This window comes from Miscanthus floridulus, chromosome 5, assembly GCF_019320115.1.
Source record: "Miscanthus floridulus cultivar M001 chromosome 5, ASM1932011v1, whole genome shotgun sequence".
NCBI lineage: Eukaryota > Viridiplantae > Streptophyta > Magnoliopsida > Poales > Poaceae > Miscanthus > Miscanthus floridulus.
This window is the reverse complement of record NC_089584.1, coordinates 52,527,264-52,671,442: the sequence shown is the minus strand read 5'-3', so window position 1 is coordinate 52,671,442 and position 144,179 is coordinate 52,527,264. Positions and strand designations below refer to the sequence as shown.

Genomic DNA, 144,179 nt, shown 5'->3' with positions numbered 1-144,179 from the left:
TTGGGCGACGCCTAGCCGGCTAGGATTCCAAGAACCGAAGAGTAATAGACGCAAATCCAACTGGCTTGACAAAGAAATCAAGTGCTCTAGCTTGCCAAAGTGATTCTCTCACACAATCCACTCTACTTTCACTCAAAACCCTAGGAGGATCAAAGATTGAAGCCAAATGGAGAGGAGAGTGGTGCCTTGAATGCTTGGGAGCTGTTTTGGATGAAGGTTGATGAGCAATGAATGAATGGTGCTCGGTTAGAAGAGAGACGAGAGATATTTATACTCATAGTGAAATCCAACCGTTCAGATCTGGGTCGGACACCGGAACTTTCGGCCCTTTTATAAAACACCGTTCAAGGCACTGTCAAAGGTGGTCAACACAGTTGGAGCCAGAATTTCCGGCAGAACACCAGAACTTCCTACAGTCGGGACTATCGACTCACGTTGGAACTCCTGACCTAGAGCCAAACTAGGGGGCTAAGTCCCAAAGCGCCAGGACTTCCAATGGGAGCCTGAACTTCCAGCACCCGGAACTCTCGACCCCCGTCAGGACTTTTGATGGGCGAGCGAGCGCAGGCGCGCTGGCGGCTAAGTCCTCAAGTGCTGGAACTTCCAGCATCAAATGCAAGAATTTTCGATAGCCGAAACTCCTGGCTCACGCTGGGACTTCCGACAACCAAAAGTCCAAGAACTATATCTAAGTGTTCATGAGGTGATTTTGTGTCTCTCTTTTGATTTTATTTTTATGCTTAAGCACTCTATCTTCCTCAGACCACCTAAACTTGCATCACTCTTTATAGTACGGCATACCTAAACCCAAAACAAAATTAAAAATGCTTGAAGCGCGCTTTGGGTTCATTCGCCTTTTGCACTTGAAGAATTGAGGGATACCATTTCATCTTAAATCAGCTCTTTGAAACTTTCAAGGGACTAAAGCTGCAATATATCTCATTAATCCCTAATTTGGATGTCATCAATACACCAAAACCCACATAGGGGGCAAATGTAGTTTCAGCCGTTCCCTAAGTCCAAGAACTAAGAGTACATTTTGGTGGTTGTGGACTATGTGTCCAAATGGGTAGAAGCAATACCATGTCGAATAGCCAATTCAAAACATGCCAAGAGAATGTTCCACGAAGTCATATTTCCTCGCTTTGGTACACCTCGGATGGTCATAAGTGATGGAGGATCCCACTTCATAGATAAAGTCTCCTGGAAGTACCTAGCAGAACATGGAGTTCGTCACAACATCGCAACACCATACCAACCTCAGTCTAGTGGTCAAGCAGAAACATCTGACAAGCAAATCAAGAATATTCTGCAAAAAGACCATAGATGAAATGGGTAAGGGATGGAAGGACAAACTCCCTAAAGCACTTTGGGCTTACCAAACTACATACAAGACACCGATTGGCATGTCACCTTATCAACTTATATATGGAAAAACATGCCATTTGCCTGTTGAATTAGAATTCAGGGCCCATTGGGCAATCAAGAAATGGAACATGGATCTTCACCTAGCTGAGATTAAAGAATGGAGAGAAAAGGCTTATCATAACTCCAAGATTTATAAAGAGAGAACTAAAAGATGGCATGATAAGAGAATCAAGCACAAGGAGTTCAATCCTGGAGACAAAGTTCTACTATTCAATTCAAGAGTAAAGCTCTTTGGACATGGTAAACTACGAAGTAAATGGGAAAGACCTTTCAAAGTCGTTGACACTTCAACCCATGGGGCCATCACCATCCAAGATGATACAGGTAACACGTTTAAGGTAAATGGCCAACGCTTGAAGGTTTATTTTGAGCCACAGATTAATATGGTTGAGGAACTTGATGTGATTGAGTTCATAGAATTCTCACACTAAAACTCATTCAATCTTTCTCATAAAATTGGAACCTTTCCTTTAATATAAAATTTTGGAAATTTAAATTTTGTCTTTATTTGATTTTAGTTAAATTGTGTAGTTGAATAAATGTTGACTCTCTGGTGTCTCTCACCAGAAGAGTCCCCTTTGTTTTCACTATTTTTGTCTATGAATAAAAGCCAAGTATAGTTTTGAAGAACTGTGGGGGTCATGCCAACTCCCATTGTGAACAAATGTGTTGAAGCACATTATGAACTAGTGAAGGAGCCTGCACACAACTTCTGAAATTTGGTTTGACCCTTCTCCACTTGTTCATATGCTTACTCCCTGTTTTGCACTTGTTTAAACATGCAAATTTTAAAAAGAACCAAGTTTCACACTTAAAGTTAAAATGTTGAAAGTGAATATGAATATAGCTCTTTAAGATTGGCATGCATAATGTTTATTCCTTACGTATACTTGGTGCTTGTGGGAAAATATCATATAGGAAAACCATATTGACTAAGTTGTTGTGGAGTGTGATATAGTTCTGCCTTAGAAATCCTACCGGTTATTGTCAAGGTGCTTGGAGAATTTGTTTTTAAGAATATTATAAAACCATAGTGTCACATACTCCTCAATGGTGATAAATTCCTACCAGAGCCATATACGTACTTGTAGGATACAAACCTTCCACATAAGTTGCTTGCTTTGTGTTGAGTTTTGTCAAGTCTTGCTGACCCTTGTAGAGAGATTTATCATGCTCCCAAGATCAAGATCATGAACATTCCACACATATGTGCTACTTCTACACTAAAAGTACACAAAAACATGCTTTTCATCCACCTCAAAATGTTTGACTCCTTACACTGGGGGCGAACACAAAAATATGTTTGATAGGTTTATCCATCAAATAAATGCTCCAAGTTCTTGTGAATATCTCTCTTAAAAAGTTTTGTTGCAGAAAGGAGATATGGGGCTATGCAAAAGAAAAAATGAAAAAAAGAACAAGAAAAAAAAGTTTGAAAAAAATGGACACAAAGATGTCCGGAGTATTAAAAACAATGGGTACAAAGATGCCCGCCATGAAAAAAAAGAGAGATAGCCCCTGCTCTTGCAAATACTTCAAATTTCAATAAGAGAGATATGTTTTCAAGGAGCAAAATAGAATTAGATTAGCCATCAAATATTCCACACATGCACATCTTAATTTAAGAGTATGACATTTTCCTCCTTGAATCCGGGATTTGACTTTACAATATATGCAAGGTAAGTATGCTACATATTTTTTTGACAAAAGGTCTCCCCTGCTTTTATATTTCAAAAAGCAAACAACGGTTCAAGTTCAGACAGAGTTTAGGCGCATAAGCGCAACACACTAAAGCACATAGAAAACTCATCAGCTTATTACAGAACCCCAGCAAAAGCTAAATCACTCCGGGCATTTGTTGAAGACCGAGACTCCGATGGAACCAAATGTGATGATGTAGTCGTTGCCATCTCCTCCTTCCACTCGATTTGTGCCGGGCGCCTTGACAATTCTTCCATCCTGACGATTCTGCTCTCCAGCAACACATGGACCTCCTGCTTGAACATTCAAAGCCAGCCTCTTAGCATCTTTGTGATCCTGATCAGCACCATCCTTGTACCTAGCCAAAACCCCCCTGAAAGCAAATTTCATTTCTTAACTTCCATAAGGACCACAAAACAGCAGACGAAATCACATTAGTAACCAAATGTTTCTTATTCGCAACCCACAACTTAGCTACAGACTCATAGTCAGTATGCTACATATTTTATCCCAATCTGAACTGCACATAAGCTTTTAGGAGTAGGATAACACAAAAGAAGGCAACACAGTGCTATGCTTTGGTGAGGAACCATACACCATTGAGCGATTCGAGAGTACCATTTGAGGAGTATAAAGTGAACTATGTTTTTCTTGTGAAAACTTTAAAAACTCCAAGTTACTAAGATGAGAATTTAGGAAGATGACTTCGCTTCGAGAGTTGTTCCACTTTTCAACCGCTCAAGGAGATATGTTAGCCACTCCAGATATCCCGCATGTACGAGGATTGTTTCGGAATAATCCAAATGCTAGTTCCATGTCTTGAAAAGTTATGTTTATGCTTACCTTAATCTAAGCTTTATTCGGGACAAGCAAAGGACGTGGGGGAACTTGTTGACGGTCATTAAACTCTAAATATAACCATCAATTATTGGATAATTTGACATGAAATGAATGACAAACTATAGTTATAGGGTTTGATTCTAACAAATTCCATGAGTTTTGGTGCTCTCACTGGTTTTATAAGATATTTAATTTTTCACGAAATAAAACTATCTCAAATGATGAATTGAAGTACACCATTACGAAGAGCTCGTCGAGACGATTAAAATGAATATATTCCTTGCTATATTTGGAGCTCAGAATAAAAAGATATTAATTCTATAAATTAAAAAGGAGTGCTGCCGTCAGCATCGTTGATACCAGCACCCCACAGTGCCATACAGGCCAACCCCATGCATCCATGTGGCGGGTTGATGGTAGCAGGAGTGCAGGAGGGCAGACGCTGGCCGGCGGGCTCTGTTATAATTTACTTTATTAATGATCAACCGCTCTCTAAGAAAGCATCATTTAGAAGGTGTATATATATATATATATATATATATATATATATATATATATATATATATATAGTAAGGCTATTCTGCAGCTGGCTATAGAATAACTTATTCTATAGCCACCTTGATTTACGATAATATTTGTACCAATTTACGATAAGATGTATATGCATTTACAATACTCGTGTTACTACAATTCACGGTGATATTTACGATAATGTTATAGTAAATCACTTAGTAAAGAGTTACTATAATCTCGTAAATTAACATGGTAATTATCGTAACTCAAAGTGGCCACAGAATAAGTTATTCTGTGGCCAGCTACAGAACAGTAGTTCTATATATATATATATATATATATATATATATATATATATATATATATATATATATATATATATATATATATATATATAACCATGAATGATAACCAGAGTTTTCACTCTCATTCGTGTCTTAAAGTCTCGCTTTACATTGAGACATTCTAGGCTACACACGTTATGAGCACTGTTTCGCTCTCGCTGCACTCACTCGAAAGGGAGAGGCAGACGCCGATCAAGACTTCGAGAAGAATCGAAGGCTCTTCGATGAAGAATGAACAATGAAGGGAAAAGAACATGCGGATTGCAAGCCTCAATCCAAGAACAGTATGTACCGATGTTTTTTCCCCAATTTGAGATGTTCGTACCTCTCTAAGAAATCGGTAGATACCACCCTCCGATTTCACCCTCACCGGCATCGGACACGAACGCCCGGTGGGAGTTGCCGCGCCTGTCCATAGGCTATGCCGCTGGCTATTGCGTGCGCCCAACCAGCCGCGGTAGATCCGCGTACCAGGCTGACCACAGCCCACGGTACCCGCGTGCCCATGGCGATGGTGGCTGGCGGCCCGCGCCTACGGCCTTGCTCCACGGCCAGCTTCTCCGGCCCGCGACTCGCTGCAGCCCCGTGGCGGTTGCGCTCGACGGCGACTGCTGGACCGTTGCGGCCAGATCCCGGTGGCCAGGCCCACGGCCTGTGCCCGCACGGCCAGCCTCATGCGACCAGCGACTCGCAGCGGGCCCCGCACTTGTTGCGCTCGTAGCTCGCGCCCAGCGGATGAAGGCCCCCGCGTGGACATCGTCCTCGCGACCGGCATCCCAGCGCGACGTCGAGCCCACGACTATCGGCAGCCGCAGCCTCGTGGCCCCGGCCCTCCCAAATTCTAGCACCTTCGGCGACGACGGCGGTGGCTGGCGGGCACCCACCCACGGCCAGCGGCTTTGCGCTCGCGGCGTCCAAGCACAACACCCACGGTTGGGCCTCGCGCCTGGCGGCTGGCGGCCCCTCCTGCGGCTGCGGCCTTACGCCCGGTGACCAGGCTCCGCGGCACTCATGCAGTGTCGCACGGGCAGGCGCTCCTGTGCAGCCAGCGGCCTATAGTCGGCTCTCGGCAGCCTCCACGCGGCCACCTGTGCCACGGCCCCACATGCCTGGCAGCCCGCGCATGTGGCCTTCCGCCGCGGCTGGCTTCCCCAGCCTCGTGCCTCGCAGCGGCCCGTAGCGGTGGCTAGACGTGAGCCTGGCGACTAGCGCCTCCTGCGCCGCAGCCGGCTGCCCACCGCACCGTGACTGGCGCCTCGCTGGTGCCTGTGACCGCATCGCGTCCCCGTGGCCGGCGGCCCTGCGGCAGGTGGCCTCCAAGCCGCGTGGCCGGCTAGCCCAATCTCCACGGCGGCGGTGTCATCCTCACGGCCGAGCGGCCGAGCGACGGATTTCTCCGGAGGAGAAACCGTCCGTGTGTTTGGATAAGGTTCTCTACTTTTACAGAAAAGGCCTTGCATTTTCTGAATAATTATCCTTCTTGATAATTATGTATTGTACCTTTAAATGTTTTAGCCCATAGTATAAAACGTTAATAGCAGATCTTATTATATGTACTTTACAATGTAGTCTTCCGGCTACAATATATTTCACTATGCTTTATTTGCCGCATGCAAATATATATTCTGGATCCTCAGATCTTTAAGAAATTGCACAAGTGATATATTTGTTTGCTTTTGAGCCCTCAGTTCAATGTAAATTTTAAATTTACAAGCAAATAAAATTATTGTTCTAGATTGGAAATTATTCCAGACTAGAATTGGTACTGTTCAAGGAGTTTGCTTTGCATTCTCAATAACAAGTACAACTATTGTTACATTGTTCAAAGTGTTTGCCCACGGCAATTCCCAATAACATGTAACTATGTGTTGAATATATTGTTCAGCTAGTTGTCATATGACATTTCCAATAACAATATATTCCACTATATTTTATATGCAATTTATTTTTGCATTTTCAATTAAGCCCATTAGCTTATTATATACTAAGCTCCAAGTGCTTAATTCATTTTTATGCAAATATTTTATGTGATTGCCTCTTCATTTGTGTATAACGTTCTAAAACTTTGCATATTGGCCATACACAAGGTGGTACCATAGTAATACTGCAGAATCTACACTGTGTTATATACAGTGATTATCCTCAATGTGCATGCCCAATTTCAAGTTTTAGAACAATTGACCTTCGCCTTCACTGTAACAACTTTTGTTCATTTTTCAAAATTGGCCATACACAAGGTGTACCATAGTACTACCATGAGATTTCATCCTCAATGTGCATACCCAATTTTGAATATGAACTACAAAAGGGTCTACACCTATGGGCGATTGCCATAATTCATATTTTAGATTTGCCATACACAAGCTAGTATCCCAATACTATTGCAGGATCTACACTATGTCCATCACATAGTGACTATCTGCATGTGCTTATCCAATCTAAATATGAATTGCATAAAGTTTACACCATTTGGGTGTTTACTTTCAAAACAATAGTCTCATAATTTGAGGTCTACACCGTGTTTTATAAACATAGTGACTACCTCCAAGTTAAATCACCCAATAAGGTCTATGTCATGTTCCTAACATATGACTACCTTCAAAGTATGATCAACCCATACTATTTGCATAAACACAAGGTGGTGGGATAACATCTACTGCACATATTTGTAGATTATGCACCCCTACACGAGGTCACCAATTTGGTTTGCACCTTTGTATGTTAACTTGCTAATATATAATTATTGAGACTATATCTTCACAATGATTACTATTCACAGTAAACACTACATGTGATTCGAGATTCCTCTTGACTTCACAATATTTTGTTTATGCCAATTCAAGACTCATCTTGAATTTGAAGTTATTGAAGTAACATTTGCTTAAATAAATAGCAATTTGTAGTGCATTATTTTTGGGACTCCTTTCTATCATATACAGAGCCTATGTTTTGGCAATGATTTTATATCATCTCATCTATTCCCACATCAATGGATTCCAAAACATTAGCAGTGACTTTTATTGTCTGTTCTTTATAGAATGATCAGTCTATAATCAAGTATTACCTTGAACCCAAAAATTTTGCCTTTCTTGCTACATAATTTACTATCCAAGTAAATTCATACATGATCAACTCATATAGGACATGGTTAATATTTTTAATTTTTACTTTTTCCATACTCGCATTAGATGAAATTTATTTTCCTATAATGAGCGTTAAGATATCAACGATATCATTGGGGGCATATGGCATCACTGTTGTTATTGCTCAACCCCAACCAAATGCTCAGTCCATTCTGGATATTGCCACACTTGTTTTTGCATTTTTGATGCAACTCCAACACTTGAATTTCTACAAATCCATGTATTCAAACGAGTGAGATCCATCTACCTTTTGCAAGTCCCTCATTGGGATTTCAACAAAGGATGTAATATTGCCCAAAAACATAAATGATTGTTTACGCATTCGTTTATCAAGGATCTTTGGTCCATAGCAATTATAACATAATGGATTCTCATAAATGCAAATGTCATTTTCCTTGAGAAAAATGATAAAGTGTGACAAATCTCATATTTTTTAACAAAAATGTGATTGTACAGTCCATGTATGTAGAAATGCCAAATCAAATATTTGACTCAACTATATCTCCAACTCATTAGAGGCAAGCGAGTTCCTTGGAATAGTTTGAAGTTCACTTCAACAAGCAAACACTTGCAAAAGTCTCCATATTTACGTTGGACATGTTATTATTAGCCTAATGTCATACTACCACATGTAGTATGTTGTCCGTTATCAAATAATATCATGTACCTCATACATGGTATACATATTCTATATGAGTGCAAATTCATACTCGAATATTGCCTAACTCTATATAGAATCACTTGGGAATCTACCAGATGGAAGGAATCTTGTTTAGTGAACCACTGTACCGCTAACATAATTATAAGAGATTACGCTCTCTCTATAGGTATTCAATTAATCATGGATATGTTTATGTATCCTAATTCTACAAATACCCTATGATGTTTTCATGTATTCAGTTGCATGGTTTCCAAACGGGGACTCAATACTAAGGAGCGATGATGAAAATCTTCACTCAACTTAGTGCAACATATATGAAAACTATATAATTGTGCAAATTCCTTCCATATCATCTGGGGTGTATTATACATACATCAATCCTATAATATATGTTGCATACAAAATAATTTTCTGTCTTGATCCCATCAAGATTTGGCATATTTGCCGTGATCATTCTAACTTTAGGATGATGAGAAAATTATTATCAATTCTATTGGTCACAACATCAATATGAGCCACTAAATTTATTGTAGAAATTCAAGAACATACATGTGACTCTATATGCCAATTTATTGACCACAAAGATACTATGTAATGCATATTTATGCATCTACAATGTTATCCTAAGTGTGTGCCTTACTTATACGGTACCACAAATTTGCCAAACTCATTGCTCAAATTATTCAATTTAGAGCAAATGATCCTGGACGCGGGATATAATCCATTTATATGGAAATGTTTGGTTTTTAGGGACTACATAATTAAGTATCTTATGTTCATACACATAATGGCCCAACTGAATCTCTCATCGAGATAATCAAGTTTGTCATTGATGGCCTAAAATAGAATTGTAATTTACCAACATCTAGTTGGTGGCATGCGGATTTACACAACACATCATAAATCCAAATTTATCAAACAGCAATCATACGGCTCCCTCCGTTGCACTTAGTATGTGGAAATTTGGTCCTATAGCCAAATATTTCTCATTTGTGAATCGGTAACCTTTTGCATGTACTGATATCACCACCGCAGCATACATCAATGGACATTTTGGAGATCTACATGAGGTATCATTATCCACCATTCAATAATACCTCAGATCTCTTATTGGGGATTCATTCATTGCCCGTATGCTGAATACATCTTTGAGGAAGATTCCAGGCATTAGTGGGAGATACTTATCACACATAGAATGCCAGGAATTAGAAAGAGAGTATCATTATTGATATTCGATCCTCATATCCACGTACCAAAGAATCTGAACCAATAGTTCAGAATATCTTATATTTGCAACACATTGCAAATAGTTCGCAAAATGCATTTACTTGTCATAAATTTGTCACCAAATCCGATTCCCGTTGAATGTGTCACAAAGAGTAGAGGTACCTAAAAAAACCACTCAACTCCTAAATCTTAATAAGAGCGGGAGAAGTATGGCCATATGGGGCTACAACATCTTGCAAGCATTCTCGGATTAGGGGGAGTGAATTCTCCAAGACAGTATATGAATAACAACATCAAGTTGATAGACACTATACAAAAACCTATGGATGTTTAACATCCAAAAGCCCAGCACAACTTGTGCACAAATTTAGGCGCTGGGTCATCGGAATGCCCTAACTCTATTATTATGGGAAAAGTCATAGAGTTCAATGGGTAAACATTTCCACATGCTTAATTGGTTCCACTGAATCAATCATACAAAAGATTACAAATTGTCGACATACTCCTCAAATTTACCATACACCTTATCTGGATCCAGACCACAAGTCCTAGGTAGAGTATTCAAACACTCATATTGGGTCAACTAAAGGTGACAATCAAGGAGAATTTCTTTCACTCATTAGTGAGAAGTCATTGCCTCTAAAATGACTTCTCCTCACAATGCTTTCCCTATGGAAGCATTATGGATTTTTCCAATCCATAAGGTGGTGAAACAGTGAGAGCTTGTAGCACATGGTTTCATACAGAGACCTAGCATAACATACCCATTAGTATGTGAGGAAATTATGTTCCTATATCGATAATTGGCAGATCAAATTTGATTTGAATAGATTCGTATTATAAGTCTCAATGGACTTTGTATTTTGAGTCAAAACACAAATTGCAACATACATTTGTGTACAAATCAAGTCACTCAGTGACTTGAGATAGTCAAGTTGATTGTGGTACAACTGACTAGGTGAGTTCTTTCATAGAAGGATATCTCCCATCTTGATGATTTCGCCTATGTGATCATAATGAAATCCCAATTGGATTTCATACATCTCATGACACATATCAAGCAGGTAGTCATCATATAAGAAGGAATTTGAGATGTAACATTTGGGTAAAACCAAATTACGCTTAAGTCTATAGCTTAAGCATGTACATCAGTCGTCCAATATTCAATTGATATTGTCTACCAATATCCAAATAATATTAGACAATCATACTATCAACACTAACGGTCATTCAATCCCTAAATATGAATCAATATCCATTTAAACCCTAGGATGATAACCTTAGTGCTATCAAAGCGCTTATGTATCTTACATATCGCAATAGCCCTGATATTGCATCTATAGATACTTGCTATAACTTGAAATAGCACAACTTCTATAACACCGAAAGGTGGGAGTCAAAAAGGATATCTATAGATATATATATGGCACAAATGATCTTGATTTATTGTTATATAAATTAAGATATGATCAAAGTAGAGTATCGAGGTACTGGCTATCTAATCCCTATAATGCTAGACCATATACTGATGTTATAGTGGTAAAGTTCTCATGGGAGTCATCATCTTGACTCTAGTGGCTACTTCCACTTCTCATTTGCAAGTATTACATGAACATGTATGACTTCAATGAATGGTCACTTTTGATTCCATCGAATCACTAGCCATTATCTTCAAAGATAATGCAACTTGTGTTGCTTGGATGTAAACAGGTTATATATGACCAATATCACTATATTGCCTTATATAAATGTGTTACTCTCATGAAAGTGAGGAGATAAACACCTTGCAAACTAAATCAAGTGATAACTCCATGAGATTTATTCACAAAGTCTCTACCAATTTTCACATTTCACAATGTATTATTGAGATTGGTATGTGATGACTTTGAGAGTTGCAAGGTTCAGGGGGAGACTCTGTCGGTGCGGGACCCATGGGATACCCCGCAAGGAAGGGAGAAGAACTAGCCTAACTAGGTTCTTCCCCTGTAATCTTAGTAGTAGTATTATTCTGTAATCCTATTAGGAACTCTCATTGTAAACCGACTAGGACTCTGGCCTCCTGACTATATAAAGCAGGGCGGGGTTCCTTGGATCGGGGGTTCAGAGAACAATTGTATGACACAACACTTTATGATCAATCCAACACAAAGGCTAACGCTGACTGGACGTAGGGCTATTACTCGATCAAAGATCGAGGGTCCAAACCAGGATAAATCGATTGTCCCTTGCGTTTATCATCGAGTTCTACATACGCTGAAGCTCGAACATACTGCCCTGGGTACCCCCATGGCAGGCTATCAGTGGTCAAACATCGACAGCTGGCGCACCAGGTAGGGGCCTTCGGTGAATTTGCATCCGAGAGCTCAATGGACCTCGACAGCACGATCTTCTCGATGGGATCATCTTTCATCTTCAGCTCATGGATCTACGAGGCGGACAATGAGGGCAAGCTCCAAGGCCATCTCTTCGAAGATTCAGATCATTATCATGACTTTTCCATTTCGGCGACAACGACAGATCAGCTCACCGGAAGATTCGCGCAGCTCGTAATATCCAATCCAACTCGGATTCCGTGACTTCACGCATCCGATTCAAACTCAAGTTCCGCTTTTGAGACGAAGTCTTTTCTGAGTTCTTTCAGAAAACCGAGTTCTTTTCTAACAAGGCTCCGGAACATGACGTCAACCTATCAAGAATACTACTCAGAGTACTTCAAAGAAGTCGGGACCTCTTCCGTTCAGACTCCACAACATGGCAACGTCTTATCAGACATGGCCCGAAGGATTCCTCGATCCAGTTCTTAGAATGCCACTGAAGGGAGCCCAGGAAGGCCTCGTTTTAACTATAACATCTCAAGACTGCATCATTCACTGGCCAGGTACCGTTCCTGAAGATGGCGGCACCCAACTAGTCGACAATACGACAACAACAACTCTACCCTACCAAGAAGGAGATTCGATCTATGACCTTGAAACCTCTACTAGAGTTATCAACAGCTCTGGCAGTATAGAAATCAACGACAATGATAGAACAACTCACGCTAGAGAAGTATTCATGATTCACCGTCCTCGATCACCATTGATCCCCCTAGAAGTACCCGACGTGAGGTCTTCAGATGAATCTGAATCCAACATATCACCATTTATCTAGGGGCACGATGGTGAGACTGAGGGTCAAAGGCAAGCAAGAGAAAGAAAGAACAAATTGAAACAAGGATGTCAACGCCGTGCTAAGCAGCGAAAGGACACTTGGATCAAATACGAGTCAGATCTAGCCGAGTACAACAGAAGAAAATTAGAGCGAGAGGTCGAAGAAGGACGAGCAGCGAATACACCCTACGACAAGATCTGAGAAGCACTACAAGAACTCAGGGCGACTTCATATCCCAATGAAAAACAAGAATAGCTCCAGGACTTTCTCCAATCAATAGTCCTTAGAACGCATGACAGAAGGGCAACATCTCATGAACAGGAAGATCAAAATCAAAGAAAGTCCACTTTCGAAAGACTTGGACCAAGTGGAAGTCACAATGGATAAAGCCGAAGAAATCATAGTCAAAACAACCGAGTCGAACAACCAAGAAAGGCCAGAAGCAGAGCACCTACTCGGACAGCCACGCAGAACTACTCTCACCAAGACGACAGTTGGCAAGAAGGGGGCGCAGAATCAGAATATATGGAAGCCAGAATGCACGATAGATTCCCCTATTTTGCAAACAGACTTGCTTCAATACGACTACCTCACAAGTTCAAGCCATCCAACCACTCCAAGTATGATGGCAAGACCGAACCAAAGCAATGGCTCAAGATTTACTCACAATCGATCGAATTGGCTGGAGGAGACGATGACATCAAAACCTTGTTCTTTCCCATGGCCCTAGAAACCATGCCACTTCAATGGTTTGACAAATTGAATCTAGGATCAATCAGAAATTGGGAAGACTTGCAAAGAGCTTTCTATGAAAATTTCGCGGGAATTATTACACATCCAATCACCCACGTAGAGTTAAAAGGCCTTGAGCAGAAAGGAGGTGAAAGTCTTAGGAACTACTATCGATGATTTGGTGAACTACGAGCTCAAGTACATGACATCACACAATGAGAAGTAATCGAAGCCTTCTCTCATGAAATCATGGCTAGGTGGCAATTTCAAGACTTCTGCAAAGAAAACCCAAGAAACAATGAAGAATTCAGAAGAACATTGGAAAAGATTATTACTGCAGAGGAGAAGACATGAGAAAGATTCCTGGATAGAAACAACAGAGACAACCCGGACAGGCAAATTCCTTGAAACAGCAGACATCAGGAGAGAAAGCGTGGTCTAGACAACATAGTAGCAATGGCTGAGAAATCAAAGAAATTTACCAAGCCCAGAAGATATGACAACATTGAGAACATATGTTGCCCCTTGCACCCCAATGGAAAGCACACCATCGGAAATTGCTACACCTTCAATGAAAGATACACTAGAAAAGATAGCAAGGGAAATAGTAAAGAAGACAATTAGAAAAAAGAAGGAGACAACCTTGAAGACAAGGGATTCCAAAAATCCAGAGGGACAGTGGCAGTAATCTTTGCCGGGGTTCTAGATTCCAGAAGCAAACATCAAGAAAAACTAGCGTTACGAACCATCATGGCAGAAGAACCTGCTACACCAAGATATCTCAATTGGTCAGAGTATCCAATCCAATTTTCAAGAGAAGACCAATGGACCAACGTAGGAAACGTAGGCCATTACCCACTGGTTCTAGATCCAACCATTGCCGGGATCATCACACCAAACTCTAAGGAAGATGGGACTACAACTCGCCGGGATGACCACACCAACAAGCACACCGTTTTATGGCATAGTACCTGACAAGGCAGCAATGCCACTTGGGCAAATCACTCTACCAGTTACCTTTGGAACTCCCTCGAACTACCATACAGAGTTCATCAAGTTTGAAGTCGTAGACTTTGATTCATCATATCACGCGATCCTCGGGTGCCTGGCACTAGCAAAATTCATGGCAATACCGCATTATCCGTACCTATTGCTTAAGATGCCAGGGCCTAACGGTGTTCTTTCTCTTCAGAGTGATTTAAAGCACGCATTTGACTGTGATGTTCAAGCTATTCAAATTGCAGCAAGAGCACAGGCAAACGATGGAAGAAAAGAAATAGCCAATATTGCCGCAGAAATAAGCCAAGAAGAACTAGAGATACCAGCTAAAAAGCCAAGCATCCTAGCACCACCAAAAGAAGCCGACATCAAGCAAATTGACCTGGGCACCAGTGATCCCTCAAAAACGGCAACCATTAGTGCACACCTATCAGCAAAATAGGAACTCACGCTCACCAACTTTCTTCGGGACAACAAAGATATCTTCGCTTGGAAGTCGGCCGACATGCCAGGGGTCCCAAGAGAGTTGGTTGAGCACAGAATTGATATCAATGAAGGCTACAAGCCTGTGAAACAACGACTACGACGATTCTCTCCCGACAAGAAGGCAACAATTAAAAAGGAAATTACAAAACTAATGGCAGCCGGATTCATCAGAGAAATCCTTCATCTAGATTGGCTAGCAAACCTAGTTCTAGTATAGAAAAAGAATACGGACGAGTAGCGCATGTGTGTCGACTACATAGATCTCAATAAACAATGCCCAAAAGATCCATTCGGGCTACCACGCATTGATCAGATAGTTGATTCAACAGCAGGATCTACCCTATTATCCTTTCTGGACTGCTATTCCGGATATCACCAGATCGCATTAAAAGAACAGGACCAAAGCAAGACATCTTTCATCACTCCGTTCGGCGCCTACTGCTACAAGACCATGTCGTTTGGACTTAAGAATGCTGGAGCCACTTACCAAAGAGCTATCCAAACATGCCTTGGTGATCAGATCAGTGAAAATGTAGAAGCATACATGGATGATGTTGTTGTAAAAACAAAGAACCCGGATGCACTGATTGAAGACTTAAAACAAACCTTCGAGAATCTGAAAAGGTGGAGGTGGAAATTGAACCCAAACAAGTGTGTATTCGGTGTTCCTTCAGGACAACTACTCGGATTCTTGGTCAGTCATCGTGGAATCGAAGCAAGCATCAAACAAATTTGAGCCATAACAGAGATGGGCCCTCCTCGAAGCGTCAAAGATGTACAAAAACTAACAGGCTGTATGGTGGCACTCAATCATTTCATTTCAAGACTCGGCGAAAAAGGATTACCTTTCTTTAAACTACTAAAGAAGACAGACAAGTTCGAGTGGACGGAAGAAGCCAATGAAGCTTTCAAGAAACTTAAGGCATACCTCACATCCTCACCAGTCCTCACACCTCCAAAGAAAGACGAAGACATGATGCTATACATTGCGGCAACTTCTACTATAGTCAGCACGACGATAGTAGTGGAAAGAGAAGAAGAAGGGCGAGTGTATAAAGTACAATGCCCAGTATACTACATCAGCGAAGTACCGTCAGAATCAAAAATCCAGTACCCACATGTGCAAAAACTACTCTACGCCCTATTGATCACTTCACGCAAGCTTTGTCACTATTTTAAAAGCCACAAGATTACCGTGGTGACAGATTTTCCACTAGGAGACATCTTGCACAACAAAGACGCAACAGGGCGCATATCCAAGTGGGCGGTTGAACTCGGTGCTCTAAACATCGATTTCACCCCATGGAAAGCAATTAAATCTCAAGCCCTTGCTGATTTTGTTGCCAAATGGATAGAAATTCAACAACCCGTGTCAAGCACCATCCTTGATCATTGGAAGATGTACTTTGATGGATCACTCAAGCTAGGTGGAGCCGGTGTAGGTGTCCTCCTAATTTCTCCAGATGGAAAACAACTCAAGTATGTCCTTCAGATATTATGGCAAGCTACCAACAATGAAGCAGAATACGAAGCTCTCATCCACGGGCTACGAGTGGCAATCACCCTCGGAATCAAGTAATTACTCATATACGGCGATTCGGCGGTAGTCATCAACCAAGTCAACAAAGATTGGGATTGCACCAAAGAAAACATGGGTGCTTACTGTGCTGAAATCCGAAAACTCGAAAAACATTTCCAAGGATTAGAAATTCTACATGTCCTGTGGGATTCCAACATTGCAGCAGATGTCCTTGCCAAGCTTGGATCAGACAGGGCAGAGGTCCCACCTGGCGTGTTCATAGAGGAGTTATCAGCCCCCTCTATCAAACAACCCGGTGAAATAACCCCTCAAATCTCAGCCAAAGGCACCCAGATCTTGGTAATCACCACTTCATGGACCTAGGTTTTTATTGATTACTTCAAAGAGAATAAGTTGCCAGCGAAAAAACAGGAAGCCACACAAGTCGTTCGTAGAAGCAAGAACTATGTCCTAGTAGGAGACAAGCTATACAGAAGAGCCGCATCATCAGGAGTACTCCTAAAGTGCGTCTCATTTGAAGAAGGCAAACAAATCATAGACGAAATACACTCAGGTTGCTATGGAAATCACGCCGCTTCAAGAACACTAGTCGGCAAAGCATTTTGCACTGGTTTCTACTGGCCAACCTCTTTGAAAGACGTAGAAGAACTCGTTAGAAGATGCAAAAGTTGTCAGATGTTCACAAGACAGGCTCATGTGCCAGCCCACAACCTCATCTGCATCCCACCCGCTTAGCCTTTCTCCTGCTGGGGGCTGGATCAAGTAGGACCTCTCAAGAAAGCAAAGGGCGGTTTCGAGTACATCTTTGTAGCAATTGACAAGTTCACCAAAGTGGATCGAATACAAACCACTTGCAAAATACAGCGTAGCCAAAGCAGTCGAGTTCATCCAAGACATTATGCACTGCTTCGGCATGCCCAATCGAATCATCACAGACTTGGGTTCTCCCTTCACAGCTACAGAATTCAAAAGTTGGGCACAGGATTGTGGCTTCAGCATATATTACGCATCAGTCCCACATCCAGAAGCCAACGGATAGGTAGAAAGGGCTAATGGACTCAAACTAGCCAGATTGAAACCAAGACTGTATGAAGAGCTAGCAAACTATGGATCAAAATGGATTGAAGAATTACCCAATGTAGTATGGGGGCTATGAACTCAAATAAGCAGAGCCACCAGATACTCGCCTTTCTTCCTAGTTTACAGATCAGAAGCCGTACTACCTGCTGACTTGATTTGGACATCACCAAGGATAGAACAGTATGACGAAGGAGAAGCAGAACACACCAGAAGATTAGAACTCGATGGTACAGAAGAAGTTAGAATAAACGCTACCCTGCAATCAGCAAGATACCTCCAAGGACTAAGGCGCCACTACAACAAGAATACCCAGTCTCGATCATTACAAGTCGGAGACCTAGTACTAAGAAGAATATAAAAAACCGATGGACGCCACAAACTACTCAGTCCATGGGAAGGTCCTTTTATCGTCAAAAAAGTCATCAAACCGGGCACATACAAGCTCATAACTGAAGACGGAAAAGAAGTCAACAATACATGGCACATCAGTCAGCTACGAAGATTCTACGCATGAAAACAACTCAAGGAAAAATATGTATACAAGACACAAGAGATCAACGTTCATGATCAACAAAGATAGCGCCCACCAAAAACATATGTATCATTATGACATATCAATATTAATGATCAATAAAGATTATTCTTTCTCGACAAACATATGTCTCATCATGGCTTTCCCCGAGTTGTTTCTAAAAAGCAAAATGGCTGAAAAGACGCCTGAGCATCCCGACCGAGAGCAAAATAGCTGAAAAGATGCTTGAGCCCGCCGATGAGGGTAGCTAACAAGCTAACACCTGAAATAAAAAGCAAAATGGCTAAAAAGATGCCTGAGCATCCCGGATGAGAGCAAAATAGCTGAAAAGATGCTTGAGCCCGCCGATGAGGGTAGCTAACAAGCTAACACCCTAAATAAAAAGCAAAATGGCTGAAAAGATGCCTGAGCATCCCAGCCGAGAGCAAAATAGCTGAAAAGATGCTTGAGCCCGCCGATGAGGGTAGCTAACAAGCTAACACCCAAAATAAAAAGTAAAATGGCTGAAAATATGCCTGAGCATCCCGGCCGAGAGCAAAATAGCCAAAAAGATGCTTGAGCCCGCCGATGAGGGTAGCTAACAAGCTAACACCCAAAACAAAAAAGCAAAACAACTGAAACTAAGCCTGAGCATAGATGACAGCAATTTCAAGACAAGACCCTCCAGCTACTTGTTCCAAATAGCAAGAGGCTCGGGGGCTACACTGGAGATACCCAAGAACACAATGATCTATATAAATAATGAGTTGTTTACATGGGACAGAAAAGTACTCGACAAATCAAGAAAGTTTGTCAAGATAGTGCGTAGAATTGTTTACAAGGCAAAGACGAAAGCAAGACAAAGTACTCAGCAAGTCAAGTAACTCTAACCAATTGGACAAATCATCCAAGGAATAAACAAGGCATCCAGGCAAAGAAGACATCAACAAAAATCTTCATTCAAAAAGAAGCATAATGTCATATTACAAGGCACGGGCATAAAGGTCAAATACACCAAGCGTCATCATCAGGAGAAGAGATAACAATATTAAGATTATCTACAATTCTACTAGCTAAGTCTTCAACCTCAGGCTCCATCCTCTCAACGGCATCAATGTATTCTTGACTATTAGCTTCCTCTGCTATCTTGGACAAAGGAGCCGTTGGAGCAAGAACCCGGACCTAGGCCAGGACATTCTTGGTGCACAGTTGGGCACACCTCTTCACAAACTCTTGGAAACGAGTCGGAATTCGAGGAATTAACTGAGCCCAAGATTGCCCATCATCTGCTGGAGTTTGGAGAACGTCGGCTACTGAACGAAAGGATTTCCACAAAGCTTTCCAGTTTTCAGTAGCCATCACCAACTTGCTAGACAAGTCTTCAATAGTTTTTTGGGTCTGCACAAGATCTCTATCAGCTCCACGCCTAATCAACTTAGCAAGTGCAAGTTCCTCCTCAGCATGAGTAATTACCTCCTCAGCCTTGTTGTGACTCGTACAAACAAGAGTCTTCATTTCATCAACGCCCTCTGAGAGCTTTTGCTTTTCAACCTAGAGAGCTAGACAAGACAACAAACAACAAGTCAACAGAAAGGAGAATTTGAATGCAGAAGGAAACAAAAAGAACCCGCAATACCGTTGCACTCCTTCTTCATGGCCTCCAAGTTCTTCATGGCCTCCAAATTCTTTAGAGCCTCCTAGATAGCGGCATCCCTCTGTTTCTCGGCCTCAACAACCCAGGCACAGAGACCTTGTTCCTCCTTCTGATGCATTTTAGGCTCAGCCTCCATCTCGGCCTGGCAGAGATCCAGCTCTGCCTTCAGGGTGCTCAACTTAGAAGACAACTTCTTCTCGGTTTCTGACGAGAAGAAGAAGCTGGTATGGTCCCGAGAGAAGGACTGGACAAAAAAGAAAGAGAGAAAGAAGGCATAAGAACAGGAGAAAGACGGACATCCAAAGAAAGAACTTCAGAAAACTTACTTGGAGTTTTTCTCCAAAAGAAGCCACAAAGGTCGTGAACTCTCCCCAAGAAGTGGTCAACTCTGACAACCGATGAGTGGCATCAAATTGATGAACCACATCTTCAGCAGAAAGAGGAGCGGAGGGAGAAGACGGCCGATGTGGAGAAGACAAGGCCAAAGACACATCATGGGAAGTCCCGGCTGCCTCCCTAGATGAGTCCACCGCAATGGCCATAGTCACCTCTGGGGCAGCCAAGACAGCAGTAGCATCGTCACCGGAAGGCCTTGTCGCCCCCACAACCACTTCACTAACAGTGCGCTGCGAGTCCTGAGGCTCAGTACTCGGTGGCACAACAAAAGGCTGGCAAGAAGTCGACGGAGAGACAAGAGAAGATGAAGGCCTGAAAGTTGATAAAAGAACTCGCCAATGAGAACAAGAGAAAAGGAGAACAGAAGCAAAGAGATGAAACCCGAATCCACTCACCCAGCTATCTTCTTCTTCGCAAAACAAAAAGAAGACCTCGCGGGAAGAACCATGGCAGCAAAAATGTCGTCGCCACTAGGCGGCAGGAGCGGTATAGCCGGTACCAGAGCCCCAGAAGAACCCGGTACCAGAGCTATGGAAGAACTTGGCACCGGAGCCATAGAAGAACCCGGTGTAGGAGCCTCAGAAGAACTAGTGCCCGATGACCGCTTACTACAAAAAGATCAAGACCAAAGTCAAAACAAAGAGGAGGGATTCAGCAGCAGCAGAACAAGAAAATAACTCACCACCGCGTGATAAGGGGTGCATCATCGCCCTCTTCTTCCTCAGTCTCGACCAAGGCCACCATAGTACCAGCTGAAAAAAGAACAAAAATACTCGGTTCAAGACAAAAACAAGAAGAAAAAAGGGACAAAGTGTATTAATATGCTCACCTAAGAGCATGCTAGCTACAACTGGAGTACCTGGATGAGTACTTGGCTGGTGAGACTTCTTGGAAGCAGGTAAACCAGATGAAGAACCATCCGCTCGCCCCCTCTTTGAGACACTATGAGGACCTCGAGGGACTAGATGAGGAACATATTCTTCATATACATCAACAACTCTGGAAGAAACTCTAGGAAACACAGTGGTGATTGGGAACTTACTGGTTACAGAAGCCCCAGCAAGGTTCTCCCCAGTATTCACCATGGCAGGGGGGCATCAAGAGGGATCGGGTCAACAAAGTTGTGCCCCAATGCCTACGGAAAGAATAAAACAACAAGACAAGGAAAATTAAGCAAAAATGGATACAAGAAAAGAAATACAGAAAGTACCCGCACAAAGAGAAAACTACTCACAGCTGGAGGCGGGTTGTTGGCAGAGAACTTGGAGACAGTAAGCGGGACAACGCTTGCTCCCTTCAGCATCTTCTGGAGACGCTCGAGAACCTCCTCGTCGGTCAACTCAAGAGCAGGGACCATTCGCGAAGGATCCTCAGCCCCAGAGTACTCGAAGCCAAAGTTCTCTCATTCCTTCAGAGGCTAGACACGACGGCGAAGAAAACTTGAGACAATTCCAAAACTGGTCAAGCCCTGCTGCTTCAGAGTGCTTATCCGCTCAAGGAACGGCTGGATCGCCTAGAGCTCAACTGGAGTCAGGGAGTTCTTTTCCCACCGGTCGTTAACCGAGGGACTAGATCAAGAATGCACGGCAAGAGAAGGAATCAAATTGGCGGCATAGAACCAATCAGCGCACCAATCCCTCATAGAATCAACTAGGTCATAGTCAAAGAACTTGCTTTTAAGACCCTGGTGAAACTGAATCCCACAGCCACCAAGAACGTTGGTATCTTCACGGCGGGGTTCAGGCTTCAGATGAAAGAAGTGACGGAAAAGAGAAAGAGAAGGAGGAATTCCAAGGAAAGCTTCACAGAGATGTACAAAAACAGAAAGATGGAGGATGGCATTGGGAGTTAGATGGTTTAGACTAACCCCAAAATAACCAAGAAATTGATGAAGGAAGGCGGAAGTAGGAAGGCAAAGACCGCACGGATAAAAGAGACGAAAAGAATGATCTCACCAGGACCTAGAGCAGGGACCTGGTGCTTGCCTAGGACTCTCCATTCAGCAATGCCCTTGCTCTGGATCAGACCATCGCTGGCAAGCTCACGGAGCTGGTCTTCAGTTGTTGTCGGAGCCGGCCAAGCTTTCTAGGTAGCCCTCATGGCCACGAACTCCTGGTTCTCGATCATGGAAAGAGATGACTCCTCGTCCACGAAGGTTGCCTGGGACTTGCTCGTAGCTTTCTTCCTACCCATGTACTAATGGAGGTAAGAAGGAGCTAGGGGAAGAGAAGGTTTGGACGGCGACGCTAAGATGGCGGCGGCAATGGCGACGGCTGATTTCTAAAAGCTAGGGTTTCAAGGCAAGAGAAGGGCAGTAAAGAAAAAAAAGATGAAGGGTCTTTAAATAGATTTTACAGCAATAAAAACGGCCCACCAGGCCTGTTAAAGCACTGTGTGAGAACACAACGGTCCATTTACTGACACAGCTAAAATGACGGAGGGCACAAATCCACACAATGGTACAATTCAACGGGCAAATTTCAAACTTATCCATCCAGCACTATGGTGGAGTTATCAGATTACTACAAAAAACAACCCGTCAGCCATGAAGAAAAGAAGGGCTACCTCATAAGGAACATAAGAACTCAGTTCTTACGGAAAGAACTTAGGAATCTCATGAACAACTAGGACTACAGCAGAAAAAATGACAACTCAGAAGACAAGATTCTTCCCATTACAAGCGACTTCAAAAATAGAAGATTACAAATCTTACAAGGCCCAACGAACTCGGTACCACGAAAAGCAAAGTAGCAAAGAGGAACCCGGACACGGCTGGGCTCTGGAACGACTATGTGTCCCAAATTGCTACTCGGTAGAACAAACCACACTCGGCTACATTGTTTTCTTCAAAGGACGGACGCAGTGCACCCAAGGCAAAAATCAGCAGAACGGCAGGACAACATGGAGCAGAGAAGGCCGACAAGCATCTATCTACCCAAGTCCGATGTGATGCTAGATATGGTGTTGATCTACACCGGACAGTCTCAAGACAAGTGGCGAGGATCAACCTAGAACTGCCAGATGAAGGAACGAAGCCCACATCACAAGACTTCCTCCAACTACTGCCATGTACATCCTAGTACATTGCTGCTGTGGGATTAGCCTACCTCTAATCCCTATCACAAGACTTCCTCCAGCTACGACAAGACATGCAAGAACTACAAAACACGCCCGGGGGCTGCTCTACTTCACAAACTACCATATTCATAACTACAAAGGTTTCAACAGAATGTTCAATGGATGATGAAAGCATCTAGGCCCCTAGTTGGGTTTTGGTGATCAATTACAATACAAGATTACTATGACTAATGTGTGTTTTGCAGAGACAAGTTAGTTAGGTCATGGTAATGGAGATCGATTGGGCAATCAAGGTGGTCATGCCCCTATAATGGAAATTGTTTCGGTTTTCAAAGGATGGACGACAAGGTTAAGGATGACTAGTTCTAAGTGTCGATTGGAGTTGGAGAGACACTTAGAGTAGTTTAGGACTTTGTTTTTCCTTTGGCCATACTATTAAGGGGGGTATGGATGGGTAGCTTGACCTAGTTGAGTCTAGTGAGTTAGGTGTGGTGCACACTTGTTAAAACTAGCTCTAGGTAGCTCCTATGAATGCCTAAGATCCTTTGGAGCAAACTTCATTCACATATGATTGAGAGTTAGAAGTGAATGGAGGGTCAAATGCTGACCGAACGCTAGCCCCGGTGCGACCAGACGCTGGCCGTAGGGTCCGGTCAGTTCATTCGATCAGCAGTCTACGTTTAGTGCGACCGGACGCTGGAGGGGTCAAGTGACCGGACGCTGAAAGGCAGCGTCCGATCGACTCCAGTAAGGTTCCAGAGAAGGGAATCTGCGACCGGACGGGTCCGGTCAGTACTGACCGGACCCTGAGGGTTTAGCATCTGATCGAGACCAGTAAGGTTCCAGTAAGGGTTTTATGCGACCAGACGCGTCCGATCAGTGCTGACCAGACCCTGCCAAGCGTCCGGTCAACACATTTTTACTGGTTCGCGGGTTGAACTGACCGGAGCGTCCGGTCAATACGACCGGAGCGTCCGGTCACCCCGTAGAAGCTCATAACGGTTCGTTTTTTAGGCTGCCTTATAAATAGAAGCTCCACTCATGTGTGGAGTCACTTTTGCTCATTCCAACAGCTGAGAAACACGTTTGTGAGTGCCAAGAAGAGCAAGGTCCTAGTGAGGTGATTGAGATTTGAGAATCCAAGAGAGTAGCCTCATTAGTGAATCAAGAGTAGCAAAGTGTGCATCCACTTTCTCATTAGGCTTCACATGGTCAAGTGAGAGTTTGTGCTTGTTACTCTTGGTGATCGCCATCACCTAGATGGCTTGGTGGTGATTGGGAGCTTGGTGATCACCCGGCGGAGCTTGTGGGTGACCCAACTCAAGTTGTGAGCGGCTTTGGGTGATTCTCCACGACGGAGTGTCGAAGAATCAACCTGTAGAGAGCACTTGATCCTTGCGCGGATCAAGGGGGAGCTACACCCTTGCACGGGTGCTCCAACGAGGGCTAGTGGGGAGTGGCGACTCTCCGATACCTCGGCAAAACATCGTCACGTTCCTCTCTCTCTTTACTTTGAGCATTTACTTTGAGTATTTACTTTGAGCAATTCAATACTTGTCTTTACATTCATAGAATTGCCACGCTAGAGTAAGTTTAGAACATAGGTTGCAAGTCCTTTGTGCGTTAGTTTGATAGAAACACTTTTCTAGGCACAAGGGGTTAATTGGGGTATCCGTAGGATTTGATTATTGCAAGAAAATTAGAAAATTTAGAATTAGCCCAATTCACCCCCCCCCCTCTTGGGCATCTTGATCCTTTCAATTGGTATCAGAGCCTTGTGCTCACGTTTTTAAGCTTAACCGCTTAGAGCAAGATGTCTCACGGGGATGGACCTCCTCCTATCTTTGAGGGAGATGACTTTCCATATTGAAAAATCCACATGGAGGCGTACTTAGAAGCTCTAGACGTTGGTATTCTTAGGGCCGCCTCACAAGGCTTCCCAAAACCTCAAAATGCTACTAACCTACAAGGCGATGAGGTTAATTATGAAAAATGGAATGCAAAGGCTCGCAACACCATCTTTAGAGGCCTTTGCAAAGATGTGTTCAATCATGTAAGGAACCACAAAGACGCTCATGCACTATGGTCGGATGTTTGTGCTCTCCATGAGGGAACTAAGAGTGAGCGTGAGGAACGCTATCATCTTATGATTAAAAAGCTAAATTCTTTTGAGATGCTTCCCAAAGAAAGTGCTAATGAGATGTATTCTCGTTTAAATGTTCTTGTAGAGGAAGTCAATGGGCTTGGACTTACTCAAATGTCACCATCCGATGTTGTGAGAAAGATCTTGAGTGTCCTCCCTATTGACAAATATGGGCACATTATGACCGTGCTACATCAAGGTGATCTTTTCGCCGCTACACCGACACAAATCTTGGGAAAGATCAATGCTCATGAGATGTACATGCACATCACCCCACAAGATGGCTCATCCTCTACAAAGAAGAAAGAGAAGGACTTGGCATTCAAAGCTAGCCAAGACAAGGGAAAAGCAAGACTTGAGTATGAGAGCTCAAGTGATGAAGAAGATGATGAAGAAAGTCTTGCTCTCATGGTGAAGAAGACCGCCAAGATGATAAAGAAGCTAAACAAGAGTGGCATCAAGTTTGATGGCAAGAAGAAGAAGTTCTTCACTAGCTCAAGAAGAAAGCCAATCTCCAAGATGGATTGCTACAATTGTGGCGAACTTGGCCATCTAGCTCATCAATGCACAAAGCCCAAGAAAGACAAGTTCAAGAACAAGAACAAGGGCAAGAAAGATGACTCAAGCAATGAAGATGAAGATGAGAAGAAAAAGAATAAGCCATACAAGAAGAGAGATGGCAAGAAGAGGGACTTCCACAAGAAGAAGAAGAGTGGAAAGGCCTACATTGTCGGTGATTGGCTCACGGACATTGATTCATCAAGTGGATCATCCGATGATGATAGTGACAATGAAAAGGTGGCCGCCATTGCTATTGATCTTGCATCTTCACCGCCACCATCGCCATCATCCTCTACACACCTATGCCTTATGGCCAAGGGTGAACGCAAGGTAACTAAGAGTGATGATAGTAGTGATGATGAGCATGCTAGTGATGATGATAGCGATAGCGATGATGATGATTCACCTACATATGATGATCTTGTCAAAATACTAAGAAAATACACTAAGATCATTAGAAAGAGTAGAGCTACCAATGAAAAGCTTGATGCTAAAAATGATTCACTCTTAGCTAAGTGTGATACATTGGAAAAGGCTAATGATGAGCTTAGAGAAACTAATGATGCTATATCATCCAAACTCAAGGAGCTCAAATCTTCCAAAAAAGAGCTTAAAGATAAACATGATAAACTTGAGTGGGTGCACAATGAACTCATCACTAGCCACAACAAGCTAAAAGATGAATGCACTACTCTTAAGGTTAATCATGATACTCTTGTTATTGCTCAAGAATTTTTACCAAATGAGCCACATGATGCTACTAACCATGTTGTCAAGATTGATATAGCTACTTCATGTGATGATTTAATTGATGAGAGCATTGAGCATCGATCTAGTAGCAAAGGCAAGCAAGTGGTTGAGTGCAATGACTATGATGAGTATGTCAAGCTCAAGAGTGATAATGAGAAGCTCATGAAAGATCTTGAAGAAATGAAAAGCCACAACATCATTGTGCTAGAAACTCTTGATCATGACAAAGAGTTGATCCTTGAGAATGAGAAGCTCAAAGAAGAAAACAAGAAGCTCAAGGAAGAAAAGAAAGATGATGCTCTAAAAGAAGAAAATAAGAAGCTCAAGTTGGAGAAAGAGCACCTCAAGATTGGATTGAGCAAGTTTGCTAGAGGCAAGCATCTCCAAAGTGAGCTACTCATGAATACCGTCATGAAGATGGATAGGAGTGGCATTGGATATGTGGCAAGTGTAGAGAAGAAGAAGGCTCAAGCTCAACAACAACAAGCAAAGCCAAAGCCAAAGCCAAAGAAATGTTTTGAGTGGGGACAAGAAGGCCACTTTGCTCATGAGTGTCAAACTCCACCACCACAACCCTTGCCCAAGCATGCTAGACCTTTTGCTTTCAATGCTCACTACATGCTTAGAAAAGATTCTAGTGGAAAGATGAAAGTCATGTTCTTAGGACCCCCAACAAGAGTAGGCCTAAGAAGATTTGGGTGGCTAAGTCACTTGTTGAGAAGGTGAAGGGCCCTCAACAAGTTTGGATTCCTAAAGCTTGAATCTCTTGTGTGTAGGTGAACTACAAGACCGGTGGAAGTCATTGGGTTATTGATAGTGGTTGCACTCAACATATGACCGGTGATCCTCGTATGTTCACCTCACTAGATGAAGAGGTAGATGGACAAGAGAAAATAACTTTTGGAGATAATTCAAAGGGCAAGGTTAAAGGATTGGGCAAAGTGGCAATATCAAATGATCATTCCATCTCCAATGTGCTCTATGTTGCTTCATTGAGCTTCAACTTGCTATCCGTTGGGCAATTGTGCGATCTTGGTTTCCAATGCTTGTTCACCGAGAAGGAGGTTGTTGTATCCAAGGTAGATGACAATCAAGTGATATTCAATGGATTTAGATACAACAACTTATATCTAGTTGACTTCACCTCCGAATATGCAAATTTGAAGACTTGCCTATTCACCAAAATAACACTTGGGTGGCTATGGCATAGAAGACTTGCTCATGTTTTGATGAGCTCACTCAAGAAGCTTATGAAGAATGATTTGGTGAGAGGGTTGAAGGATGTGAAGTTTGAGAAGGACAAGCTTTGTAGTGCATGTCAAGCCGGCAAGCAAGTTGCAAACACTCATCTAACCAAAGCTTTCATGTCAATCACAAGAGTCCTAGAACTCCTACACATGGATTTATTTGGACCAACTACATACAAGAGTTTGGGAGGAAATCTCTATTGTCTTGTGATTGTGGATGACTATTCAAGGTATACATGGGTGTTCTTCCTTCATGACAAATCCGAAGTTGCATCTTGCTTCAAGAAGTTTGCCAAGAGAGCTCAAAATGAATTTGAAATGAAGCTCAAGAAGATTAGAAGTGACAATGGCAAAGAATTTGACAACACAAATATTGAAGCCTATTGTGATGAAGTTGGAATCAAACATGAAGTCTCCGCAACTTATACTCCTCAACAAAATGGTGTAGTTGAGAGGAAGAACCAGACTTTGATCACTCTTGCAAGGACAATGCTAGATGAGTACAACACCCCCGAAGCTCTATGGGCGGAAGCAATCAACACTGCATGTTATGCATCTAACCGCCTATTCCTTCAAAAGTTCCTTGGCAAGACATCTTATGAGTTGCTCAATGGGAAGAAGCCGGACGTCTCCTTCTTTAGGGTGTTTGGTTGCAAATGCTACATCTACAAGAAGCGGCAACACCTAGGGAAGTTCCAAAGACGTTGTGATATTGGTTTTCTTGTTGGTTACTCATCGAAGTCCAAAGCATATAGAGTATTTAATCATGCCACCGGCTTGGTTGAAGAAACATATGATGTGGAATTTGATGAATCTAACGGCTCCCAAGGAGCACATGAGAATCTAGATGATGTAGGTGATGAACCGTTGAGGGAGGCCATGAAGAATATTCCAGTGGGAGACATCAAGCCAAAAGATGATGAAGATGATGTACAAGTCATTAACCAACCCTCTTCATCAAGTGTGCCACAAGATGGTGAAAAAGATGGGAGAGTAGAAAATGAAGATACTCATATCTCCCATGAGCAAATGGTGGTACAAGCACAAGATGTTGATGCTCCACAACCTCCTCCCCAAGTGGTCAATAGAAGAAATACACCTCTCCTACAAGATCATCCACAAGATCTCATCATAGGGAGTCCATCAAAGGGAGTAATGACTCAATCTCAAAAACTTACTTCATTTATTGCTCATCACTCTTTTGTCTCTTGCTATGAGCCTACCAAGGTAGAAGAAGCTCTAAAAGATCCGGATTGGATCAATGCCATGCATGAAGAGTTGAACAATTTCACTTGCAATGAAGTTTGGACTCTTGAAGAGCGACTAAAAGGTGCAAGAGTCATTGGAACGAAGTGGGTGTTCCGCAACAAGCAAGATGATCAAGGTGTTGTTGTGAGAAACAAGGCAAGACTAGTTGCAAAGGGGTTCTCTCAAGTTGAAGGTTTGGATTTTGGAGAGACCTTTGCACCGGTTGCAAGATTAGAAGCCATCCGTATCCTACTTGCATATGCATCACATCATGAAATGAAACTATATCAAATGGATGTGAAAAGTGCATTTTTAAATGGCTTTATTAATGAACTAGTCTATGTTGATCAACCTCCTGGGTTTGAAGACCCTAGATATCCTAATCATGTTTATAGGTTGTCCATGGCGCTATATGGGCTTAAGCAAGCCCCAAGAGCTTGGTATGAGCATCTTCGGCACTTCCTCATTGAGAAGGGCTTCACCATTGGAAAGGATGACACCACACTATTCACCAAGAAGCTTGATGGGCACATCTTCATTTGTCAAGTGTATGTTGATGATATCATCTTTGGATCATCAAATGAAGATTCTTGCAAACAGTTTGGTGAATTGATGTCGAAGGAGTTTGAGATGTCAATGATTGGAGAGCTTACATTCTTTCTTGGTTTTCAAGTCAAGCAAATGAGAGAAGGGATTTTCATCTCTCAAGAGAAATATGCAAATGATCTTCTAAAGAGATTCAAGATGGATGAATGTAAGTCAATCAAGACACCAATGCCAACTAATGGGCATCTCAACCTAGATGAGGGAGGTAACATGGTTGATCAAACTCTCTACCGCTCTATGATTGGTTGCTTGTTATATTTAACCGCATCTAGGCCCAACATCATGTTTAGTGTGTGCATGTGTGCTAGATTTCAAGCTAATCCTAAGGAAACTCATTTAATTACCATTAAAAGAATCCTTAGGTATCTTAAGCACACACCAAGCATTGGCCTTTGGTATCCCAAAGGAGCTATACTTGAATTAGTTGGCTATTCCGATTCAAATTATGCCGGTTGCAAAGTGGATAGAAAAAGCACATCCGGAGGGTGCCATTTGCTTGGTAGATCACTTGTGTCTTGGTCCTCCAAGAAACAAAATAGTGTGGCTTTGTCCACCGCCGAAGCGGAATACATTGCCGTGGGTGCTTGTTGTGTACAAATTTTATACATGAAACAAACTTTGCTAGACTATGGTGTAGTTATAGAAAAAGTACCTCTTTTGTGCAACAATGAAAGTGCGGTAAAACTTGCAAATAATCCGGTTCAACACTCTCGCACCAAGCACATAGATATCCGCCATCACTTTCTATGAGATCATGTTGCTAAAAATGATATATCACTAGAAGGTGTAAGAACCGAAGATCAATTAGCGGATATCTTCACTAAACCGCTAGATGAGGCTACATTTTGTAGATTGTGGAATGAGCTCAATGTGCTTGATTTTAGTAACTTCACTAAAAATTGAGCTTGTATTGTCCCTTGCATTCATTGTAATATACAACATGTTTAATTTTTGGCAATGCATATAGGGCTTGTCTAACATGGTTAAGATAACCGCCGAAAAGCGTGTGAAGAAGCTTAACCTTGGATCAAACTTGACAAGCAACTAGATTTACTTACAAGTATTGCATATGCATGAATGTTGTTTTGTCGTTTTGTTCCATTTGCCCTCTTATTGCCTATTTTCTTAAAAAGAATTATAGCCTAAGGCAAAATATTTTGAAAAATGTGAGGGTTTGAGAGAGGTCACTCACATCAGTCCCAATTGATGTTTATTTGGATCTTATTCAAGTTGGGACTTGATTGGGAACAGGCAGCGCGGAAGAACTTTGAAGATTTGCTGGAAAAGGTGCACCGGACGCTGCACCGGACGCTGCTGTCCAGCGTTCGGTCAGTTCACAGGAGGTGAACTGCTGATGAAGGAGTGACCGGACGCTGCGTTTGTGCGTCCGGTCAGGAAGGGATCCAGCGTCCAGTCGTTTGGAGAAGGAACAGGCTGTACTGACCGGACCCTGCCTGCGTCCGGTCATGGACCACCGGACGCGTCCGGTCCCGATTCCAGAGGAATTGGACCTCTCTGGAATCGACCGGACGCTAGGTGGTAGTGTCTGGTCGCTACCACCGGAGCATTCGGTCAGTGGTTTTCACGCGACATTGGGACTCTTTCTTCGTTTCCTTATCTGTTGCGTTTGAGGGACCTATTTATTCAATCGACGTGCCCATCCCGTGCCCTAACCGCTGACGCTGCCGTAGCTCACCGCGCCGCCGCAGCCGAGCCCACAGCCGAGCACCTTACGCCAGCCACGCATGCCACCGTGCCTCCCCTGCCTGCACTCGCCCCTGCCTGGCCTATTCCACCTCTAGCCCATCCCGTGCCCTAACCGCTGACGCTGCCGTAGCTCACCGCGCCACCGCAGCCGAGCCCACAGCCGAGCACCTTACGCCAGCCACGCATGCCACCGTGCCTCCCCTGCCTGCACTCGCCCCTGCCTCGCTCGCCACCGCGCCGCCGCTGAGGAGCCCGCTGCCGAGCCTCGTCGCGCGCCCAAGCCACCACGCGCCTCTCGCGAGTCAGCGACGCCAGAGTCAAGCCCATGGGTCTGGCGCCTCTAGTCATCCTGCTGCTCAAGCAAGCGCCGTTCAAGCCCTAATCCTACCTCCTCGATTGGTAAGGCCCTTTTTCTGCCGATTCATCTGATTACCCATCGTTTGCGCAGCAACCCTAACTTCGTCGTTGTCACTGATCCACGGCCAATTCTTCGCAGAGCTTTGAAAACCCTAACCCTAGTCGGTTCCGAGGTTCCCCGCGCGACGTCTTTTCTTTCTCTGGATCACTGATCGTCAGATAGCTTGCCCATCATCTCAATTTCGCACCTACATTGCTTGCTTCCTAGGTCTTTCACATCTATTAGATATATCGTATTTATTTGTATATCCATCTATTCCATCGTGCAGCGAGTCGGTGCTGTTGAGGTTCTTGTGATAGTTGACAGTCAACTCGGAGCCAAGCTCACGAGTAAGGATCGAGGCCAAGCCTCGGGAGTGTCAGTTTGACAGTTGATCTTCATCAGCGGTAGTTCATTCTCTTGTCAGATCAGATGGCTCGCACCAAGAACGTTGGTGGTGGTCCAGGTGATGATGACCAGAGGCCCCCGCCTTGCCAGCCTACAGGATCGAAAGGCAAGGCAACAAAGCAGGTGACATCCAAGAAGTGCAAGTACCCCGATGCAGAGACATCGAGAGCAGCAGCTGTTGCAGAGGCCGCAGAGCATGCCGAGAGAGGAGGCGCTCGTAGTGGTGTTGTCATAGCAGATCCACAGCTCACACCAGCATAGAGGACAGCAGTTGAGGAGGCTGAGCGTCATCATGGTGGTCCACCTAGGACTGTCATGATGGCAGGACGTCGCCTGGCTATTGAAGAGGCTCGACCTCAGGGGGAGTCCCAGCAGGAGGCATAGCAGTAGCCCCCACCAGCAGAGCCTCAGCCAGCTCAGGAGACTCAGGAGGGCCAGCAGGCCGAGGAGACCGAGCCGGCACCCTAGCTACGCCGCTCTGGTCATACCAGTGCTATAGTTCCACCGAGGCCAGCTACACAGCACAGGGGTTCACGCCCACCGCCCAGACCACAGGGTCCGCCTCTAGTGGTACACCTTGACTTGAGGGCTGCCACATCCAGACAGGTTCGCCAGTTGAGATTTGTTGAGTTCGATGTGTGGTTTCCTCCGAGGAGGGATGAGAGAGCAGCAGAGGGGTTCTACACGCCGCTCTAGGAGGATTTCTATAATGCCTATCTCAATAGTGGGGTAGTGTTCAGATCTCAGAGAGTCTGTAGTTTAGAGTCTATTATGGCAGCAGCCGGAGAGCACATCCGTCCCTACTTGTCATATTTGTCGGGGCTCGCAGATCTGATAGGCTGGATAGGAGTATATGTACCATCTTGGGTCCGGTAGTTTTATGCTTCACTCTACGTTGATCCGCATCACAACTTCATTCACTTTGCATTCAATGGCAGAGATTATAGGGTGATGAGTTTCAGGGCTCGGGAGATACTGAGGTTACAGGAGCAGCCTATAAAATTGCATGAGGTATGTTATGGATAGTAGGAGCCTCCTAGGCGTCCTCATGGAGGGTTGGTGCCCCCTACAGATTTGGTGCGACATTGCTTCAAGGAGCCCTTTGGTGAGGGGTCGAGTAGGAACCCCAGTGACCTGACTCCTACAGTGCGAGTGTTAGAGGCCATTATCAGGAGGACACTGCTTCCCAAGTTGGGATACAGGGAGGGTCTGACTCGCTTACAGCTCTGGCTCCCTAATGCCCTGATGCAGCAGACCGTGTTTGACATTTGTGACCTCCTTCTATCAGAGATGGAGGATACTATTACTGAGGGCTTCAAGGGTCGCCGACAGCTTCCTTATGCACATTGGGTCACATTCTTGATGCTACAGTGTGTGCATGTTAGGACCCCTAAGTTGGTTGCAGAGTATAGGGCTACCACCACAGAGTTTCCTACATATAACATGGCACAGAGGATCAGGCACAGTACTCCACAGGCACCCGCTCAGCCCAGTCGTCGTCCAGATGTTCCAGAGTCAGCATCTCAGCAGGATGAGATCATTAGAGGCATAGCCGCTATAGAGGAGGAGGAGCTTGAGGCACAGCAGGGGATGACCGAGTCCAGTGATAGTTCATATGATGACTATCTGCCGATTCCTCAGATGCCTCCACGCAAACATGATGTAGAGGCCGGCAGTTCTAGCTTAGCTCCACCAGCACCGTAGATGGACCCCGCATTGATTGCCATTCTTGAGCGGATGCAGCAGGATCAGGCACGACAGGCATAGGAGACCGCTGCCAACTTCACATAGTTCTAGGCTCATCAGGACGAGTTCCAGAGGTAGCAGCAGCTTCTCCAGCAGCAGCAGCAGCAGATGCATCACCAGCAGATACTCATGCAGCAGTAGCTTATGGGCTTTATGTAGCATGTAGTGACAGCACTTGGAGCCCCACTGCCACAGCCTTCGCCCCAGCTTGCTCAGCCTGCCACCACTTCGATGACTCCAGCTATACAGCCCAGTGGGCTTCAGAGTTAGGGACAGCCTCTAGCTCAGTTTGCTTCACCCACAGTTCAGGTGTCCCAGTGGTTGTCCTCGCCAGTGGTAGCCCCATAGTTCACACCTTTTCAGATGGGCTTCACACCAGAGTAGTCATCCTCGCTATTCGTGCCTAACACGTCAGTCTCCAGGAGTCTTGGAGCATCCTTCAGCGAGTTGATTGGAATGCCTACACCGCCTCATATGCATACCGCCGGTCCTTCTACAGCAGCTCCAGTTGTAGTGACTACTTAGAGGCTCCCCTCATCTGTCGCCTCTTTAGATCCTATGACAGACGTACTAGCAGCTTCATAGGCAGCACCTGCCCCAGCTCAGACCCAGACTGCTTCAGCGACACTTCCTGCCACAGAGGGTCAGTCTATTCAGAGTTCAGGGTCAGATGATGATGGTGCCCAGTTCCAGCTTGCTCCACGTACTTCAGCGCCTGACTCATCCGCTGTAGCCCCGCCGACCGACCCTTAGGTTTTGGTGTTTGACGCCAAAGGGGGAGAGGGTTCGAGTATGTAGACTTAGGGGGAGCGAGATTTAGGGGAAGCTAGTTATCTAGTATTAGCTTATTATATACATTTGGAGTTTTATTTGTGTGATACACTATTACTTATGCATTCGTGTGTTTACTTTCATGCACATTATTATATCTATGTGATAGTGCTATCTACGTGATTGTGATATATGACATGAGTGCTCTCTACTTTACATTATGTATATGTCATATCACTTGTGTTATGCTCATTTGCCTTTGCTTCCGCGTTTATACTCTGATGCAAATGAGCTTTGTTACTCGTACTCATGCTTAATTCATATCCTTTGAGTACATCATGTTGGCTTGGGTCATATAAGCTTGACTAACTCTTTTGTTCTTATCGACAAAAGCTTATATGAACCAAGCCCATCAAAAACCTCACTCTTTCACATACTCGAGGTGGTATTGTCATCAATCACCAAAAAGGGGGAGATTGAAAGCATCTAGGCCCCTAGTTGGGTTTCAGTGATTAATGACAATACAAGATTACTATGACTAACGTGTGTTTTGCAGAGACAAGTTAGTTAGGTCATGGTAATGGAGATCGATTGGGCAATCAAGGTGGTCATGCCCCTACAATGGAAATCATTTCGGTTTTCAAAGGATGGACGACAAGGTTAAGGATGACTAGTTCTAAGTGTCGATTGGAGTTGGAGAGACACTTAGAGTAGTTTAGGACTTTGTTTTTCCTTTGGCCATACTATTAAGGGGGGTATGGACAGGTAGCTTGACCTAGTTGAGTCTAGTGAGCTAGGTGTGGTGCACACTTGTTAAAACTAGCTCTAGGTAGCTCCTATGAATGCCTAAGATCCTTTGGAGCAAACTTCATTCACATATGATCGAGAGTTGGAAGTGAATGGAGGGTCAAATGCTGACCGGACGCTGGCCCTGGTGCGACCGGACGCTGGCCACAGGGTCCGATCAGTTCATTTGATCAGCAGTCTGCATTTGGTGTGACCGGACGCTGGAGGGGTCAAGTGACCGAACGCTGAAAGGAAGCATTCAGTCGACTCCAGTAAGGTTCCAGAGAAGGGAATTTGCGACCGGACGCGTCTGGTCAGTACTGATCAGACCCTAAGGGTTCAGCGTCCAGTCGAGACCAGTAAGGTTCCAGTAAGGGTTTTATGCGACCAGACGCATCCGGTCAGTGCTGACCGGACCCTGCCAAGCGTTCAGTCAACACATTTTTACTGGTTCGCGGGTTGAACTAACCGGAGCATCTGGTCAACACGACCGGAGCGTCCGGTCACCCCGCAGAAGCTCATAACGGTTCGTTTTTCAGGCTGCCTTATAAATAGAAGCTCCACTCATGTGTGGAGTCACTTTTGCTCATCCCAACAGCTGAGAAACATGTTTGTGAGTGCCAAGAAGAGCAAGGTCCTAGTGAGGTGATTGAGATTTGAGAATCCAAGAGAGTAGCCTCATTAGTGAATCAAGAGTAGCAAAGTGTGCATCCACTTTCTCATTAGGCTTCGCGTGGTCAAGTGAGAGTTCATGCTTGTTACTCTTGGTGATCGCCATCACCTAGATTGCTTGGTGGTGATTGGGAGCTTGGTGATCACCCGGCAGAGCTTGTGGGTGACCCAACTCAAGTTATGAGCGGCTTTGGGTGATTCGCCGCGACGGAGTGTCGAAGAATCAACCCGTAGAGAGCACTTGATCCTTGCGCGGATCAAGGGGGAGCTACACCCTTGCGTGGGTGCTCCAACGAGGACTAGTGGGGAGTGGCGACTCTCCGATACCTCGGCAAAACATCACCGCGTTCCTCTCTCTCTTTACTTTGAGCATTTACTTTGAGTATTTACTTTGAGCAATTCAATACTTGTCTTTACATTCATAGAATTGCCAAGCAAGAGTAAGTTTGGAACATATGTTGCAAGTCCTTTGTGCGTTAGTTTGATAGAAACACTTTTCTAGGCACAAGGGGTTAATTAGGGTATCCGTAGGATTTGATTATTGCAAGAAAATTTAGAATTAGCCCAATTCACCCCCCTCTTGGGTATCTTGATCCTTTCAGATGAAAACAAGCACTCCGGGAGGGTATTTATAGATCGAAGGAGCGATGCACGTGGACTAGGAGTACCAACGAAATAAGCCTAACAAAGGACACGGTGAAAAGACAAGGCTCAATAATGGAAGACTCAGGCGAGAGGGAATAGTACTCGAAGACGAGCATATTCGGAAGAATATACCAACACAGTACAACCCATGAACAAAAGGCATTTACACTCAACCACCACCATACAACTACATCTGACAACACTAGACTACCAGAGAATATGCCATGACTTTGCATCCGAGTTCTTCCTGAACAAAACAACCCGGATATATGCTCGAGGGCTGCAAAAGGAGAGGTATACAGTTCTTTCGAACAACTCAGATTCAAGACCCTCCAACTTTTTGTTCCAAATAGCAAGAGGCTCAGGGGCTACACTCAGTGAGTGCACTTTCTCCTTCAAAAAAATGCACGTCACTCAGAACACTTCTTCAAGACAGACGACTTCAAGGCCACAAGATAAAAAGAACCCGAACATAGCTATATCCGAGCTCTTTTCGACAAAAAGAACCCAAACATAGCTAAATCAGAGCTCTTTTCAACAAGGAAACCGGGTATATGCTCGGGAACCTTTCAACAAAGAATCAAGAAGATTTCAAGAAAAGACCCTCAAGCTCCTTGTGCCAAACAGCAAGAGGCTCGGGGGCTACATCCAAATGGGGGTACTTTTTTCTTCAAAAAGGTACACACCACGCGAAGATCTCACGAAGCGTTGCACGGTTTCGCTCAAGAAAGCACTCGGATGATGCTTGTTCCTGCTCGACAAGACTTGAAGGAACAAGATGAGGCTTCCAGAACTCAACCATGAAGTGCTTGGGGGCTTGTCGGTGCGGGACCCACGAGATACCCCGCAAGGAAGGGAGAAGAACTAGCCTAACTAGGATTCTTCCCCTGTAATCTTAGTAGTAGTAGTATTCTATAATCCTATTAGGAACTCTCATTGTAAACCGACTAGGACTTTGGCCTCCTGACTATATAAAGGAGGGCGGGGTTCCTTGGATCGGGGGTTCAGAGAACAATTGTATGACACAACACTTTACGATCAATCCAACGCAAAGGCTAACGCTGACTGGATGTAGGGCTATTACTCGATCAAAGATCGAGGGTCCGAAACCAGGATAAATCGACTGTCCCTTGCATTTACCGTCGAGTTCTACATACGCTGAAGCCTGAACATACTGCTCCGGGTACCCCCGTGGTAGGCTATCGGTGGTCAAACATCAACAGACTCCTCTTGAAACTATAACCTGTTCAAAACATCATATTGTACTCTTTTCATCTATGAGTTTTTCCTCACACAGGTCTCTCATAGTGAAAGATCTAGTTTGGTTTTGGTGAATTGATAAAACACTAAGTGCTAACCTAGTTTATCAAAGTGGTCATGAGATAGGTAGCACATTCCAAGTAATGGAGCAAGTCATGAAGATCATGATGATGGTGTAACCATGGTGATGATCAAGTGCTCGGCTTGGAAAAGAAGAAAGAGAAAAATAAAAAGCTCAAGGCAAAGGTGAAATTTGATAGGAGCTTTTATTGGTTTAGTGATTGAGACACTTAGCGAGTGTGATCACATTTAGGATCGATAGCCATACTATTAAGAGGGGTGAAACTCGTATTGAAATATGGTTGTCAAAGTGCCACTAGATGCTCTAACTCATTGCATATGCATTTAGATTCTAGTGAGTGCTAACACCCTTGAAAATGTTTGTGAAAATATGCTAACACACACGCACAAGGTAATACACTTCATGGTTGGCACATTTAATCAAGGGTGGCAAAGTTGGAGTTGAGAAGGGGTTGCCTCAAGGTGACCGAATGCTGCTCTAGCAGTGACTGGACTTAGCAGTCACGTCCGGTCAGTGGCGCACGGTGAAGGCTACCCTCGGTCCTTTGATCGGACGCTAAACAGTGAATGTGACTAGACGTGTAGAGCCTGCGTCTGGTCAGAAGGTGACATACGCTGATGTCAGTCATGAAGCGTTGATGTGAAGAGGAGAAGAAGGACCAGACTCTGGCCTAGGTCCGGTCACACCTAAGCGGACGCGTCCGGTCACGAAAAATCACCTCTAAATGCTTACTAGAAATGATCTAACACTGGGTTATCATGGGGAGCAGTGCGTCCGGTCGTTGCGTGATGGCATGGGTGCATGCGCGAGCAGGGCTAGCACCGGCATGTCTGGTCCTGTCTCCTGTGCGTTCGGTCGTCACTTAAGTGCTAGCGCAGGCAAATCTAACCATTGGAATCGCGTGGTGGAGAATCAAAGGAAAGAACACATGGCGTAGATCTGTGGACTAGACACTGGGATCCTACATTCGGTCGACTTGACCTGTGCATCCGGTCGCCCCATAGAGGTAGAGCAGTGGGAGCCCAACGACTCTATTTGGTTGGGGGCTCTATTTAAGCCCCATGGCTGGCTCAAGCTCACTCCCTTGGCCATTTGCATTGACATAGCAACCTTGTGAGTTTAGCCAAATCCCTCCCACTGATCTCCATCATTGATTCATCATCTTTATGAGATTGGGAGTGAATCCAAGTGCATTGCTTGAGTGATTGCATCTAGAGGCACTTGGTGTTCGTGTTTCACTACAGGATTTGCTTGTTACTCTTGGTGGTTGCCACCACCTAGATAGCTTGGTGCATCGAGGATCGTCGAGCGGAGGAAGGTGTTTGTCTCTAGCTCCGATCATGGTGATTGTGAGGGGTTCTTGACCTTTCCCCGGCGAAGAGCCAAAAGGTACTCTAGTGGATTGCTCGTGGCTTGTGTGATCCTCATCTTGTGTTGGTTGTGTGGCACCCGATTGCGGGTTTGGCATATGATGCCAATTAGCGCATGAACCTCTAAGTAAGTGAATCGCCACAACGGTGACTAGCTTGCCGGCAAGCAAGTGAACCTCGAAGGAAAAATCATTGTGTCTTGAATGTCTCCTTGGTATTCATTGGTATTCATTGATTGATCACTTGCCATGGTGGTATACCTCTCTACCACTCTCTTGTATTACATTGTGCCATTACTTGTCTAGAGATTGTGGTAATTGAAACTAGTTAGTGTAGCTCTTAGTTGTAGTTCTCTTGCTAGCTTGCTCACCTAGGTGTAAATTAGTGACTAAGCCTTGTGATTTACTAGAGATCATAGTTTTTAGAATTGGGTAGGTGGCTTGCAACACAAGTGTAGTGCTAGCGCAAAATTCGCTTCGCCATCTTATTTACTAATCACTTGCCTTAGTGTTGTTGTAGAATTTTTAATAGGCTATTCACCCCCTCTAGCCATTAGTATCTTTCAAATAGAAGGTTTTTAATGAGGCAATATGAATACAAGTTTATATGTCATATCTCTTATTTTCCCCACCAGGGTTTTTATATGGAAGTATCTTAGACATATACATGTCATATCTTCTGTTTTCCCCATACGGGTTTTTGAGAAGGTATCAAAGACATATAATTACAATTATGATCCTCAGATCATATTTATTGTTCTCCTTATTTTTCCTTAGTTTACAATGAGACAATAATCAACATATGCCATATCATTTTCTCCTTATTTTTTCCACTGGGTTTTAAGGAGTTTTAATGGCATATCCACACATATTTCTTCGCATATCCAATACATTGATCTAAGTGATGGACGACGCTATTAATTAAGGGGGAGTGTTATGATTCACTTTATTAGTTATCAACCGCTCTCCGAGATGGCACCCCTTCAGAAGTTGTCCCTTCACATGTATATATATGTACAACCATGGATCAATGGATAACAAGAGTTTCCACTCTCATTTGTCTCTTAAAGTCTCTTGCTTTACATAAAGACATTCCACGCTACACATGCCCCACAGCGGTGGGAGTTGTCCCTAGGCGAGGGGGCGGGTGGCTACGCCACCAAATCATGGGCTGCCATGTGGCGTTGGTCAACCATAATGCACGCAGAAGCACGTCCATGGGCGTGTGCATGGGAGAGCGCCGAGCGCTTGATCGACTAGGCTAGGGGACGTGTGGCGCCTACTAACTAGCGCCCAAAGGTGGTAGCATAGCTGGGCCGCATGTGGAGTGGCAAGACCGCTTGAACTGGCCGGTCTAGCTAGCCGAGAAGGCCCATATTCTTCTAGTTAACGCAAACAACACATGGTCTCTTCGGTTTAGCTCTGGTTCGAGGCACTAGAGGTTGGTTCTTTACCGGTTTTCTACGTAGGTTGATTGGGAGGTTCCTTGGCGCCTAAGCTATGATCTACACTGCCCAATTAAGGTCAGTTTAATCTAACAGTTGCTAATAAAAGGAGATGCGGATCGATGACGTGGCGTTTCCTTACCCCCTACTCCACCTTGGCCTATATAAGGATGCCCAGACCCCCTCCAAGAGGCACACATCTACATACCCTACGCTCCATAGCTTCATAATTTCATACACCTTGTAGTAGTGTCCCTCTAGATGATTCTCATCTAGTTTTAATATAGAAAATAGGGAGAGAGAATAGGAGATAGCTAAGGAGGAGCTGGATCTGTCGGATCTTCCTCGGATTTGTACTTCTACATATTTGATTCATCATTGAGTAATCTCTAGGTTCTTCAATTATTATTTCTAAGTACTTTATTTACTTAATGTTAGTATTTACTTTAAGTTATTTATTGGATTCTCGCTTGCATCAAGTGCTCTAGTCCTTGCAAAACTAGAGTAGTAATCAATAGAATAGGTGTAGTGCTTAGTCTTGCGATTACCTAGAATTGCACCCAGCCCTATGGATAGTTGTGGTAGCCCCAGGTGGTGATAGCCCTGACGGCCGACGTAGTCCACCATGTTCGGGTTGGTGTTTGTAGGACCGTAGTCAAAACTTCCTAGCCCCTTTCTCATCTCAGTATGAGGCTAGTGTTTTGATGTCCCAAAGTAAGTAAACTTATAGTAACCTTGATTCTTAGATCAACTAGAGAAACCTTAGGAAATTCCTCTGTACCCACAAAAACAATTATCTATATTTATCCTTGGGTGATCTTGACCCTTGATTAGTACACTTCGCATTCTCCGTGGAAATTGATACCTTGGAATACTCCCGGGTGAAAGCTACAGTGGTATCCGTACGCTTGTGGATTTATCTGTTTGCGTTAATAAATACCAATAGACGCCGCCAAGAAACACCAACCACAATAGTTCTTAACGATTATAGAAATAATATTTGCAAGCACACAGATCTATCGTTGTAGCATTTCACCCGAAAGTATTCAGGGTATCGTTATTTATATTTTCCCAAAGGAGGGCAAGGTGTAAAGAGTCTAGCATGAGCATGAACTAGATTACATACTTGCATAGTAAACCAATAGTTTATGGTAGGGGTAAAAATGGTATTTCAAGGATAGTGGACACACATCTGGGCCAACCTCAAGGATAAAAGGAAAACAAAGAATAAAAAATGTTCCTATGTGGAGCCAGCATGGTCAAATATAGCCATGAAAAGAACAGTTAATGATGATATAAGTTATATGATTAGAGTTAGAACTAAGTGTAAGATGGACGAGGAGATCTCTGGGCACTGGTTTGCCAGCAAGCGCGAGAGACTTTAAAACTCCTACACAATACCCAAACGTGGAGAATTACAAGGGACGGACAGCGCTATCACCACCTGCTGCCTACCCCTCAACAGGGCACCCAAGCACCATGCCCATGTACAAAGAAACTACCCATATCCCCCCAGGACTCTGACCCTACGGATTGACAAGCATAGGACAAGGGCAAACCCGAAGGAGCGACGAAATGCCACCTCAACCTAGCTCTACTTCTACTCATACAAGTCACACAAATGGTTAAGCATAAAGTTGAATATGTTAAGATCATAAGACACAAACTATATGCTAGTTCATATATCATGATTATAACAAGACAACTATACTCTAGTTCATACGCACTACTATATTGAAGATATGAGAGCTTGACTATGGAAGAAATTCTCTTTGTATTCATACCAAGCTTTTCTCTCTTTTCTTCCAAGGAGCCAAGTCCTCCTTGATAGCTCTTGCTAGCTCACAAGTCAACTACTAAAGCTAAAAGAGTACAAGTAGAGAGGTGAGGTGCGTAGCTCCAAATGGTGTGTGTTGAATGGTGAGCATCACCCCCCTTCTTATACTAGTGAGGTGGTCGGTTTGGTGCTGAAAAATAAGGAAACCACCGGGAACCACCTATGCATGGCGGCATACAACCGCTGGCGAAGCGTGGGCCCGAGAGGCGGCGGCGTTGCACCCGGGTGCGGCCGCACCCTGGTGGGCCCACCTTGCGATCGCCTTCGTGTGGTCGGCCCCTGGGTGGACCGGGACCTTGTCCACATTGGTGCCCAGCCTAGAATTGACTTTTGGTTGGGCTTTTGCTTGGTTCCTTGTTGTAGAATATGCATTACGCTTTCTAATTTTACGCCTTTTGCTTATTTTCCACTTGTATTCAAATACTTGTCCGGCAAAATATGATTTCTCCAATACAAGTGGAACTAGGTCAATAGTAAAGACATATGTGTCAAAAGATTGTTTACTTCTCTTGCTTTGGACTTTATTTGGCCATCGGATTTGATTGTTAGTGACCGCCAACAGTTAGCGGGAGCAACAACAATAGGCTCATAGAAAAAATTCATCAATTATGTCACATGTTACAACCACTTTCTCATTTTTCTCAACAAGAATGGAATGAGCCTTTTCAAGCTTAGTATGAGCCTTCCCAAGCTTCTCATGGGCATCCTCTAGCCTCTCATGAGATGCATTGAGCTCATCTAAGGCTTGCTTAAGGCTTTTAGTTCCTTACGCAAGTCTTTGCATTCCTTTCTTTTGAGATCAAAGTGAGTTTTCGCATCTTCAAGCATGTCAATTAGTTCATCTTTAGTGGGTTCATCATCATCACTATCACTTTCACTCTCACACCCACCATCACAAGTTTGTACCTTAGTGGCCTTAGCCATGAAGTATGTCGATGGAGTATCAAAGAGAGAAGGCTTCTCATTAATGGCAATGCTTGCAAGCGCCTTCTTCTTGGTGGTCTTGTCATCATCACTATCATCATCATCACTTGAGGAAGCATCACTATCCCAAGTGACCACATATGAACCACCCTTCTTGTTCTTGAAGGTCATCTTGCCCTTCTTCTCCTTCTTCTCCTTCTTCTTGAACTTCTTGTCATCATCTTCATTCTCACTATTGTAGGGGCATTGAGAAACAAGATGATCCTTGCTACCACACTTGAAGCACCTTCTTGCTTCATCCTTGTTCCTTGATGATGACTTCTTTCTTCTTGCATGATAGCCCTTCTTCACCATGAATTTGCCAAATCTCTTCACAAAACGAGCCATCTTCTCATCATCAAACTCATCAAAGCTTGAATCTTTATCTTTATTTGATGAACCTTGCTTTCCCTTGCCCTTAGATGATGTGGCCTTGAATGCCACACTCTTCTTCTTCGCATCTTTCTTCTCCTTCTCTTTCTTCTCATCATCATCTCTATAAGTGTCATCAGTCATCACATCTCTCAACACTTGGTTTGGTGTCATGGTGTCCAAACCACTTGAAAGCATCTAGGCTCCCAGTTGGGTTTCGGTGATTAATGATGACACGAGATTACTATGACTAACGTGTGTTTTGCAGAGGCAATTTGAGTTAGGTCATGGTAATGGAAATTGATTAGGCAATCATGGTTGTCATGCCCCTGTTGATGGGAATCGTTTCAGTTTTCAAAGGATGGACGACAAGATTAAGGACGAACTAGTTCTTAGTGTCGTTTGGTGTTGGAAAGACACTTAGAGTAGTATAGGACTTTGTTTTTCCTTTGGCCATACTATTAAGGAGGGTATGGACTAGTAGCTTAACCTAGGTGAGTCTAATGGATTAGGTGTGGTGCACACTTGTCAAACTTAGCACTAGGTAGCTCAGGAATAGCCCTAAGATCGATAGAAGTCAACTTCATTCACAAATAATTTCAAATTGGAAGTAAATGGAGAGTCAAATGACTAATCGAACGCTAGTTTGGTTGTGACTGGACGCAGCTTGGAGAGTCCAGTTAGTTCATTTGATCGGTAGTAGCAGTCAGAGTGTGACTGGATGCAGCTTGGAGAGTCCAATCAGTTCATTTGATCGGCAGCAGCAGTTAGAGTGTGACTGGACACTAGATACCAGTGCTCACTGGATGCAACGCTAGCCATATCTATAGCAGAGTGGCTAGGCTGTTGACCACGGACTAGACGTTGAACAGAGAAATGACTGGACTCTGGATGCCAGCGTCCGATCAACATCAGCAAGGTTCTAAAGAGGGTTTTTGATGACCGGACGCGTCCGGTGGGTGCTGACCGGACACAGGCCAGAGTCTAGTCAGAGTAAATGGCTCTTTCTGACACGCTGATGCATTAAACTGACTGGTGCGTCCGGTCACCTTGACCAAAGCGTCCGGTCATCCCGATACTTGCTGAGTTGGACCTCAACCATTATGTTTTGAATGGGGGTATAAATACATATCCCACTCATCCATTTGAGGTCCCTTGCCCATTTGTTCAACTCAGAAACACCTTTGGAGTGTAAGGAAGAGCAAGAGCCTAGTGGGGTGATTGAGATTTGATAATCCAAGATTAAGGACCTCATTAATGCATAGGGAGTAGCAAGTGTGCATCCACCTTACTCATTAGGCTTGTCTTGGTCAAGTGAGAGTTTGTGCTTGTTACTCTTGGTGATCGCCATCACCTAGATGGCTCGATGGTGATTGGAAGCATGGTGATCATCTGGTGGAGCTTGTGGATGACCCAAGTCATTTTGTGAGCGGTTGTGGGTGATTCACCACGATGGAGTATCAAAGAATCAGCCCAAAGAAAGCACTTGATCCTTGCACGGATCAAGAGGAAGCTACACCCTTATGTGGGTGCTCCAATGAGGACCAGTGGGGAGTGGCGACTCTCCGATACCTATGGAAAACATCGCCGTGTTCCTTTCCCTCTCTTTATTTTGAGCATTTACATTTGAGCAATTCATTTCATGTCTTTACATTCCTAGAATTGCCATGCTAGAGTAGGATTGGAACCTAGGGTGCAAAACTTTTGTACGGGAGAACAATAGGAACACATTCTAGACACAAGGGGTGAAATGGGCTAAGTGTAGGGCTTAAGTATTGCAAAAATTTAGAATTAGCCCAATTCACCCCATCTTGGGCATCTTGAACCTTTCAATTGGTATCGGAGCCTCGTACTCCCTAAATTAGGCTTAACCGCCTAGAGCAAGATGTCCCACGGGGATGGACCCCCTCCTATCTTTGAGGGAGATAATTTTCCTTATTTGAAATTTTGCATGGAGGCATACCTAGAGGCTTTAGATGTTGGAGTTCTTAGAGCCGCCTCACAAGGCTTCCCTAAACCTAAGGATCCCACCAACCTTCAAGGCGATGAGGTTAACAACGAGAAGTGGAATGCAAAGCTAGAAACACCAACTTTAGAGGCGTTTGCAAGGATGTTTTTAACCATGTGCGGACCACAAAGACGTCCATACACTATGGTTGGACATTTGTGCGCTCCATGAGAGAACCAAGAGTATGCATGAGGAACGCTACCACCTTGTGATGAAAAAGCTTAATTCATTTGAGATGCTTCCTAGAGAAAGTGCCAACGAGATGTATTCACACTTGAATGTTCTTGTAGAGGAAGTCAATGGGCTTGGACTTACACAAATGTAACCCTCTGATGTTGTGAGAAAGATTTTGGGTGTCCTCCCCATTGACAAATATGGGCATATTGTGATGGTGCTTCAATAAGGTGATCTTTCCACCGCTACACCAACTCAAATATTGGGGAAGATCAATGCACATGAGATGTACATGCACATCACTCCACAAGATGGCTCATGTCTCCCATGATCAAAAGGTGGCGCAAGCTCAAGATATTGATGCTCCACAAGCTCCCTCTCAAGTGGTTGATAGAAGAAATTCACCCCTACTATAAGCACATCCATAAGATCTCATCATAGGGAGTCCTTCAAAAGGTGTAATGACTCGCTCTCAAAAACTTGCTTCATTTATTGAACATCACTCGTTTGTTTCTTGCATTGAGCCTAAAATGTATAAGAAGCTCTTTAAGATCCGGATTGGATAAATGACATGCATGAAGAGTTGAACAACATCACCCGAAATGAAGTTTGGACACTTGAAGAGCGACCATAAGATGCAAGAGTCATTGGAACAAAGTGGGTGTTCCGCAACAAATAAGATGATCAAGGCATCATTGTTAGAAACAAGGCAAGGCTAGTTGTGAAGGGGTTCTCCCAAGTTGAAGGGTTGGATTTTGGAGAGACCTTTGCACTGGTTGCAAGACTTGATGCCATTCGTATCCTTCTTGCATATGCATCCCATCATGAAATGAAATTATATCAAATGGATGTTAAAAGTGTATTTTTAAATGGTCTCATAAATGAACTAGTCTATGTTGATCAACCTCTCGGGTTTGAAGACCCTAGATATCCTAATCATGTCTATAGGTTGTCCAAGGCGCTATATGGGCATAAGCAAGCCCTAAGAGCTTGGTATGAGCGCCTTTGGGATTTCCTCATTGAGAAGGGCTTCACCATTGGGAAGGTCAATACCACACTATTCAACAAAAAGCTTGATGGAGAGATATTCATTTATCAAGTATATGTTGATGATATCATATTTGGCTCATCAAATGAAGACTATTGCAAAGAGTTTGGTGAATTGATGTCAAAGGAGTTCGAGATGTCTATGATTGGAGAGCTTATATTCTTTCTTGGTTTTTAAGTCAAGCAAATGAGAGAGGGGATTTTCATCTCTCAAGAAAAATATACCAAGGACCTTCTCAAGAGGTTCAAAATGGATGAATGTAAGCCAATCAAGACACCAATGCCATCTAATGGACATCTCGACCTAGATGAGGGAGGTAAATCGGTTGATCAAACTCTCTACCGTTATATGATTGGTAGTTTATTATATTTGACCACATTTAGGCCTGACATCATGTTTAGTGTGTGTATGTGTGCTAGATTTCAAACTAATCCTAAGGAGACTCACATGGTTGCCATTAAAAGAATCCTAAGGTACCTTAAGCACACACCAAGCATTGGTCTTTGGTATCCCAAAGGCGCTAGATTCCAACTAGTTGGCTATTCCGATTCAGATTATGCTGGTTACAAAATTGATAAAAAAAGCACATTCGGAAGGTGCCATTTAATTGGTAGATCACTAGTGTCTTGGTCCTCCAAGAAGCAAAATACTATGGCATTGTCCACCGCCGAGGCAGAGTACATTGCCGCGGGTGCTTGTTGTGCACAAATTCTTTACATGAAGCAAACTCTTCTAGACTATGGTGTAGTTCTAGAAAAGGTACCTCTCTTGTGTGACAATGAGAGCACGGTAAAGCTTGCTAATAATCCGGTTCAACACTTGCACCAAGCACATAGATATCCACCATCATTTTCTTAGAGATCATGTTGCTAAAAATGATATATCACTAGAAGGTGTAAGGACCGAGGATCAATTAGCGGATATCTTCACTAAACCGCTAGATGAGGCTACATTTTGTCGGTTGAGGAATTAGCTTAATGTGCTTGACTCTAGTAACTTCACTAAAAAATGAGCTTGTGTTGTCCCTTGCATTGCATTGTAATATAAAACATGTTTAATTTTTAGTAATGCACTTAGGGCTTGTCTAACATGGTTAAGATAACCTGCCAAAAAGCATGTGAAGAAGCTTAACCATGGAACAAACTTGATAAGCAACTAGACTTACTTTTCAAGTATTCCATTGCATGTGCATATGCGTTGCTTTGTCGTTTCTTTTTCGGTTATCTTTTGAGCACTCGCTGTGTTTATCCACAAATAGGGAGAGCATTTGAAGCTCCTATTGGTCACTAAAACCCTCTTGTGTGGTCACATGATGCTCCTCGCCCTTTTTGTTGTCCTATTTTCTTAAAATGAATTATAGCTGAAGGTAAATTATTTAGAAAAAACTTGAGGGTTTGATAGGTATCTCATATTAGTCTTAATTGATGTTTATTTAGGTCTTATTGAAGTTTGAGACTTGATTGGAAGAAAGCATCGTGAAGAAAGGAGTATCTTATAGTTGAAGAGAGACTGGACACAGGGACCAGACTCACCTATTGCAGTGCATCCGATCAGTACATCAGCAGGAGATACAATTGCTGGAAGAAACACCAGAAGATGAATAGTATTTCACTGCGTGTCAGGTGTGAAGTTGAATCCGCGTCCGGTCAACACGAGGAAGTTAACTGAAAAGGATCGGACTCAGAGCTGCGTTCGGTCACAGTGCATCAGACGCGTCCGATCGCCATTTGGGCATTTCTGGACCTCTCTGTACTCGACCGGACTTTGGTTTTCTGTGTCCAGTCATTTTCACCGGTGCGTCCGGTCATCGAAGTGCAAGCGGAAAGGTTTTTTCTTTTCTTTCCCTATCTGTCATGGGGGCCCTCATTTATTTCACCTCTGCTGCTGCACCCGTGCCTGCACCTCCACCACCGTGCCCATGCCTGCATCTCCACCGCCGTGGCCCCGCCATCGCGCAGCCCGCGCACCCGCACCCCTGCATCGCACCACCGCGCCACCACACACATCTTGCCTGCGAAGCTATCCTCGCTCGCCACCATGTGCTCGTGCACCACCGCGTCATCGCATTGCTATCCTCTCACGCTGACAGTTTTGTAGCGCCAAGACTCCTCGACCGCCGCACTGCTTCATGTCACCAAACCCTAGCCCTAAGTTGCTATTGTCATTCACGTGTGGTGTCCCTGTGATTGACAACTTATCCCTTTGTAGGTCTTGGGATTGCTCTAAGGTAGCAAGCCATATGCGCTCATTACTTTCCTACTGCTTGCTTTCCATTAGGTCATTCACTTCCATGGTATATAAAGTTGCTTATATATATACCTCCTATTCTATCGTGCAGTCAGTTCGGGCAGTGAGTCTACTTGTAGTTGGACAGTTGACAGATTTACTTGGGGTTGAGCCTACGAGTATGGATTGAGGCCAAGCCTCACGAGTGTCAGTTGGCAGTTGTTTCTTGTTAGTGGCAGTGATTCTTATCAGCTTCAGAGATGGTACATTGCAAAAATGTTGGGGGTGGTCTCGACGATGAGGATCCAACGCCTTCGCCTTGACTGACTGCTCAGCAAAAAGGCAAGGCAAAAAAGACTATAAAGAAGAAGCGCAAGAGAGATGATGTTGAGGCAGAGAGAGTAACAACAGTGGTAGCTACCTCAGAGCGAGCCAAGATAGGTAGATCTAGCAGTGGCATTCGTATAGGCGATCAGTTGTCACCGGCTCAGAGGGCCGCCATCGAGAGGATTGAGGCGAGTCTTGGTAGTCCACCTAGGACCATCATTCTTGGAGGACGACGTGTCTCTTTAGAGGAGAGTTAGACTCAGGGGGAGACTAAGCAACAGACACAATCGACAGAGGACGCTTAGTAGGGAGAGCAGGTTGAGAAGGCAGAGCAGGCAACATAGCCACAGCTTCGACGCTCTAGTCGCACATGCACTCAGGTGTCACCGAGGCCTCAGACACAGAGGCGGGGCTCTTGTCCACCTCCCAGACCATAGGGTCTGCCTCCCATTGTTCACCTTGACCTAAGGGTAGCCATAGCCAGATAGGTGCAGCAGCTATAGTTCGTATAGTTTGAGGATTGGTTTCTGCCAAGGCGGGATGAGCGTGCCTTAGAGCACTTCTACAATGTGTTGCAGGAGGACTTCTATAGTGCATATCTCAACAGTGGTGTTGCCTTTAGATCTTAGCGAGTCTGCTCCTTAGAGTCTCTAGTTGCAGCTGTAGGCAAGCAGATCCATCCTCACCTCACTTATCTACCAGGCTTGTCAGATCTCCATGGACGGACTGGTCGGTATGTTCCATCTTGGGTCCGTGAGTTCTACTCCTCCTTGTGGATTTCCCAAGACATAGGTTAATTCATTTTGTTTTCTAACGGCGTGTCTACAGGCACCAGAGCTCGAGGGTTAGAGAGATACTGAGGATTCTAGAGTCATCTATTCGTCTTCACGAGGCATGCTATGGACAGATAGAGCCTCTGAGATGCCCTCACGATGGACTTGTGCCACCTATAGATCTTGTCAGACCTTACTTCACAGAGCCATTTGGTGAGGAGTCGAGCAGGACACCACATGACCTTACACCTATAGCTCAGCTCCTTTATGCTATTATGAGGACTCTGCTTCCGAGGATGGGCTACTGCGAGGGCCTGACTTGAATTCAGCTATGGCTAGTGCATTACCTGGTGTCTCAGACTATCTTTGATATTTGGGATGTGATGCTTTCAGAGATGGAGGACACACTAGTAGAGGGCTTTAGAGGTCACCGTCAGCTGCCTTATGCTCATTGGATCACTTTCTTACTCCAAAAAGCAGTTCCACACAAGTCCCTAGAGACAATGACAGAGTGGACAGGTGCGACTACTGAGTTTCCACATAATGACATGAGTCAGATGCTACGTCATAGTCATGTGATGACACCTCACCAACCGAGTCATCGACCAGAGGTACTAGAGACAATAGCTCAGTGGGATGAGATCATCAGGGGCATCGCAGAGATAGAGGAGGAGCAACTTGGTGCACAGCAGGAAGATGAGGTCGAGATTGACCCGAGTGATAGCTCAGACAATGACTATCAGCCGATTCCATAGATGGCACCTCGTCCACACGACAGAGAGGCTAGTGGCTCTAGCTCAGCTCCACCACAGCCTTCCCAGACTGACCCAACACTCCTAGCTGTTCTTGAGCGGATGAGGAAAGACCAAGCATGCCAGGCATAGGAAACCGCAGCTACACTTGCTCAGGTTCAGGCACGATAGGATAAGTTTCAGCGATAGTAGCAGGCCATGTAGTAGCAGCAGCTTATGATTCAGCAGTAGTTACTTGGCTTCATGCAGCATGTATTCACTGCTATTGGGGTTGATCCTCAGCATTCTACATTTCAGATAGGCCAGCCTGCCACCACCACTCCAATGACTCTAGCTATACAGCCCAGTGGGCTTCCAATCAGAGATAGCCAGCTCCTCGGTTTGTCTCACCTACAAAGTAAGTGTCTTAGTGGTTTGCTTCACCAGGGATAGCTCAGGGTCCGTACTTTACTCCTATTGTTATGGGCTTCACTCTAACTCAAACTTCTTCGGTGTTAGTGACGGACACTCCAGTCTCCAGGAGTCTCGGCCCTACCTTTAGTGAGCTTACGGGGCAGCCTACACCTCTAGTGTTCTGAGTCTCTATCCCTACCACAGCTGCTCTAGTTACTAGGACTACCGAGACAATTCCGTTGTCTATTGCATCATCCGAGCCACCTTAGATAGTCACTCCTACACTTGAGCCTTCAGCGACAACGGTAGATGTGGCTCCCCTTCCTACAGTGACACCTGTAGAGTTATAGGCCGTGCCAATTACTGACCAAACCCAGACCACTTTACCTTCACTTCCAGCTATAGAGGGTCAGATCCCTCAGAGTTTAGGGTTAGAGGATGATGCAGCTCAGTTCTAGGTCTCTCACCACACCTCAGCGCCTGACTTGACTGCTCCTGTCCTGCTGTTCGACCTTTAGGTTTTGGTGCTTGACACCAAAGGGGGAGAGGGACCAAGTATGTTAGGGACCGAGTATGTTAGATTTAGGGGGAGCGTGTGAGATGGACTCAATTCTTTTGGTCTTTCGTGTGTGATACTTCGTGCATTCATGTTTACTTTCATGCATTGTATTATATACATGTGATGGTGAGACTTATGTGACATGTGTGCTCTCTACATTGTTTTATATATGTCATGTCACTTGGTTATGCTCATTGTTTTTGCTTTCATGTTTTACTCCGATTTAAATGAGCTTTACTTCATGTACTCATACTTATTTATTATCTTTTGAGTACACCATGTTGGCTTGGGTCATATAAGCATGCCTAATCCTTTTATTCTTATTGTCAAAAGCTTATATGAACCAAGCATGTTGAAAACCTCACTCATCTCTTTTACATACTCGAGGTTGTGTTGTCATCAATCACCAAAAAGGGGGAGATTGAAAGCATCTAGGCCCCTAGTTGGGTTTCGGTGATTAATGACGACATAAGATTACTATGACTAATGATGAGGACATCACTTCTTCAGAGGTACCCGCTGATCCTCCAACCGTCATGCAAGGTCCAATGACCCGGGCTCGAAAGCGACAACTTAATTTAGAGGTGAGCTCGTTCTTAAGCGATACTTTTCATACTTTTGAGAATAGACTACTACCTAATGATGTTATCTTGCTTAGGAACATTGGAGAGGGTCATGAAGGACTTAGAGGAAGTGGTGGAGGTGATGATGAACAGTAAGGACGTCCAACACAAGCCAGAGGCCCAGTCCAACAAGAATTTGAGTCTGCCTCGGCCTCCAGGACCAGTCTGCCTTAAACTGGTCACCCAGGATGCATCCAGACTCCATTTTCAATGATCCACATATGGATGGAAAGCTAATTTGATAAGGAAGCCAATACAAGTGGTTTCACGTCAAAATCTGTTCAGAATCAATGGGAATCATCGAAACAAGTCAGCGTCCAGAATCTGCCAGGGTGCTGCGACACCGTCTTTTGCTCCGTTGGACCATGTATCGAGTTTGGGCCCATTAGGGGTGCGTCCAGGGGTCTTGCACGACCCTAGAGTCTTCATAAACAGCCGCTGCCCCTCCATTAGGGTTCGGGTTTTGCTTAGATTAATCTGTCAAGAACAGTTTCGCCGTTCATCGGTTTGTGAGACCCCAACTTCGTGAGTTTAATCATTCATCTGCAATTTGGTTGCGTTCTTTCTTGTTCTTGCTTGTGTTCTTCGTTGCACAGGCAAGGATTAGCCTTCTTGGTGAGGTCAACCTGGTTCGTGACTCAGTTGATAACTAGAGGAGCTGTGGTGCTAAGATTGCAGGGTTCGATCTATCGATCTGAAGCCGGATCGGTGTGTCATTCTCCGCCACAACGATAGTTACCATCACCTGATGGAAGATCGGGATCCCCGTCTCCATTAACTAACATGTGTTTTGTAGAGACAATTTGAGTTAGGTCATGGTAATGGAAATTGATTGGGAAATCATGGTTGTCATGCCCCAGTTGATGGAAATCATTTCAGTTTTCAAAGGATGGACGACACGGTTAAGGACGGACTAGTTCTAAGTGTCGTTTGGTGTTGGAGAGACACTTAGAGTAGTATAGGACTTTGTTTTTCCTTTGGCCGTACTATTAAGGGGGGTATGGACTAGTAGCTTAACCTAGGTGAGTCTAATGGATTAGGTGTGGTGCACACTTGTCAAACTTAGCACTAGGTAGCTCAGGAATAACCCTAAGATCGATAGAAGTCAATTTTATTCACAAAGAATTTTGAATTGGAAGTAAATGGAGAGTCAAATGACTGACTGGACGCTGGTTTGGTTGTGACCGGACATAGCTTGGAGAGTTTGGTCACTTCATTTTATTGGCAGCAGCAGTCAGAGTGTGACCGGACGCAGCTTCGAGAGTCCGATCAGTTCATTTGATCGGCAACAGCAGTCAGAGTGCGACTAGATGCTAGATACCAGTGCTCACCCGACACGACGCTAGTCATATCTATAGCAGCGTGGATAGGCTATTGACCACGGACCAGATGCTGAACAGAGAAATGACTGGACTCTGGGTGCCAGCGTTCGGTCAACATCAGTAAGGTTCCAAAGAGGGTTTTTGATGACTGAATGCGTCCGATGGGTGTTGATCGGACGTAGGCCAAAGTCCGGTTAGAGCAAATGGATCTTTCTGACACGCTGACGCATTACACTGACCGGTGCGTCCGGTCACCTTGATCGAAGCGTTTGGTCATCCCGATACTTGCTGAGTTGGACCTCAACTGGGGGGTATAAATACATATCCCACTCGTCCATTTGAGGTCTCTTGCCCATTTGTTCAGCTAAGAAACACTTTTGGATTATAAAGGAGAGCAAGAGCCTAGTGGGGTGATTGAGATTTGATAATCCAAAATTAACTACCTCATTAGTGCATAGGGAGTAGCAAGTATGCATCCACCTTACTCATTATGCTTGTCTTGGTCAAGTGAGAGTTTGTGCTTGTTACTCTTGGTGATCGCCATCACCTAGATGGCTCGGTGGTGACTAGGAGCTTGGTGATCATCCGGCGGAGCTTGTGGATGACCCAAGTCATTTTGTGAGTGGTTGCGGGCGATTCACCACGACAGAGTGTCAAAGAATCAGCCTGTAGAGAGCACTTAATCCTTGCACGGATCAAGGGGGAGCTACACCCTTGCGCGGGTGCTCCAACGAGGACTAGTGGAGAGTGACGACTCTCCGATACCTCAGGAAAACATCACAGTGTTCCTTTCCCTCTCTTTATTTTGCACATTTACATTTGAGCAATTCATTTCATGTCTTTACATTCCTAGAATTGTCATGCTAGAGTAGGATTAGAACCTAGGGTGCAAAACTTTTGTACGGGAGAACAATAGGAAGATATTCTAGACATGACGGCTGAAATGGGCTAAGTGTAGGGCTTAATTATTGCAAAAAATTAGAATTAGCCCAATTCACCCCCTCCCCCTTCTTGGGCATCTTGATCCTTTCACCACTCCTCACTAGAATAGTGACCAATGTGCCAAATCTTGATGGTAAGCATCTTAAGAACTTGAGGGAGAAGTCCTTATCCTTCACCTCTTCTCCAAGTGCTTTGAGATCATTGACAAGCACTTAAAGCCTATGGAACATCTCCGGCACACTCTCATCATCCTTCATCTTGAAGCTTGCAAACTTCTCCTTGAAAATGTATGCCTTGGCACCCTTCACCGCTTGTGTGCCCTCAAATGACTCCTGCAACTTCTTCCATGCCTCATGAGCCATCTCAATGTTCTTGATTTGCTCAAATGTCCTCTCACCCAATGCATCATGAATAGCATTAAGAGCAATATCATTGTTTTGGAGAAGCACTTCTTTGGCTACGGAGGGATTCTCTGGATTGACTATCTCAATCTTGGTCTCCACTACCTTCCACACCTTCCTATTGATTGACTTGATGTAGGTGGTCATCTTTGCCTTCCAATAAGGATAATTTGAGCCATCAAATTAGGGGTGGCTTCTTGGTGTTATTGATTTGAGCTATTTTGACACCAAAGGTTGTTAAGCCTCAAATCACAGTGACCACAACTCCCATACCACTTGAAAGGTTCTAATGGCTAGAGGGGGGTGAATAGCCTATTAAAAATATACAACAACACTAAGCCAAGTGATTAGACAAATATGAGGCGAAGCAAGTTTTGCGTTAGCCTACTAAAAATACAAGCCACCTACCACAATTCTAGTTGCTATAGTCTCTAAGCACACAAAGGCTAGGTCACTACCACTAAATTAGTGAGCTCTCAAAGACTAACTAAAGAGCCTCACTAACCACTAGACAAGACACAAAGCTAGCTCTCAAAACTAATTACACAAAAGAGCTTAGCTACACTAGGAATGTAAGTGCAAGGGTAAGGTAGTGAAGATATACCGCCGTGGCAAATGACAATCAATCAAACACAATAGAAATCCCTAGAGACAAATAATGACACAAGATTTTTCACCGAGGTTCACTTGCTTGCCGGCAAGCTAGTCCTAATTGTGGCGATTCACTCACTTGGAGGTTCACGCGCTAATAGGCATCACACGCCTAACCCACAATCGGGTGCCGCACAACCAACACAAAATGAGGATCCATAAGCCATGAGCAATCCACTAGAGTACCTTTTGGCCCTCCTCCAGAGAAAGGTCAAGAACCCCTCACAATCATCACGATCAGAGCTAGATATAAGCACCTTCCTTCGCTCGATGATCCTTGCTGCACCAAGCCGTCTAGGTGGCGGCAACCACCAAGAGAAACAAACAAAATCCATAGTGAAACACAATCACCAAGTGCCTCTAGATGCAATAACTCAAGTAATGCACTTGGATTCACTCCCAATCTCACAAAGATGATGAATCAATGATGGAGATGAGTGGAAGGGCTTTGACTTAGCTCACTAGGTTGCTATGTCAATGAAAATGACCAAGAGAGTGAGCTAGAGCCGGCTAAACACCTTAAATAGAGAGCCCCAACAAATAGAGCCGTTGAGCTCAAGAGGCAGCCCACTACGTGGTAACCGGACGCACCGGTCAGTCTGACCGGACACGCAACGCCCAGCGTTCGGTCCATAGATTCACGCCACATGTCCATGTCTTTGAATGTGAGCCGTAGATCTCCAACGGTTGACTCGCACCGCACCATAGCTTAAGTTAAGACCGAACATGCGCAACACCGACTTGACGCACCGAGCCTGTGTCTGCTCATGCGCGCCCGCGCTGCAACCACACTATGACCGGACTCACAGATAGAATGACCGGACGCTCCCCAACTTGGAGTCCGGTCACTTCTAGAGACGATCTAGAGCCGATTTTTGCCGACCAGACGCATTCGCTCAACCTCGACCTGACGTAAGCCGGCGTCCAGTCCCAACTGCCGCCACATGCTAAGTCCAACAACCCCACGTCAACTTACGTCAGCTTCAACCAGATCCAAGCACTATGCGTCCGTTTACCAATTCACTCTAGCGTCCGGTCACTCAACCGAGGCAACGCCACCACGCACCAGTTGACTGGACGCACCGGCCCAGCGTTCAGTCGTTGTAAACAACGCCTTCTCAACTTCAACTTCGCCACCCTTGCTCAAATGTGCCAACCACTAAGTGTATCACCTTATGCACGTGTATTAGCATATTTTCACAAACATTTAAAATGGTGTTAGCACTTACTAGAATCTAAATGCAAATGAGTTAGAACATCTAGTGGCACTTTGATAACCGTATTTTGATATGAGTTTCACCCCTCTTAATAGTATGGCTATCTATCCTAAATGTGATCACACTCGCTAAGTGTGTCGATCACCAAAACACAAAAGATCCTCTCAAATTTTACCTTTGCCTTGAGCTTTTATTTTTCTCTTTCTTCTTTTCCAAGCCCGAGCACTTGATCACCATGGCCATCACCACCAACATGATCATCATCACTTGCTCCACCACTTGGAATGTGCTACCCTATCTCATAATCACTTAGAGTAAAAGGGTTAGCACTTAGGGTTTCATCGATTCACCAAAACCAAACTAGAGCTTTCAACGGCTTGTACCCTGGTGGAATCAAGTTCTTCTTGAGCTTGCTTCTCAGATTTCTCCAGTAATCAACTTCTAATTCAAGTAAGTATCAATGTTCATATTGTTCTTGAGGTTTGCGACTCTTTTTGGGTACTTTAATCCTGGTCGTTCCTTGGGTTAAAGTAGTATTCGTAGTGTAAGTATGGTGCTTAGACTCGGTTACTCATAGATGTACCCTACTTTCTAGGATCGGTGGTAGCTCGCGAGGGTGACTCTTATAACCTCGTTGAATCCTTTGTAGTCCACCTCCCGTTTGTAGGCCGAGCAGGACCTTGTTACTATAGGAAACTTACTTTGCCTATGTTTTCCTTAGTAATATCATAGAATTGAACAATATAAGGCATAGCTTACTGAAGTTAGAACTAGAAGACCTTAGCGATCTCTTTTATACTCTTGTTATCTTAAGTCTTGTAGCTACTTCGGGTTAAGTTAGACTTAGTTAATTTCACACACGTTTCTTTGAGTTAGATATTCTGGAATACTTTTCGATGAAGTGCTACATTGGTATCCATGCGCTTGCGGATTATTCTGTGTGCGTTAAAATATACCAACACCGCCTGGTGCACCTTCCCATCCCTGCTGTCCTTTTCTGCCTCAGCACGGAGCACCAGGTGAGGAACTGCAAGCACGGTCGTCCGCCCCGGCGGCTTTCCTCGGACCGGGTGCGGGAGCCTCCAAGGCGCGGTCTTCGGCATCATGCTACTGGAGGCAACCATGGTCACACTGGTTCTCACCCGCTGCCGACTCCATCTTGGTCGTCATGGCACGCTGGAGCCGCAGCTTGAGCCTGGGTGGAACCCAACTTTCCAGCAAGCGCCACCTATCATTGTCGGATGAATTCTCTGCCTGGCTCAACCGGGTATCGGTCCTTCATCGTCTGGGCCACTGCAAGCAGTGCCTACTGCTGAAGGGAGCGCAATGTCACCGACCCTCGTCACGTCTGGTGTCATCTTCCCCCTACCAGTAGCCCGAGGCCTCCCAAGAGTTTAAAATTCAAATTCTGTCGCGGCCTTAACCACCACTCCCATGGATGGATCCGATGCTTTGTGACTCTTACTTGGATGCCACTGTTTGAGCCAACCAAAGTTCGCTAGCCTCGGAGCACCCGCTTCTAGTCTTGGAGCCGGACATGGCGCTACAAAGTAGCCCTCCGCGGGCGTCCTAGGCTTCCGGGGCTGGTGGACTGACGAGCAAGCGCAGCATTCAGCAGCTCTCCGTTGGGGCCTCCAATGACGAGCATGAAGGGCAGCCCGCTCAGTCCGCCGACGACGGCCCATCAACGCTGGTACACGAGACTGGACCCCCCTCATACTTCTGTTGTAGCCTCGCCTTCAGTCCAACTCACCTCTAGTTGAGGACTTCATCGCTGGTCTAAAGCTACCGCTCGAGAAGCCGCTGATCTAGTCGCCGTCGCGCCTTTGTGTCTCGCGTGTGCGGGTCGAGAACCTGGTGCCACGTCGTAGTGATAGACTTGCTGCCAAGTCCGTCTACCACGACCCGAACCTGGAGAAACAGGCCAAGCGGGTCATGCTCAGCAAATGGCAGCCTTCAGGCGAGCGCCCCACGGTCAGCGCCGGCGACGCCTGACGCGACCATCGTCACTCGGTTCCACGAGACGTTCCAAGAGCTGTTGTCGTTGTCCAAGCGCACGGCAATGCGGGAGCTCTTCCCCATGGCTGGTGTTCGCGGGAGGTGGGCGGCGACGCAGACGTCTTGAGCAAGGGTTCGCTCAACGTCACAAGCTCTTCGGTCGCACGTTTTGTTTCTTTGTTAGTTACAACAGCATGCGCTCCACCTTGTAGCGGTGCCTTGTGTTCGTGTTCAACCTCATCGCTCATGACACCTCGCCGTGTCGTGATGTTGGACGTGTAAAACTTCTAACGTCTTTTTAATGAAACACGTGATATGCACATTTTCGAGAAAAAAAAAATACTACAACAACGTGGTCATGGCCATGACCCACGAGAAGGACGGCAAAAAGGTAGACTTGTCGCGATTTTCGAAACAGAGTAGACTTGTCAAAATTAACGCGTTAGATAATTTGCCGTCATATATTCACGGATATATATATATATATGTATATATGAAAACTGAATTTGAAGATGCGTTCCAGAGTCGTTCTGGATCCACAGACTGCAACGAATTCACAGTGTTCACTCGGTGACAAGTGAGAACCAAGCAAGTTCCCCTGAAACGTGCAGCGCCTTCCAAACTCGATCGACTGTGTGGTCATTGGTCAAGTGTGTGCAGAGAGGACAGACAAATAACAACCATGCATCGGTCTATGTCAAACACTAATATTATGGAGTCACACTGATACTGGCGCCATATATGCATAGGAAAATACTACAAGCTGGTGATAGAATGGAAATGAAGTCGATTATTATCCATATAACTGCATCAGTAGCCAACCCACAGCATGCTTCTTTTTTTTCGAGGACCCTGCATTCTGGTTTCTGAAAGAAAGAAACCGTTATTCAAATTGCATGCAGTGTCCTATTAGGTGGGCCCGGAAGACATACCAGTAAGCCATTATAATTGTAGTAGCTAGTACAGCTACAAAAACCGGAGTTTGACAAACATGCGTGCGAACTATTCGTGACTGCAACAAATTTGCATCCTCTCTCCGAGTGGGTGCGTGTGTTCACTCGGTGACAGCAAAAAGGTTTCCTTCCATGCAATGCAACGAGCAGTGCCATCCAAAATTCGACCGTCGTCTGCAAGTCTGGAGACAGGATATATCACAGGACAATTAAACGCTGCACCGGCCAACAGGCTTGAAAAGTAATTCAATTGAACCCCCAAGTCAGGTCTGGCACAAGACGTGTGTTAGGGTTTCGCTGTCGCCAACTGGCGAACTGTCCAAGAAGAGACGACATATATGAACTGATGGAGAAACACCAGTGACGACCTCACTTCGTGCACTTGGAACCAATGCAATGCAAGCACACTATAAAAACGGAGGCCCATGCACGGTATTCATTCGCCTACGGTCCTACACTACAACTACAAGCTTGTGTGTTAACACTGTGAAAGACAGTAGTCGTACACGTACACACGTATGATGGCGGGTGTTAACGACGGTGCCACGGCGAGCGGAGGCAGCAGCAAGGCCAAGGTGGTGGTGGTCATGGGCGCCACGGCCACCGGCAAGTCCAAGCTGGCCGTGGATCTCGCGCTGCGCTTCGGCGGAGAGGTGATCAACTCCGACAAGATCCAGGTGCACGACGGCCTCGACGTGGTCACCAACAAGGTCACCACCGAGGAGCGCCGGGGCGTGCCACACCACCTTATCGGTGGGGTGAGCCCCGACGCCGACTACACCACCGCCGACTTCTGCAGGGACGCCACGCGCGCCGTCGAGTCCGTCCTCGAGAGGCGCCGCGTCCCGATCATCGCCGGGGGCTCCAACAGGTACCTCGAGGCGCTGCTGGACGGCGGCGGGGAACCTGCTGCAGCTGGTGGCTTTCGCAGGCGCTACGAGTGCTGCTTCCTCTGGGTGGACAGCGACCTGGTCGTGCTGGACCGCTACATAGCAGACCGCGTGGACTGCATGATGGAGCAGGGGCTCGTCCGTGAGGTGCGGGCCTTGTTTCGGCACGACGACGCCGACTACTCCAGAGGCATCCGGAGGGCCATCGGCGTGCCGGAGATGGACGGATACTTCCGGATCGAGGCAGCGGGTGCTCTGGACGGCGACGACGAGCTGCGAGCACGGCTCCTCGCTGCGGCCGTCGACGAGATCAAGGCCAACACGTGCGTGCTGGCGCGCCGCCAGCTGGACAAGATCCACCGGCTCCACGGCCTCCGCGGGTGGAGCGATATCCACCGCCTCGATGTCACGCAGGTGCTTGAGCTCAAGGTCAGGGACGCCAGGAACACAAACGCACAGCGCGCCGCGTGGGAGACGGACGTCGTGAGCCCTGCGGCGAGGATCGTGGGAACATTTCTGCCGGCGGTTAATAATGGCGTCGTTGAGGGAGCTAGGGACAACGGCAAGGATCGTTTCTTCTTGACGCCCAAAGAAGTGGCCGTGCCCGGCGTTTGCACGGCGGCAGAGTGGTTCGGCCAGCAGCTGAACATGGCGGTGATGTCTCCAAGCCGCGGGTTTGTTGGATTGGGCTCGGCGGCCGCTGCTGTTTAAGCTGTGATGATGATGAACTGATCTTCTGATGGTCACCGAGCGGACTAGAAATTCAAGTACATTCATTTATTCCTTGTAGCGAATAAGTTGTTGCGTTGTATTGCATCCGATTAGTTTAGAGACAGATCTAGGAAAAAAAATGCAGGGGAGGCTGAACGACATAGCAGGTATCAGACATACCATATATACTTTATGACGTAAATATGTTTTTTTTTGTTATAATTTTTTATGATGATCTTTATTGTGTCATAAATTTATAACGATTGATTTTTCTCACTAAATACCTTGAGACCTAGTTACACCCATAGAGTGAGTAAGCTATTAGTGGGCCAAATGTAATTGTACACCTAATTATATGAATCGAGCCCACTATTAAGCACAACGATGTATATATTATTTTCGCCTATATTATTTATATATAATCCATTCACAATCCACTCACATTTTCAAGGGCCAAGCCCCATTTCCATAGGCTGTATGAGATTTTGACCAACAAGCCCATAAACCAATTGACCAGCACAGCCCATATAGCACAAAGATCAGCTCAGATTATTTAACAGAGATATGTATAATTAGAAATATTTGGAGGTAAACAAACTCTAGAGATAATAAAAATAAAGATAGTATATAGGAGTAAACCTACTGCAACTTGTCTTTTTGTACTCCAAATCTCTCGTATATGTACCTATAAATACCCTATGAGGGTCAATGTAATTAATAATAGATATTAATTAGGTTGTACCCAATATTTTATTTCCGCACATGATATCAAGAGCCATAGACTAGCGTCGTACTGCTCGTGCCGCCCCGGAGGGATCAATCTACAAATTTCTCTAGGACGCTGCATGAATTAGCTAGCCTCTCTCTAATAATTCATATATTAGATTAGTTATATGCTAGGCCTAATTCTATTCTATCTCTAGGACTCTATCTTTATCTTAGAATTTGTTTCTATCTCTAAATAGCTCTAACCATATATATATCTTTATTTCTAATGTTCACTCTCGGTCGTAGCAGCAGGAGTGAAGCGGACGATTGCGACTGGATTTGAGGTCTCTCTATGGATGGTCTGTCATCTAATGAGATTCATGTTTATACACATCGAGATATTAAATAACCAGAAATTTAGAAGCTCTTGCTTTATGATTTCGTGAATTCATGGCCAATCAGAAAAAGAAGTTTGTAAGATCAGAACGAAACTTGCAGCGAGTGATCTATTAAGTCCATGAAAAATATATAACGAAGTTTAAATATTTCAGAAGGAAATAAAATAAAATAATTATTAAGCTTTCATCCGTAGCACGCATTGGATTTGTGTCCTCTCTAAAGCGACACAGGATAGACATTACTGGAAACACGTGCTTTGCCGAGAGCTTCAGGATTTGCCGATGGCCAAATCTCGGGCACTCGGCAAAGACACTCTTTGCCGAGGGCTAAACATAGGAGCCCACGGCAAAGAGGCCAAAGACAGGCCCATGGCAAATCTAATCTTTGCCGAGGGCCGCGGCCCACGGCAAATCCAATCTTTGCCGAGGGCCGCGGCCCTCGGCAAAGATGCCCTCGGTAAATTAGGCCCGTTAGGTCACGGCGGCCATTTCCCGTCAAGCTTTGCCGAGAGCCACCCGTTAGGCCCTCGGCAAAGGTTTTTTTTCTGTGCAACCAGGTTATTCGGCAAATTTTTTTTAAGTCTTTGCTGAGGGCCCTAGACCAGGCCCTCGGCAAAGATTTTTTTAAAACCAGTTTTTCGGCAAAAAAAAATTTTTTATAAATCGCCTTTGCCGAGGGCCCGAGGCTAGGCACTCGGCAAAGAAGCCCTTTGCCGAGGGCCAGGATAGGCCCTCGGCAAAGATTTTTTATTTTTTTTTAATTCTTTGCCGAGGGCCACGGGCCAGGCCCTCGGCAAAGAGCCCTCGGTAATTTTTTTTTTTTTGGTTTTTTTAGCCTAGTTTTTTTGTGGTGCTACAATACATTGTTTTGAACTCAATTTTAAAATTTAGGCCAATTTTGATTTTGTTTTGTATATTTCCTTAATTTATTTCGATTCTTTGATTTTTTTCGAATATGTCAAATTTGAACTGCAGGTGCATGGAATATTGCAATGTAGTGTTTCGAAAAATGTTATTCATGTTAATTGGTGCATGTTGAGTCCCTATCCACGAACTCGCATCAAATTTTCACGCATCTTGTTCGCGTAACATGACGACCGACTTGCCAGAAAAGTGTTTTAAAATTATATAAAATCCATACGAAGTCCGAAAATCACGAAACTTGGCGAGATGTCATGTTATCGCATGTGTAGGCTGTGGTAAAAAAAATAAAAAATATTTGCCGAGGGCCGTGGATCTGGGCCCTCGGCAAAGGACCGAACCCTAAATCCCCAAATTCCCGATCGGAAATTGTGAAAAAAAAACGCTCGACCATCTCCCTCCCCACGCGCCCGCTCGCGGCCGGCCCCCGCACGTCCACCACCGCCGCCGCGCACCCCGCCGCCGTGCGCCCACTGCTACGCGCGCCGGCTGGCCCGAGCCCGGCCGCCCCACGCGCCCCACCTTCGCGCGCGATTCCCGGCCGCCCCGCACCTCCACCGCCGCCGCTAGCCTCGCCGCCGCGCGCCCGCCGCTGCGCGCCCGGCCGCCCCGAGCCCGGCAGCCCCGGTCGGCCTGCTCCTCCACCACCGCCGCCGCGCGCCCGCTGCCACGCCGCGCGCCTGCTGCCGCACCGTGCGCCCGCCGCTGCGCGCCTGGCCACCCCGCGCACCCCACCGCCCCACGCTCGGCCATCTAGCTTGCCCCGGCGCCCCACCAGCGCGCCCCGCCGCCCCACCACGCCTAGTGGCGGCTAAGGTCACGCCCTGCCTCCGTTCCCCATCTCCGTCGAGCAAGGGGAGGTCGACCGCCCCGGCCGGCCCTCCGGCGGCTCCCCCTCGCAGGCCTTCTTGCCCCGACCCCAGCCCCCAGGCCGCACCCGTCGCCGGCTGCTGTTGGAGGGGAGGAGGCAGGGGGTGAAGTTGGAGGAAGAAGAGAAGGAGAAGAGGAGAAGGAGGAAGGGGAAGAAAAGGAGAAGAAGAGGAGAAGGAGGAAGGGGAAGAGAAGGAGAAGAAGGGGAAAAGGAGAGAAGAAAGGAAAGAGGGGGAGAGGAGTACTCCAACGCCGCTCGACCTCACCGGAGAAGAAAGTGACCCCCGCACCGCGACACCCGACTCCACCGCAACCCTAGGTAAAACTCTCGTTGTCGGCCTTCGTGCCGTATGTGGTTGTGTGGGCCTTTGTGCCGTAAGTTGATATGAGGGCCTTCGTGCCGTTGTGGTTGTCGGCCTTCGTGCCGTTGTGAATGTCGACCATCGTGTCGTTTTTTTGCAGGTTTTGGAAACCTCCTCGTGCAGGGGAGGTGCTGCCGAAATTTTGAACAAAAAATAACCTATTGTCTTTTTATGCAGGAGAAGAGTACGTCGGAGGGGACCCGGAGGACCCCGATCGTCTTTGTCAACGTCGCGGTTCTGCCTGCACTACGTCGCCTCGCCATTGCGTCGATTCGCCACTGCCCGCTAGCCTTACTTCACCGACACCCTAGGTACAAATAACCTCTTTTTGCGCATGTCTGTCGTAGCCCGTGCGTAACCCAGTTAGGCGTCTCCCGTCCGAAAGAGATACGGTCGTAGGTATGCGGATCTTTGCGTATCTACGACCGTATCTGTTTCGGATTGTCCACGTTTTTTGGACAGCCCGTGGATGCGTAGATGGGTTAGTTTCCATGGTCCGCTCCGGTCCGAGAAGGAGTTTCGGCAACACCTCCCTATTGTTCTCCGGATACACACTCTCCCTTGCAGGACGTGTATCGGGAGAACAGTGGGGAGGTGCTGCCGAAATTCTGTCTCGGAGAGGAGCGGAGCATGGAAACTAACCTCATCTACACATCCGCAGGTGGGATTAGGACCTATCCTCACCTATTAGACAGTAGGAACACCACGTAGATGCAATTGATGGTCACAATACTCTATGCTGTAAATGTTAAAGGATGGAGGACCGTCAGTGGATGTACACGGGCTGGAGAAGTGGGAGTGACTACAACTATGAATGGGTGAAGGGGACAGATGGTTTCTTGAAACATGCATTTGGCCCAGGAGCAGGAGGACATTCTCTAGTTTGGTGTCCCTGCAGCAAATGTGACAACAGGAGAAAAGTAGATGAGAAGACCATGGGTAGACATCTTGTGTTCAATGGTTATACGCCTGGCTACCAGCAGTGGATCTACCATGGTGAAGCAGATCGTATAAGAGCGGAGGTGGTGAGAGCACGCCTCGAGGCTTTTGATGATGATGCCGGGGGTAGCAGACATGCTAGATGACGCCCACCAAGCTCACTTCGCTGAATGACGTGAGAAGGAGGAGATGGAGGAATCCGCAAAGGACTTCTACAAAATGTTGGACTCGGCATAGAAACCCCTTCACGAGCGTACAATGATTTCTCAGCTAGATGCGATTGGACGCGTAATGGGGTTGAAGGCCGAGTTAAACCTGAGTCGAGAAGGCTTCGATAAGATGTTGGCCCTGTTTGGCACCATGCTACCGGAGAAGCACACTTTGCCGACGAACTTGTACGAGGCAGAGAAACTCCTTCGTATGCTTAAGATGCCGTATGACAAGATACATGTTTGTCCGAAGGGGTGCGTCCTATTTAGGAAAGAACACAAGGATGCAAATTACTGTCCGAAGTGTAAATCCTCTAGGTACCTAGAGGTAGACTCTGGTGATGGTCAGAAGAAGCAGCTTCCGATCCCCGTGAGAGCGCTACGTCACCTTCCTTTCCTACCGAGGATCCAACGGCTATTCATGACTGAGGAATCCGCGAAACAGATGACATGGCACAAAGATGGTAAACGGTACAATCCTGGGAAGATGGTACATCCGTCTGATGCTGAAGCATGGACGTATTTCAATGACAAACATCGTGACAAAGCAGCTGAGGCTCGTAATGTACGTGTCGTGCTGGCAATAGATGGGTTCAATCCTTATGGAATGATGGCTGCCCCATACACATGCTGGCCCGTTTTTGTTATCCCCCTCAATCTCCCTCCCGGCATCTCCTTTCAACGGCATAACATATTCTTGTCGTTGATAATTCCTAGACACCCGGGGAGTAATATGGGTGTGTTCATGGAGCCTGTGATTAATGAATTGATCCACGCTTGGGAGAAGGGGGTATGGACATACGATCGAGCTACAAATACAAGCTTCAAAATGCACGTTTGGTACCACTACTCCCTGCATGACTTCCTGGCATATGGGTTATTCGCCGCCTGGTGTGTTCACGGGAAGTTCCCATGCCCAGTATGCAAGGAAGCCGTGAGGTTCATTTGGTTGAAGAAGGGTGGCAAGTATTTGTCGTTCGACCAGCATCGTCAGTTCCTCCCTCTAAACCATGAATTTAGAGAAGACATCAAGAGCTTTATGAAAGGTGTCAAAGTGACAGACCCTAAACTGCACTTGAGGACTGGTGCCGAGGTTCGTGTTCAGATAGATGCTCTCGTGCCCAATGAAGAAGGTGGTTTTGTGGGATATGGTGAGGAACATATGTGGACTCATAAATTCGGCTTGACGAGGCTCCCCTATTTCGATGACCTTCTTCTGCCACATAACATTGATGTAATGCACACTGAAAAGAATATCGCCAAGGCACTTTGGGGAACTCTCATGGACACTGACAAGTCTAAGGACAACGTTAAGGCTAAAGTGGACCTAGCGACGTTGTGCGATAGACCGAATCAAGCGATGCAACCTCCTAGTGGCCGAAACAAGAACTGGAAAAGGCCTAAGGTCAATTTCGTCTTGCAAATCGATCAAAGGAGGGAGGTACTAAAATGGATGCAGATGTTAATGTTTCCAGATGGATATGCAGCGAATCTTAGCAGGGGAGTGAACTTAGGCACTCTACGAGTCAGCGGGATGAAGAGTCATGACTACCACATATGGATTGAGTGGCTTCTTCCGGCGATGGTCTGAGGCTATGTCCCTAAGCATGTCTGGCAAGTGCTGGTAGAGTTGAGCTTTTTCTTCCGCCAGCTTTGTGCCAAGGAGATATCTCGGACCGTTGCTCAGGACTTGGAAAAAGCGGCACCTGTGTTGCTCTATAAGCTAGAGAAGATCTTTCCACCCAGCTTCTTCTTGCCGATGCAACATCTGATTGTGCACCTCCTGTCCGAGGCACGTTTGGGGGGGCCCGTGCAGGCCTGTTGGTGCTATCCAATCGAGAGATGTCTAAAGACTCTTCGTAAAAAATGTACAAATAAAGCCAGAATTGAGGCTTCCATTGCAGAGGCATGCCTTCGGGAGGAGGTGGCAAACTTCACAACGCTATACTACAAGCCGAACCTTCCTAGCAATCATAATCCACCCTCTCGTTATAATACTGGCGAAAATGAATCGACCCTGAGCCTTTTCCAAGGCCAACTCGGCAGCGCAAGTGGATCAACCCCAAAGCTATTGGGAAATGAAGAGTGGCACAGTATCATGCTATATGTGTTGAATAACCTTACTGAGGTGTAGCCGTTCATCAAGTAAGTTCTCAACGAACTTATTTCAATATACCGTCACTATTCTGCATCCAACCCCATTGATTCTCGTTCGGACAGGGAATTTGTTCGTGAATTCTGGCATCAATCAAGGGATCCTACCACGCATGAACAAGACACCCTTGTTTCGTGAGGTGCGGGAGTGGGGAGGCCTGATTTCATTTCTTGGTTCAAACAAAAGGTAATGTCCAATTTAGCTCGTACGTTCGATCGTCCAAGGTGATCGTACGTTTGATTAATATAACAATCTATCATGATTCACCTTGCAGGCCCAGACTGATTCGTCCATGAGCGACGAGTTGAAACAGGTTGCAAATGGCTGTGATGTTAGGGTGAAGTCATTTACCGGCTATGATGTGAATGGATATCGCTTCCACACAACAAGTTATGAGCAGATTCGTCCCAAACGAAAAACCACAAATAGCAGAGTTTGTACACCCGGCACTGATGGCCTTGACTATCATGGTAGAGTTGAGGAAATCTATGAACTCTCATTTCATGGTGACGAACCTCTTAAACCTGTCATGTTCAAATGCCACTGGTTTAATCCTCGATCAACAAGACGAACCGCTCATCTTGGGCTAGTGGAGATTCGAGAAGATTCCATCTATCCTGGAAAAGATGTCTACATTGTGGCTCAACAGGCCATGCAGGTGTATTATACTCGATACGCCAACCAAGACAAAGAGGATCTTAAGGGTTGGGCTATTGTGCACCAAGTATCTCCACATGGTAAACTACCTGCCCCAAACGATGATGATTACAACTTCAACGCAAACACATATGATGGTCAGTTCTATCAAGAAGATGGGCTACCAGGCACGTTTGAGATAGTCTTACCTGAAGCAATCGAAATGGAAGTAGACAACGAAATGGTTGATGACGAGGTCGATGGAGATGTGGTGGTAAATGCCAAGGACATAGCAATGCTTGAGCGATTACTTCTAGGCAATGACGACGATGACAACATAGAACCTTCGGATAGTGTTGCCCATTTGGACAATTTTGACAGTGATGATGAGACCTATGATCCCAATCATGAAGATTATTCCTAATACATGTAATACTATGGTTTTTTAATTTGTGTTTTGTTTATATATTTTGAATCTATTTCTAATATATGTACTAATTAGTCTTGTTCATTCTTTGTGATTGCAGGTGATTGGACAAAGATGGCGAGCAGACGTCCATGCCGTGACACGCCCTCGGTTTACGGGAGAGACCGCCCTCTCCTTTGAGGTGAGGGGTCGTCGTCCAGGGTAGTGTCCGTAGGAGGTGACGAGAGGAGGACCAGGGGCAGCCGTCGTAGGAGGCAGCGGTCTCCTCCCTCGACACGTGATGAGGTGCTAGAGGAGGAGCATGTGACGGCCATGGCCTCATCCTTGTCGAAGGACGAGAGGGGTCAGCAGACAGGCGAGGGAGATGAGGCGCTCGAGGGCGAGGGAGGCGAGGCGCTCGAGGGTGAGGGAGAGGGTACCGCTACCCGAACTCTCTACGAGCGAGGTCCCACGAGCCTCCCTTCGGTTCTGCTTCCTCACAACCGCTCAGTGATTCGGCCTATGGTAAAGAGGTAAGTAACTATAGATGTTATCACAACTACTTCATAAGATATGTTGGAAATCTTAAGAGAAACTGATAAATTTTCTTAATCACTTATGCAGGGCCTGGTTGGTTTTGTCGGGTACTCCAGCACGCACCCCCACGAGCATCCTTGGTGTTTTGTGCAGGAAATGGTACCCCAGCATTGTGCAACTGTCCGAAGAGCCGGTGGTGCGGGAGCCGGCCTCCAACTGGGACAGGTACGCGCTGGTCACGGATGACACTTACCGCAACAAGCAGGAGCGAGTATTGGCAGAGTTTTGGGTAAGTCTCTCTCGCACAACATTGCTTAATACATCGCATTCATTGGTTAAATCTTTTATCAAAATAATGAATGGATACATCGGTTTTGTATGCAGAAATATTTCAAGGCCGAAGAAGGAATTGAGGCCCAGGCGGACGGGCGGCTGCCGCAGCTTGTAGGAAGTATGCCACCGAGATGCACCACCATGGGCGTGTCCAGGCCCACATAGACTACTACAGGTCGGTACTTAGGCAGTCCCTCCCCAAGCCTCAAGCAAGACGGATTACGCTGACCCGGGACCAGTACCTTGAGGTAGGCGAATAACATTCATAATGATTCGTTTTGATATTAAGTAGGTGAAAGCTCTAGTTTGGTTTTGGTGAATTGATGAAACCCTAAGTGCTAACCTAGTTCATCAAGTGATCATGAGATAGATAGCACACTTCAAGTAGAGAAGCAAATGAAGATCATAACATGACAATGGTGATAGCATGGAGATGATCAAGGGCTTAAACTTGAAGAGAAGAAAGAGAAAAACAAAAAGCTCAAGGCAAAGGTATAACTTGTAGGAGCTATTTTGTTTTGGTGATCAAGACACTTAGAGAGTGTGATCACATTTAGGTTTGATAGCCGTACTATTAAGAGGGGTGAGACTCGTATCGGAATGCGGTTATCAAAGTGCCACTAGATGCTCTAACTCATTGCATATGCATTTAGGATCTAGTGGAGTGCTAACACCCTTGATAATATTTGTGAAGATATGCTAACACATGTGCACAAGGTGTTTGCATGGTTGAGATGGGTTTGGGTCCCTCTCTCCCTCCCGCCGAGCTTGCTCGGCGGGATTTGGCGCTTTCGGGAAAATGAAATGTCTATTTTCTATTGCGCCGGATGCAAAATTCTTGGTGATTGGCACACTTGAGCAAGGGTGAAGAAGTAAGAGTTGAAATGGAGTTGATCGAAATGATGCTGGCGTCGGTCTACTGACCGGACGCTGGGTCACTCAGCGACCGGACGCTGAAAGGCTGCGTCCGGTCGAGCTGTCAGACGGCACAGTGAGAAGGGTTGAGCACCGGACGCTGGTCTGCGTCCGGTCAAGGTGGACCGGACGCGTCCGGTCGAAAAAACATGCCTCGGGGAGCTTACTGGAAACGACCGGACGCTGGGGCTTCAGCGTCCGGTCAGTTTTATCGGACGTGTCCGGTCATGCTCGGGAGCTTACTGTAAACGACCGGACGCAGGGGCTTCAGTGTCCGGTCAGTTCGAAGGAGCAGCGTCCGGTCGAGGCTGATGACCGTTGAGTCTGGACACGTGGCTGACATCGAGCGACCGGACGCTGAGAGCCAGCGTCCGGTCAGTCTGACCGGAGCGTCCGGTCAGAACGCGTTTTGCCCAGTGAAGGGGTATAACGGCTCTATTTGATTGGGGCTCTATTTATAGCCCCATGGCCGGCTCAAGCTTAGACTCTTGGCCATTTCTATTGACATAGCATACTTGTGAGCTTAGCCAAAGCCCTCCCACTCATCTACATCATTGATTCATCATCATAGTGAGATTGGGAGTGAATCCAAGTGCATTGCTTGAGTGATTGCATCTAGAGGCACTTGGTGATTGTGTTTCGCTGCGGATTTCTCTTGTTACTCTTGGTGGTTGCCGCCACCTAGACGGCTTGGAGCAGCAAGGATCGTTGAGTGGAGGAGGTGATTGTCTCCGACTCCGATCGTGGTGATTGTGAGGGGTTCTTGATCTTTCCCCGGCGGAGCGCCAAAAGGTACTCTAGTAAATTGCTTGTGGCTTGTGTGATCCTCATCTTGTGTTGGTTGTGCGGCACCCTATTGAGGGTTTGGCGAGAGATGCCAATCAGCGCGTGAACCTCCAAGTGAGTGAATCGCCACAACGAGGACTAGCTTGCCGGCAAGCAAGTGAACCTCGGTAAAAATCATTGTGTTCATCTTTTGATTCCGAGGTGATTGGTCATCATTGTTATTCATCTTCGTGATTGATTGGTTCATTCATCTACACGGCGGTATAACCCTCTTGATCACTCTCTTTACTTTACCGCAAACTAGTTGACAAGCTCTTTAGTGTAGCTAGTTGTGAGAGCTTGCATGCTTGGTTGGTGTGGCTCTTTAGTTAGCCTTTGAGAGCACACTAACATAGGGTAGAGTCATTGCTCTTGTGTGAATTGACACTATCTAAACTAGAATTGTGGTAGGTGGCTTGCATTATTGAGTAGGCTAGCGCAACACTCGCTTCGCCTCATAATTGTCTAACCATTTGGTTAAGTGTTGTTGTAGAATTTTTTATTAGGCTATTCACCCCCCCTCTAGCCATTAGGACCTTTCAGTAGGTTCAATTTCATCTTCTTATATGTCAAATACTCGATGACTTGTAGGTGATTCCCTGGTGGTGCTGATCGTATCCCGAGTGCTGGGCCATGATCGTGGACAAGTGGTTATCACAGGACTTTGTTGACACGCACGAGAGGTAGTGGGAACAACATCTGATGAGGCAAGGTCCAACTCACCATCAAGGCAGCCGTAGCCTCCCCAGATATAAACAAGCATACGTAAGTGATTTCTTTCATTTATTTTGATGCTCAATTCTGCTTGATTTCTCACCATCTTCCCATCTTTCTCGCAGGAGGCTGTGCACTCGGGCAAGGAGGTCTCGGAGTTCTCTGCATGGGCTATGTCCCACATGGGCAGGGCATCGTCCTCTGTCTCCTTCGACCCGGCTGCCCCGCCCTAGGTGTACTTTGACCCGAATGTGTACACTAAAGTCCAAGAGTACACGTCAATGGTAAGGCAGATCTATGGGGAAGATTACAATGTGCGCACTGAGCCCATTGATGCAGAGGCGATCATGAGGCTCGGAGGAGGCAAGAAGCACGGGTGGTTGTGGATTGCAGACGGCGCCATCGACTCCACCACTGTTCCCTCCCTCGACGCTATCTGAGCATGGAGCACGAGCTCCAGCTAGTCCATACGTCCACGGCCTTCTCCAGCACTGCAGCAGGTCCAAGCACTCCAGGTAATTCCTGTTTTACTTATCGTACGTAGATATTTACACACCTACATTAGATTTGCATTACTGATACATTGGAGTGAAATATTACAGGCCGAGCTGCAAGAAACAAAAAGGCAAAGTCAAGAGCAAAACGTGGAGCTGACCGCACAGCTGCAGGCCCAAAAGGTCGTGTTCGAGGCCGCGCAGAAGCAGATGGCAGAGATGATGGTGATCATGCAAAGTCTTGGGCAAGCATCGGGTGTACCTGTGCAGTTTTCAGCTCCTCCACCTCCTACTCCTGCAGCTACTCCTGTAAGTATGAAAGTTCACTTTTCGCTTGTGCTTTGCATGTATGTCGGCCTTCGTGCCATTGTGGATGTCGGCGTTCATGCCGTTGTAGATGTTGGCGTTCGTGCCGTCGTTTCTTGCAGGTTTTGGAAACCTCCCCGTGCAGGGGAGGTGCTGCCGAAATTTTCAATTGAGTCTAATCTTTTTGTATTCCTACAATACTAGATGCAATCTCTAAGTTCCAAAACTGTTTTCCCGGATTACTCACACATGCAATCTCTGCTCCTTTGTGCAGCTTCCGTCCGTGGGTTCCAATCAACCCGCTAGTGCGTCACCGGGTGATCCTGCTTTTCCTTCACCATCGTCTCATAGGCTAGCTTGATGAGGACTTGTGCTAGGTGATGTGGTTGGACTTTAGCGTGATTTGTGATTTATGGTTGTGACTTGTGCTTGGATTTCATTAACTTGTCGTAATAAACATGTGAATGATGATGAACATGTGACTTGTCGTTGTAATATATTGTGATTTGTGGTTCACAATTATGGTTGTGATATATTGTGAGAAAATGGGTTCTGTGTGATATATATATGTATATATATGAAATGCTTGTGTCGATGGAATGCAAAAAACAAAAAAAAATTAAATTTCTGCCTCTTTGCCGAGGGCAATGACCAAGGCCCTCGGCAAAGAAGGGTCCTTTGCCGAGGGCCCAAGCAATAGCCCTCGGCAAAGATTTTTTTGGAAAAAAATCCTAACAATTTCTTTGCCGAGGGCCATGGAGCAGGCCCTCGGCAAAGGGTTAAAAAATTCAAAAAAACCATTTCTTTGCCGAGGGCCAGCCCTCGGCAAAGAATTTTTAAAAAATCCTGAAAATTTCTTTGCCGAGGGCCAGGGAGGAGGCCCTCGGCAAAGGGCTAAAAAAATTCAAAAAAACCATTTCTTTGCCGAGGACCGGCCCTCGGCAAAGAATTTTTAAAAAATCCTGAAAATTTCTTTGCCGAGGGCCAGGGAGGAGGCCCTCGGCAAAGGTTTTTAAAAAAAATAAAAAAATTATTTGCCGACTTTGCTGAGGGCCGGCCCTCGGCAAAGAATTTTTAAAAAATCCTGAAAATTTCTTTGCCGAGGGCCAGGGAGGAGGCCCTCGGCAAAGGTTTTTAAAAAAAATAAAAAAAATTATTTGCCAAGGGTCGGCCCTCGGCAAACAAATTCAAAAAAAAACCATTTCTTTACCGAGGGTCGGCCCTCGGCAAAGAAACCGCCAACGGCGCCAGCGCCTGACGTCTTCTTTTCTTTGCCGAGTGCCCGATAAAGGGCCCTCGGCAAAGACCCCTTCGCCGTCTAAAAATTCCCCGAGGGGTCTTTACCGAGGGCAGCCCTCGACAAAGTCGGTGCCATGCGCCTCCAGTAGTGAGAGATATATACGACCCGTCGATCCATCAGCTGTTTTGCATCATCTCATCAAGTCTCAAGCGAAGGAGGAGAAGCAATAACCCGGTCATATATCATGAAGCATCTCATGATCTCATTCTCTGAAAGTCGCCACGGTAGTGAGTGGTAACTAACCGCCACCATCGTGCCGATCGAATCTCAGCCCTTTCCACCATAAACCCCTACCCATGTACGGTACGACAACCAACTATACGCAATGGCACCTTCCTCAGCCAGTAAGTAGTCCATCCATCCTCCAGTACAGTGTACACATACATATACATCCCACGCTCTCTGCCGCGCGCGCACAGGCACGCCCCGCTCTGCCTGCCTACACTTCACCCAAGAACCGCTCGCCGCTCTCAACTCATGGAGACGTCGCGGGTGAAGCCCGGGTTCAATGGCATGGGCATGGGCATGGGCTCCGTCAACGGCTACTACATGGGCTCGGGCGTAGCGGCGGCCGGTGGTGCCAGGGCGGCGCAGGCGCCGGTGGACGGGTGCAGCGTGGTGCTGCGCGTGTTCGTGCTGGTGTCCGCCGTGGTGATGGGTGTGGACCGGTAGACGAGCACCATCCGGATCACCGTCTCCAACACGCCGCCGCCGCTGGAGGTGCCCCTCACCACCAATTGGTCCTACTCCTCCGCCTTCGTGTAAGCCGGTGTCACGACTAGGCCTCCGGCTGTCCTTCGTGTTTGGTCTACACTAGCTGAAAGGGCCTGTTAGCCAGCCTACGAGCCACGTGGTTGTTTGTCTGGGCTTGGCCCGTTAAATTGTAAGACCGAACTCTTATACTCGCTGTGTGGGTGGTTGGGAGGTCAGCGAATAAGAAAAATATCAGTTCCGAATCCTCTCGCCCTCTTTCTGTTATCTGCTCGAGGCGGCACCGTCGCCGTGCTCCCAGCCACGCGTGCATGCCGGCGACCTATCCTTCTAGCTGGGCGTGACATTTGGTACCAGAGCCTTCCGATCCGCCGCCGATTCTGGATCCGTAAAATCCCGTTTCCGGCGGTTGGATCCAGAGTGTTGTGTGGTCTTACATCGGATTTTCTCCATCGCCGCCGCCGCCCGATTCATCTTTGTCGCCGTTCAGCTCACCCACCACCACCACCTTCCCCTACCTCCACCATCACAGCTTCCACTACGCCGCCCGTTTTCTGCCACTTCAATCCCTTTCCTGTCACCGTCTTCGATAGATCCCTAATTTCCTCTCGATCTGCCACCAACTCTACTATCATCACCTTGCTCGCTGGCGCGCAAACCCAAACCACCAACCCTCACCTCCTGCATGGCGACGGCTGAGGAAAAGCTTGACTCACTCGGTGCCCAGATGAAGTCCATGCTCCTACTCATGGAGACTTTCAATCGCTGGCGTCTTGAGGTTGATAACTTCTCCAACGAGTTAACCAAGGAGATCCGAACTCTCACATCGTGCTTGGAGGCGTTGGAGGTGAACAATGCTCCACCATCGGCCCCGAAGCGTGAGGAAGAGGGGCGGGCCATGGGCCACAACGTCGTCACATCACCATAGGGGACTAAAGGGGGGACTCTGGTCCTCACTCATCCCCTGGCCAATGGTCAGTTATCCCCCTCCACCTCCCCAGTTCATTATCCTACTACGTCTACACATTCTGAATCTCGTTTACCTAAGGCTCAGTTTCCCAAATTTGATGGGTCTCATCCCAAAGTCTGGAAAGAAAAAACCGAAAAATACTTTGATATGTTCAATGTTCCGGTCCATCGCTGGGCTCAGTATGGTACCTTACATTTCAAAGGGCATGCTGCCTTATGGTTACAAACCTATGAGGCTCAGCATGGGGTGGATAACTAGGTGGATCTTTGCATTGCCATTGAATCTAAATTTGGGAAAGATCTATATCATAACTCCATGCAAGAATTACTGAGCATTAAGCAAACCTCGGATGTTCAAGATTATTATGATAGATTTCAAACTATCATGCATAAAGTGCTAGTGCATAACAACCATTTAGATGATGTGTTTTTTGTCAGTAAATTCATTCAAGGCTTGTATCCTAACATCCGTGCTGCTATTGTTTTACATAAGCCGAGAACAGTTCATGTGGCCTTGTCATTGGCTCTTATGCAGGCTGATGTGTTGGACTCTCAACCAAAGTTTTTTGTCAAGCGCAATTATCGTGACTACAACAAGTATCCTGGCAAACCACCACCAGCCGCAACTCCTGGTGTTCTGGGAGCACCACCAGTCGCCGACACAAAGCCAAAGTGGGAAGACAAGCTCGCCACATTGCGAGCTCAGCGGCGTGCCTAAGGTCTATGCATGAAGTGTGGTGAGAAATGGGGTCGCAACCATAAGTTTCCAGATAAAGTAGCCTTGCATGTTTTGGAGGAGTTCATGGAGCTACTCTTCGATGACAGTGCGCCTGATCAGCATGCTTCAGATTCTAGTGATGAAGAGGAAGCGGTGTTTCCTCTGTCTCAGCCCGCAACAGTGGGGGTTTCAGGCAAGAAAACAATCAAGCTCCATGGCATTGTCAAAGATCAACAATTGCTTATCCTCATTGATTTGGGCAGCACCGGCACATTCATTAGCTCCAACACGGCCAACGCCCTCAATTGTGTCCTAAGGCCTACTCCTCCAATTCAAGTCGCTGTGGCCAATGGCGATAAACTTCAGAGCACCCATCAGGTCCTCAACTTCAGCTGGTGGTCTCAAGGGCACACATTCACAACTGATGCTCGTGTGTTGTCTTTGCAATACTATGACATGGTGTTAGGCATGGACTGGTTGGAACAACACAGTCCCATGTGGATACACTGGAAAAGAAAGTTATTGCGGTTCTCTTATCAGGGCAGCAGAATCAGCTTAAAGGGCATTAAAGATACCTTATCCAGTTGTCCCAAGATCAAGGTTAGGAAATTACAGGGCCTCATCAAGAAGGGTGGTATAGCTCAGTTGCTACATTTGTGTCCAGTAACACCACCCTTACCTCCAGACATGATTCCTCTGCCAGTACAGCAGTTAGTTGATAGTCAGGCTCACCTTTTCTAGGATCCAGATTCCTTGCCGCCCTCAAGGGAATTTGATCACCACATCCCTCTGATCCCTGGAGTGAAACCTGTAAATGTCAAGCCGTACAGATATTCCCCAACACAAAAAGATGAGATTGAGCGTCAGATCAAAGAAATGCTCTCCAATGGCATCATTAGGCCCAGCCACAGTCCTTTTGCTTCCCCAGTAATCTTGGTCAAAAAGAAAGATGGCAGCTGGCGTTTTTGTGTGGATTATCGGCAACTCAACAACATCACTATCAAAAACAAGTATCCATTACCAGTGGTAGATGAACTTTTGGATGAGTTGAATGGAGCAGCTTGGTTCACCAAATTGGATATGAGATCAGGCTATCATCAAATTCGGTTGGCTCCTGCGGATGAGGCCAAAACAGCATTCTGTACTCACAGTGGGCATTGGGAATTCCGAGTCATGCCATTTGGACTCACAAATGCCCCAGCTACCTTTCAAGCTTTGATGAACACTATCTTCCAGCCACTGTTGAGGAAATGTGTCCTGGTCTTTGTTGATGACATACTGATTTACAGTCCAACATTGGAGGCTCACCTGAATCATCTACAGCAAGTCTTCCACATTCTAAATGATCATAAGCTCTTACTTAAGAGGTCTAAATGTTCTTTTGCTCAGCAACAGTTAGAATATCTAGGGCACATCATTAGTGGATAGGATGTGGCTACAGATCCTAAGAAGATTGAGGCTGTAGCTAACTGGCCCCAACCATCAGACACTAGGCAATTGAGAGGATTCCTCGGTCTATCTGGTTATTATAGGAAGTTCATAAAAAATTATGGCATCCTAAGTCGACCCCTTACTGACCTATTGAAAAAGGATGTTCTATTGCATTGGACACCTCAACTGCAAACATGTTTTGACACCTTGAAGAAAGCTCTCATTTCAGCACCGGTGCTAGCCTTACCAAATTTCACCAAGGCCTTCACAGTTGAGACAGATGCTTCATCCACTGGCATAGGTGCAGTGTTATCTCAGGACTCACACCTAATGGCTTACCTCAGCAAGGCCCTTGGCCCCAAAGCTCAAGCCATCTCAACATATGAGAAGGAGTGCATGGCACTCATTTTGGCCATCACCAAGTGGAAGCCTTACCTTTAGCACAAGGAATTTACCATTCTCACTGACCACAGGAGCCTCATTCACCTAGGGGAGCAGAAGCTACATGAAGGTATGCAACAAAAAGCCTTCATCAAGCTGTTGGGCTTACAGTACAAAATCCTTTATAAGAAGGGTTTGGACAACAAAGCTGCAGATGCTCTTTCCAGACAAGCTGAGCCTGTCTCCTTGACTGCCATCACTGCCAGCACTCCCAGGTGGTTGGAGATCATTTTGGAGGGGTATCAGCAAGATGATCAAACCAAGCAGTTGCTCACTGAGCTCAGTATCACTAGATCCAATGACAAAGGCTTCACTCTTAGTGATGGGGTGATCAAATACAAAAACAGAATCTGGTTGGGGAACCATAAGGAAGCACAGCAAGCTGTTTTATTGGCCCTTCACTCTAGTGGCTTGGGAGGACACAGTGGCATTACAGCCACCTATCACAAGGTAAAATCACTGTTTGCCTGGCCACATATGAAGCAGTCTATCACCGATTACATTAATACTTGTGAGGTATGTGCCCAAGCTAAACCTGAACACTATAAATTACCTGGTTTATTGCATCCTCTACCTGTTCCTACCCATGCTTGGCACACCAATAGTCTAGATTTCATTGAGGGTTTGCCTAAATCCAAAAGTTTTGATACTATCCTTGTTGTCATTGACAAACTCACAAAATATGCACACTTTATTTGTTTAGCCCACCCCTATACTGCCTTATCGGTAGCCCAAGCTTTCTTAGCTCATGTCTACAAACTGCATGGCTTGCCTTCCATCATCATCTCTGATAGAGATAAAATCTTCACTAGTGTCCTTTGGCAAGAATTATTCAGACTCACTAAAACAACACTTAATATGAGTTCTGCCTACCATCCTCAAACCGACGGCCAAACCGAACGATTGAATCAATGCCTTGAAACATATCTTCGCTGCATGGTACATTCCTGTCCCCAGAAATGGGCCCAATGGATTCCATTGGCTAAGTTTTGGTATAATATGACCTATCATTCAGCACATGGTCACACACCCTTTGAAGCCTTGTATGGTCATCCACTTAAACACTTTGGCATCACCTCCACTGACACTTGCACCATTTCTGATCTGGATGACTGGCTTCAGTCCAGAAATACTATGATGAACCACATTCAACAGAATCTGGCTCGGGCACAGCAGCATATGCAACATCAGGCAGATAAGCATCGCCAAGAAAGAACCTTTGCTGTGGGCGATTGGGTCTATGTCAAACTGCAACCACATATACAGCAGTTTGTTGTTCGTCGTACCAACCAAAAGCTCAGCTACAAGTACTTCGGCCCATATCTGGTGCTCCAAACCGTTGGTAAAGTAGTCTACAAGCTTCAGTTACCTGCTAATAGTCACATTCATCCTGTGTTGCATGTCTCCCAGCTCAAGAAGGCTTTACCTCCGAACACCAGTCTATCTACTGATGATGAACTTCGGCTTCTCTACATGTTGGAAGATCTTCCACCATCCCAGGTCCTGGATCAGCGCCTTCATCTGGTGGGTCACCGGGTGGTACCGGTTGCCTTGTTGCAGCGTGAGTCTTGTCCAGTACATTGGGCTACCTGGGAGCGAGCTACGGATATCCCTTCCTCACTGCTGCAGCCTGCTGCTTCTGCATCGCGAGGGCGCGCTGCTGCTTAAGGAGGGGGAGATGTCACGACCAGGCCTCCGGCTGTCCTTCGTGTTTGGTCTGAACTAGCTGAAAGGGCCTGTTAGCCGGCCTGCGAGCCGCGTGGTTGTTTGTCTGGGCTTGGCCCGTTAAATTGTAAGACCGAACTCTTATACTCGCTGTGTGGGTGGTTGGGAGGTCAGCGAATAAGAAAAATATCAGTTCCGGATCCTCTCGCCCTCTTTCTGTTATCTGCTCGAGGCAGCGCCGTCGCCGTGCTCCCAGCCGCACGTGCACGCCGGCGACCTATCCTTCTGGCTGGGCGTGACAGCCGGCCTCTCACTCTCTAGCTCTCTCTCTCTCTCCACCGCCGCTTGCTCTTGCTCGTCTTCTTGTCGTCGTCGTAGTGCTATCTTGCCACCGGGGAAAAGAAACAAAAGGCAAGAAAACTACTACGTACCCTGCGCTACAAATTCGATCACGAAACAAATTGTCTGCCCCGCATGTACACATGTCACACATGCTGCCACGCTGCAGTCTACGTACTAGTCTCTATACGCTTGTTGTTTGCTGTATTTATATGTATTTATTTATAGTCTCTAGGTGTACGTACTAGTTGTTATAGACGTCGTCCTCGTAGATAGCTACACAGAGATGAGATGAGAGATGGATAGAGATGTGTATCGTTCCAGATACGAGGCAGCACATGTATATATATACATGTTGCATGCTCAACACTCAGCAGCATATAGGTATGGATGGACTTTCACCGTTTATGATGGTGTTCCATACGTGTTGCCTTGCCCCTGCTTCTAGTATGCGCGCGTATACGTGCATATATATCTGGATGACTGGATATATATGTCATTATATATTCCCACCGACCAATATCTCTCAAATCTTTATAGGGTGGAGGGTGGACTGATAGAGAGAAACAAACAGACAAAATGCTTTCGCGAGGGCGATCGGCAGCAACCTCCATTCATATATATGTTGGAATTCTGAAACAATATTAATTGTGGTAGAGCTGGTGTGAATTTTAGTTTTTTTTAAAAAAAAATCTTGATCCACTTTACGTAACCGAACTGTAAACATTACAAACAGTAGCTAGTATATGTTGGATAGTTCATGATTTATCGTATAGTTAGGGACGTGTATACGATGTAATACGTGCAACAGCATGACACTGAACTTAGCTTAATATATATTGCAGTAGTACGAGAGTATGTATCGTAGTGGCACTACGAGCTTGTACTAGTAGTAAATTGGGGCATCAGCCAATCTTCAGGATAGGATGCATGGGGATGGCATAGAAAATGACAACACATACTCCCCACCTATATATGCGGCTAGAGAGTGAGCGATCGAGGTCATATGCATAGCACACGACCTGCCGAAGGTCGGGGATGCGTGGCGCGTTGGGCACACCACGTGCCCCTGTCCGTACCATTATTGTGCGAAAGCAGGAGACGACGACGAAGATATGAGACGATCGATCGTCATGCCTCATGCGTCGTGATCGTGGTCGATATGGACGGCTAACATAACACTACCCACCATCATCCCATTCATATATGGCTCCTGACACTAGTACAGAAAACAATTTTTTTTAGAGACGGTCAAAAATGATCTCCAGAGACGGTTTTAAAACCGCTACTATATCAGCGATCGTAAAAATAAGTGATCTTCAGAGACGGTTTTAAAAATCGATTTTCAGAGGTGGTTGACTTAAGTCAACGGTTCCTAAAAATAATTTTAAAAATTTTAAAAAATCATTTACAGTCTAATAAAAATAAGAAAAAATATTTCTAATGTAGCCCGAAGGGTTGAGGACCACACAGTCGCTTGTGTCTAGTTCTACAATGCTATTTATTTGTACTAATACGCACGAATCTTATAATCAATATTTTAACTCATAAACAATCTTAAATGAGAAAACTTTCAACTATAAAGTTTTATATCTCGTCGAGCACTACACTTTTCTATAGAACATTTCTTCATCCAAGGTCATTTGAAAAATTTAAAAATTTAAAATTCAAAATCTAAGACTTAATTTATATATTTGGAACCCTAAATGATCTCAAACAAAAATTTTATTAACTATAAAATTTTAGATCTCTTCGGGCTCTATAACTTTGATATAAAGTTTGTCTTCATCCGACTTTATTTAAAAAGATATGAATTTATTTGTGCAGCTGCTATTTTTAAGGCGGTTCTCTAAATCACTCATTTTCACATACGGTTGACATGAGCAACCATCCTTGGAAATAGCATTTTTCAGAGATGGTTCTCTTAACGGAACCATCCTAAAATTGATACATTTTGAGACAGATTTCTTAATAGAACCGCCTCTAAAAATTGATTTCTTGTAACGAGTGTATAGCTACAGTGCCTCCACAAAGGTTAGTGATGACGTACTAAGATAACCACTTCTATTACAAATTATTTCTATACTAGTATGATCCTGACAAAGAAATTCCTGATGAGGTCCGAGCGGCCGCCGGTTGGCCCTTTAAAAAAAGGCGGAGCGTCCGATCGATCCGGATAGAGATTTGGCTTGGGGGATTGGAATCGGATCGAAGCTGCCCGAATCGACTATCTGCTTGCTACTCATCCAGCCTGACCGAATGATGGGCGACCTATCAACCAGTCTGTTCGGTTGACTGGTTCATATTATTGCTGGTTCGTGAAGAAGTACTGCTGGCTGATTTGTGTGAGAGAAAAATATTGTTCCAGCTAAAAATTTACGATCGTTTACGACAAGCCACAGCCAAACGAACAGGCCTGGCAAAGTCCTGGTAATTCCGTAGCATATGACGGGTCGCATGCTGGACCAGCCATTGCAAGGCAAGGCTATCCGATTCGGATCCAATGATGATCCATCCGCCGTCGACGCTTCCGGAGCCAAATGTAATGTAGTCTGTTCGTTTGGTTGTGGCTTGTCGTAAACGATCGTAAATTTTCAGCCGAAACAATATTTTTCTCTCATACAAACCAGCCAGCAGTACTTCTTCACGAACCAGCAACGATACGAACCAGCCAACCGAACATGCTGATGCTCGATTGCCTTTTTTCAAAAAAAAAATTTGCATTAATGCAAATCAGAGATGCGAGAGTTTAGTTGTCTCGCCTGTCCATTCCATGTGTTTTCCATTACTATCTGTTGATGCCAAACTCGTCTCGATCATCAGTTGCGTGCCCAGCTGCTGCACCGCCCGTATCCATCCACCGATCCCATCCATGGCTGATCGATGCTGCTTTTCATGTGTACCCGCATTATATTCAGTTCGTTCCACGCGAGGTTTGATTACCCGCGCGGTAGGCCCGCAAAGCGGCAAAGGTGGTTCATCCATATTCACTTATTCACACAAGCGGCAAAGGGTCATCGTGTGTATGTAAAATATATATGCAGTGTAGTGGGCACTAACCAATAATAATACTGTAGTTGTAGCAAACATATAGGAATAATTAGGTCTGAATGAAAACGATGCACACATCTACGATACAACGAACGCATTATTCGGCTAGCATTCAGGGCAACTGGTCCGTCACCACCCAGGCACGCACTCACTCCCTCACGTTTTCAGTCACAAACTCGAACCCCACCATTTATAATTGGGAGTACAGTACTTCGCCCTTCACTGGCTAAGAGCAATTATAATAACAGCCGCAAGTAGATTGAACGCTGAGGTGGAGGAAAGAGAAGATGAGAGAGAAGAAACTGGGCTGTAAGCTTACAGTCCGGCTTAGACACAAGTATTGAACTGTTGGATCATAGGGATCATAGATCTAGCCATAGACTTGTCCTATTCGGTATAAAAGGTGAAGCAGTAGATCCTAATACATGTAGAACGAGCTAGAGAGAGACAGGGAGATAGTGCTGAACCTGACACCGAGGAGGGGGGGGTTCGGTGGCCGCCATCGGGTTCGTTGGTGATGTTGTGCACGGGCAGCGACGGTCGGTGAAGATTGGTCGGAGATGCGGTGCCGGCGGTGAAGATCGACGGCGGCGCAATGCAGCGGTGGAGGCACTTCCCGTCACTGGCTTGCGTCCCTCACTTAGATCGGGTTTAGGGTTTGTCGGTGGAGAAGTCGGCTCAGGTCAACCTCATGATTAGATCCGCCAGCCCCCACCTCTTTTTATAGCGCAGGGTGACAGGGGCTCTCTAGCCATGATGGGTTGGACATCCCCGATCAGGGCACAAATCAAAGGCCCAACTGGGCCGTTGAGTCCAGTTAGGTTAGAGATCAATCTAACAATCTTCCCCCTTGATCTCTTTCCATCTTTCACTTTCATATTCTTTACTTTTGTTCATTCCATTATAGATTAGCGCATAGATCATGTCTCATCGTCACGGTCCATTGTCGATAGATTTAACAGCTACAACACACTACTCTGTTCTGAAATAGATACTTATCTTTGGGCCTTCTTTTGTCTAAGAATTATAGGCTTTTCCTTAAACCTATGTCGGCTACATGTTCTCTGAACATGTTGGGTGGTAAGCCTCTTGTAAGCGGATACGCGAGCAGTCTTTACTGTACTTATATGCTCAAGACTTATGACTTGATCCCTGGACTTTATCTTTCATAACATAATACATTATGTCAATGTGTTTGGCAGCACCACTTGACTTATTATTGTGAGCATACTGTACTGCTGGATTATTATCGCAGTATAACTTTAGTGGTTTATAGATGTCGTCAACCACCTTCAAACCGGATATAAACTTCTTTAACCAGTTCACCTGCCTTGTTGCCTCATAACACGCTACAAACTCGGCATACATTGTGGACGATGTAGTGACGGTTTGTTTTGAGCTTTTTCATAAAATAGCTCCCCTTGCGAGAGTGAATACATATCTAGATGTGGATTTTCTATCATCTCCCGCATAATCAGAATCTGAATACCCCACTATATGGAGTGAATCAGATCTCCTATACGTCATCATGAGGCATTTCGTTCCTTGTAAATAGCGCAAGACTTTCTTTACCAATTTTCAGTGTTCTATTCCAGGATTGCTCTGGAATTTGTCAAGTAACTCGGTAACAAATACTAAGTCAGAGCGCATGCATACTAGAGCATATTACAAGCTTCCGACAGCTGAAGCATATGGAACCACTTTCATTTGATCGATCTCATATTGGTTCTTAGGGCATTGAAAATCCCCATATCTGTCGCCCTTGACTATAGGAGCAGGTGAGGGACTACATTTGTGCATACTGAATTTCTTTAAAATTTTTCTATGTATGCCTTTTGTGACAGTCCTAATACCCCTTTACTTCTATCTTGGTGAATCTCGATCCCTAGAACGAACGAAGCTTCACCAAGATCTTTCATATCAAACTTTGAGGACAAAAACTTCTTTGTCTCCAGTACTAGCAAGTAAGATATCATCCACATACAGGACAAGGAAGATGAACTTCTCATTCTTAAACTTTGTATAGACACAATTATCCTCAATATTCTCTTTAAATCCAAAATTCTTTATTATCTGATCAAACTTCAAGTACCACTGTCTTGAAACTTGTTTTAATCCATAAATAGATTTCTTTAGGCGACATCCCATTCGTTCTTTTCCTTCCATGACAAAACCTTTCGGTTGTGCCATGTAAACATTTTCCTCGAAGTCTCCGTTGAGAAATGTCGTCTTTACATCCATCTGATGTAATTCTAGATTATAATGTGCCACTAATGCCATTATGATTCTGAAAGAATCCTTACATGAGACTGGAGAAAATGTCTCATTGTAATCAATCCCTTCTCTTTGCGTAAAGCCTTTTGCCACAAGTCGGGCTTTATATCTCTCTATATTTCCTTGAGAGTCAAGCTTTGTCTTGTAGACCCATTTACAGCCTACTATTTTAGGCTCCTTTAGAAACTATCTCTAAATCCCAAACTTTATTAGCATTCATTGATTTTATTTCATCTTTCATGGCCTCAAGCCACTTTGATGAATGATCACTTCTCATGGCTTCTTCAAATGAGGTGGGATCATCCTCCATTTGAAATTCCCCAGTATTGTACACTTCGTAATCAGCAGGAATAGCTGATTTTCTAACTCTTTGAGACCTTCTAGGGGCCTCCATATTTGGCACATCTTCTGTTTGAGGCTGTTGTTGCTCCCCCTCATTTGTGACAATTGGTTCTATAGGATCCTGAAGATCAGGTCTCTCATCATTATTCATTGTTGCCATAGGCGGGATAACAACAGGTGCTGGCACCACAGTGTCTTGCATTGTCGGTGCAGCGATAGCAGGTAGTGAGAAAATGGCTTATGAATCATCGGAGTGGATGCATATACCTGCTTCTCTTCAAGGTTAATTTCTCGAGCTATCATGCTCTCCCTCATCATTTCATCCTCTAGAAAGATAGCGTGTCTCGTTTCCACAAACTTTGTATGTCTATCTGGACAGTAGAAACGAAGACCTTTTGACTTTTCTGGGTAGCCAATGAAATAGCAACTCACTGTTTTGGGATCTAGCTTCCTAATGTTTGGGTTAAATACTTTAGCCTCAGCAGGGCTCCCCCACACACGCAAGTCGTTAAGTGAGGGTACTCTTCCTGTCCACAACTCATACGGTGTTTTGAGCATCGATTTACTTGGTACTCTATTGAGAATATAAATGGCGATTTTTAACGCCTTCATCCATATGCTCAATGGTAAGGTGGAGTAACTTATCATACTGCGCACCATATCCATCAAGGTACGATTACATCTTTCAGCTACTCCATTCTGTTGAGGTTCGCCCGGTGTTGAATACTGGGTAACTATGTCATTCTCCTGTAAAAACCTTGCAAAAGGTTCAGAAACTTGGCCATATGGGGTATGCCAACCAGTAGTACTCCCCCCCACGATTGGACCTGACTATCTTAATCTTTAAATTGTGTTGGTTTTCAACCTCTACCTTAAATATCTTAAATTTATCCAATGCTTCTGTTCTTTCTTTGATTGGATAAATATAGCCATAATTGGAGTAATCATCTATGAATGTTATGAACGAATCATAACCATCCACACTCTTTACAGGAAATGGACCACATATGTCTGTGTGAATAATCTGTAAAATTTCTGTGCTTTCGTTTGACATCTTTCTTAATTTTCTTTACATACTTTCCTTTTATACAATCTCTGCATTGTTCTAAATCTGAGAGCTCTAATGGAGGAAGAATATCATTCTTAACTAGTCTTTCTATTCTCCCCTTGAAATATGACCTAAACGACAGTGCCATAATTTCGACAACACATCGTGAGCTCTCTTTCGTTTTCTATTTACATCCGCAGACGAGGATACATTCACATTGTCGCACGCAACGTTCCCATCATCGCATACAACATTCACATTATCACGTAGTGATAACAAATAAAGCTCATTCTGTAAGATAGCAAGACCAACACATGCATCATTAAATGTTATCTTACATTTGTCATTTCCAAAATGGCAATCATAACCATCATTGTCCAAACATGACACACTAATTAAGTTCCTCTATAACGAGGGAACATAAAGAACATCTCTAAGTATGAGTTTGAAACCATCAGCTAGCTCTAGAGAAAGATCGCCAACGGCTTCAACTTCTGCTTGGACTACATTTATAACTTTAACGTGTCTTTCGCTTCTTTGCGTAGTCCTCGTCGAACTTAATCCCTATAAAGAATTAGCAATATGAACAGTTGCACCTGAGTCAATCCACCAAGTAGATTTTGAATACTGTACATACAGGGATTCATTTATGAACGTAATAATATTCTCACCTTTCTTTGCCATGATCATCTTTAGGTAATCGGGACAATCTTTCTTATAATGTCCCATCTTCTTGCAGTGGAGACATTGATCTTTCTCTACTGTGAACTTGTTTTACTGAGGCTGATGTAGCATGGGACCCTTTCCCTTTGACTTTGAGGAGAAGTTGGCATTAGTATTCTTTTTCTTGTTATCTTTCAGATAATTGATAGTGCCACCATTGGCAGCTTTCATTCTCTCCTCCTCTTGCACACACATAGCCATGAGCCTCTCCATGTTCCATTTCTCAGGCTGTATGTTATAGTTGGCAACAAAAGTGTCAAACTCTTTTGGCAAGGAAGCAAAAACCAGATGGATAAGGAACTCATCCTTGAGAGCCAGATCCATTGGTTTTAGCTTGGATGCCAAATGGCTCATCCTTAGTATGTGCTCTCTAATGCCACCATTGCCTGAGTATCTCTCTATCATCAGATGCTTTATCAGCTGGGTAGCATATGTCTTTGAAGAGCCAGTAAACTGACTCTTTATTCTTTCTAGATACTCAGTGACGATGTCACACTCTAGGATTGAGCCCATAATTGTAGGCTCAATCGTGTTCTTATCACAGCCAAACACTTCTTGTTGGCAAGTGACCAATTTCCTATGCTCAAGATCATAGGATATTCTTTGGGATGCAAAGTCCCTCTCTCTGGTTGCCCAGGCGGCATCAGCCTCGTTTGTCTCCCACACTGGTGCCACAGGCTCTGTGAGACATGGTGTGGTGACTACCCAGCCCACCTCAGCGAGGATGAAAGCTAGGTTGATCTTTTTCTTCCACTCAATATAGTTATCACCTTTTAGAGTGGGGATCTCTTTGATACAACTCATCAAGTTGTATCCGCCTGAAAAACACAATTCAAATAATGTGAGAACATAAATAATAACAATAACAATTACATACCTTAGTTTCAACGTTGGTCAAAATTAAAACACAATTATTCTCTACACTAATTCTACATCACCGTTGGGCAGAAATAGAATTAATGCAAAACAAAACATCATAATATTGCCATTAATCAACGTTGGTCAGAATAATAACAATATTATAATCAATTAAAACATATCTATTTTTCAAAATTAAATTCTCTCGTTGGTTCGAATTTAATAATGAAAATTACATCTTTAAATACGCAGCAGAAAATCATTCAATTTGATGAATTTTACCCATAGGAAAATTCTCTTTTCTATTTTCTTTAAGTCATTTATTCATTTTTTAGGAAATAAATATTTACTGGAAAAGGAAACAACAAAAAAATAGATTCGTTTCATCACTGTTCACTCGACCCAGCCAGCAAAACATACTGGCCCACCTCTCTGTGCGGCGACCGGCCGCACCCAGGCCGCAACCTGGGCCTGGGCCAGCAAAGTCGCTCGGCCGCGTGCGCCCGCCTAGGCCGCGACGCTGGCCCGTTCGATCTCGGCCGTCCGCGCCGATCCGACGACCGAGCGGGCGTTTCACTCGGAATAACACCCCGACGCCGCGCGCCCCCGAGGAAACCCTAGCTCATTCTTCCCGGCCCTCTCTCTCTCTCTTCGCCTCACTCCGCTCTCTCTTCTTTCCTCAGTACCGCAGCACCGAGCGACGAGCAACGACGGCGAGAGCGAGCAGAGAGCCCCCGGCGCCGTCGCCGGCCCCCTCGCCGGCGTGTGCGCTCCCCAGCGGGTGAGCGCGCCGCCGTCGAGCAGCCTGGCCACGGTGCCCCTGTGGCCAGTTCCGGCGACCAGCTCCCCCCGGGTTCAGCCCTCTTTTCTCCGCGCGCCATTTGGACGACGACGAGGTAATCCCTCTGAGTTTCCCTCTTCCCCTCCCCTTTCTTTGGTTCTTGTTCTCTTTTGGTTCTGATTCAACCGATTTGGGGATTAGGGTTAGGGTTAGGGTTAGGGATGTGCACTGTTTTTTCTTTTTCCCGAATTGATTTCGGGTTTTAGGGTTCAATTTTGACATGAAAACGAGCCCTGCTTCTTCTTTAACCCAGTTAGGGTTAGGGTTCATCCGAACCCTCCTCTTTTCTCAGATCCGAAAGGATCGAAGTTAGGGTTTAACCGAACCCTTTGTCGGCCGAAACCCTCTTCTTCTTCTTAGACCCGCACTGGATCTAAACATCTTAAGCTAGACCTATACCTAAACGAGGCTATGGCACCAATGTTGAATTGTTGGATCATAGGGATCATAGATCTAGCCATAGACGTGTCCTATTCGGTATAAAATGAGAAGCAGTAGATCCTAATACATGTAGAACGAACTAGAGAGAGACAGGAGAGATGGTGCTGAACCTGACACCGAGGAGGGGGAGGGTTCGGTGGCCGCCATCGGGTTCGTTGGTGATGTCTACGCACGGGCAGCGACGGTCGGTGAAGATCGGTCAGAGATGCGATACCGGCGGTGAAGATCGACGGCGGCGCAGTGCAGTGGTGGAGGCACTTCCCGTCACTGGCTGCGCCCCTCACTTAGATCGGGTTTAGGGTTTATCGGTGGGGAGGTCAGGCTCAGGTCAACCTCGTGATTAGAGCCGCCGACCTGAGCCGCTAGCCTCCACCTCTTTTTATAGCACAGGGTGACAGGGGCCCTCTAGCCATGGTGGGCTGGGCGCCCCCGATCAGGGCACAAATCAAAGGCCCAACTGGGCCGTTGGGTCCAGTTAGGTTAGAGATCAATCTAACGACAAGAACCGAGAAACTCTATGAGAGAGATAAGTGGATCATGTATTAATACTGAAGAGCTTGCTACCGGCCAATAGCCGGCTGTATTATTAGCCTTGCTCTAATGCTCATGTGTTGCACTGTGTACGCACAATAAGACGTGTCAATGTCTGCATTCGTTCCTGCAAAATAGCTCATCGCTCTCTGAAACATCCAAGCTTAAATAAACACAGGGCCGCCACCGAATTTCATTTCCTCAAAATTAGTATATTTCACTTCCATCATACACTGATTAATTACTGAACATGCATGTGCTTCCAACCTTCCATGCATGTGTATACGCATGCAGGTACTTCGTGGTGGCGAACGCTATGGTGTGCCTGTTCTCGGCGGCGGCGCTGGCAGCGTGCCGGAGCCGAGCCGCCATGGTGCCCGTGATGGTGGGGGACCTGCTGGCGCTGGCGCTGCTCTACTCGGCCGTGGGCGCCGCCGCGGAGTTCGGCATCCTGGGCGAGCGCGGCAACTCGCACGTGCGCTGGGCCAAGGTCTGCAACGTCTACGGCCGATTCTGCGAGCGCGCCATGGCCGCCGTCATCGTCTCCCTCATCGGCGCCTTCGCCAACCTCGTCCTCCTCATGCTCAACATCCTCACCATCCACAAGAGCTCGTCCTACTACTAGCTAGGATAGAGAAGACAGGCAGGGAGATGTAGAAGAGAAAACCATAATGTAATTAAGCTACTAATAGCTGTCGCTGGGGATTAATTAAAGATAGACAGACTACGCTTGCTTGCGCATTGGATGGCATTATATATATTGGAGACAGGTATAATTAGATGGACAGTTACGTTCAGTTAATTTCCATCTAGCCATCAGAATCAGTACATACTAGTAATTAACAAGTAACTAACAGGTTATATGCGAGTCCTACTCAAACAACATGATCTGGTGATGAGATATGTTGCGATGTTTTCTTCCTTTACCTTTATCAGGATTCATTTGATTCTCAATTTCTCAGTCCATCGCTACTGGGAGCGATCGAAAATCAATTTGCATCCACTGGTCCATGGTCCGGCGATGATGGGTTCGCATTTATTGAAGTATAGCTAACAAAGTTTTAAATCTCTAGCTATAGCTGCTGCTATAGCCGGAGATTGCTGCTGGGGAAGAGTACAGCTAGGAGATACAACTTTTAGCGCTAAACAATCGCTGCCGCTAATAGCCAGAGATAACCGGAGATAGCCGCTAACTAGTGGCCTATTTCACATGTATCTTCTTGACAGTAGCCCTCTTTATCATCACAACGTGCCTATGTCTCTATGGTACCATTATTATCATCTCAACGTACCTCCATGTTTCCATGACACCATCGTGCTACATCGACAGGTAGAACACACATCCAGTGATGTGTATTATTACTCCATCGTGCCTCCATGTCTTCAGCCTGAACTGATCAAGAACAAGTTCCTCATTTTTCTGTATATTCTACTAAATCTGTGCAGCTGACAATTCAGGCACAAAATTGAGGCATCAAACCTAGGTATTTCGTACAGTCGTGAAGGTCATAGGAGAGTGTCTATGATTTTCATGGATGGGCAATCACTGATCTGCCTCGTATCATGGTTATCAAGACATTTCAGAAAAGTGAACTCAGCCTTTACATTATTCCTTAACTCCGTATTTACCTGAAAAACAGTAGCCATCGCACGCGTCCACGGATCATGGTCGCAAGGAAATCCTAACTCGAGAGGTGACCGTTTCTTCATCGAGGCAGTAGAGAGCATCGATGAGGTGCATCCTAAGAGAGGCAGGCCCCTTGGCTGACTCCATCCCAATCTCACCCGCCAGACCAAAGATGGCAAGAGCACATGCTGCAGCAACTATGGCATCCGAAGGTTCCATGGCGACAAATGCAGCAATAAGAGCAGTCACAGCGCACCCTGTTGCGGTGATCTTCTGCATCATGGGCACACCGTTGCTCACGCTGACAACCTGCTTCCCATCAGTGATGAAATCAACAGCTCCGGATACTGCGGCGACAGCGCTGCTTGACAGTGCCAATGCTTTTGCAGCTTCAATAGCATCCACAGAGCCATGTGAACTGTCCACACCCTGCAATTTGATCAGAAGTTGATTCTAGTGGCAGCAAGATGGGAATGGAATACGTACTATTACTGGTGTATTTGTGTTTCTAATATGCATAGTACGGAGAGAAGGGGCCTAGATATTCCTAGAGTCCTAAAAGGGTATAATTTGGCATGGATCAACATAAAATCGTACTGAAACTAGCCATAACACTCAGGAGACTAACAAGTACACATGCTTGTCATAGGCCATGGAGAACTGTGAAGAGTAAAGGGGAATGGAAATAATCACACAATAGAAATGTAGCAGAGGAGAAAAGGTTTATGCAGTGATTTACATTTTAAATTTTCAGAACATGGTGATAACATTATAGTATAATTTCTTGTTTTGCGTTTTTTCAGTTAACTAATGGGTATTTTAGTCCTAATACTCCAAGGCTGTCACTTATAAACCAATCAAACAGTTCCTCCGTCTAGTTCAGTTAGGCCTTGTTTGGATGCAGCACGTGTATCCAACTCAATCCACGTGTCCTGGAGTGGAATGGAATGTAATTTAGTTTAATTTCACTCCAATCCACTTCACTCACACACGTGGATTGAGACGAATACATGCGCATTCAAACAAGGCCTTAGGATTTTATTACTTGCTTGGATTTGAGTTAGGAGCATGTGAATCATATCATTCAATGGAAAAAGGCAGTAGCAAAGGTGTATACAGGTTTGAACTTTAAAAGTTGCGGTTTGTGAGGACGCGAGATTTCCATTTTATTTACCTCAATTCAGTTAAATCACTGTTTTTCATAGTGCAGCTAGGCAGTGCGATCCATAATAAATCCATATAATCTCGTTAGTCTTTCTCTTATCCTTGATTGCATTGGAATTACTGAAGAAAGAACAGAAGAATGCCGGGAGAAGGTAGAGAAGTACCTTGAAATTGGAAGAGGCGGCGGCTGAGCGGGAGGCGAGCGCGAGAATCTCAGAGGCGTTCCCCCTGACGACTGCTGGGCAGAGCGAGAGGAGCTCGAGGCAGGCTTCCATCCGGAACCCGGAGGCGGCGGCGGCGACGGGGTCGAGCACCCACGGGCGGCCGGGGAAGGCGGCGGCGCGCATGGAGGGGAGCCAGTCCTCCGAGAGCGTGCCGACGTTGACGTACACGGCGTCGCAGCGCGGGGTGAAGTCGGGCACCTCGCGGAGGGAGTGGACCATGGCCGGCGAGGCGCCCGCGGCGAGGAGCACGTTGGCGGCGATGTCCATGGAGACGAGGTTGGTGATGCACTGCACTAGCGGCGCCCGTGCGCGGACAGCGGAGAGGAGGGACCACGCGCGGTGGCCCCACCACACCTGATCCCTCTCCTCCTTCGCGCCAACGTCCATGGCAGCGGCCGGCGGCGGTAAGGGGACTCTTAGGCTTTTCGGCTTTCGGGAGGGTCAAGGATGGACACGCGTTGGAATCCGGGTGATGAATGAGCTGAATGGGCGCTGCAGGAGGAGCGTCTTTATTCGGAGCTGGAGCTTAACACGCTCCGTCCCCGCTTCGCTTGATCGATTAGGTGACTTATAAACTCACTGATGTTGTTTTTGTTGCGAGAAAAAATATTATATTAATATGATTGATACGATCAAATGAACAGGCTGTATAATCACAGTTGGTGGTAAAAAAACACTGACAATACACACTAGCAATCGGTCTTAGATTGCGAAAATGAAAATTTAATAATCATATTAAGCACAGTCTCAAATGAAAAATTGAATCCCTTGAAGTTGGTTTAGTAATTCTGTAATGTAATAATTGGAGTTAGATAGAGCTTCTATGTTATTTTAGCTACTTGTTTGTTGCATTGTCTCGTTGTGTTGCTGATCACAATTCTCAGCAAATAGAAATTCGTATAGATTAACATATTTTGTGAAAGAACATTACGTACTTTGGCATGTGTGACTGCGGTCGAAGTTCAATTCATTGATGGATGCCTTACTAATCTCCGGTAACTAAGATTGTTGTTATATATGGAAACTGCTGTTAAGCTGAGGTACTCGGATCTCTCTTTCTTATTTAGGCCTGTTTAGTTGGCGAAATTTTTTGGAAAATAGTACTGTAGCACTTTCGTTGTTATAGGCTTAAAAGATTCGTCTCGTGAATTTCGTCTAAACTGTGTAATTAGTTTTATTTTTTATTTATATTTAATGCTTCATGCATGCGTCAAAGATTCGATGTGACGAGAAATCTTAAAAAAATTTTGCAAAAATTTAGGAACTAAACATGCACTTGTTAAGAGTGCAGTTTTACAAATTTTATGGTTCGAGGACTTCAGGGGAGTTATGCTTTGACGCACGGGCGTGTTTCTTTTGGTAAAGAAAGACACGGAAATACTCCGCGGCGACCGACCACCTCTTTTTCGGCAGCGCTTCCCTTTCTTGCCGTGCCCCCTACTCCCCTCGATCCTCGACTCAAGTCCCCCCTTCCCGTCTCACGTTCTTCACCCACCCACCCACTCCTGAGTCCTGACTCCCCTCCGCCTTAAACCCACGCAATCCAGCGGAGGAGCCCATCTCCGCCCCCGGCGACGCCGCTCAAACCCTAGCCGCTCCGCCGGCTCTGCCACAGCAAGCCATTGCCCCACCCCGAGCCCTAGCAACACCATCGTCCTCATAGTCTTTGACAACCGTCGGGAACAGTACTGCCCGAAGATGGCGGCCGAACCCGCCGCTGCGGCCGCTGCTTCGGCGGCGGCCGCGATCTCCGCCGTGATGGACTGGCGCTCCTCCCCCGACGCCCGCGCCGCCGCCTTCGCGTACCTCGAATCGGTCCGTGCTACTCCGGGGGCCGTCACCCTCTCTTTCCCTTTGGGCTTCGCTCTCCCGACTCTGCTTTTGTTTTGCTCTCGCCACCGGTGTTGCAGCGTGGTGCGGAGCGCTTGCTTGGTACATGGCACTTGTTGTGGCTGGATTTTTGCCTAATCCATGAACTGCTGTTTCACGGGCTTTGCGGGTCGATAGCAAATGTTGAAGTGGTTGTTACACTACTGGGCATTTGGTTTTACTTAGTTATTTTTGTGTCTATCATCGGTCCATAGAGTTCTTAAGTTTGTGTGATTGCTACCACTGTTCTGTTCATCGCTTGAGCTAGCGTCTAATGGCTAACACCGCTCCAACTACTGAAGTTTCTATTCCTTACTCTGACTGCACATTCCTGCTGCTATTCTAGAAATCCTGTGATGCCCCGTTTCTCCTAAATGCAATGCAGACAGTGTGCTAACAAGGCTCACTAACTACAGGTTAAGAGTGGAGACGTCCGAGCCTTGGCAAGCACATCGTTTCTCTTGGTTCGAAGGACCAGACGTCAGAGATCCGCTTGCACGGGTTCAAGATGTTGCAGGTAAAACTTGAATCCTGTCTCTGTCTTTGTGATTCTTTTGATTGGGATTGTATGGATTGCTTTAGCAATAAGTAGCATAAAATCTGTACACTCCCCAGTTGTTCTTGCGGTATTTGTTTAGGACTTCAGGTGCACTTTGAGGTCAACACTCAAATTTCACAAAGCTACATGAGCAATAACAAATATGTGGAAACCTGTTGCTTACTTGCTTTTAGTAAATGTGGACATCTTAACATGCACTTTTTCCTTAATGGAGGCAATAGCATTTCATTTTCTATCCCTATTGAACTTGTCTAAACACTGAACCATATATTTCTTTGCAAGTGATTAGTATAGTTGGTGTTAGATCAAATTGAGCATGGCACTGTTCTTTGATTTGGTCTGGCTGCTTTATAAGTTATTTGGCAATTACAACTTTTTACTTACCTTGCTAGCAATTGCCTTTCCTATGGTTGAATCATAGCGGTAAAGCCATTCTGTGATGATTATGGTCATGTTGATCACCACGATCATGGTGTTCATTACATTGATTACTATGATCTTTGTTGTCATTTTTCATTGAACATTGTAGTTTTTCAGAGAAAACATATTTTCTTTATCTGTAGTTACCATTGTATTGTACTCTTGTAGGTCATTATTGTTTGCCTGTGTCCAGCACAAGCACAAGAGATAAAAGCATATAAATGGCCAAGACAAAATATCCATAGTAAATGCAGTGTACTTGTATTCTTTTACTGTACTTGTTGTAAATCACCACAGGCTCACCTCTTATCTTACCGCTTGGATTACAACTGGTGCACAGATGGAGTCGATTCCCTGGATTCAGCGTAATTCTTATTAACTGGATTTTTTACAACAGAAAATAGGCACCGGTTTATTTTCTTGCCTCATTCACTGCATCCACCTAGCATTAATTTAACAAGCTGATGAATAAATGTGGAGCCAACAAAAATTATCAGAGGTATTTTAGAATGATCAGATCAGTGCCGGAGCGTGATAGAAAAATAACAGAGGTCCATCTGAGCAAACCAAAAGCGACAGTAACAACAACAAAGCCTCTTATTCCCAGATAAGTTGGGGTAGGATAGAGATGAAACTCAACATGAGGAAAAAGAAAGAAAATAAATAATTGAATAGAGTAAAAAAGAAAAATAAGAGGTATCAGTAATAGTAATGGAAATAGTAAATGGGGACTGACCATCTAGCCGATGTTATTGGTATTTGGATTGTTGTTTTCCATGTGTGCCTAACCAATGCTTGTTCTTTGGGTAGTTTCCTACCCTTCTCTAAGTCTCTACTCCCTCCTCTTATGTCCTGTGTCAGGTTTGATCAACCCCTGCCTCTTTTCACACTAGTCACACCTTAGGATTTCTCTATCCTCTGGTGCCTCTGTAGGCCTCCGTAGGATATGTCCGAACCATCTCAACTGATGTTGTACAAGCTTTACCTTAATTGTTGCCACCCCTACCCTATCAGGTGATTACCTATATTGTTGATTCAAACTTGATCCTTATTATGACCACAAATCTATCGCGACATGCACATCTCTGCTATGCTTAGCTCCTGGATGCGCAGCTGTTTTAGCTGGTCAATATTCTCCGCCAGGCAACATCTTGGGCCTAATCGGCTAATCGCCATGGTGGAACTTATCCATTAGCTATACTAGAATTTATAATCATGATTGTGCTGTACAGCTTTTTATAGAAGCAGAACTATATCTTAGTGGTATCCATTACTCTCTCTCCTGGATCAATTGATGATTTCTTACTTATTTTTGCAGCACCTGGTAAGATTGAGGTGGGAGGAGCTCAGTGCTGCAGAGCGGAATGAATTTGCTAATTTGACAATTAATTTGATATCGGATGTTGTTGGTCCTCATGAGGTGTGGGCCTTGAAGAGTCAAACAGCTGCTTTAGTAGCAGAGGTTTACCACTATACCTTTGTTCTTTTCATTTTTACTTTGTGAAATTCGTTAGCTGTAGGCAGTTACAACTTCAAGTACTCTACCTTAGCAAGTATCTCCTCTTTGTAGGTAGTTCGAAGGGAGGGAGTTGATTTGTGGAATACTTTACTCCCATCTATTGTTTCTGTCTCTAACAGTGGCCCTATTGAGGTAATGTTTCCCATCAGCCTTTCAGGTTTAGATCTGTTCTACCATCTGATAGGTTGAATTGCATTTTGGAACCTTCTTGTGTTAGGCTGAGTTAGTTGCCATGATTCTAAGGTGGCTTCCAGAGGATATCACTGTTCATAATGAAGATTTGGAGGGTAAGTTACTTTTTAATTTATTATCTGTGTTCAGGACTTGAAACTAGATTCATTCTCTGATTCCAAGTTTAAACCATCAAATTAGAAGAATGGAAAACCTTTTCTCTTCTGTTATTAGGTTATGTTATGTGTTCTCTTCTGTTAACATCAAATTAGAAGAACGAAAAACCTTTTCTCTTCTGTTATTAGGTTATGTTATGTGTTCTCTTCTGTTAACATCAAATTAGAAGAATGGAAAACCTTTTCCTCTTGTGTTAGGTTATGTGTTCTCTTCTGTAAACTTCTTTTTTTTTGTCACGATAGGTGATAGGCGGAGATCTCTGTTACGCGGCCTTACTGAGTCACTGTCACAAATTCTACCTTTATTGTATTCTGTAAGTTTGCCTTTACACCTTCACCTTGTCCAATAGGTGCCAATGGTTCTGTTGGGTTGCCTTGGTTCATGATACTCTGAAGCATACTGACCACAAGTATCATGTAATGTATTGTTTTGTAGCTACTTGAGAAACATTTTGTTGCTGCTTTAAGTGAGCATGCAAAGCAGCAAATGGATTTGGCGAAACAACATGCAGGGACAGTGACTGGCAGTTCTGAATGCTGTCAATGCATATGCTGAATGGGCTCCTGTGACAGATCTAGCCAAATATGGTTTAATTCATGGGTATGTTTACTGGAGCATTTGACATCCCTAGTTTTTTAATGGGATTCTCACTTGCCTCATAGTTATTCTGTTCATTTTGCAGATTTGGGTCCTTGCTTTCTTACAGCGATTTTCGCCTCCATGCTTGCGAGTTTTTTAAAGTGATATGCCAGAGGTATGGAGAGACTTTATGTACACCAAAAGTTAATTTCACTGGTTTTTCCTTCCTGATATGTTCTTGCTTTTGTGGTGCCACCTGTCTCAGAAAAAGACCTGTGGATGTGGCAGTTGCTGAGTATGATGCTGCAATGTGCAACATTTTCCAGGTGTTGATGAACATTTCACAACAATTTTTGACCAGATCTGGCATGCATCCCAGCTCTATTGATGAGAGCGAATATGAGTTTGCATCGTGTGTTTGTGAGACAATGGTTGCTCTAGGATCTTCAAACATGCAATGCATACTAGCCGATGGAGCCAGGACTTTCCAGTTCTTACAACAAGTGAGCATTTCCAAATACACTTCTCGTACTTTTTAAAGAGTAAAGGTTATTTTTACTGCCGTGCAGCATCTTCTCTTGATCCCTTGCTATTTGGCATCTAGGGTATCAAAAGAAATATATCTGGGGTTGTTGAAATTTTGGGAAAGGCTGTCTATTTAGTTGTTGAAATATGAATTTCTCACTTAAAACTTGAGAATAAAGATGCCTAAAAAACTGAGTTTGACAAGAAAGTGGTACTGCTGTACTTGCAACTTGCAAGATCCTAAGTTTTTCTATGTGGTGTTAGGATTGAATTCGACAACTGCCATACCTATTTTTTTCATAAATTTAAATGGAAAAGCAAAATAAGTGTAGCTAATGTGGGATTCAACCCACTCTGTGACACATGCATGTTAACATCTTGCCACTAGGACCTGCTGCCTTGATCATGGTTGTGTAACTTTCTTGTGATTAACTCTTTAAATTCAAAATCAAATGAAACTTTTTGGCTGTTTATAAGTTATATTGGCACATCTGAAAGTCTGGCTATCCTAGAATATTTGGTTCCTGGCTGGCGGGTAAGGGTAATGGTTACTAACGCGATGATGTCCTATATGTATTACATGTGGGCAATGCCTGTTTACCTGTGTAACATAACATCACCACATGGCTATTTTGAATATGCTTAATGAAATTCAATCAAATCTTAAAATTTCACTGACATGATTTCCACGCGTTACCACTCGGTCTCTTACTTTTTGCTATTCTTCAAACAAATTTCGTTTCCTTGCAGATGCTGGAGTATTACCAACATTACAAAATCGTGCTTCATTTCCAATCGTTATTATTTTGGCTGGTATACTCCTTATCTCTCTTTGCATAGCTGAAATGCATGTCATATTATTTTGTAACTTTAGAGAAGTTGACACAAACTTTGTCTAGGTGGTATTGAGAGAACCATCGAAAGCTAAGTCTGTTGCACGTGTTTCTGGTGATAATTCTGCTGCTGGTAATTCTGCATCTACTGGTGACTTATCAACAGAAAAGGAGAAGAAAGGGGTATCAGTATTTGTCACTGACGAAATATACAGTACAATTTTGGATGTTTCTTTCAAGAGAATGCTCAAGAACAGTGGAAGTGCAACTTCTGGGTTGTTAGAACTATGGAGCGAAGAGCTTGAGGGGAAAAGTGACTTCTGCAACTACCGCACCAAATTGGTATGTTTTCTTTTCTCCTGACTTCTAAAAATAGGATTTGCCTTTTGTCCTTGTTAATCTTAAAAGATCATTTGTGGTTTCCCTTGTCCATCAATATAATTTCTTGTCATCTCTTGTCTTCATTGGTCTTGATTCTTGAAGTTTTGTTACATGATGTGAATCTACTCAAAATTAGGAGGATGGCTAGTTATTCATAGTACATTTCTATGTCCTTCAATTAGTGATTCTTTACCTTGATAGATACAACATGCTTCTCCTTTCTTCAAGTATCCAATTTGATTGTGTTGTTTGCCATACAAGTGGAACTTTTTGTATTGTAAATACTTGGGAGGATCCCAGCTATATATATGTATGCATAAGTTATAGAAGGCTATTTACAGTACCTTTTTTTGGACCAATGATGGATATTGTCTGGCCTCTTATTGTCCACACTCCACAACTCAGTTAACTGTGTCTTATGCATCTTCTTGCAGTTGGATCTCATTAAAGTCATTGCTTCTCAAAGATCTGTGATTGCTGCAGCAAGTATTGTTCAGAGAATAAATGTTGTCTTTGGAGATGCTAATCAAGCAACTAAATCCCCCCAGGTTGGATTAACTGCATATGTTTACCCAATGTTTCAAAAAGTTCTAGGCACTAGGCAGGTGGTCAAGCTCTGCTTAGCGCCTAGGCATTGCATAAGAATTTCTTGGCAATTGTACTTTTCAATCAGTAGAGTTACAGCACAATGTTAAATACAGAATTTTGGCACATTAAAAGAAACAATTTGGCATTATCATGCACCCATCATGAGTTCTATGACCATAAGTCACCTTCCATCATCTCCAATGTGTCCGAAATTCATACAGAGATCAAGCCCTAAGCCACTCTTGATGGGAAAATGCCTAGGTGCTAGGAAAGGCAGTGCTGCTTGCCTATTGCCTAGATGCTGCCTATGATCTCTTTTTGAAACAGAGTTCTTACCGCATAAACCTAAATTAATGGTTTCTCTTTCCATTTTCATTTGGTCAATGAAGGGTTACCTTCTAATTCAGATGTTTATCTACCTCTGCAAAATGAAATTTGGTTCCAGGATCTTGACGCAATGGAAGGGGCTCAACTGGGGCTTGAAGCAGTTGTCAGTTCTATTTTTGATGGCTCATTTGATTGTGGAAAAACTGATTTGGAGACGAAATCCCAACTGCACAAGATTTTTGAAGGTATCACCGAACCTAACTTACTTTATTTTGGCCTTACAGTTTGGTCGGTGCTAAATTTCCTTCTGCTTGTCAACCAGGTTTACTTCAACAGCTTCTTTCGTTAAAGTGGACAGAACCTAACCTTGCAGTTATTCATGGTCATTATTTGGATGCTGTTGGGCCCTTTCTTGAAATATTATCCAGATGCAGTTGCCAGTGTTGTTAATAAGCTTTTTGAACTGTTGACGTCTCTCCCAATCACATTTCAGGTACATTTACATTTTACTTAAGTAAATACCATAGTACTATGATGCTGCGGAGTGTGAACCATTGAGGCTGGAGATTGATAGCCATCATATAATTCAATTCTATGAGTGATGTTCTAGAAATGAAAAACTGATGCTACTTTGAGCTGGACAAATGTTACCACGTGCAATCATTTCATGCTGTTTATTTTTATTCTATTTAGTTAATTTGAATTATTTGGTTATCATGCCATTTTTCTAGTTTTGTGTTTACAGTTCTTTTTTTTTTCTCGAACACGCAGGAGAGCTTGCGTATCATTGTATTAATAGAAGAAGAGAGAGTCATACAGTGTTTACAGTTCTCATTTCTGCCATTTAATGTATGGCTGTATCTGCAGGATCCATCAAACAATTCTCGCCTAGCAAGGTTGCAGATCTGCTCATCATTCATTCGTATATCGAGAGCTGCTGATAAAGCTCTTCTGCCTCACATGAAGGTCAGGCTCAGCTCATAGTTGATTGCCACTTTACCACTTGTTGTTTTATATTCTACATGGAGTTGCTTAATGACACATCCTTTTATTATCATGGCAGAGACCACTTACAGTACTATATTCAAGTTTCTAACTGCAGTTGTGTCTATTAAATTCATTTCTCTGTTTATCCTTCTATTTACAAGAGGGAAGATGGAGACTTAATGGTCTCTACGGTGCTTTCATTGATGGCTTTAGGCTCCATTTGATATTATTATTGAGCTGAGTTTTTGCTTCACTATGAAGTTTATATCAGTAGCATCTCTGTGCTGAGCTGCATAATGGAATATATATTTGCTGCTAGAGAAACCTTTATTCTATTAAGGTTTGATGTCATGGCTCTGAAAAGCCATTGCAAAACCAAACCAAGCCTAAATAAAGACTTCTTAATTGTTCAGATTTTTATGTACATTCTCAGGTTTAAATTTTTATGATTTCTGACATGAAGGATGTATTTAAACAGAGTTCAGATTCTAGCTTTGTCCCAAAAAGAATAAAAAATAGGGACCCAAACTAGGAAAGGCTGCCTAGAATGATCAGTACTGGGCCCATCTCATCTGAAACCACAGTTCATCTTTTGAATTTAAAAAAAAAGGGCGTACCCAGTGCAGAGAGCTCCCGCTCTGTGCGGGGTCTGGGGAAGGGCGTCAGTGGCAAGCCTTACCCTCAGCCTGTGCAATGCGAGGAGACCGCGACTCGAACCCGGGACCTTCCGGTCACAGGCGGTAAGACTCTACCGCTTGCACCAGGCCCGCCCTTCATCTTTTGAATTTAAAAGTGATGAATTTTTTCGATATTCTATTAGGCTGGGTCTTGTTATTTGGTATCCTCTGGGGAACCTTGCCAGAGTTTGCTACCCTTGTATTTGCTTTGTGGCCTTGTAAGGATTGTAAATACATGCAGGTCATGTCACACTGAAATCTTTTAGTCTTATCCAATTACCCAGCCCTTTTGAACTACAAATGACCGTTACAGTTCTATGATATATGTAAACTAATGATTGGTACATGTCATGTTACATTGAAATCTTTGGGACATGCATGTCATAAACCTGGTCACTGGTTGGTGGCAGACTTGCATTCTTGAGTAGAAGAGGATCTGATTAAATCAGAACGCAACTGTTTTTCTAGGGCTTCCATTCATCCATGCTTTTATGTTGCTTTCACCATTGTTTATGCCCTCTTTTGATTGTTTCAAATGCTTTTCCAATGACACAGAACATTGCTGATACCATGGCTTACCTTCAAGGAGAGGGCCGCTTACTACGTGGTGAACATAATCATTTATGTGAAGCGTTTCTTGTGATGGCGTCCTCTGCTGGGTATTTGGCTGCTAAACCTCTGTGTATTTATGCCTGCAGCCTAAAAGTAGTTTTAGTGTTGCTTGTCACAATTTGTATTTTTTTGTTTCCATAGGATTCAACAGCAACAAGAAGTTCTTGCCTGGTTACTTGAACCTCTTAATAAAATGTGGACTCAAGTGGAATGGCAAACTGCATACTTGTCTGACCCTTCTGGTTTGACAAACATGTTTGCCGATAGCCAATTCATGTGGTCAATTTATCACACGGTTACATTCTTTGAAAAGGCACTCAAGAGAAGTGGAACCAAAAAGTCTTCAGCAACTCCACAAGCACCCACCACAACAGTACCTGGCTATCTGCATCCAATGTCTTCACATCTAGCATGGATTGTGCCCCCTCTCTTAAGGGTATGTTTGTCTTTGATTGTCAATTGAGATATTAACTATAATCTCTCTGTAGTTGTGCAGTGGCTAAGCTGATAAATAACTAGCATTTTAACTTCCTTTTTAATCTCATTTTCAGCTGCTGCGATGCATACATGCTCTTTGGTCTGAGCCATTTGCCCAGTCTCAGACAGGGGAAATCAAAGCAGCAAAAAGCATGACTGTTGCGGAGCAGGCTAGCCTTCTAGGAGAGACAGGGAAACTTACCAAAGGCCAGGTTGCTCCTGCTGATGGATTGCTGGATGTTCAGAGAGATGGAGAATCTAAAGAAAACAATATAAAAAACTGGTTGCGTGGGATCCGAGATAGCGGGTAAGTATTATGATTTATGAACTAAGAACTTTAAGCTACTTACTAGATGCTTTTATCGTCATATAATTTTCAATCTGCTATTGGCACCGGAAAATATTAATGCTGAAAATGGATTCAACAGATGCAAACTTTCGTCCTATTTTTTTGAAACAAAAACTTTCGTCCTATTGTTTGTCTAGCAATATTAGAGAGTGGGATTTTATTGTTACTGGTTGGTAGCCTCAGTAGTACTGCGAAATATTGTTAGTGCCCCAACTATGCAATACATTGCCATGTTAATAAGGCTGAACAATACGGTTTTCACCAAACCATCTAGATGAAATTTCTGAAGGAATATAGTGCATGGTGAAGAAAAAATAAGCAGTGGCAGTTTCACCTACTTTTCAAACGATCTGATCCAAAACTGTGGGCACTGCTAGTGAGCATGCATGGTTGGTAATGATCTAGCCTTTTGTGGCTACTAGTTTTCTGGGCAAAAACCTTCATCAAAATTGTTGAATTCTTTTTCGAGTTCACTCCCATGTATCTACTACTGCACAGTTTTGGTTGAGTATCACAACGGAAGGTCTATGCTCACACCATACTATCTTTGGTTAAGCCAAAACTGAAGTAATATTTTTTTCAAGAACATGCCTTAGCATGTATTTCAACAACGCACAGGTTAAGTGGAAGTAGATCTGATCATACACCGGGGCAGGCTGGGTTCGGGTCCGGCCTGAAAAAAAAATGCCAAACTGGTTAACAAACCACGGCTGTGACAAATGTGTCTGCCCGGCAGACAATTGAGCAGCACTTTCTTGCTAGCGGTTTATAGTAAGAGGCTTTTAACCAATCACACCATCTTATTGGGAACCCTAAATGCGTTAGGATGTCCAGGAGGAATGGCCCACCAACAGTGTCAAAGGCTTCAGCAATGTCAATCTTCAAGAGAGCACTTGTGGCCTTCTAAGAATTTGACTGCAAGCTGAACCGAACCGAAATTATCATGCAACAGTCGACCCATGATGAATGCACTTTGTTTGGTTTCACATTCTGATCCAGCATTGGCACCAACCTCCTAGCAAGCACTTTGGTGAAAAGCTTGAAGAAACTATGAACCATGCTTATCAGACGGAATCGCTGATCAACTTACAGCATGTTTGGTTTGCTGGCGTGAGATGGTCGGGAATGATCCCATCCTACAACCGAACCTAGCAACGAGGTGTTTGGTTCGCAGTATGGAACGACACCGTCTGTCATCGACTGCTTCCACTCAGACATAATCGCAAGCTATCGTGAGGGATCAAGTCGCTCCACAAAAAAGTGCCGGATGGACCCATTCTGTTCCTGCCGGACTCACCTGATGCCAGATGAGTTCATACGGCAAACCAAACACACTGTTAGCCTCCTTTAGCAGTACCATGTAGGCCTGATTTGGGGAGATACAGGCTTTGACCATCGATCCCCCAAGGTGTGTTAAACACATGGTATCTTCCTTGATAATTGGGTAGAGCAACCCTGTGAACCCATCCGGGCCTGGAGTGTTGTCCACAAAAGTGTAAATAATATTAGTATAACTGATTGAAAGTCATTGGAAGCAGATTTTTTTGTAAAACCAAATTCTGTAGTACCAGTTTTATCAAATAATTGGTACATGATGTGTCATAATCCAAACAACCTTCTTTCTGGTTTTGGTCATGACCAAGTTTTGGTGAGGTTATTTGTTGCTCAAACCAAACATACCCTTTTTAAGCTATTTATTTATTATGCTTATGCCATGTAAGTGTCTGGACCCTTGGTCAACTTGGGATATTCTTATACTCCCTGCATATTCAATAATAAATGAACACTTGATTGACACTTCAACAAGGTTATCAAGTCGTCTGATTAATCACGATTAGTCATGATTATCAGTGCCATTGCTGATCAGTTATGCACTACGATTAGTCGCGATTAGTCACAATGAGTTGAGATTAGTTGGCTGATTGGTGCCATGGTGACTAGGGTCGATTAGATGATTTGAAAAAATTGCACTTCATTCGACCATAAAAAAAATTCTATATCACAGCTCATAAATATTAAGTGATGAATTCTGCTCTTTGTTCTAATCTTTTTTCATACATGCAAAAAATGTCATACTGCAGGTACAATGTTTTAGGATTAGCAGCTACTCTTGGGGAAGCATTCTTTCGATGCATAGAGGGTTCTTCTGTCACCCTTGCTCTTATGGAGAATGTGCAAGTTACGGAGTTTCGGCATCTGCGCCAACTTATCCACCTTGTTATTATTCCATTTGTTAAATATTGCCCTGCCGATCTATGGGATGTGTGGCTAGTGAACCTTTTGCAGCCATTATTTGTCCACTGTCAGCAAGCTCTTAATTATTCATGGTCCAGTCTTCTTCATGAGGGTCGGGCTAAGGTTCCTGACAGCATTGGTAATCTTCCTGGGTCAGAACTGAAGGTAGAGGTAATGGAAGAAAAGTTGCTACGTGACTTGACTCGCGAAGTATGTTCTGTGCTTTGGGCCTTATCATCACCAGGCTTAAATAATGGACTTCCATCCTTGGAACAACTTGGACCTTCCAACCGGATGGATTCTGTTCTGAAGAATCTGGAGTCCTTTGCTTCAAGTTCTCTAACTGGGTAATTCAAATATTTCGAGCACCTTGCATGATTTAGCTAATACATTTCTATTCCTTTTAACTGGATGTTATTGACCTTTCACATTCTCTGAGCTTTGACCATTCTTAGGAGAACCTTGTATTTCAAGAATTTCTGTTCTAACTTGGTTGACGTTTTATAGCTCCTTTCACAAGAATTAATATCTGATATAAATTTATTAGTCTGACCCACTATTTTATCTTGCTTCCTTTGCTGTACCTGTATCTGCATATCATAGATGTAACTAGTAAAATAAGGTGCTGGGAAGAAATATGCAAATTGTGGCCTTAGTCCATGGAATCTTAAAACATCAAATATTTTAATACATTCTTCAAGATTAAAACATGAAACATACCACAACAGACAGAGGTAGTATGATATTATTATATTGCAAGACTTTTGAGGACAAATCTAGTTCTATTGTTTTTGTATGTCCAATTTTGATGGTCTCAGCTATAGCGTTGATTGCATTTTTCGAAGTTTGATCACATTAAGTCTTAAGCATTGGGCAAAAAAGATATTAAAAGATGGAGGAACTCATCAAATAACAAATAGACTGTTTTTTTTTCCTTTGCAGATTTCTTATGCTTCATATTGGCACAGCTCTTCCTGCATTGAGGATATCAGTTGAAGTGTTCACTTGGACAGATAGCGAAGCTGTGACTAAAGTTATCCCCTTTTGTGGTGCATTGATCCACCTAGCCGTTGCTTCAAACCAGGCTGAGTTGAGGCAGTTTGTTGCAAAGGATTTATTTTCCTCTATAATACACGGTTTATCTGTTGAATCAAATTCAGTCATGAGTGCTGAACTTGTTGGACTTTGTCGGGAGATATATGTCTATCTGTCTGATAGAGATCCTGCACCTAGGCAGGTAATTTTTTGTAGGATACATAATTGAGCTGATATAAAATAATGGTTGCTCTGATCCGCCATTAGTTATGCTATGGTTTTTAGGCATTGAAAGTTTTTTATGCTATTCAGGAAAATGGGTTACATGTCAATTTTGAGCGCTATAATTAATTCCTTGCAGATTAAAATTAGAAATAGCTACGCCACATGTTAGTGCAGTATTATTTTCTATGGACATGGATACATACATTGAATAATGTGTATCATCTTAACTTTTTTATAGACTTGTTATTTTTCTGTACAGTTTCTTTTTTTTCATATAACATTTAAATTTTGAATATTACATACTGTTTTAGATTTCCATATCGTTGACTAAGTGGTAACATAGGAGTATTCCTTTTTATTCACATGTTACCATGTTACAAAATGAGTGCCTAATACTTTCTTGGGAACTTAGATACTAATATTTAACTTTGGTCCGTGATGTGGTGATGTGTCGGACTCTAGGCTGCTAGCTGGGGTTTATTGCTCCAAATCCCAATTTGCAAAAATGAACAAGTTCGACTTGTGTTTGTGTATGGTTCATGGCCACATTATTTGTAATACTTGTTGCAATGAAGACTTCAGGCTTGTGAGTGATCCACATTTTGTCTGCACCAATATTTTGATAAATTTGGATAGTTTTATAATCTGTCATTGAAATACTGTTATTTCACCGTCATAATGATTGACACCATTGCTAGTTTCCTTGAGTTATTTTAGAAATAATTTTAATAGTATAATTTTTTACATATAAAAAGGCCATAATGTAGCTACTCACTACTTTCAGTAGGCCTTGCTGTGGCAGGCTGATATTGTTTTTGGCTAAGGATTTGTACATGTTTATTTTTTCCACAACGGGATGCCCGAATTTCATTACTAAGAAACAATGAAATTACAAATTTGTACATGCTGATAATGAATGAAATTTGAAGGGACTCAAGTATAGTGAAGTGAACAAATGCCTAGACATACTTTCTTGCTTCGTTAAGTGAAATATCGTTACCAATGAGTCAATGGGTAGTTGACAAGGATAACCTCCACTGGTTGCCTTTTTTGGTAGTAGGATGCGAGTCCTGGAAATAATTTTTTACTGGGCCAGTTATATGCACTGGGACTAAATTGGAAGTGCTTTGTTTGTAGGTTCTTCTTTCCCTCCCACACATTAAGCAGGAAGATTTACTAGCATTTGATGACTCTTTAAGTAAGACTGCTAGTCTAAAAGAGCAAAAGCAACATATGCGAAGCTTACTTCTGCTGGCTACAGGGAACAAACTAAGAGCCCTTGCTGCTCAGAAGACAACTACTGTGATTACCAATGTTACAAGTGAGCAAACTGCCTCAGTTTTTTCCTTTAAGTTTCATTATTTCTGTATTGTACCATCAGGAACATGAGAATAAAAAAGTTAAATGCACACGGTTGCATTATTCCATGCAGTGGATTTATATTTCGTAATCTCTATGGATTTTTATCTGTTGCTCACCATAAAAGAAGTTATTTTTGTGTCAAACTAAAATCAGTTCCCTTCTAGCTGTTGGTTTGGGCATTGAGACTACGTGAGATACATGTTTTACATTGTACTTTACCTTTGCATAATGTTGTTAAAGCTTTAAGGTTACTTTGTAGTCATTCTAGGACGTATAACATGGGGTGGCCGTAGTATGATGACTAGGAGCTTTCGTTTGCACTCTGGTAATTTTGTGAATTGCTTGTTTATTGTTCCATGTAGTTCGATTACTTGAAATGGATCTTATGCTGGTAATCAGAGCTGATTTGGAATTTTACAATATCCTGACATTAACACGCACATTGCTTTCTTTTCTTTTTTTTTTTGACAACACACATTGCTTTCTTTGACTTGCAGCACGAAATAGGAGCTCTACTGCTCACCATGGATCAAGTGCCGAAGAAGATGGCCATATTGGGTTGGCCACACTATCATCGACATGATCTGCCAAAATTTTGGGAGTGTAAAAAAGGTTGTATAACATAGGAATGGATCCTAATGTGGTTACTATTTGTGGATGCCGGATTCTTGCAGCATCATTATGTGAGGATGAATGCATGCTTAGTTATACGGCTATACCCTTCCTGCCTTCATGAGCAACTGACCGATTCTTTGGTTTAGGCGGTTTGTTTTTTAGAATGTATGTACCTTGCGTCTGCGTGTGGGTTCTGGTAGATGGTGAAGTGGTGTGTGTAATTACTTGTAGCTCAGTTACATTACTAATAATAGTATAATCTTATCCGTGTGGCCAGCTTGCGTTAATTTTCAGGCCCATTTGGCAGCATGGCTTCTTGTGACAGATGAGGTTAGTACTCCCTCAATCTAAGATGGACGTCGTTTTAGTTCTCCAAAACTTCTATAATTCGAACCAAGTTGATAGAAAAATACACCAGCATATAAATACCATATTAGTTTGATTAAATGACCACAGTAATGTCTTGACAATGTATCTATTTTTTGTATCAAAGATGTAACTATATTTTTATATAAGGGAAAATGGTGTTCTTGTCCTTGTCTAGTACTTCAATTGTGATTTTATCCCTGTTTTTTCAACTTTGTGTTTTTGCCCTTATTATTTTGAACTGAACTGTTCCGTCTACCTCTACTTTGGATGTCCGTCTGATGTCCAGTGAATAAATGAATTAAAAAAAATTCCAATCCTCAAAAGAAAAGACCAAATGCCTACGCTGCCCCTTATCCTTCCAGGCTGTTCCTCGACTCCTCCAAAACACATCGGAGAGGGAGCGGGCGGCGTAGGCGTGTGGCGGCGTGGAGCGGGCATGCGGCGCGCGACTGCTACTTCGGGGTGCGGGACTGGGAGCGGGCAGAGCGCATCGGGAGCGGGCGGCGGGTCTTCGGCGGCAGCGCCTTGACGCGCGGTTGGGCTGCAGGGTGGGCGGGCGCGGCGGTCGCATGGTCGGGCTGCAAGGCGGCAGGCCAAGGCGGCCGTGTGCAGTGCGAGCGCGCGGCCTCCTCGCCGGCCGGAGATGCGGGCACGAGGGCCACCGTGGGTGCCAGCGCCGCCGCAGACGCGAGCTCTGTCGCGGGCGCGAGTTCCAGCGGGTGCGCGTGGTTCGTCGAGGTCACGACATACTGCTCCGGCGACCGACGAAGGAGGAAGAAGCGGATCCGGCAGTCTCTGCGACGACGAGGTGCACGAACTGCTGCGGAAGGAGGAAGGCGGAACGAGCTTCCAGTCCCGGGCGAGGCGGTAGCCAGTAGCCGCCAACAGAGCTCACGTCTGGCTGGGAGCGACGTCTCTCTCGCTCGCTTTTTTCCCTTTCCTGTATCCTCCTGTGTGCTGTGAGGAATGACGGTCTCCGCACTCATTCCTCCTCAGTCTCCCTCACCGGTCGCGTTCTCTTTGTTTTCGTGGTGGGCGAGCATGGTGAGCAGCTCGCGGTGGGAAATCGCCAGGAATTCGTTTTATGCTTCTCTCGTGTTCGGCGGCCCCATCGATTGATTAGCTGTTCTTGCTTATGTCTGATGCCACGGGAGGAGGAGGCGGAGGCGGCTGAGGGGCTCTGATCAGCGGATGGCGCGTCGGATTGGAGCAGTCGAGTTTGGGGGATTTCCTATCCCTCTGGAAGGGATCAAATGCGGCGCCTACCTGGTGGACTGGGCGGAGCTCTAGTGTTAGCTAGTGCTCTTCCTGCTGGCGCCTGCCTCATCTATGTGGTTCGGCCATCCAAGGAGAGCCCAGGCGCGCTGGATTTCTCTTTCCACTCGGACGAGCACAGCCAAAGGCTCCAGAGAGTGTGTTCCAGCCTGGCTCCTTTCTTTATGAAGGATGCAACAGCAACAGCTGATTCATGTCATTCTCTTTTCCAGCTGTCATCATTATGAACCTTTTGGTCTCAAAATTTTGAATATTTATCAATATTAAATCTGAGTTCAAATAATTGCAAGTTTTGCCAAATATGTTTGACCAAATTTAATCAATTGTCAGCATACAATAAAAAAGTCTAATTTCAAATCAGGGTAAAATTCACAATTAGGCATAACAAACAGGGGCAAAATCGTAAGGGCATTTATGTCCTTTTGTACAAAATTTAACACCGTTAGGGGTGGATGACGGAGCAAGGGCAAACTGGTGCTTCATGAATGGCACAGTAGGGGTAAATTCACAAAGTCAAAAAAATAGGGGACAAAATCATAATTTCGATACAAAATAAGGGTACAAACGCAAGAGCCCCTTTATATAAACTTAGTCAGGAAGTTTCTCTTGTCACAAAAATAAATTAGGACTCGTATAATATCTCTTTGTAAGCCGTGTGTAGTCGGATTGATTGCAAAAGGTATGAAAATAAGGCAACCATAGGGGGGCGTCGGAGCCTAAGTAGGCGGCCCGTCTTTAGAGCATCTCCACTATATCCATTTTTTTTCTTTCCTTTAAAATCTGCTAAAAAAGATTGAGAAAGCACATTTCTGAGTTAAATCCAATCCCTTTTATTAAATGGACCCACTTGTCAATCAAGAGGAGTTTCCTTTCTTCTCCCTTCTCTTTCCCTCTCCCTCCTATCCTCGCTCTGGTCACGTGGAGCGCCGTCACTCACCCATGCTCAGCAGGTGCTTCACTCTTCTCTCTCTCTGGTGAGACAAGCAGCATGGCAAGGCAGCGTGGCCTCGTGCAGCACCCTAGCCAGGCGGCGGGGCCTGGCCCATGCGGCCGGCGCCTCGGCGCGGCAGCATCCGGCCTCTACCAGCGGAGGCATGCTGGCCGTGGATGCTGAGAATCCAACGGTGCTCGTAAACGATGGAAGAAAGGGGATTGCGAAAAATTTGACCTTTCTTAGAGGGACTGAGAGGAGGTTTCAAGGGATTGAAAAAAATATAGAAAAAGAGATTCAAAAGGGGATTGAGATAAATTTGCTGGAGCTAGTTTTTTTCTACCAAATCCCCTATATCACTTGTTACTGAGAAAGAAGATTGAGTTTCTCAATCTAGTGGAGATGCTCTCAGGTGCAATGGGTTTAGGCCAATACATCAGATAAACCAAACATCCTACTAACAACCTGTCTAACACGGCTCCTCCATTCTAATCATGGGCACCGTGAACGTGAGACTAAATTTGAACTCTGTGAACATTATAAAAGGCAATCTCTTAGTGAAGACGTCAGCATACACACGAGTCTCGCTGAGATTATGAAGCGAGGTGAAGTTCTCGCAAGCCATGCATGTAAAGGCACACCGAGTGAGGTTAAATACTAAGGAGCAGTAGCAACACTGTGGAAGTCCCTCGGGTCCTAGACAGGAGTGTCGGCTTTAGTGGAGGTTTTCGACTTGGTGGCAACAAGTGTGAGACCGGGCTTACACTTAGGCAAGGATGCTGAGCATGTACTAACTCAGACAAGAAGAGGCCAACAGGAGAACACTAAACTTGTATCTCCAAAAATTGGTGAAGTTCACCAAGATCCTTCATAGAGAACTCTATCAATAGGGCTTGAGTGGTGTATTGTAGGAATGTCAATGTAGAGGACGAGATAGACAATGTCGTCGCTTTCAGTGGTAGATGAAAAAAACCAACTATACTAAGCATGTTGACATCTATTTAAGACCATAGAGTGAGCGGTGTTGAGGCAGCACACGAACTCAGGATGAGTGGAATCCTCAAAACCTGCTAGCTGGGAGTACTAGACATGCTTAGATAGAGTACCATGAAGGAATGTTGTTAACATCAAGCTGATGGAGTGGCCAGCTGCGAGACAGAGCCAATGAGAGGACCGTGCCCACTATGGTGGGCTTGACGGCTTGATGAAGGTCGCATCAAAGTTACACCTAGGCACTATGTGAAACCACGAAGCACGCGACGTGCTGAAAGGTCCTAAATGGCTAGAGGGGGGTGAATAGCCTATAAAAATTTTCTACAACAACACTAAGACAAATTGTTAGATCACTAAATGGCGTAATGCGAGTTTTGCGCTAGCACTACAAGTGTTGCAAGCCACCCATCCACAAGTCTAGTATGCTATGATCTCTATGTATCACCCAATGGCTAAGTTGCTACTCTCTACACTAGTTGAGCTAACTTGAAACTAAACCACTAACTAGCAAGCTAAACAACTAGCTAAACAAGAGAGCTACTCTAGCAACTACAACTACCACTACACACGTATATAAGAATGTAAATACAAGTGAGTGATAGTGGGGTTATACCGAACCGGGCAAGCGAAAAAACAATCACATTGAATACTAATTGACACAATAATTTTTCGCCGAGGTTCACTTGCTTGCCGACAAGCTAGTCCCCGTTGTGGTGATTCACCCACCTGAAGGTTCACACGCTAATAGGCATCACACGTCTAACCCAGAAATCGGGTGCCGCACAACCAACACAAGATGGGGATCCACAAGCCACGAGTAATCCACTAGAGTTGCCTTTCGTGATCTCCCACGGGGAAGGCACAAGAACCCCTCACAATCCACCGATCAGAGCCAGAGACAAGCACCACCCTCTACTCAACGATCCTCGTTGCTCCATGCCGTCTAGGTGTCGGCAAACACCAAGAGTAATAAGAGAAATCCGCAGTGAAACACAATCACCAAGTGCCTCTAAATGCAATCACTCAAGCAATGCACTTGGATGCTCTCCAATCTCATCAAATAATGAATCAATCAAGCAAGATGAGTTAGAGAGGAATGGCTAGGCTCACAAGGTTGTATTCTCAATAGAAATGGCCAAGAGAGTGAGCCCAAGCCGGCCAACAAGTATTTATAGCCCCCAAACAAAATAGAGCCGTTAGGCTCAAGATGGGGCTGACTACGAGTCGACCGGACGTGACAGTCGGGATGACCGGACGTGCTGCACCCAGCGTCCGGTCCTCAGATGTGCACCACATGTCCCCTGATTCAATCTTGCGTGTAGATTTTCCAGCGGCTAGCAGCCGCGCGCCAACGGTCAAGATTGCATCGGACGCACCCGTGATGGACCGGACGCACCGACTCAGCGTCCGATCCCGCGTGCCCACGAGCACAGCAACTAACGACCAGACTCGCTGCTCTATGACCGAACTCGTGCTCACTCAGAGTCTGGTCCAATAAAGAGAGGTTCTAGAGAGGCTTTTTCATGACCGACGCGTTCGATTAGGGTGATCGGACTCCCTAAGAGTCTGGCCCTTCATAGCGTAGCTCCTGCGCTCCACGTCACCATGACCAGACGTGAGAACAATAACCCCAGCACGTCTGGTTCTGCTCTTCAGCCAGGGTCCGGTCCTGATCGAAGCTAGGGTCATGTCACCCCTGTGACCTCTTCTCCTTTTCCAAATTCTCCACCCTTGCTCCCAAGTTCTAATCACCAAGTGTATCACCAATGTGCACTGAGTATCAGCATTTTCACAAAGCATTTTCAAGGGTGTTAGCACTCACTAGAATCAAAATGCATATGCAATGAGTTAGAACATCTAGTGACACTTTGATAACCGCATTTCACAATAGAATTTCGCTCTTCTTAATAGTATGACTATCTATCCTAAACACACTCACACCCACTTGGTGTCTTGAGTAGCAAAACAAAATGCTCCTATCAAATATACCTTTGCCTTGAGCCATTTTATTTTTATCTTTCTTCTTTTCCAAGTATAGAGCTTGATCACCATCATCACATGTCCACCAACATCACCATGAACTTCATCTTTGCTCCATCACTTGGTGTGTACTAACCTATCTCAAATTCACTTAGAGCCAAAGGTTAGTACCTAGGGTTTCATCAATTAGCTAAAACCAAACTAGGGCTTTCACGTGCTTTGTAGCATAGTAGGGAACCATTGGCATTGAACTCATGCTTGAAGATCCATTTGCCAAACACCACATTAGCACATGAGGGGCGAGGAACTAAGCCCCAAGTGTTGTCATATAGGAGGATGCATCCTCTTCTATGACACTATGCATGCATATCCATATCGGATGGCAACAGGGTAGATTCCGATTGGGTGGAGTTTTGTTGGACTTGAATCCAAAAGCCAAACTCAAAACCTAAAACCGATCGAATGTCGATTCATGTGGTAACCCACCCTCGCCACCAAACTCGGTGGTTCTCCAAAACCCGAAACCCACCACTTTATCGCAATACAATAAAAGTAATAATGAATTTCTATCAACAAATGCATGACATAGATTACATATTCACATGTATAAACAAAAGGTATCAAACAACATAGAATTTCATGAGTCAACTTAGAAAAAACTTAATAGCTTACAAAAACAATTTATTAATAAAAAGACATGAGTTTTTATTCAAAATAATATATTTTGGGTCTCCATCGGGCATCCATGGGTGGAGCCCGAAACCTGAAACCAAAGGCAATAAGTTGAACCCGAAAAACATGAGGGAAAATTGCCTCTGCACACACACACACCTATTGAACTCGAAGCAACCCTACTGTCATTTCTATGGATCATCCGATCCATGCCCTAGCTCAATAGACGGCTTGTCCACCAAGCCCTCCATCTAAATGACCATTATGACCCTGTTAGCAATTTATTCTATCTATGTAAATTCTTTATGTCCATAAAACATAGCTTTATTAAATAATCAAAATACCTCTATTTTAAGTTAGTACTTGGATTCATTATATTCAAATCATTTTAAGATTTAAAATTAGGTTAGACTAAAACAACTTATATTAGAGATAAAGTAATTCCCCATGTGCTAATAAGCAATGCCCCTAAAAGTATCTTATGTCTTCTCTTTGTGGTATCGGTTGCCTCTCTTGTTTTGCTTACCTTGTTTAATTTATAGAGTAGAATAAGTAGGACTTGTCATTTTAGGAAGAAAACCAAGGTAGCCTTTAGAATTCTAGTAACATAGTATAGTTGGTCACTTGATACTAGATTTCTATAGTGAAAGCATCTAGGCTCCTAGTTGGGTTTCGGTGATTAATGACACTACGAGATTACTATGACTAACGTGTGTTTTGCAGATGCAATTTAAGTTAGGTCATGGTAATGGCAATTGATTAGGGAAATCATGGTTGTCATGCCCCTACGATGGAAATCATTTTGGTTTTCAAAGGATGGACGACAAGGTTAAGGATGGATTAGTTCTAAGTGTCGTTTGGTGTTGAAGAGACACTTACAGTAGTTTAGGACTTTGTTTTTTCTTTAGGCCGTACTATTATGGGGGTATGAACTAGTAGCTTGACCTAGGTGAGTCTAGGTGGGTTAGGTGTGGTGCACACTTGTCAAATCTAGCACTAGGTAGCTCCAAAGTAGCCCTAAGATCAATTGGAGCAAACTTCATTCACATATGATTGCGAGTTGGAAGTGAATGGAGGGTCAAATGTTGACTGAACGCTTGTTCCAATGTGACCGAACGCTAGCGCAGAGTCCGGTCAGTTCATTTGATCAAGGTAAAGTCATCTGGTTGTGACCTGAACGCTGAGAGAAATGTGGCCGAACGCTGGGTGCCAAAGTCCGGTCAACTCCAGTAAGGTTCTATAGAGAGAGAGAATCCTGATCGGACGCGTCCAGTCAGTGCTGACCGGACGCTGGTCAGGTTCCGGCTACTGACCAGATGCTGAGCAGCAAAGTGAGCGGACGCTGGGTGCCAGAGTTCGGTCAACATTAGTAAGGTTCTAGAGAGCAATTTTTGTGACCGGATGCTGGTCTGAGTCCAGGTCACAACTTAACGGCTCAGTGGCGGGGAGAACTGACCAGAGCGTCTAGTCACCCCATAGAGGCACATAATGGTTCATTTTGAATGAGGCTGTATAAATACTTCCTCTATTCATTTGAGGGAGTACTCTTGCCCATTTCAACAGCTAAGAAACACCCTTGAGAGTGCCAAGGAGAGCAAGAGCCTAGTGAGGTGATTGAGATTTGAGAATCCAAGATTAAGTCCTCATTAGCAAAAAGAGAGTAGCAAGTGTGCAGCCACCCTTCTCATTAGGCTTGTTGTGGTCAAGTGAGAGTTCTTGCTTGTTACTCTTGGTGATCGCCATCACCTAGATGCCTTGGTGGTGATTGGGAGTTTGGTGATCATCTGGTGGAGCTTCTGGATGACCCAACTCAAGTTGTGAGCGGTTGTGGGTGATTCACTGCGATGGAGTGTCGAAGAATCAACCCGTAGAGAGCACTTGATCCTTGTGCGGATTAAGGAGGAGGTACACCCTTGCGCGTATGCTCCAACGAGGACTAGTGGGGAGTGGCGACTCTCCTGATACCTCATCAAAACATCGCCATGTTCCTCTTTCTCTCTTTACTTTAAGCATTTACTTTGAGCAATTCAATTATTGTCTTTACATTCATAGAATTGCCATGCTAGAGTAGGATTGGAACTTAGGTTGCTAAACTTTTTATGCGGTAGAACATTAGAAACACTTTCTAGGCACAAGGGGTGAAGTGGGCTAAGTGTAGAGTTTAATTATTGCAAAGAATTTTAGAATTAGCCCAATTCACCCCCCCTCTTGGGCATCTTGATCCTTTCATTTGGTATTAGAGCCTTGTGCTCACATATTTAGGCTTAACCTGCCTAGAGAAAGATGTCTCACGGGGATGGACCTCCTCCTATCTTTGAGGGAGATGATTTTCCTTATTGGAAAATCCAGCATGGAGGCGTATTTAGAAGCTCTAGATGTTGGAATTCTTAGAGCCGCCTCTCAAGGTTTCCCAAAACCTAGGGATCCCACAGCACCTTCAAGGCGATGAAGTGAACTACTGAAAAATGGAATGCAAAGGCTAGAAACACCATCTTTAGAGGCCTTTGCAAAGATATGTTTAACCGGGTGAGGAGCCACAAGGACGCCCATGCACTATGGTCGGACATTTGTGCGCTCCATGAGAGAACAAAGAGCGAGCGTAAGGAATGCTATCATCTAGTAATGAAAAAGCTTAATTCTTTTGAGATGCTTCCTAAAGAGAGTGCTAATGAAATGTACTCACGCTTGAATGTTCTTGTAGAGGAAGTCGATGGGCTCAGACTTACATAAATGCAACCATTCGATGTTGTAAGAAAGATCTTGAGTGTCCTCCCCATTGACAAATATGGGCATATTATGACCGTACTTCATCAAGGTGATCTTTCCACCGCTACCCAACTCAAATCTTGGGAAAGATCAATGCTCATGAGATGTACATGCACATCACACCACAAGATGGCTCATCCTCTACCCAGAAGAAAGACAAAGACTTAGCATTCAAGGCTAGCCAAGAGAAGGGCAAAGCAAGAAATGAGTATGAGAGCTCAAGTGATGATGAAGTTGATGATGCAAGTCTTGCTCTCATGGTGAGAAGAACCACCAAGATGCTAAAGAAGCTCAACAAGAATGGCGTCCAGCTTGATGGGAAGAAAAAGAAGTTCTTCACTAAAACTAGAAGGAAGCCAATCTCAAAGATGGATTGCTACAATTGTGGAGAACTTGGTCATCTAGCACATCAATGCACCAAGCCCAAGAAAGACAAATACAAGAAGAAGTACAAGGGCAAGAAAGATGACTCAAGTAATGAAGATGAAGATGAGAAGAAGAAAAATAAGCCATACAAGAAGAAAGATGGCAAGAAGAAGGACTTCCACAAGAAGAAGAAAAATGGCAAGGCATACATCGTCGGTGATTGGCTCACGGACATTGATTCATCTAGTTGCTCATCCGATGATGATAGTGACAACGAGAAGGTGGCCGCCATTGTGATTGACTCTTCATCATCTTCACCGACACCACCGCCTATCATCCTCTACACAACTATGCCTTATGGCCAAGGGTGAACGAAAGGTATCAAATGATGATGATAGTAGTGGTGATGAACATGCTAGCAATGATGATAGTGATGATGATGAATTTGAATCACCTTCATATGATGATCTTGTTAAATTGCTAAATCAATACACTAAGATCATTAGAAAGACTAGAGCTAAGAATGAAAAGCTTGAAATTAAGAATGACTCTCTTTTACCTAAATGTGACATAGCGGAAACGGCTAGTGTTGAGCTTAGAGAAGTAAATGATGCTATGTCTTCCAAACTCAAGGAGCTCAAATCTTCTAAGAAAGAGCTTAAAGAAAAACATGATAAACTTGAGGGGATACATAATGAGCTCATCACTAGCTACAATATGCTAAAAGAAGAATACACCAATCTCAAGATCAATCATGATAATCTTGTTATCTCTAATGAGTTTTCATCCAATGAGCCACATGATGCTACTAACGATGTTGTTAAGATTGATATGGCTACATCATGTGATGACTTGATCATTGAGAGCATTGAGCAAGGTTCTAGTAGCAAAGGCAAGCAAGTGGTTGAGTCCGATAATTATGATGAATATGTCAAGATCAAGAATGAGAATGAGAAGCTTAAGGAAGATCTTGAAGAGCTATCAACCACCAACACTATTATGATAGAGAACTTTGATCATGACTATGATATAGAGCTCAAAGAAGAGAATGAGAAACTCAAAGAGGAGAACAAGAGGCTCAAGCAAGGGAAAATCATGATGAGCTAAAAGAAGAGAACAAGAAGCTCAAGTTTGAAAAAGAACATCTTAAGATTGGCTTGAGCAAGTTCACAAGGAGGCAAGCATCTTCAAAGTGAGCTACTCATAAACACCAGTCATGAAGATGGATAGAAGTGGAATTGGATATTTGGCAAATCAAGAGAAGAAGGCTCAAGCTCAACAACAACAACACAAGTAAAAGCCAAAGCCAAAGAGGTGTTTTGAGTGTGGACAAGAAGATCACTTTGCCCATGAGTCAAACTCCACCACCACAACCCTTGTCCCAAGCATGCTAGACCTTTTGCTTTCAATGCTCATTACATGCTTAGAAAGGGTTCTAGTGGTAAAATGAAAGTCATGTTCTTAGGACCTCCCAACAAGAATAGGCCTAAGAAAATTTGGGTTGCAAAGTCACTTGTAGAGAAAGTCAAGGGCCCTCAATAAGTTTGGGTCCCTAAACAAGATTGATCTCTTGTGTGTAGGTGAACTACAAGACTGGTGGAAGTCATTGGGTAATTGATAGTGGTTGCACACAACATATGACCGGTGATCCTCGTATGTTCACCTCACTAGATGAAGAAGTAGATGGCCAAGAAAGGATAACATTTGGAGATAATTCAAAGGGCAAAGTCAAAGGATTAGGCAAAGGGGCAATATCAAATGATCACTCTATCTCAAATGTGCTTTATGTTGCTTCCCTTGAGTTTCAACTTGCTATCCGTTGGACAATTGTGTGATCTTGGCTTGCCAATGTTTGTTTATCGAGAAGGAAGTGGTTGTATCTAAGAAATATGACGATCAAGTTATATTCAAGGGATTTAGATACAACAACCTATATCTAGTGAATTTCACCTTCGAAGATGCTAACTTGAAGACATGCCTATTCACCAAAATAACACTTGGGATGGCTATGGCATAGAAGACTTGCTCATGTTGGGATGAGCTCACTCAAGAAGCTTATGAAGAATGATTTGGTGAGAAGGTTGAAGGATGTGAAATTTGAGAAGGACAAGCTTTGTAGTGCGTGTCAAGATGGCAAGCAAGTTGTAAACACTCATCCTACAAAAGCTTTCATGTCAACCACAAGAGTGCTAGAGCTCCTTCACATGGACTTATTTAGACCAACAACATACAAGAGTTTGGGAGGAAATATTTATTGTCTTGTGATTGTTGATGACTACTCTAGATATACATGGGTGTTCTTCCTTCATGACAAGACCAAGGTTGCTTCACGCTTCAAGAAGTTTGCCAAGAGAGCACAAAATGAGTTTGAAGTGAAGCTCAAGAAGATTAGGAGTGATAATGGAAAAGAGTTTGACAACACAAACATTGAAACTTATTGTGATAAAGTTGGGATCAAGCATGAGGTCTCCGCAACATATACTCCTCAATAAAATGGTATAGTTGAGAGAAAGAACCAGACACTTATCACTCTAGCAAGAATAATGCTTGATGAGTACAACACACCCGAAGATCTATAGGCGAAAGCTATCAACACTGCATGTTATGCATCCAACCGCCTATTCCTTCAAAAGTTTCTTGGCAAGACACCTTATGAGTTGCTCAATAGGAAGAAGCCGGATGTCTCCTTCTTTAGGGTGTTTGGTTGCAAATGCTACATCTACAAGAAGCGGCAACACCTAGGGAAGTTTCAAAGACGTTGTGATGTTGGTTTTCTTGTTGGTTACTCATCAAAGTCCAAAGTATATCGAGTATTTAATCATGCCACCGGCTTGGTTGAAGAAACATATGATGTGGAATTTGATGAATCTAACGGCTCCCAAAGAGCACATGAGAATCTTGATGATGAAGGTGATGAACCATTGAGGGAGGCTATGAAGAACATTCTGGTTGGAGACATCAAGCCTAAAGATGATGATGATGATGTACAAGTGATTGATCCACCTTCTTCATCAAATGTGCCAGAACATGGTGATAAAGATGGGAGAGTAGAAAATGAAGATACTCATGTCTCTCATGATCAAATGGTGGAACAAGCACAAGATGTTGATGCTCCACAACCTCCCCCTCAAGTGGTTGATAGAAGAAATTCACCTCTACTCCAAGCTCATCCACAAGATCTCATCATAGGAAGTCCATCAAAGGGTGTATTGACTCGATCTCAAAAACTTGCTTCTTTTATTAAACATCACTCTTTTGTCTCTTGTGTTGAACCTAAGAATATCGAAGAAGCTCTTCAAGATTCTGATTGAATAAATGTCATGCATAAAGAGTTGAACAGCTTCGCCCGCAATGAAGTTTGGACTCTTGAAGAGCGACCACAAGGTGCAAGAGTCATTGGAACAAAGTGGGTGTTCCACAACAAGCAAGATGATCAAGGCATTATTGTGAGGAACAAGGCAAGACTAGTTGCAAAGGGGTTCTCTCAAGTTGAAGGGTTAGATTTTGGAGAGACCTTTGCACCTGTTGCAAGACTTGAAGCCATTCGTATCCTCCTTGCATATGCATAGCATCATGAAATAAAACTATATCAAATGGATGTTAAAAGTGCATTTTTAAATGGCTTTATCAGTGAACTAGTCTATGTTGATCAACCTCCTGGGTTTGAAGACCCTAGATATCATAATCATGTTTATAGGTTGTCCAAGGTGCTATATGGGCTTAAGCAAGCCCCAAGAGCTTGGTATGAGCGCCTTCGGGATTTCTTCATTGAGAAGGGCTTTACCATTGGAAAGGTCGACACCATACTATTCACCAAAAGCTTGTCAAGTGTATGTTGATGATATCATCTTTGGATCATCAAATGAATATTCTTGCAAAGAGTTTGGTGAATTGATATCGAAGGAGTTCGAAATGTCAATGATTGGAGAGCTTACATTCTTTCTTGGTTTTCAAGTCAAGCAAATGAGAGAAGGGATTTTCATCTCTCAAGAAAAGTATACCAAGGATCTTCTCAAGAGGTTCAATATGGATGAATGTAAGTCAATCAAGACACTAATGCCATCTAATGGACATCTCGACCTAGATGAGGGAGGTAAAACGGTTGATCAAACTCTCTACCGCTCTATGATTGGTAGCTTGTTATACTTAACCGCATCTAGGCTTGACATCATATTTAGTGTGTGTATGTGTGCTAGATTTCAAGCTAATCCTAAGGAAGCGCATTTAATTGCCGTTAAAAGAATCCTTAGGTACCTTAAGCACACACCAAGCATTGGCCTTTGGTATCCCAAAGGAGCTAGATTTGAATTAGTTGGCTATTACGATTTGGATTATACCGGTTGCAAAGTTGATAGGAAAAGCACATCCGGAGGGTGCCATTTGCTTGGTAGATCACTTGTGTCTTGGTCCTCCAAGAAGCAAAATAGTGTGGCTTTGTCCACCGCCAAAGCAGAATACATTGCCGTGGGTGCTTGTTGTGCACAAATACTTTACATGAAGCAAACTTTGCTAGACTATGGTGTAGTTCTAGAAAAAGTATCTCTTTTGTGTGACAATGAGAGTGCGGTAAAGCTTGCTAATAATCCGGTTTAACACTCTCGCACCAAGCACATAGATATCTGCCATCACTTTCTTAGAGATCATGTTGCTAAGAATGATATATTATTAGAAGGTGTAAGGACCGAGGATCAATTGACGGATATCTTCACTAAACCGCTAGATGAGGCCACATTTTGTCGGTTGAGGAATGAGCTCAATATGCTTATTTTTAGCAACTTCACTAGAAAATGAGCTTGTGTTGTCACTTGCATTGCATTGTAATATTCAACATGTTTAATTCTTGGTAATGCATTTAGGGCTTGTCTAACATGGTTAAGATAACCGCCGAAAAGCGAGTGAAGAAGCTTAACCTTGGATCAAACTTGACAAGTGTCACACCCAATTTTAAGGATAAAATTGAATGCACTAAACTCATGTATGCCCAGAGATCAGTCACACACACAAGTTGACAAATTATAAAAGTATCATCACGGTGTATCTTACAACATGATTATTAACATCACATAGTCTTACACAACACAGCGGAATATAAAAAGATAGCTCTCTCGTGGAAGCTCCAATACAGGGACGGTCAACTGGTTGACCACAAGCCTAAAAGTCCTCAGAAAACTCCTCATACATGTTGTCATCTGTTACCCATCCAAGATTTTTATCCAAATATAGAAAGTAAACAAGCGTAAGTACTTCCCGTACTTAACAAGATAACATGGGGTTATGAAAGCTCAAAAAGGTTGACACTGGCGTACTGCAGTTAGCACTTTTAGTAGGTCAAGATTTTATCATCAACTATTATCAAGTTATGCTTAAGCTCCCATTTAAACCCACATGATCAGATATCAGAATCATTTGAATCATATTATCATCGTAGAACATCATAAATGAACATCAATAAGTAACCTTTTATTCTGTGAGTTTTCTGAGCCACTCGTGCTCGTGAGCATGGCTGTTATAACAGTTTGTAACCCTCTATAGAGGTTGTGCACATTCACCACGAGTCGTGTTTCCCCTATGCCCGGGTTAATTACTCCCATATCACCGCCAAGGTGAGCGGGTGGGGTACACTATGAAGCCATTTCATAGGTTTCTCTAACAAGTTAGGGCCACTAGGTTTTCTCGGCAGGCAGATGTAGGAACCCCCCTTTCCTATGGCACATATCCATCACAGGCTATACACATAGGAACAGAGGCAGCCCTATACCCAACGTGGCAAGCCCCTTTTGCGCCATAAAGGTAACCTCTAACAAGCTAGAAAAGGTCCTATTACTGAGCTAAAGTCAGAGCCATGTGACTCTCATGGTTGCACTGTCAGTTCTAGCTTTTGCCGACAGATAAGTCCTTATGGAGGGCCAAGAGCATCATGATCAAAAGTCATTTGCTCCTTCGCCCTATAATTCAGTTGTTTAAAAGCAACTTTTACCTTTTCTTTCCATAGAATCATTGTTCATTATGTAACTCATGTATAGTTATATTGAGCGCTAGCAAACTACCCATATGCATATAACCCATAGGAGAACAAGGAACAGGATAATCAAACACTAGGATGTCCTTACGGGTATCAAAATTAGACACATGCAAATGAGTAATTAATAAAGGTGAATAGGACATCAAGGTAGGTCCCATGCTATACTTGCCTTGGTTAGCAAACTCCTGCTGGTCCTGCTGGCCATCAAAGAACTCTTGGTCTCCAATGTTCTCTTCACCGTCTGAACGCGACCAATACGGCAACACACAACATTCCAAAGGCATTCATGCAAAGCAAACCATTCTATAATTAGAATAGTACACCAGCAGTATAGAAAACAAGATAAAAATTTTATGAAAAGAATCTATGTTTCGCTACGATCACGTCAACGCGAAGTTCACGAAAATCGAAGCTAAAACGCAAAAGTTATGAATTAAACAGGGTTTCCTATAGCAATTTATTTAATTAAACCTAACCATGAAATTTGAAAGTTGCAAACATGATTAACAGTGATACTAACACGTAGATTATGCAATTACAAAACTAACGCAATTTGAACGGGTCGATTCGGAGCTAAAACGACGATTTTATGAGCAAAACAGTGTAGTGGCATTTCTATAAATAGAAGGAACTATTTCTAAATTTAAATAAAATTAAATCTAGAATTAATCAAACTGGCCGAGGACTGCGGGTTTGATTAGTCAAAACCAGGGGGGTCTCTTTAGCAAAAAGTCCCACGAAGGGGTATCGGCCTTTCTGGACCGTTGATCAGGTGATGGACGGCTCAGATAGATGGGAGGGAAAGAGAAAGAGGCACCGGCCGAGAATAGTGGCTCCGGTGGTGGTGCTGCCATTGCCGACGGCAAGGAGGTCACAAGCGCACTTGGTATGGGCCCTACAGGCCATGGTTTGCTCATTCAAGAGCACCGGGGAATAGAGGGAGTGAAGGGGAACCCGCCCAGGCCGAAAACGGGGCCGGAGGACATGATTGACGCGGTGACGGCCATGGCCGGTGGCGTGGAGCTCACGGCGCACGCGAAACGGGCCCTAGAAGCCATGAAACAAGAAAATAATGGAATGGGGAGAAAGAGGGGAGCAAGGGGGTTCTCACAACGAGGAAAACAGAGTCAACGGTGGCTTGGGGACGGCTGTCCGCGTGGAGGGGCAGACGGCGGACCTCGGCTCGTTGGTGCAGCGGTTTTTGGCTTCCGCTGCACTCGGTGAATGTGAAGGAGCGGGGGGGGCAACAGAGGGAGCGGTGACGGGCTTGGGATCACCTTTTGTAGAGGCTAGGCATGGGAAAGGACGCTCCCACGTTCGAAGTGGGCGTGGCGGCGGTTGTGCTTGACCGAGCACGGGGCGTGCGGGAGGAGGTTGAGGATGGCGCTGGCAGGCGGGCCCGGCTGTCAGCGGGGAAGAAAAGGAGGAGGGCGCGGCAGCGGCAGTTGCTGTGCGGTGCTGGGCCACTGCAAGGCTGGGTTGGCAGGGAGAGTTGGGACGGCGGCCAGATTGAGGAAGGAGGGGGAGGAAAGAAAAAGCCTTTTTCTTTTTCCAATTCAAATTTTCCAACTTCATTTCCAAATGATTTTTGATTCCTTTTAAGTTTAAATCAAAAACCACTCAACATATTAAATACAGTGCTCCAGCATGAGTGCATCAACATGTATCTATCCTTATGATTGATTTTAATTTCACAAAAATTATTATTTTCCTATATTTTAAGTGCACATATAGTTGCATAAATAAATCAAATTTACTATTTTAAAAGAATGCAAATTTTTTGGTGTTACAATTCTACCCCCCTTAAGATGAATCTCGTCCTCGAGATTCAGATGATTGCTTACTCAAACAGTTGGGGATAAGACTTTCACAATTCCTCTTCTCTTTCCCAAGTAGCATCATCCTCTGTATACTGATTCCACTGTACCTTGCAAATTTTTATAACTCAGCTCATTGTAACTCTTTCTATCGTCTGTAAGATCTTTATCGGATACTCTTCATATGTGAGATCTTCCTTAATAGCAAGTTCTTCTAAAGGAATTTGCTCTCCTGATACTCGCAAACACTTCTTTAATTGAGAAACATGAAACACATCAGTGCACACCTGACAAACTCTCAGGCAGTTCCAACTGATAGGCTACTTTCCACGTCTCTCTAGGATCTTGAAAGGTCCAATATACCTCGATGCCAACTTTCCCTTCATATTGAATCTTTTCACACTTCTCATTGGTGACACCTTCAAGTATACATAATCCCGAACTTCGAAAGTCAGCTCTCTTCTACGAGTATTAGCGTAACTCTTCTATCAGGACTGAGCCACTCTCAAGTTGTCTCTAATCATTCTCACTTGTTCTTCTGCGTCTCTAAGGACATCGGGTCCAAACACTTGAGTTTCACCAGTCTGATTCTAGAACAAAGGCGTTCTACACTTACGTCCATATAGCGCCTCAAAAGGTGCCATCTTGAGACTCTTTGGTAACTATTGTTGTACGAGAACTCAACATATGGTAAACTCTTGTCCCAACTAGTACCATACTAGTAGTGCACAAGCTCTCAACATATCTTCCAAAATCTGGTTGATCCTTTTAGTATGTCCATCAGTTTGTGGGTGGTAAGCAGAACTGAAATTCAACTTTGTCCCCAAAGATCTATGTACTTTCTGCCAGAATTGCGACGTAAACTGAGTGCCTCTATTAGACACAATTTTCTTGAGAACACCTATGTAAGCACACTATCCTTTCCATGTACAACTCTGCTAGCCTTGCACTTGTATAGGTAGTCTTGACTGGTAGAAAGTGAGCAACCTTGGTGAGTCGATCCACTATTACCCATATTGAATCATAACCTCTTTGAGTACGGGGCAAACCTACAATAAAATCCTATACCCACTTCTTCCCATTTCCATTCAAGTAATCTTCATTGGTTGTAGCAACCCTGTAGGTCTTTGATGCCCAGCTTTCACTCTTTGACAAGTGTCACACAAAGCCACATACTCTACCACATCCCTCTTCAAACCATACCACCAATATTTCTCTTTGAGATCCAAATACATCTTGGTACTTCCGGGATGTATAGAATAAGCAGACTCATGTGCTTCTTATAGAATTGCATCACAGATAGCCTTCACTTCAGGTACACATATCCTTTTCTCGAACCAAAGAGTACCATTCTCATCCATCCTGAATCCTGGTGCCTTTCCAAGCACTACATTCTCTGCTATCTCTTTTAGTTTTTCATCCTCCAATTGACCTTTGCGTATCTCTTGCTCCAATGTAGGCTATATCACCAATTCCATTACATTAGTGACAAAACTCAAGTTGAGATACTCCATTTCAGCACACAACTCTGCTGGCATCAATGTCAACCGAAGTCCATTGGCATAACTCTTCCTGCTAAGTGCATCAGCTACGACATTTGCTTTTCCTGGATGATAATGCACTTCCAAATCATAGTCTTTGATCAATTCCAACCAACGACGTTGTCTCATATTCAGATCTGATTGGGTAAAGATATACTTCAAACTCTTGTGGTCTGTATAGATGTCACTCTTATGCCCAATTAAATAATGTCTCTAGATTTTCAAAGCATGAACCACAGCTGCCAATTCCAAGTCATGAGTAGGGTAATTCAACTCATGCTTCCTCAATTGTCTCGATGCATATGCCACCACTCTTCCTTCTTGCATAAGCACACATCCAAGGCCCAAACGGGATGCATCACAATATATAGAGAAGTTCTTGCTTAAGTCAGGCAAAATCAATACTAGAGCTATAGTCAATCTCTTCTTTAGTTCATCAAAGTTTGCCTGGCATTTATCAAACCATACAAATTTAGCATTATTTTCCAATAGAGCTGTCATAGGCTTAGAAAGCTTGGAAAAGCCTTCAATGAACCTCCTGTAATAACCAGCCAATCCTAGAAAGCTATGAATCTCACTTACATTAGTTGGTGGTTTCCAATTCAATACATCTTACACTTTGCCTGGATCCACTGCTATTCCACCATTGGAGACAACATGACCCAGAAAAGAGACCTCCTTCAACCAAAACTCACACTTACTCCACTTAGCATACAACTTATGTTCTCTAAGCTTTTGCAAGACCAACCTTATATGTTTAGCATGTTCTTCTTCAGTCTTAGAGAATATCAGTATGTCATTAATGAATACCACCACAAATTTATCAAGAAACTCCATGAACACCTTATTCATCAAATACATAAAGTATGCAGGTGCATTGGTCAATCCAAAAGACATAACGGTATACTCATACAAGCCATACCGTGTAGTGAATGCTGTCTTGGGTATGTCCGAGTTTCAAATCTTTAGCTGATGGTAACCTGAGCGGAGATCAATCTTGGAGAACACATAGGCTCCTCTCAACTAATCAAACAAATCATCAATCCTAGGCAAAGGGTATTTATTCTTAATAGTAACCTCATTAAGTGAATGATAATCCACACACATCCATTGGCTACCATCCTTCTTATCCACAAAGATCATAGGTGCTCCCCATGGGGAAGAACTGGGGCATATGAAACCTTTTTCTTGCAACTCTTTTAGTTGTTTCTTAAGCTCTTCTAATTCATTAACCCCCATTCTATATGGACATTTAGCTATTGGTGCAGTTCCAGGTAATAATTCAATAATGAATTCAATGTCACAGGTCAGGTGGCATACCTGACAAGTCATCCGAGGAAGACATTCGGGAAACTCCTTCACAACACGATCTTGTTTATTAGCATCACCATCCAACTGGTTCACAGTGGCTGTGGGCTGAGCTTGCACTACCACTTCTACACAAATTCTATCTCCATTAGGTGATGTCACAACAACTGATCTCTCCTGACACTAAATCACTGCTCGGTGTTGTTTCATCCAATCCATTCCCAGAATAAGATCAATTCCCGCTGTTCTCAACACAATAGGTTTCACTTTGAAGTCTACCCCCTTAAGGAAATGCTAGTTGAGGGACTCCAATAAGAAGCTGGCATACTACCTCCCGGTGAATTTACTAGTATGGGGTTTTTCATGGCACATAAAGGTATGCTATGCATTCTAACAAAAGCTTGGGAAATAAATGAATGCGAAGCACCGGAATCAAAAGGTACTGTAGCAGAGATAGAGTTGACACTAAACGTACCCAACATGACCTCAGGCAGTCTCCTGAGCTACATCAGATGACACATAGTTCACTTTAGCAGTGTGAGGTGGTCGGGCATTGAACTTTGGATTGCCATTCGGGTTCTGTGGGGCTTGCTGGTTCTGCTTCTTTGGACACTGATAAGCATAATGACCTACTTCTCCACAGCGGTAGCATGCGTTGGGGTTATTGGGTGCACCACTCTTCACAGGAGCATTGTTGGGCATTCCCTGGCGTGTTGTCGGATTGCCGGTCTATTGTGGGGGACACTGATTACCAAACTATTGCTGGTACTGAGAGCATTGCTGAAACTAGTTACGCTGAGGATACTGACCATGGCTTCCCTGGTTAGATGGTCCTTGATTCCTCTGCTAAAAACCCTGTTGGGGATAGGCATACGGATGGGTGTTGCTTCCAGAAGCTTGCCCTTGAAGTCTTCTCTTCTTGGCTTCCATCTCTTTGCGCTTATCATCAATCACAATAGCGCGGTTCACCAAGGACTGAAAGTTAGGGTATGTGTTGGACATCAGCTGGAGTTGCAGTCCATCATAAAGTCCCTTAAGGAAGCAGCGTTACTTCTCCTTGTCCTCAGCTACATCATTTGGAGCATAGCGTGAGAGTTGAGCAAACTTGTCACGATACTCCACCACAGACATAGATCCTTGCTTAAGTGACCTAAATTCCTCCTGCTTCAATTCCATGAGTCCATCAGGGATATGATAAGACCAGAAATTGTCCTTGAATTCCTGCCAGGTGATAGCAGGAGCATCGTTGGGGCGTCCATACTAGAAAGAATCCCACCAATCCTGAGCTGCTCCCTGGGGTTGACCAGAAGCATACAACACCTTCTCAAGATCATTGCATTGTGCTATGTTAAGTTGCTTTTTCCACAACACGCAACCAATCATCTGCCTCCAAAGGGTCTGAGGCATGGGTGAACACCGGAGGGCAACCCTTTATGAATTCTCCACGCTTGTCTCTGACCAGAACAGTCGGTGGTCCTCTTGCAGGATCATGATCCAAGCGTTGCATCATGGCTTGCATCAACTGCGCTTGCATTCCCATCAATTGTTCCATAGTCACTGGTGGCGGTGGTGGTGGATTTATGAGAGCATCACGTCCACGACCACGGCATCTACCTCTTCCTCCTCTTGCGGCCATATGTTTTCCAACAAATGCGTAAAATTTTAGAGATTTCTAATTTATAGAAAGCTTATGAAAGATAATGAACACTGCTGAAAACTTTCTGGACAAGATTTAATTACAGCAGTTTGGTAAATCTGTCATAACTTGAGTTTCAGAGATCCCACAAAGGTGTACCAAGAACGGTTGGAAAGCTTAGGAGATCAGCTACAACTTTTATTTAGAACACTTTTACAGATTCTGGTATATACATGGTCAAAAACAGAGCTAAACAGAATCTGTTCTGGGTTCCAGTCTGCGCAGAAACATCAACTTGTGACAGCTAGATCTCACAAACTTGAACAGATATTGACTGTGATTCCAGAAACATTGGAAAGATACAGAAGTCTAGATATCTCCACAAAAATTTCAGAATTTTTGGCAGCCCAGATTTCGAGATACAAGATAAAGAACACAGACTGCTCTAGAAAACAGCACAGCAGAGCTAAAGTAAAGCAAACCCATCTGCATTAAGACTTCATCTAAACTTAAGGTTCAAACCTATGGACTTTGTGGACATGCCCACAAACCTCCAGCAATCAAACAAACTCCAAATCATTCAAGTTCACAATTAAAAACATCCAATCACTAAAGTTCACAAAGACGAAAACAAGACTAGACATGACACACGAACTAACAACGTTGTAACTTTAAGCAAGGCACCTAACACCTATGGGGCGGTGTCAATCATGGTGAACGACCAGCGCTTCTTCTTGTAGATCGGTGGCAACCCAAGTTGAGCACGCAGTTCATTAACTTGCTTCTGGAGAAGCCTCTTCGGCCCTCTATGATGCACGCAGCTCTCCCTTGACTTCTTCATCTACCCCCTGCATGGCATGGACATGTTGCACAAGTTGCTTCTAGAGTTGGGTCACTTTATGGTGGTGCCAGGACCTGCCAGTTACCCTCATGATCATTGCAAGGAAGGAACCTAAAACGATCCTCCTTCATGGCCTCAAAACGACGACCATGGTAGTAGATGTAGGTGTCCTGCGCTGCATCTTCCATGCCATCCAATGCATGAGCCCGTCTGGCAGTGGCACGATGGACAGTCTCCACCTCATGTCCATTCTTTATGTCATTCTAGGCGGTGACAACCAGCTCTACCTTCCAAAAGGTTGCCTCCAAAGGATGCTGGCACGTACTCTGCACAGTGATAGTTGATGGAGGCAGTGCAGATCAGGGTAATAGTCATCCAGCACATGAGTAAGAAGGGTATGGTAGTAGGACATCTCCGGGGCTGGCTTGAAGTAGTATTTGCACTTCTAGCCTATCTCCTCATCCACCACAGGAACAGCTGGGGATGGCACAGGCATAGGTGAAGTAGCTAATGACTTTGCTAGGGTAGCTACAACAGCATAGACAGGTGCAACAGCTGGAGTAGGAGCAGGTGCAGGTGTCGGGGTAGCCATCCACTCCTCATCATCCTTGATCAAAGGTTCCACCTCATCATTGGAGATGATCACAATCTCCTTCTCCGCCTGTGGAGCATGAGGGGTGAACATGGCACGGTAGCCTGCAGTGCTGAGGTGGGCGGTCTTTGGGTTATGAGACATCTATAGATTTAGAGTAAGATAGAATTAGAATAAAAAAATTTATAAAATAGATTAAGGTATGAATAGAATAAATACTTTAATAAAATAACAAGAATGAGACAGTAAGCAGGAAACCAGTGGAGCAAAGATGCTAAAACAACCATTTCTAACTAGGCTTGCGTCCTACAGTCAACACGGCTCTGATACCAATTTGTCACACCCAATTTTAAGGATAAAATTGAATGCACTAAACTCATGTGTGCCCAGAGATCAGTCACACACACAAGTTGACAAATTACAAAAGTATCATCATGGTGTATCTTACAACACGATTATTAACATCACATAGTCTTACACAACATAGCAGAATATAAAAAGATAGCTCTCTCGTGGAAGCTCCAACACAGGGACGGTCAACTGGTTGACCACAAGCCTAACAGTCCTCAGAAAACTCCTCATACATGTTGTCATCTGTTACCCATCTGGGATTTTTATCCAAATATAGAAAGTAAACAAGTGTAAGTACTTCCCGTACTTAACAAGATAACATGGGGTTATGAAAGCTCAAAAAGGTTGACACTGGCGTACTGCGGTTAGCACTTTTAGTAGGTCAAGATTTTATCATCAACTATTATCAAGTTATGCTTAAGCTCCCATTTAAACCTGCATGATCAGATATCAGAATCATTTGAATCATATTATCATTGTAGAACATCATAAATGAACATCAATAAGTAACCTTTTATTCTGTGAGTTTTCCGGGCCGTTTGTGACCGTGAGCACGGCTGTTATAACAGTTTGTAACCCTCTATAGAGGCTGTGCACATTCACCGCGAGTCATGTTTCCCCTATGCCTGGGTTAATTACTCCCATATCACTGCCAAGGTGAGCGGGCGGGGTACACTATGAAGCCATTTTATAGGTTTCTCTAACAAATTAGGGCCACTAGGTTTCCTCGGCAGGCAGATGTAGGAACCCCCCCCCTTTCCTATGGCACATATCCATCATGGCTATACACATAGGAACAAAGGCAGCCCTATACCCAACGTGGCAAGCCCCTTTTGCGCCATAAAGGTAACCTCTAACAAGCTAGAAAAGGTCCTATTACTGAGCTAAAGTCAGAGCCATGTGACTCTCATGGTTGCACTATCAGTCCCAGCTTTTGCCAACAGATAAGTCCTTATGGAGGGTCGAGAGCATCATGATCAAAAGTCATTTGCTCCTTCACCCTATAATTCAGTTGTTTAAAAGCAACTTTTACCTTTTCTTTCCATAGAATCATTGTTCATTATGTAACTCATGTATAGTTATATTGAGCGCTAGCAAACTACCCATATGCATATAACCCATAGGAGAACAAGGAACAGGATAATCAAACACTAGGATGTCCTTATGGGTATCAAAATTAAACACATGCAAATGAGTAATTAATAAAGGTGAATAGGACATCAAGGTAGGTCCCATGCTATACTTGCCTTGGTTAGCAAACTCCTGCTGGTTATCAAAGAACTCTTGGTCTCCAACATTCTCTTCACCGTCTAAACACGACCAACACGGCAACACACAACATTCCAAAGGCATTCATGCAAAGCAACCATTCTATAATTAGAACAGTACACTAGCAGTATAGAAAACAAGACAAAATGTTTATGAAAAGAGTCTATGTCTCGCTATGATCACGTCAACGCGAAGTTCACGAAAATCAGAGCTAAAATGTGAAAGTTATGAATTAAACGGGGTTTCCTATAGCAATTTATTTAATTAAACCTAACCATGAAATTTAAAAGTTGCAAACATGATTAACAGTGGTACTAACATGTAGATTATGCAATTATGAAACTAACGCAATTTGAACGGGTCGATTAGGAGCTAAAACGACGATTTTATGAGCAAAACAGTGTAGTGGCATTTCTGTAAATATAAGGAACTATTTTTGAATTTAAATAAAATTAAATATGGAATTATTCAAACGGCCGAGGACTGTGGGTTTGATTAGTCGAAACCAGGGGGTCTCTTTAGCAAAAAGTCCCATGAAGGGGTATCGGCCTTTCTGGACCGTTGATCATGTGATGGACGGCTTAGAATAGATGGGAGGGAGAGAGAAAGAGGCGCCGGCCGAAAACAGTGGCTCCGGCGGCGGCGCTGCCATTGCCGGTGGCAAGGAGGTCACCGACGCACTTGGTACGGGCCCTACAGGCCATGGTTTGCTCATCCGAGAGCACCGAGGAATAGAGGGAGTGAAGGGGAACCCGCCCTAGCCGAAAATGGGGCCAGAGGACACAGTTGGCGCGGTGGCGGCCATGGCCGGCGGCGTGGAGCTCACGGCGCACGCAAAATGGGCCCTAGAAGCCCTAAAACAAGAAAATAATGGCACGAGGAGAAAGAGGGGAGCAAGGGGGTCCTCACAGCAGGGAAAAATGGAGTCGACGGTGGCTCGGGGATGGCTGTCCACGCAGAGGGGCGGACGGTGGACCTCGGCTCATCGGTGCGGCGGTTTTTGGCTTCCGCTGCGCTCGGCGAACACAAAGAAGGAGCGGGGGGCAACAGAGGGAGCAGTGATGGGCTTAGGATCGCCTTTTGTAGATGCCGGGCGTGGGGAAGGATGCTCCCACGTCCAAAGTGGGCGCGGCAGCGGTTGTGCTTGACTGAGCACGGGGCAAGCGGGAGGAGGTTGAGGATGGCACTGGCAGGCGGGCCTGGCTGTCAGCAGGGAAGAAAAGGAAGAGGGCATGGCAGCGGTAGTTGCCGTGCGGTGCTGGGCCACACGTGGCTAGGCTAGCGGGGAGAGTTGGGCCGGCGGCTAGATTGAGGAAGGAGGGGGAGGAAAGAAAAAGCTTATTTCTTTTTCCAACTTCATTTCCAAATGATTTTTGATTCCTTTTAAGTTTAAATAAAAAACCACTCAACATATTAAATACAGTGCTCTAGCATGAGTGCATCAACATGTATCTATCCTTATGATTGATTTTAATTTCACAAAAATTATTATTTTCCTATATTTTAATGCACACATAGTTGCATAAATAAATCAAATTTACTATTTTAAAAGAATGCAAATTTTTGGGTGTTACAACAAGCAACTAGAATTACTTTCAAATATTGCATTGCATATGCATGTATGTTGTTTTATCGTTTCTCTTCTATTATCCTTTTATTGTCTATTTTCTTAAAAAGAATTATAGCTTAAGGCAAAATACTTTTAAAAATTTGAGGGTTTGAGAGAGGTCACTCATATCAGTCCCAATTGGTGTTTATTTGGGTCTTATTGAAGTTGGGACTTGATTGGAAACAGGCAGTGCGAAGGAACATTGAAGATCTGCTGAAAAAGAGTGATCGGACACTGCATCGGACTCTGCTTCCTACGTCCAGTCAGTTCACAGGAGGTGAACCATTGCCGTGAAGGAGTGACCGGACACTGAAACAGTTCTTTCCCTGCGTCCGGTCAAGTGACATGCTTACGTCCGGTCAAGTGAAGAAGATGAAGATAGGATTGACCAGACTCTGGCAGCATCTGGTCAGTGGTGATCGGATGCATCTGGTCATGACTTGGGAGGTTTTGGACCTCTCTGTTGTCAACCGGACTCCGGGTGGCAGTGTCTGGTCATTGCCACCAGAGCGTCCGGTCAGTTGAAGTCGTGTGGGTTCCGGTCTCTGTTCTATTTCCTTTTCTCATCCATCATGGGGGCCACCATATAACCGTGCCATTGACCTAATCTAGCATCGACCCACTTTGACTTCGCTGATTCCCGAGCCACCGCGCCATGCCAAAGCCGCATCGCCCATGCCCTAACCCTCACGTCGCCGTGCTCGCCTTCGCCACCGCACAGCCGCGCCTGCACCATCTACCCTCGCACCACCGCAGCACGCCTGCACCACTACTCCATGCGCTCGCAGCACTCTCGCGCCATCGTGCCCTACCCTAGCGCCACCGTGCCAGTCGCCCCAGCCCAGCGCCGAGCCCCATTGCTCCATGCTGGTGAGCTAGCCACTGCCTCCACATCTTCTCGGCCATCGCTACGCATTGCCAACCCTAACCCTAGGCGATCCTCCATGGTTCTCCGTGATCCGTTCCTTGCTCTTTGGTTTGCCAGTTCATCAGGTAGCAAGCCCTCGTTTCTAATTTCGTATTTATTGCTTGCTTCTTGGGGTTTCATATCTCTAGATGTATAATGAAATTATTCATATATCCGATCTACTCTAATGTGCAGCGAGTCGGTGTTTCTGAGGTTACTTTGGCAGTTGTCCGTTAACTCAGGGCCAAGCTCGTGAGTATGGATTGAGGCCAAGCCTCGGAAGTGACAGTTGATAGTTGATTCTAGTCAGTGACAGTTGTTTGTTTTAGCTCTAGCAATGGCACGTGTCAAGAACACTGGAGGTGGTCTAGGTGATGAGGATCTAAGGCCTCTGCCTTGCTTGCCTGCTGAGGTGAAAGGCAAGGGGACCAAGAAGACTACATCAAAGAAGCGGAAGTTTGTAGATGCTAATATAGCGAGAGCAGCAACAATAGCAACCATCATAGAGCATGCAAAGAGAGGAGGTTCTTGGAGTGGTGTTGTCATTGCAGGTCAGCTTTCACCAGCACAGAGGGTAGCCATTGAGTAGGTTGAGCGTCGTCATGGTAGTCCTGCTGGGACTATCATACTTGAGGGACGGCATGTTGTTCTAGAGGAGACTCAGCCTCAGGGGGAGCCACAGTGGTAGACACAGTCACCAGTGTAGTTAGAGGGTGTTGAGCAGACTCAGGAGGGAGAGGAGACAAAGCAGGCACCTCAGCCATAGTTGCGCCACTCTAGTTGTACTCATACCCTGGTGACACCAAGGCCAGAGACATAGAGGAGAGGTTCTCATCCACCTCCTAGACCACAGGGTCCGCCTCTAGTGACTCATCTAGATTTGAGGGCTGCCATGGCCAAGCAGGTCAGCAGCTCAGATTTGTTCAGTTCGAGGACTAGTTCCCGCCGAGGAGGGATGAGCGTGCTTCAGAGGGTTTCTATATACCACTACAGGAGGATTTTTATAATGCATATCTTAACAGTGGGGTTGCATTAGATCTTAGAGGGTTTGTTCTATTGAGGCCATTGTAGCGATAGCTAGAGTGCAGATACATCCTCACCTCTCTTACTTGCTAGGGCTGATAGATTTACTTGGATGGACAGGCAGATATGTACCATCATGGGTCCATGAGTTCTACGCTACACTTTGGATTGACCCGGGCCGTAGGCTCATACACTTTGCATTCAGAGGTAGAGACTACAGGCTAATAAGCTTTAGGGTCAGAGAGATACTCAGGCTTTAGGAGTCACCCATCCGACTACATGAGGTTTGCTATGGTCATACAGAGCCTCCTAGACGCCCTCCCAGTGGTCTTGTGCCTCCTACTGATTTGGTTCGACCCTGCTTCATAGATCCTTTTAGCGAGGGGTCAAGCAGGACACCTAGAGATCTTACTCCTATAGCTAGACTACTTGATGCTATCATGAGGAGGACCTTGTTACCAAGGATGGGATATCGTGAGGGGTTGACTCACATTCAGTTATGGCTACTGAACTCTGATTCAGCAGACTGTGTTTGATGTATGAGATGTCATTCTATCTAAGATGGAGGATACACTTGTAGAGGGATCTAGAGGTCGTAGGCTGTTGCCATATGCTTATTGGATTACATTTTTGATTCACAGGGCTGTTACAGTGAGACCTCCTGAAATGTTGGTAGAGTATTCTTGTGCTACTATAGAGTTTCTAGCTTATAACATGACTCAGATGCTTCGCCATAGTGCAGTGAGGACACCTAGTCAGCCGAGCCACCACCCAGAGGTGCCAGAGTCTACAGCCCAGCAGGATGAGATCATCAGGGGCATTGCAATGACAGAGGAGGAGCAGTTAGATGCTCAGTAGGAGGGTATGGTCGAGAGCGACCCCAGTGATAGTTCAGATGATGACTACTAGACTATCCCTCAGATGCCTCTTCGATGACATGACGATGAGGCCAGTGGCTCCAGCTCAGCTCCACAGGCACCATAGATAGACCTCGCTCTTCTTGCTATACTTGAGCGGATGAGGCAGGATCAGGCTCGCTAGGCCTAGGAGACCATAGTTGCCCTTGCACAGGTTCAGGCCAAACAGGATGAGTTCCAGCGACAGTAGCAGGCCATATAGCAGCAGTAGCAGGCCATGCAGCAGTAGCAGCTCCACATGCAGCAGCAGTTACTTGGATTTATGCAGCATGTCCTCTCTACTATTGGGGCTCCACCGCCACAGCTTACACCTCAGCTCAGCCAACCTGCCACCACTTCACAGACTCTAGTTGTACAGCCCAGTGGGCTTCAAAGTCAGGGACAGCTAGTGACATAGTTTCCTTCACTGACAGAGCAGGTGTCCTAGTGGTTTGCCTTGCTTTGATAGCCCAAGGTCTTTCCTTCACACTTCATCATACGGGCTTCACACCGGCTCAGAGTTCGTCGATGCTTGTGACTAATACTCCAATTTCTAGGAGCCTTGGTGCTACCTTCAGTGAGTTGACAGGGTAGCCTACACCACCAGATCTACATGTCCCTGGTCCTTCCACAGTTGCTCCTATTACTAGGACTACAGAGATGCTCCCATCATCAGTTGCATAATCAGAGCCACCTGTTATAGTCATACCTATAGAGTCACAGGTCGCACCCATTCTAGATCTGACCTAGACTGCTTTAGCGTCACTTCCAGTGATAAAGGATTAGACTACTTAGAGCTTAGGATCAGATGATGATGCTACCTAGTTTCAGATCGCTCACCGTGCCTCAACGCCCGACTCATCTGCTCTAGCCCCACCGACCGACCCTTAGGTTTTGGTGTTTGACGCCAAAGGGGGAGAGGGATCGAGTATGATAGACTTAGGGGGAGCAATATATCTAGGGGGAGCTTATTTATTACATTTAGCTTTTTATGTGTGATACATTATTATGCATTCATGTTTAGTTTTATGCATTGAACTATATACGTGTGATCGTGATATTTATGTGATAGTGATATTTATGTGATATGTGACATGTGTGCTCTCTACTTTGATCTTTATATATGTCATGTCATGTCACTTGGTTATGCTCATTTGCTTTGCTTCCGTGTTTTACTCCGATGCAAATGAGCTTTATTTTTTTTGTACCCGTGCTTATTTCATATCTATTGAGTACATCATGTTGGCTTGGGTCATATAAGCTTGCCTAACTCTTTTGTTCTTATTGTCAAAAGCTTATATGAACCAAGCATGTTAAAAACCTCATCTCTTTCACATACTCGAGGTTGTATTGTCATCAATCACCAAAAAGGGGGAGATTGAAAGCATCTAGGCCCCTAGTTGGGTTTTGGTGATTAATGACAATACAAGATTACTATGACTAACATGTGTTTTGCAGATGCAATTTAAGTTAAGTCATGGTAATGGCAATTGATTGGGCAATCATGGTTATCATGCCCCTACAATGGAAATCATTTCGGTTTTCAAAGGATGGACGACAAGGTTAAGGATGGACTAGTTCTAAGTGTCGTTTGGTGTTGAAGAGACACTTAGAGTAGTTTAGGATTTTATTTTTCATTTGGCTATACTATTAGGGGGGTATGAACTAGTAGCTTGACCTAGGTGAGTCTAGTGGGTTAGGTGCGGTGCACACTTGTCAAATCTAGCACTAGGTAGCTCCAAAGTAGCCCTAAGATCAATTGGAGCAAACTTCATTCATATATGATTGTGAGTTGGAAGTGAATGGAGGGTCAAATGTTGATCGGACGCTGGTTCTGGTGTGACCAGACGTTGGCACAGAGTCCAGTCAATTCATTTGATCAAGGTGAAGTCATCTAGTTGTGACCGGACACTGAGAGAAATGTGACCAGATGCTTGGTGCTAGAGTCCGATCAACTCCAGTAAGGTTCCAGAGAGGAAGAATCCTGATCGGACGCGTCCGGTCAGTGCTGACAGGACGCTGGTCAGGTTTTAGCTACTGACCAGATGCTGAGTAGCAAAGTGATTGGACACTAGGTGCCATAGTCCAGTCAACATCAGTAAGGTTCTAGAGAGCAATTTTTGTGATCAGACGCATCCGGTCAGTGCTAACCGGACGCTGGTCTGAGTTCGGTCACAACTTAACGGCTCAGTGGCGGGGAGAACTGACCGGAGCGTCTAGTCACCCCGCAGAGGCACATAACGGTTCATTTTGAATGAGGGTGTATAAATACTTCCTCTATTCATTTGAGGGAGTACTCTTGCCCATTTCAACAGCTAATAAACACCCTTGAGAGTGCTAAGGAGAGCAAGAGCCTAGTGAGGTGATTGAGATTTGAGAATCCAAGATTAAGTCCTCATTAGCAAAAAGAGAGTAGCAAGTGTGCATCCACCCTTCTCATTAGGCTTGTTGTGGTCAAGTGAGAGTTCTTGCTTGTTACTCTTGGTGATCACCATCACCTGGACGGCTTGGTGGTGATTGGGAGTTTGGTGATCATCCGGTGGAGCTTGTGGATGACCCAACTCAAGTTGTGAGAGGTTGTGGGTGATTCACCACGACGGAGTGTCAAAGAATCAACCCATAGTGAGCACTTGATCCTTGCGTGGATCAAGGGGGAGCTGCACCGTTGTGTGGGTGCTCCAACGAGGACTAGTGGGGAGTGGTGACTCTCCGATACCTCGGCAAAACATCGCCGCATTCCTCCTTCTCTCTTTACTTTAAGCATTTACTTTTAGCAATTCAATTCTTGTCTTTACATTCATAGAATTGCCATGCTAGAGTAGGATTGGAACTTAGGTTGCTAAACTTTTTATGCGGTAGAACATTAGAAACACTTTCTAGGCACAAGGGGTGAAGAGGGCTAAGTGTAGAGTTTAATTATTGCAAAGAATTTTAGAATTAGCCCAATTCACCCCCCCCCCCTCTTGGGCATCTTGATCCTTTCATATAGGTTTTGATCACCCTAGGCTTGCAAGACATAGTTAGAAGTAGTGCTTATTAGAGTCTCATTTGTTTCTATAACAAGTTTGCTTAGTGCTTATGTTTTGTCAAAAAGTATCTTATGTCTTCTCTTTATGGTATTGGGTGCCTCTTGTTTTGCTTACCTTGTTCAATTTATAGAGTAGAACTAGTAGCACTTGTCATTTCTGGAAGCAAACCAAGTTAGCCTTTAGAATTCTAGTAACATAGTATAGTTGGTCACTTGATACTAGATTTCTATAGGTTTTCATCACCCTAGGCTTGCAAGACATGGTTAGAAGTAGTGCTTATTAGAGTTTCATTTGTTTCTAACAAGTTTGCTTAGTGCTTATGTTTAGTAAAAAAATTAGGCTATTCACCTCTTTAGCCATCAATAGAACATTTCACGTGTGCCACACCATTGGCCAGCCGCTGCCTGCCGCGCTGCTCAATGTCGGCCCCACCACTTGCCCTGCGCCTATGAGAGAGGAAAGTGGCTTTTCATAGATCTCCTATAACTGTTTGTAGGAAAGAACAGATAAGAAATCTAGTGGAGAATACCGTATACGGTTTATCTAAAATGTGTACTCTGTATTTCCCTTGT

General features: G+C 44.6%; 3 protein-coding genes and 1 pseudogene across 5 annotated transcripts; 3 read left to right on the top strand and 1 right to left on the bottom strand.

Moving 5' to 3' along the window:
- The first annotated feature begins 61,386 nt into the window (after positions 1 to 61,386).
- LOC136454642 (adenylate isopentenyltransferase 5, chloroplastic-like) lies at positions 61,387 to 62,466 on the top strand. The gene has a single exon (XM_066455001.1). It carries the CDS (start codon positions 61,387 to 61,389, stop codon positions 62,464 to 62,466), a length of 1,080 nt encoding a protein of 359 aa, XP_066311098.1.
- Positions 62,467 to 75,971: 13,505 nt separating this feature from the next.
- On the top strand, positions 75,972 to 92,799 carry LOC136452185 (CASP-like protein 1E1; annotated as a pseudogene).
- A 122-nt stretch (positions 92,800 to 92,921) lies between these two features.
- Positions 92,922 to 95,416, bottom strand: LOC136452184 (hydroxyethylthiazole kinase). Of its 3 annotated transcripts, none has more exons than XM_066452824.1 (3): positions 94,833 to 95,416; positions 93,507 to 93,933; positions 92,922 to 93,270 (listed from the first exon to the last, which is right to left on the bottom strand). In XM_066452824.1, the coding sequence occupies exons 1-2, from the start codon at positions 95,277 to 95,279 to the stop codon at positions 93,541 to 93,543; spliced, it is 840 nt and encodes a 279-aa protein (XP_066308921.1). In that variant the 5' UTR covers positions 95,280 to 95,416; the 3' UTR covers positions 92,922 to 93,270; positions 93,507 to 93,540. The 3 variants fall into 3 exon arrangements, with proteins under 3 accessions (XP_066308921.1, XP_066308922.1, XP_066308920.1); XM_066452825.1 differs by having other exon boundaries at positions 92,923 to 93,265; XM_066452823.1 differs by lacking the exon at positions 92,922 to 93,270 and having other exon boundaries at positions 93,278 to 93,933.
- Positions 95,417 to 96,354: 938 nt separating this feature from the next.
- LOC136449973 (protein HASTY 1-like) lies at positions 96,355 to 111,690 on the top strand. Its single transcript, XM_066450214.1, is given in 25 exon segments — positions 96,355 to 96,707; positions 97,178 to 97,226; positions 97,229 to 97,278; positions 99,059 to 99,202; positions 99,311 to 99,391; positions 99,477 to 99,546; positions 99,850 to 99,920; positions 100,043 to 100,129; positions 100,131 to 100,207; positions 100,290 to 100,361; positions 100,452 to 100,689; positions 101,462 to 101,524; positions 101,611 to 101,886; positions 102,360 to 102,473; positions 102,959 to 103,085; positions 103,163 to 103,239; positions 103,241 to 103,333; positions 103,708 to 103,806; positions 105,060 to 105,163; positions 105,258 to 105,552; positions 105,668 to 105,900; positions 108,024 to 108,524; positions 109,120 to 109,414; positions 110,575 to 110,758; positions 111,297 to 111,690. Coding segments are annotated over 25 exon segments (3,603 nt in total). The 5' UTR covers positions 96,355 to 96,590; the 3' UTR covers positions 111,383 to 111,690.
- Positions 111,691 to 144,179: the final 32,489 nt, after the last annotated feature.

Coding starts and splice junctions, on each gene's coding strand:
- LOC136454642 (XM_066455001.1), top strand. CDS start 61,387: ATGGCGGGTGTTAACGACGGTGCCACGGCGAGCGGAGGCAGCAGCAAG.
- LOC136452184 (XM_066452824.1), bottom strand. CDS start 95,279: ATGGACGTTGGCGCGAAGGAGGAGAGGGATCAGGTGTGGTGGGGCCAC. Junction 93,934..94,832: donor CCGCCTCTTCCAATTTCAAG/GTACTTCTCTAC, acceptor ATCAAATTGCAG/GGTGTGGACAGTTCACATGG.